The sequence below is a fragment of the Rhinolophus ferrumequinum genome, chromosome 22, assembly GCF_004115265.2.
Source record: "Rhinolophus ferrumequinum isolate MPI-CBG mRhiFer1 chromosome 22, mRhiFer1_v1.p, whole genome shotgun sequence".
Classification (NCBI taxonomy): Eukaryota; Metazoa; Chordata; class Mammalia; order Chiroptera; family Rhinolophidae; genus Rhinolophus; species Rhinolophus ferrumequinum.
The window spans coordinates 13,283,871-13,425,849 of record NC_046305.1 but is presented as its reverse complement, the minus strand read 5'-3'; the positions used below and the strand labels follow the sequence as shown (position 1 = coordinate 13,425,849).

The window sequence follows — 141,979 nt, the reverse complement described above, 5'->3', positions numbered from 1 at the left end:
TCATGGCTCAGGCTTGCTCTGTCCCTTCTCCCGAGTCCTGAATGTCGCCACCTCATCCCGAGGCCCTGTGGCTCTCTATCTCAAGCTCCTCCTTCTCCTCAGTTCCAAAGAAAGCTGGCCAGAGAACTCTCTCTCCTCCCCCTCTTTCCCCACGCATACAAAAGGGGACAGAGGCACCAGATGGCCTGGTGCTAGCTGAGGGGTTCAGGGAGGCTGCCACCCCACAGAGGCCCCTGCTGGGCCTTCGAGCTAGTCCAAGCTGCTGCCAAGCCCAGCCGCCCAGCTGGCAGAGGAGTAGGGCACAGGGCCAGCCTCCTCAGCACGAGGCCAGCTCTCCCTGCCAGCTCCCCTTGCCCAGCCTGCCCCCGGCCAGCCTGGGGAGGGAGGCACGCTCGCCAGCTGAAAAGCAAAGCATCACTTCATGTCTAAGCCTCAAGCACCGGGGGCTGGGGCCCAAAAGGCCTGTGGGGACACTGGGCTTTCCCAGGAGGGAGGAAAAGTAGCTGGCAGTCTCCTCTTTCTATGGGACCTGCTGTGTCAAGGAGGGGCCTCAACAATGGGTGACTGGGCCACAAAGAGCTAACTGTCCTCCAGCTCCCCCCACAAACAGGAAGTTTGATGATGCAGCAAACGGTGTTCATCGCTGCCACTTATTCAGTGATGAGTGGGGCCAGGCAGTACGCTAAGTCGTTACGTAATATCCTTTGTCCTTCAAGAGTCCTGCAGGGTAAATATTTGGATCCCCATTTTACAGACAAGGAAACTGAGGCTCAGGGCAGTTCAGCGAGTCACCCCATCACAGCCAGAAAGCCAGCTGACACAGATTAAAGCTTCCTTCCCTGTTAGGATTCTGTAAGTCTCGCTAAGGTGATATTCCAAAGATGGGTGCCCACTCTCTCTTTGGGCTTCAAATGCTCCCACTAAGATATTCCGGGAAGCTGCACATTGCAGAGCAGAAGCCTCCTATCCTGGCTGGCACTGCAAGCGCCTGAGGGACTTGTTTTTATTAATAGTCAGGATGCCACCACCCCTATTCTGGCGATTCTGGAGTACACCCCGTCTCTCCTGGACAGCAGGGCCTGTGGAGCAGGCAGACTTGGGTTCCCATGATCAGTCACACGACTTTGGGAAAAGATCCTTCTACCCCTCAGAGCCTCAGTTTCCTAGTATAAACAAAATGGAGATAACGTTTATTTCACCAGCATGTCATGAGTATTGCACAGTGCTTGCCATGCTACCGGGCACACCGTACGTAAACAAACGATATGAGTTCACCTTCACTTCCCTTCTGAGGTTCCAGAGTCCAGACTTCAGAGAGCTAAAGAGAAAGGGGTGTAGCCCATGCACAGTGCTCACGTTACACTGACCTTTGATTCATGCCTTCATGAAAGCCACGCACCCTGCCCCAGAGTCAGCTGGCTCCCACAGGGCTGCAGGACGGACTTGACAAGCCAGCATGGGGCAGGTGATTTCCAGGGTGGGACCTCGGCTCAGAACTTCATGGAAAGGGCTTGACATTGACCTACTCCACCCACAAAAGCTCAAAACCCGACCGCACTGAGAGTTTCTGGAAACCTGTGAGTCCATCAAAGTTGTTCCCTGCTTTCCTTCCCTCATCCAGCAAAGCACACACGTCCAGAGCCACCGTTACCAGCTGCCCCTCTGGACGGCGACAGGCTCACTCCCAGGTCCAAGCTGTCCATCAGTCCCTCGGGGCATTTCCAGCAGTGCTGGGCATCTCCGAGGCCCTGGGCCAAACCCATTTCCCCACTTTGCAAGGGGATGATCCCCAAACAGATCCTTCACTGACTTGGCTTCGAATTCCCTAGTCCCAGCAGCCGGGTGAGAATCTGTCTCTTTCACCTGTCAGCTGAGGAGAAGTGGGTTCTAGGAAACCCTCGGAACATGGAGCCACCACTCTAGCGTACAGTCAACCATCATCACAAGGAACAGGGCTGAGGCCTGAGGCTTGGTTCCCCAGGCACCCTGCTGGGTATAGTCAACTTCCTCTCCCCACCTGAGAAAGGGCAGGGGCAGTACCCTTATCCTCATTTTCTAGAGGAGCGGACTGAGGAGGGTAGTCCTACAAACTGCCACAGCTGGTGGGAGGGGGACGCAGGTGTCAATCCCAGGACTGGGTCCCAGGGCATTCTGTTCCATGGGGGCTACCTCTCTACCCTGGATCTTGAATCTGTTTATGTCTCTCCCTCTCCGCTGCCCTCAACCAAATCCACCCTCCTTGCTCCACCAGAGTCACTATCCCAGGCCCCGCAATTGGTCTCCTTGTTCCTCTTCTTGGTCCCTAAAAGCTGTTTTCCACACTAGACAGAGTGGTCCTTTTCAAAGAGCTGGTCCTGTTACTCCCCTGTTACTGTGTATAAAATAAAATCAACTCCTCACTGTGGCGTATAAGACCCCACGCGACCCAGTCCCTACCTTGCTGCCACCTCCCCGGGCCCCTCACGTCCCCTCAGCCACCACGTGTGGCCACGCCATCTCCTTTCCACTCCGCAAGCTTTTTCCTAGCCTGCATGCTTCGTACTGGATGTTTTTTCTCCTCTCCTCTTGTCACTCTGTGTATTCTATTTGGTTTTCTTCTTAGCACTTATAACTATGCGAAAGTATATTATTTATATACAGCTTGGGGCTTTGGGGTTCTTGCTTTGGTTGTTTGTTTATGTTTGTCCAATCCCTCCCCACAAGATAAGCTTCTCGAGAACTCTGTCACGTTTCCCGGTGCATTACTCGTGACTGAAACAGCACCTGAGCAGAGCAGGTGCTCAATAATGATCTGTCGGGTGAATAAATGAATGCCAAGGAGACCTCAGAGATGATGAGCAGGCCACCAGATGAGAGGGCAGCAGGGGCAGGTTCCCCTACAGCAGAGAAATGGCCCTGCAGCATTTCCCAGCAGGCCCCACGAGAAAGCACAGCAGGGCTGGCGCATAAAGAAGACAGGTAAGTGTTTGGCCAAGGAGGGAGAACTAGTGGGAAATCGGGAGGTATAGGGAGACTAGAAATGTTGGGTTTGTGCCAGTCGCTGTGATTTTTTTTAAGGCCTCTCAAGGGGGTTTCTGCAGTGGTTCAACATGAGCCAACATGAAAACTTCTGGAAAATAGATGAACTGGGGGGATGGGGAGAACTAAATATTGTAAGCTGACGTGGAAGAGGCTCTCAGAGCTGCCCTCATACGTGTGGGCTCACAAGACCTTCAGGGAGGCCTTCTCTAGAAGAAAAGAAAAAAGAAGAAGGAGGAGGAAGAAGAGCAGAAGGGAGGGGGGCGGGGGAAGGGCGCGAGGAGGAAGAGCAGCCACAAACAGGCAGCCCGAGGACCTCAACGTGGGAGTCGCCAGTTTCCAGATGACTGTCATCGTGACGGTCACGTGGGGAAGTCCCAGCATGCACCCTGAGTTGCCAGTGCAGACACGGTGAGAGGTGGAGGGTGGAAAACGACGCAGCACCGCTGTGAAATGCTCCAGTCCCGCCGGTGCAGCGCCTCCAGCTGGCCATGCTCCTCCTGCTCTGAGACCTGTGCGTGGCTGTACCTCTCCCCTTCCCATTGTCCTGGGGGATACTCGCTGCCTTGGAGTATATGGGGCATAAACAGCTCCAAGGGTATCGTCTTTCTCCTGCCGTGTGTACCTAATGCTGAGTCGCACTGACCTCAGCCTTTAGGCCACTTTGTGACAATCCTACTGTACGAATTGTGCTTCAGGAGAGACAGAGTGAGGTGTCGTGAAAATACACCAGAAAAACCAGGAAGTTGAGGTGTGGCACCCTGGACACAACTGATCCTGTCATCCCTGGTCCCCTATCCCTTAGCTCCTCCCTTGGGACAGTCCTGATAGGCCCCCAAATGGCCAAAAGATAATCCCCACACTGGAAATGCTGCCTCAGAGTAGGAGAGGCCACGGGAGGCAGTGGAAGGAGCAGAGGATTTGCCCGGATTTGAACCCCAGGTGTGGCAGCTCACTGCTGAATGGTGTGGTTGTGCTCTCGAGGCTCTGTGACACGGTCCCAGCATTACTGATTAGGTGACATACCTACCTGGCACAGTCCACAGTATATACTTCAACAAAGGCTAAAACTCTGTTCCTTTCGGTAAAGACCTATACGCTATATCCATACAGCCTTATCAAATTTCTTTTTGTAGTTGGCATGTTGCAGTATGTCCCCCACTGAAAATAGAAAACCATTTTCTAAGGTTGTTCATTTGTCAAATCACCACTAGAGTTGTCAAGCACCAGATAATTCCACCTCTGGTCGGCAGAGACCCAGGCTCCATTCTGGGGGCAGGTAGGAGGGAAGGGCAACTCCACCCAGGACATCTGGAAACGCTAACACAAAGGGAGGAAGCCCGGGTTAGGTCAGAAGACATACATGAGAGCTGAGGCAATGAGTGCAGAGGGCTGAGATAAAAGTAGTCCAGAAAGAAAGACCCCCCTGAGCAACATGGGGGGTGGTAGGGAGGGCTGCAAACAAGACCTGAGCCTAGGGGACGGGACAGTGCGTGAGGACGTGAGAGGAGACGTGGCACACAAATAACCAAGGTCCAGTTCAAAAGGTCCTTTGATTCAAAATAATAGGTTTTCATTTACCCTAAAGGTCACGGAGCGGTATTCTCCAACAGCACGTTGGGTGGGAGAGAGTGGGATGGCTCCAGGGAGAGGCCACTGGGCGGACCAGGCTGATAAATTACTGGAGCCTGGATTAGAGCAGTGGCCCAGAATGGAAAGGGGAAACAGACTCAAGAGATGTTTGAATGGTTAAAAAAAAAAGAAAAAAAAAAAAAACCCACACAGAACGTAGGGATGAGAGACAGGGAGGCATCTGGGATAGTTTCCACATTTCCAGGAGCAAGACCAATGGCCATGTACTTAGGGAAGTGAGGAGTCAATAACAGTGAACTTGGTTTTAGATAAAATGCGTGTGAAATTCTCGAGGGCCAGCGAAGTGGTGCCCAGTAGAACCTGCAAGCCACGGAGTTCTGTTCTGAGTCTGTGACAGTCGCGGTGCACTCGGGCCCCCCGGGTTCTGTTTTCTCATCTGTAAAGTGAGGCTGATACCCGCTTCACAGAATTACTGAGCGAATGGAGACTAAGCCAGACCGCCGTGAGAAGGCACCAAGCCCCGGAGCTGGCACACGGTGGGAACTCCATGAACATTTGTTGAACTGAAGGTGATCGTGACCATCGATGTGTCTGCGTTTAAATCCCATGACCACCAGTGTGTGGGCAGCTGGTTCGGTTCATCATCGTCCCCTCAGGGCAGTTCTGGAGCCTGGCTTACGGGAGCCCCAGGTGGAGGGCACTGCGGTCAGGGCTGCCGAGAGGCCAGCCACTGAGAAGGCAGCGCTTGGCGTCCACCTCCTCAGCTCCCATGCCAGGTACGTGCCTTGCCTCTTCCCACTCCCCCACAGCCTCCCTGCCCAACGGGATTCCAGAGACCAGCCTGACTCAGGCAAACTGAGAGCCTGTTTCTGACAAGCGGCCCCCAGGCAAGTCTTGCTCTGGGAAGATAAACAGGTTTGTGTTACCTCCTCCTTAGGACAAAGCCGGGGCTGTGGGAGGCTCCTTCCCAGCAAGGAAAATGACCTCTGGTTGTTGTCGTGCAGGTATGTAGTGCACGGCACCTCCCTGGTGAGGCTGTGAGCTCCTGGAGGGCAGGGACTAGGCCCCTTAGGTCCCCATTTCCACCTGGTTCCTAGCACTGTGCCAAGTGCATGGTCAAGTACATGGTTCAGAAAGATGTGTTGAATGTGGACTGTGTTTGGTGTCTGCTTCTGAGCTAGGGTATCCTACCAGGAAAGCAGAGTTAGCCTCAAAACTCAATAGAGAAGAATCACTCGTGGGTCAAGGTTAACAATGTCCCAGGGCCAAAGGGCCTGCTGCTTCGTCCTCCTCCATCCCAACTCGGCCTCTGCTCCAGCCCACGACGCTGAGGGTCTCGGCAATAGACTCCCAAGTCATCCCTGAGACACTGCATTAGGTTCTTTAATAGATAAAGTTCAGTTCGCCAGTCCCCAAATGGCATCACTTTTGGCAAGACAGGGCAGCAGCTCCCAGAGTTTTCTCCTCCCGCCATGGTCTCAAACACTGGTCTAGTGGAGCCAAAGACACTAGAACCCTGCTCCCGAACACCGCCACGGGGCTTGACACCAAAACCAAGCCAACTAGCACCAACCCACCTTCCTCCCTTCTTGTTCTGCTGGGTCACCTGTGCGACTTCTTTGGCCAGTGCAAAGCAGACATCCCTGAGCTGCTTCTCACCCCAACCAGCTACAGCCATAACACACACTAACTGAGCCCCGTGCCCTAAAGAGCAGCCACGGTATTTCAGCAAAACGGCTGCCCCCAGACCAGCCTCCCCACCCCCTGCCCCTCTGTCCCCTGGACTGCCTTGGCCCATCATTTGGTGACCAGCCCGGCCTCTCGTTGCACTTGGACCAGCCTCTGACCCTCCCAAGTGAGCTCTGTGCTCCAAGGCCTCCACTGACAGAACAATCAGTTTAGGTTTCAGAGATTTGGGAGACCTGGGGAGATTTTCCTAAATGAGATCCCCACTTCCAGCACAAACTCCCAGTTGCCTAGCAACTGTAGGAAGAGATCTGGGCAATCCAGAGCTTACTCCACAGCCCCCCTGTGCTGTGATGAGCTGGCTGGTGTGTCCCACCTAGGGGGTATTGTGCTGCAGATGGTAATTATCAGGGGGTGACAAGCATAATCCAGACCTGCTATTACGGTGTTTACAGAGGAGCAATTGCTACAGAAGCTCACACCACTGGCCTTTCCCAGGCCCTCACCCTTCCCGCCCTGTGCTGACTAAGGGAGTAGAAATAGCCTCCGGCCGTTCCCAGGAGTAGAAGCTATAGACTCAGAGTGCCCCAGGGCGCTGTGACACCGGTTCTGCCACTTAAGCTGCTCCCCAAAACTGTGAGTGGCCCCCATAGAGGCAGAAGGAAGGATGAGAGCAGGGCTCAGGGAACATACCCTTGACCTGGGTGGAGGCAGGGAGGGTCCAGGCCCAAGAGAAGCAGAGATGATATTTGGGAGGCAGAGGTGCTAGTCCTGTTGAGCGGATGCTACGTTCTTTTTCCTTCCTGAAGCCAATGACCTACTCTCTGCCTCGGGAGTGGCCCACTCAAGGTCAGGCTAAGGATGAGGAATCCACGTGGAGCTGAGAATGTTAAGCCCCACCCTCCACCCCGCCACCTGGGCCCCCAATCCCAGCCCCTTCTGATATCTGTCTCTAGCTTTGTCAGTGTGACATTCCATCCGATGTTATAAAGCCAACAAGGAAAAAGGATAGAAGAAACTTATAAAGCCAGCCCACTTACTTCTCTCTTGGGAACTCCCTTCTTTATGAGCTGCCGCCCTAAGCTTCATGGGTGATGAAAAAAAAACACCCAGACTTTTAGCAAACCGTCTCTCTGCGAATGACTTGTCACCCTACCAGAAAGCCTTCCAGCTCTACCTTCTGTCTGCAGCCTCCATGCCCTGGCTCCCAAGTCCTGGCTCTAGCAACGATATCCTGATGTGCCCCATCTGTTTTCTTTGGTTTCCCTCCCTCCATGTGGCAAAGGCCAGACCATCATGGAGCATACGTGGGAATCCAGACCGTGAAGACCAACTCATCAAAGTCATGGACTCTTAGACTGTTAAATTTGGGCATGACATTAGTTATAATCTACTATAATGTTCCCATTTTACAGACGAGGAAACTGAGGCCCAGAGAAAGTGGCTGACCCACGACCACAGTGCTGGTTAATGGCAAAACTGAAACTGGGCCCAAGCTTCCTGACTTCGACAACTGTTCTTTCTGACACACCACTAACCTGCCCTTTGATTCCCCTTGCACTTCCGGTTCAGATCACAGAAACAGCTTTAAAAAAAATAAAAATCTGGCATTGCAGGGTTAGATACCAAACCCTTTCGACTTTCTCAAAAATTTTTCACAAGGCTCTTATCCTAGCCTCAAAGCTTTGATTTCAGGTAAATGAGCTGATACTGTACTCGTTACACAGGATGAGAAACTGAGGCCAGAAAGAGTTAACCTAAGTTACAACAAAGATGTGTCAAAAGTGGGAAGAAGAGTTCATGTTTCCTGACTCTTTACTCAGTGCTCCTTCCACCGTACTCTATGCTTCCATAAATTAGACGTTGTCACCCAGAAGTACCCAACTAACTAAACGACACTGTCACTGGTGGTGCCTCTGCCTGGGAAGACGACCGGACACACAGCCAGAACCACATGGCATTTTAATTCTGAGCGAACACGCTTGCTCAGGCAAGTTGCTGGTTCCCTGAACTTCATCCGGAGGAGAAGCCCTCGCCCTTGTATCCCCACACTGCCCCTATCTCCCAGCGTCTCTATGCACTTCTACTCCTGGGGAGCCCCACTTCTGGTGGGAGAAGAGTCCGTGAAAAGTGCCCACTGAGAGCTCCTGAACGTGTCTGGTGGGGGTGTCTGTGGTGGGGGCCTCCTGCTCCTTTTGCGAGATACGGGGTGTTCACCAGGAGACCTGGCTGGTTCTGGGCAAGGGTTCCTCTGCTCAGACTCGCGCAGATGCTCTGATAAAACAGGTTCTCAAACGTCAGAGAACATCAAAACCACTTGTGGGGCGGGGGGCTTGATAAGCACAGACTGCTGAGGCCCTGAGTTTCTGATTCAGTAGGTCTGGGCGAGCCTGTGAATCTGTATTTCAAATTCCCACATGATTGCCATGTGCCTGGTCCCGGAACCACACCCTGAGAACCACTGCGATGAAGTCCCCAGCCCGCTACCCGGGTCTGGAGTCCGGGGAGGATCAGACAGTGTGGAGAGCAGGGCTGGGCTGGGAAGGAGTTTGACTGACGAGCAGCCACCTACACTGAAAGGCGGCTGCGCGAAAGGTGTGCGCACGTGACTATTCACCGGCCGCAGGACGAGTGTGGCAATTTGGGAACTGGGATCCCAGAGATGAAAGGTCCTGACAACGTAGTTGCTGATTCCCTCACTGTTTTCACGCTCCCTCTCCCCTGCGCTCTCCGTGACTTCCCTCCAGAGAATGTTCTCCGAGCTTTGGCTCCCTGGGCCACAGGCGGTGGAGCGGCCCAGTGGGCTGAGCTACAGGTCTCCAAGCTCACCTGGCTGCAAGGCACAGAGACCTCAGGGAGGGCACAGTGAGGAGCTCAGAGAGCGGACACGCTGGGCTGGTGGGGCGCCGGCTGGGTGGCTGGGAGACGGATTGCTGAAGAGCGAGGCAGGAGGCAGGGGCTCCGCTGGCCCAGCTGCTGCTGTCTTCTGCTGGCAGCTGTCCCTCTCCTCTCCTGGGCTCCTTCAGAGGGCCCAGCCAGGCCAGATGTCTGCCAGATTTCCGGGAGGGCAGGAATCTAGTCACTTGGGAGCTGGAGGGGAGTGGTTCTGAGAGAAGGGGCCACCTCTGTGGAGCGGGTGGTGTCCAGACATTTTACCCTGGCCCCAATATCCCCTCCGCTGGTCCCTTGGGGTCAGGAGGCCAAGAGGAGAGAGAAAAACAGACCCTCTGCAAATCAGTGAGCATGGTTCTTGGAAGTGCAGACTGCCTGGGAGGGTGGGAAGCAGAGGCCTTCCAGCTCGCAGAGATAATGACTTAATGCCAAGAAAGCTGACCCAGCCCTCTGGAATCATTTCTCAAAGAGCTTCCCAGTGGCCAATGGGCTAATGTGCCCAGAACTCACCTTACCTGTAGGCTGAGGAGGCATACAGTGTACAGTGTAAGAGGAGCACCAGAAATGAGCTTTCATTGCTTTGGGATTTGAGCTATTTTGGAGGGAAAGCATGATGGGAGGGAGGGAGGAGCATGAAAAACTCTGGGATTCTTCTCTGCAGCAAAAGGATGCCATCTGGGAGAGGAGGTGACGGTGAAAGGAAAGCAAGTGGGGGACAGAAAGAGAAGAAGTCACTACCCCACGCGCCCAGGGAAGACGCCGGCACATGTGCCAGAGGGGCGTCTCAGACATGCTCCCCTGGCCCCAGAGGAACATGTCGGCCTCTTCCCTGCCCCCACCCCCTCACCTCTTTCTGCCGCCCACCTGTCAGGCATGTTGCAAGACTCCATTGACCAATGTTTACAGAACGCTCCAGGGAAGAATGCCTGAGTCATCTGGCCTAGTCACCCTTTGCTCCTCTGCTCGGACCTTCCCCCCAGAGCGGAGATCACGCTCGGCGACATTTCTTCACAAGGCCTCACCGGCTCGAAGGCAAAGCACGGTTCCTAGACCTGCCTTTTAACAGAAACCAGAAGGAGGGAAAGAAAGACACCCTAGCGAGTGCCTGACCTACGAGGGACTGAAACAGACACTCGCACACACTTTATATGAAGGCCTTCGGACACCCGATTTTCAGCGGAGGCCACAGGAGCAGAGGGGTTAAGTGGTTTGACCCAAAGACAGAGCTGGGAAGTTGCAGAGTCAAGAGTGGAGCCGGGTGGTTTTCACCTGGCATCCCCCAGAAGCGGAGCCTGAGACAAAGGCTGATAGATAAGGACTATATTTGGGAAAGAGACACACGGCAGCAGAAACAGGGAAGCAGTTGCCCACAGATATTAACTCCTGTATTTCTGAGTTGCACGTGCGCAAAGCTGGGAATCTTGCACTGAGCCGGCCACAGCAGCAGAGGCTGGAATAAGATTCCAGGGAGCAGAGACTTGAAGTGGGACCTCAGGACAGTGCTTTGGACGGGTCCCAGCACACCTCCCCACCATGCCATCATACATGTGGTGAGTGACTGACAAACCGTCACCACGGCACTCAGGGTAAGAGCCCTGATGTGAATTCCAGTCCTTCACTTCCATCCATTCATTCAACAAATATTCATTGCAGGCCTACTATGTGCTAGACACTGGGGTTTGGCAGTGAACAAGGAAGGCAAGATCCTTGCTCTTATAGGGAGCTTCAATTCTAGTGGCTGGCTAGGGGGGTAGGGGGGAGTGAGAGGTGGGAACACTGACAATTAGTAACTAACCCAATAAACAAGTGCTAATCGTATGTCAGACACAGTGCTGAGCACTAGGAAAACCCAGAAGAAATTGTTTTCTTGTCGGGAAGACTCAGGGAAGAAGTACAGCAATTCTAATAGGTACGGTAACTGCTGTGAATACACACCCTTCTCTGGAGCACAGAGCAAAGAAATCTTACTCCAGACTGAGACATAGCGGGGAAGGGGGGGCGGGGCAGGGTAATCAGGAAAGGCTCTCTGGAAAAGAAAAGACACGAGCTCTTTTGAAGACCAGGCATCTCTGGAGTGAGATGAAATACTTACCAGGGCTTTGTAGCTGAACCCACCACCAAGAGCTAAAACCACAAAAGCAACCGGCATCTGGCCGCATCCCTCACAGAGGCCCATCACATCCATCATCTGGGCAGGAGAGGAGCTTTCTGCAGCCCCCAATGCATCATGCAATTCCCCTGCAGAGCCCTTGTCAAACTGAGCCCCTGGCTTCCACGCATTCTTCAAAGCAAAGAACCCCGCGAAGATCTGAATGCAGACAAGAGCAAAACTCCCAGCAGCAGCCTTCCTGTGCTCAAGTTCAGAGGAGAATGAAATCCCATTCCAGTATCCTATCCCAGAGAGGGTTCTGAGATAACCCGGGCCACCTCCGCGAGTCCACAGGCCTTAGGGTTCAGAGGTGGTTGAGCGCCTCAAGCCTGCAGCCTGGATCTGGGGTCAGCTCAGAGTCCAAAGCTCACAGGCCTGGAGTGAAGACGGAAGAGGCCTCTCCTAACGCTGGCTCTGCTGTTTGGATTGTTTTTCTCCCTTGACCTGTCTCTATCCCCAGCAAAAGTTCCTGGTCCTAGATCCCACTCCTCCAGGCTCCTGGTCTATGCTGGGGGGCCCTTTCCTGCGCCCACAGGCTGCTCCTTACAGCAGCTGGTGATCCGTGGCTGCATGATACCCACAGTCAGCATTTGCATTCCAGTGAGTGCTGAAGATTATGTCTCAAACTAGACCGAGGTCCCAACAGAAGCTGCAGGCTGGTGGGAGTCCTGGTTAGAGGCATGTGAGCCCCGCTGAACCCCCACCTCCACCCCACCCACCCTCTCACCTCTCCCCCACACACACATACACACAAGGCCCTTCAAATCGTACACTCAGGTCCTTCCAGAGCTACAAGACACGACTCCGTGAAGGATGCTCTGGACCTGAGATTCTTAGAGGCTATTCCAGGACACACACAAACAGCCAACCAAGCAGTGGTTTGCATCCCGAGAATGCCAAGGACTCTAAACTGACTCTTGGGTTACCCTCCTGAATAGATAAGCCAATCAGAATCCTTGTGAGGGACCCTCCTGTCCCCCAGACATTCACTGTCCTGCAGTGATCACGTCCACCCCCAGCCCACCGCTCTCCCTGGCGCACAGGTCCTGAGCGTCCCTACACAGGTCTGGACTCTTCCTGAGGAGGCCGAATTGGGGTGGGGGTGGGGTGCTCAGCACTGACCAGGGAAGGAGTTCTTGGGGCTTAGCAGGACTCTTTTTGCCAAAGATGGGGAAAGAAAGAGGGGCCTCAGAGCTGATTCCTGGTTGCTCAAGTGCTGGGATGTCATCGTCTTCCACAGCAGCCATGGGAAGCCACCACTGGCTCCATCCCAGGCTCCTGATAGGAGCCAACGAAACAGATCTGTCTTCCTAAGTCCAGGCCGCTAACAGACTCATCTCATCTTTTAAAAAGACCAAGAGAGCTTAAACCTCCCACTCTCCTCTTGGATCTCAGCGACAGATTTTCCGGATTCACCTCATTGCCTTCTCCTGCGGGGGCCCATTCATTTCCACCGCCTTTTCCTCCCAGGTCTCACTCCTGTCCCCATCCCAGGGTATCCTGACAGGGTGGGCGCTCTCCTCACTCAGCCTTTACCCTTGCAGACACAACCCCACTCCCTCGGTACTGCTCTCTGGATCATTACGGTTTCTCTTTTCTGCCCCACTCCTAGAGATCAAAGCCCTGGAAATCTTTCAATCCAGCATCTCAGGAAGAAACAAATCACCTCACCGGGCAATGATGTAAGAGGATGCTGACCTCTGTGCTTTGATGAAGAAGTGATGGGGAGCAGGGCCCCTCACCCTGGCCTGGAACCCTTCCGGCCTCCGTTTGCTCTGAGTGTCAGCGGCCTCCGCAAAGACCTTAGGCACCACCACTCACATCTCTGAATCTCCCACAGACGCTAGTCGGGCAACAGTACAAGGTACACACTCAAGACACAATCAATGCATGAGATCCCGACAGAGCTCGGCCATTCACTGAACGCTGCCAACCATCATTAGTGTATTTCAAACTTGCGGGCTCTTGGGGTTAGAAGGGAGAGTGGAGGTCACCCATTGGCCTCCATCCAGCGCAGGAACATGCCGTGCAGGGTTTCTGACATCCTAGACTCCTTGACCATTTCCACGACCATGAACTCGAGAAGTCTGGGCTCCTCGATCTCAGGTTATGAGAAAATGCTTTTTTACTATTTACCAGAAATCTCCTCTCCCCTTTCCTGGATCCAAGACCCCTCCACACAACGTCCACAGCACTGTTGGCAGGGCTAGTGTTTGCTGTGAGAAAGGAAGCTCCCTGCAGCACCCTAACTCAGTAAGTGCCCAGGGCCAACTGGCTGGCAGATTGGTTTGCTAATTGGAGGTTGTAGCAAATTCCCTCTAGAGCGCAGGGTAAGTAGGGCAGAAGGAAGGAAAGACCCACCCCATGGCTCTGCCCGTACTTGTCCCAGCTCCATATACAGGTCTCTGCCCCTTCATACTTTCCTCCCCCGGCAAGACAGCAAAGGAAAACCAAAGGGAGCACAGAAAGATCCCCGAGTTGCTGGGCTGCTTCCCCGTCGTCCCTCACCCACAACCCAGGTCACCAGAAAGGTGTTGGTACCACGTCACCACCAGGAGGACATGCTTACAGAGAGAACAGGGACGAGCCCTTCTCTCCCTCGGCCCTCCCCTCAGTGTTTGGGACACTGTTAATGACTCCAGAATCGGGAAGAGAGACAGCAGCGGGTTCACATTAGACAAGGTTCAGACAAGCTCTCCCAAAGCAGTAATCAATTTTTTTTTTTTCCATTCTGAGGCTTTCAAAGAACAAGATGCTGCCTGTAGAGCCATAAACCTGGCTGGCAGTTTTCTAGGCATTTGGATATTAAGTGAATGGCGATGCAAAGATACACTATGTAAATAACAGTCACACGACAACCCTTTTCATCTATAACTAAGCACCTTGGGGACTGGACCGTGGGCGTAGCACAGACCAAAACACTTCGTTGCCTGTGTTCCTGGAGCCTGTAATTTGGGCCTGGGCCAGGAAGAGTAGAGAGAATATCAAAGAGCAATACTGATGACTATTTATTCCCTGAAAGGCTGAGTATTAAAGTTAGTGGGGCAAAGGAATCAAGCAGGGTAATGGCTGAGACGAGGTAGTATGAAGTGGCAGACCTTCATAAACTATAACGCCCATGTAAATGTAAAGTATCATACACTGTAAGAGTTGATTCACAGAGATCCTCAGGAAATGTTTAGATTCATTTTTCTTACCTGAGGCATAGTTCTACCCTGGGGCTTTTTATGGGGAGAAAAAAGGCAAAATAAAAGCTGACTTTGTTAGACAGAAAAGAAACAAAAGGAAGTGGAAACCTTAAAAATGTAAGTGCTTGCGGGCTGCCGCACACTTTGAACTCTGCCCACCTCCCTGAAATACATCCATCAACACCTCTGACTGTCCCCTCCAGGCTCAGGCAGGCAATCCCAGCATGGGTTCTGGGACATGGCAGCAGAACCTTGGTTCTGGGATGGCCTTGGGCTTGACTTTGCAGAGCTAAAAAGAAAAGAAGTTGAAACAATGCAAAGCCCTCCCACCGGATTCCACCTTCTTCTGTTGGCCACTTCCTTCCTTCCCTCCTTTTTCCTTCCCTTCCTGCAGGAGCTGCTCTGCCCCACCTTCCTTCCTGGGGTGGAGGACCTGCCCTTTCCTCTTCTAGGGCCCGTGCCAAAAGGATGAACAATGTGATGTTGGGGTGTGGGGGTGGGGCAGGGGTGAAGGGAGTCCAGAGGTAGGAAGAGACACATGGTGTGTGAGCAAAGCAAAGAGTGGCCAAGCAGGGATGGAGTAAGAGAGACGTTGACTCCTCAAGGTGCATCAGGGGTATCTGGCCTCCCAGGGGTTTCCTTCAGTTAAGCTTGCAAGTAAAGAGACTGCTAAGGGCACAGCAGAACTCCCACACTCCCACATGCAGCCCCACCCACAGTACCCAAATAATGTGATCTCAGGGTCGCAGAAAAAAGGGTGGTGGCAGCGAGATACGAAGGGGGTTCCATCTAGGTAGCCATTTGTAATCTCCCTTTTGCTGTCCACTGAGAGGGAAAAAAAAAAAGTGGAAAAGAAACCAGGAAAGAGGCAGAGATGTCAAGAGAGTTTCTGAAAATCTTGAAAGGCTTAGGACAGAACGTAGGTTCTGATAGGCAGGGGAGCAGACAATAGAAAAGGTAATGGGAGCTGAAACACAGAAGAAGTGGGGGAGCAGTCGCCCTTATAATAAATGTATTAAGCGACCAAAGGAGATGACAGCGTGGGGGAGGGGCGAGGTCAACAGAAGTCGAGTTTTAAGGCAGCTTTGGAGTGAGGGCCAAATCGGAGGTGGCAACACAAAAGAGAAGGCACTCCAGGAGGCAGGTGAGCGGTGGAACGAGGGAGCAATGAAGACGAAGAGTGGGAAGAAATCAAAGGGTCCATGGGGTGAAGGGGGCGCCAAAGCAACGGGCCTGGGAGAGCTAACCCCCCCGCCCCCCGCTTTGTCTGTTGAGGACGACGGTGGCGCGGGCAGCACGTGCAGCCGGGAGCGCCCAGGACCGCAGGATCCCCGCCGAGGACCTGAGAGGAGGCTCGAAGCGCGGGGGCTGCCCCGACCTCTCTGATTAGCGGGGCCTCTTGCCGGCGAGCCCCGCGCTGCAGAAGAGGCGCATTGTTAGGTCCCAGGCCGCAGCAGATTGCCGCTGTCCTGCAATACCCTCGCACCCTGGCACCGCGCCACTGGCACCGCCTGGGGCTTGGAAATAGCTGCACCGTTCCCATGGTGATAAGGCAGCGACTCCTGCCCCCGCCCGCCCGCCGAGGGCCCTCCGGCCCCGCCCCGCCCGCTAAGTGGGCCGCTGGCCCCCAGCCTCCGTGGCCTCCTCCCCCACCTGAGCGCCCCCCCCGTTACCCTGGCAACGGTGGCCGCGGCGCTCAGGAGGCGACTCAAGAGGTGGCCGCCCCCGCCCCCGCCCCCGCCCCCGCCAGGGCCAGCTCTCAGGCGGGCCGCACGCAGCAGCCAGCCCGGAAAGGCGGGCGCAGCGAGGAAGCTCCGCCTGAGCGCTGGTGCTCACGGCCGTGTCTCCTCCGAGCCTGGCTCGGCCCCGCCTGACCTCCCGGCCCCTCGGAATCTGCCCCTGGTCACCCTGCCCTGCCTCCTGGATGGGAGGAGACCTTGGTGGAGGGTCCCAGCCCGCACGGCCAGATGAAAGAGGGGACCCAGAAAATAAAGCCCTCTTCCTTACCCCGGGCGGGAGGGAGAAACCCGAAAATGTGGGTCGAGGGGGCACTGGGCTAGAGGAAAAGGTTGGAGGGGGAATCGCCCTGAGGAGCTGGGGTCATGCCTTCCAGGAAGCCCCCTCCCCAAGAACACTGCACCCCGTGAACAAAAGTCCCTCTTGGCCCATGCTGGTATTACTGCCCACCCCTACCCCAAGAGGAAGATTTCGAAGGTGCGTGACCCTGGCGCGTTTTGTTTATTGGTGTGGCCAGGAGGGAGTACTGCAGCTCCCCAAAAGAATGTCTCCAGCTCCCAGGGTGATCCGCAAAGAATTGAGACTTTCTGCCCAGCCACTTTCTGCCATCCCTCTTCAGGGCCTGAGTCTACCCTTGTCTTACTTGGAATGTGAACTCCTGCAGGACCGACTCCCTGGCACATAGAAGGTTCTGAACGAAATTAATGCTCGTGAATGGATTGCTTAAAACCAGATCATGCCTCCCACATTCACTTGTCCTGGGTGGGCAGGGCATCCCAAGGAAATACACGAAGAAAGTATTCAGGGCCCCTTGAAATTTGGTCCCAAATCAAACGAACATAATAAAATAATACCATGCACTGGTAAAGGTCTTTCCTCCAAGAACATCGCCTCATTTCATATATATTTTCTACGTCAAATTCCATAAAACTCCAGAGCCCAAAGAAAGGATTCATATAGGACAATCATCGTAGGGGAACAGCACAGAATTGACTCCGCTAGTTGTTAGAAACCCCTGTTTTCTTTGAAGCGTCTAGTGGAGTTACCTTGGAATGACGGAGTTTGGGGGTACACAGTCAGGGGATCTAGGCATGAGACTTGCTGGGCCATTTAGGCCTACGTTTCCTCCTCTGTGAAACGGTTGTTGTGAAGACAAGATAATGGACGAAACATTCTTCATGAGCCATAGGCTACGCCACACAAATGATTTTGTTCCTGGGACAGCTATAAATTGGTATACAAGTCATGCTTCATGTACTACTGCTGCAAAATGCTTTCCTAAAACTTTGCCAGTTTTATCTCCAGCTCTCCTTGTAAGATAGAGACAACCTCTTCCAGTCTTCTCAGAATGGGGCCACAGATTCCATCGGAGAAAAATTGTTTTTCCAGGGCCACTCCTGTGTCCTTGACTCTGTTTGGCTTTAAACACCAGAGGACTTCCTTTTTACTTCCTAGCCTAAAGGACAGCTTCCACAGTCCAAGTGTTGGCACCGAAACCCAAGCCCAGAAGAGCAGTCCCAGTAAGAGACGGGGGGGTTATAAAATCATAAATGTTGACACAGGATCAGAAAGACAATCTGTTATCCAGAGAGCAAGGACGGGGGGTGCAGAGGGGGGGCCAGATCTGCGAGTTGGAGGGCATGGGGGCAGTACTGACGGGTTCTATGTGCTGTTGAGTTTCATTTAATATTACTATGGACTGGGTTGTGTCCCCCCCCGCCCCCCAATTCATGCCAAAGCCCTAACTCTCAATGTGACTGTATCTAGAGATACGGTCCTTAGGAGGTGAAGTTAAATGAGGTCATAGGGACTGTGGCTTTATAAGAAGGGGAAAGAGAAATCTCCCCACCACCACCTCCAGGTGAGGATATAATGAGAAGGCAGCCATCTGCAAGCCAGGAAGAGACCCCGCACTCGAACCCAACCAGGCTAGCATCCAGATCTCAGACCCGTCATCCAAAACAGAGAAAATAAATTCCTGTTGTTTAAGCCACCCAGTCTGTGGTATTTTGTTATGGCAGCCCGAACAGACTAAGACAAATGTGTCTTTGCTTGGAGCCCAGCGCCCCTCCTACCACCTCCACCACCTGGCGTTTTTTGTTCAGTACTTCCACAGTTGTCTCATTTTTAATTCGTACCCATGTCAGTTGGAGTTGGCAGGATTTATTCTAAAATGAAGTTAAAACTCAGAACGATTCAGTGACTTGCTGAAAGTCACACTGATTGCGAATGGCCTGTAGTCTCCCTAGAAATCTAAGTACGTATCACATGCTAGGTTCCGATCTAGATTATGGGGCTAGAAAGATGAACGTGATTTAGAGGTGGGGAGAGCACAGCCTGGTCAGGAAAAGAAACAGGTGAACAAATAATTACAAGGAGAAATGTCTGCAAGGAGTAACGGGCCACGCAGGTATGTGGGGAAAGCGGTGTAGGCAGAGGAATCCTGGGACACCCTGGCTGTTGAGAGACTCACAGGTAATGCTGAGAGCAGGTGACAATGGAGGGAAAGAGAGCAGGTGACAGTGGAGGCGGAGCCGCTCCTGATGCCACTGGCCACGCTGCTCTTCTTCCTCCTGCCTAAGGGCTCTGATTGCCTCCCCAGGGTTCTGACCAAATAGAAGAACTGAACTTGAAGAAAGATCAAGGCTAAGAGTCCCCAAAGGAGAAGCAACAGTAAACTCTTCCACGAGTCTCCTATTGAAATTCTATAGTACATTATCTTTGTTTGTTTGTTTGTTTGACCTGGGGGGTCCCCTAAGAGTTACTGCAACCCTAACCATTTGTAAATAAGTATAATGTGCTTTAATTAGGAGAAGATTGCATGCCTCTGGCTTTTACCAGCAAGGTGTCAATGCTTTCACAGAAGGCCTCCACAGGCACAAAGTATTTAAGTCTCACTTGAATACTTGACCATGTCTCACAATAGAAATGCAGAGCAGATAAGGACCTTGGTTAATGAAGGGACCAGCCTTCATCTGTTCCCTTTTGGGAGCATTAGTCAGACGCGAGGATTCACGTATCTCTGACTGTTTTCTTTATGAGTTCAAGTTGCTTACTTGTATCACATCTTCAATCCACTCTGACTTTAGGGGTTTATTCCACATGCCGCCCTCACGTGCCCTCCCTGGGGGAAGGGCTGTGGGTTGGGGAGGAAATGAGCCCTCTAGGGCTACCTGCACTTCAAGCCCCTCTCCAGAAACCAGCTCAGGGGCCTGCCCACCCCCGCACGCCCCCACCCCACAGGGGCCCTCATTCTGAGCACCAGGCCAGCCGACAGCCAATTTAAAGGCTGGTTCTGGGATTTCAACATCTCTCTGGGACGAATGAAGACTATCACCTCTACCTCACTGGAGACCTCATTAGAACTTGAACTCTGGTCTTTGTTCCTTCCCAGCGGGTTCAATACATGGAGAAGGTGAGGGGAGAAGGGGGAGGGGGGTCAGTAAGCCCACAATTCCCAGAGCAGCAGGAGTCCAACAGCTCTGCAAACTGGAAATGAGTAAACAGGCGATTACCTACAAGACAGCCCGGTAACCAGAGAAGTGGCTTAAATGATTAGATTCTACTCAGTGCTGGAGAGGCAGCTGCCTTCCCTCGGGCCCCCTCCCACCTAGCTTCTCAAGGCGAATTTCCCCACCCTCTGCCTACTTTCCAAGTGCAGTTCCACCCTCAATGGCAACGAGGTCCCAGGGCTGAGAGGCAGACGACGGCCTCTCAGAGTTCTACTCCCTTCTTCTTGGCTTGGCCACTGTCAGCACCACGGTTCTTTGTCTATGTTGTGAGATGGGGGAAGAATCAGACGGTGCTGCCACCCTCCCTACCCCGGTACCCCTACAACCTTCAAAAGCTTTTGGGGAAGAGAATTTAGGAAGAAAGAGGTGACTCAGAATTTGCTTCTCAGAAACTGGAGTGGGAGCCCAGCTGGGCTGCAGGAAGTATGGGGTTAGAGTGAAAGGAGCCGTACATTCCTTTGTCTCTTTCGGCTGTGGGCATCCTCCTGCCTTGGGCTTCTGGGCTACTCCCCTCCCCACCCCCAGCCCCACCCCCGCCTTTTTTTTTTCCACTCTCTCTGGCTTAATTGATATCAATGCAGATCCTGGCACAGAAAGACCTCTACATAGATAAGATTAAGGTCCAGCACTTATCTTCAAAGAATTTATAATCCGGTAGGGAAGGGAGAGGTAAGGAATTTCAGGAAATTAAAAAAAAAAAGTACATAATAACAATACAAAGCCTGTACACTAGGGGCCTGAGGAGAAGCATTGCTGCGGCTATTAAGCCCAGTAACTTCTAACCGGGATCACCGCACAACCTCTGACTGGCCCCTGCCCCACTCTGCCGCCAGTCTTCCACTCCCAATCCGGTCCCCACACGACAGCCAGTGATGGATCTGAACGCAACTCTAATTGGGTCCCGCCCCTGCTTAGAAGCCTTCCTGGGCTTCCCCACATCTTGCAACATGAAACCAACCCCCCTAGCATGACATGCCTGGCCTTTCCTAATCCTTGGAGTCATGTTCCACTCTGCACCCATGTTTCAACCAGTATGAAGCATTTGAGATGTCCGGATACTACCAGCTCTCTGGCCCCAGGGCCTTTGCACGCGCAGCGCTAGCTTTTGGGAATGTCTTTCCTCTACACTTTGCCTTTTGGGGCTCAGTACAGAAGTATCCTCCTTTTCCCGGAACCCTTTCCTGACACTCTGTCTGGGTTAAGCACCCTTCATCAATATTCCTTTATCACCATAGTATTATATGAATGGCAATGAATTTTCTATCCCTCTACACACACACACACACACCCCCAGGCATCAAGTTCCTTACTCATCTCTGTACCCAGTGCCTGGCACAGAGCAGACAGAAAATGATGGTTGAATGAAAGGCTGAATGGCAGGCAGAGGGGTTCAGAGGAGAATATGGGGAGTTATTAGAGGCTTTTGAGTCGGAGACTGATAACATCACCAAAACCATATTGTAAGATGAGTAAGCTAAGGTAAGTCTAGGGGAAAGAGAGGCTTGAGGGAGAGGAGAGAACAGACGAACAGTAGTAAGAGCTTGAAGTAAAGACGGAAGAAGGTGACAGTGGGATCTGGGGAGCAGGAATGGAAATGGGCTTCACTGTGAAGGTAATGCTATAAGCTTTAGCAAGTGTTTGGGTGTGATGACAAGATGGAGAGGGTGGGGACAGGTCTGCAGCCCTGGTGCCTGAGAAGGAACTTAAGTAGAAGAAGCAGACAGAAGTCAGCGGAAGGTACTGGAGACAGGTAGCAGTGGGGAAAGGGCTGCGCTGGAATCTGTGAGAGGAGAGGATCTGTTTTCAGAAATAGCTTCAGCTAATTAGGACAGAAAGCAAACAGACTGGAGGAATTTTGAGCTCTGGGTTGAATTTTGTCTCTGGGTGGTCTAGGCAGGCAAAGAGTAATGAGTTAGGGCCTCGTCTTATCCTTTCAGAAAATTGTGATGAAGGTCCTGTAATGGTGTGGCTTTGCAAAATCTCTTCGAGCTTTAGCTTCAAATGGTCCCACTCCCAAGCAGAGCTGCTGATCCTTTTGCCTTCTTCCCGCTCCCCCCCCCACCCCCCATGTTCCAAAGGACTTTGCTAGGGGGTGATGCTGGTTCTCCATCTGGACGGGTTTATGTTGTATCAAGTACACTGTACTACCTTTTCCTTTTTCTCACATTCTTCCTGTTTTCTGACTCTGAGTTTATTTTAGTCTGTGTTTCTCTTGAAATCATCACAGACATCTGTCTCTCTCGCCTTCCCCATCCGTCCACGCCTCTTCTCCCCTCTCCCACGCTGACTCTCATCTCCTTAACCCTCTCATTAGTTGCCTGAAGAGACCTAAAGCTGCTCAGCTTCTCTCCTCTTCTCTCAGCATCCGGAGCCTCTTTGTTGGACACGTCTCCACCGGTCCTCAGCCTCAGACTAATCCTGCATAACACTGAAAATGACAGATGAGGTCAGGCTTGGTTGGGAGGGAAGGAAGAGAGAATTTCTTACCTAGGAAATCACGCTCATTCATAACTGGCTGTCCATATGAGAACAGACGAGTGAGTGTGTGTGCGTGTGTGTGTGTGTGTACGTGTTTTCTGCTGAGAACCCCAAATCCTGCTTTCTTCATCTCACGAGCCTGCAGTCCAGTACATTTTAAACTCCTAATATATAAAAGGGATGAAGCATCAGAAATATATATGTTGTTGAGATTAGTAGCTGGCGGCACTAGGGTTTGGGGAGTGGTCCTTTTTCCTCCGGGAACCTCCACCGTTACCTCGCCACATGGGATGCCGGAGCTTAAGCTGCAAGAGTATAGCCGGGCTGGGAGGGAGGAAGAGGACACAGAATGCTGATACTAACAAGGTCCCTGGAGTGAGTTATTAGTGTCTCCAGTCTCCTTTTATTTGACAGGAGGAGGAAAAGAAAGTGTTGATTCCTTCTGATAAGAGACCCATACTTAGTAGTTTATATATTCAAGCCCCATTCAGCTCAATAGAGCTGTTTTCTGCACCCACTGCTTCTGCCTTGAGACAGTCACAGGGCCTTTCATTGGACCCGGCGTCCTCTCTAACCATCATCCTGGTTCTCTTTTGCCTTTTGACAAATTTCTGGCGGGGCAAGGGGGGAGTTACAGCTAGAAATCTCCACATCCTCCCCTCCAGTCCCTTTATAACAGGGTTTTCTCTCCCATCTTCTACCAGAACCTCTCCAAACTCATGGATGACAATCTTTAGTTCGATGACATTTTCTTTGTTTTTATTTTCTTTGACTTTTCTGTTGGCCATCGCCTCTGGCTCTACGCCCACCTCTCTACAAACTGTGTTCTGCTGACAGTGCCCTCATCCCACTCCAGCCCCTACGTCTAGGCCCCCCCTTTCACTAGGTCCTTAGCTTGGGTCCTTCTCTGTTGTCTGGAGTTTATACTCGGAGCTTTAAGGACCACCTCTGAACTTGGCTGTGCCCCCTGGGGAGCAGCATTTGAAAAGGCCCAGAAGCCTGTAGGTAGTAACGTCTGGCGGGAGGCAGCCTGTGAGGGAAGGAATGGCAAGAGGGAAGTAGGCCTTGAGTGACCTCAAGCAGAGACGTTCACTCTTGACCCTGAGATCAGTGGAAATATTTGCTTTTTAAACTGTAGAGTGCATACAAATCACTTGGGGATCTCGTTAACATGCAGATTCACTTGGTCCGGGGTGAGCCTGAGAGTCTGTATTTCTGGTAAACTGCAGCTGTCACCCGGAGACCCATGCTGCTGGCCCACGGACCACACTTTGAGACGCAAGGGGCTGGATCACACTTCCTTATCTACTGTCAGATTTTCTGGGGGTTTTCTGGGTTGTTTTTGCATCTCATCTGGAATGTTATCTGACTTGAAGGCCAGGATCCTGTTATCTGCATCTTTGTTTTCCCCATGGATGAAACCCTTCTGAAGGTTCCTATAAATACTTAATTGATGGGACCCAGGGCTGAGTTGTTTATATCTTCTAGCTTTGCTTTACAAACACTGATTTCTCTTCAAATCACAATTATGAGGCAAGTGGGTACTTTTTCTTTTTCTTTTTCTTTTTTTACTATAAATAGAAACGAAAAGAGATGAATGACTCTCCAAGTAGTGAGTCATATGTTCAGATTCGGGTCCACGAGTCCCTTGCTCTGCGTGGTCTCAAGGAACGGAGTCCACAGTGAATTCTAACCCTGCCTCTGCCTGCTCCTCACTTGACCATTCGAGACAACCTACTTGCTCTCTGGGCCGCATTTACTCTCTCCTGACTGATAAGTAGTAGACTCACCCTCTCTGTCCCCTTCTCTCCTAGGGGAGTTCAAGAGCCGTAAGTGGCTGTTCCGTGGTAGGAGGCCAGATGCCTGATGCCCAGGTGGCTGGAAGGTTGGGAAGCAAACAGCTGGGCCGGCCCCACACCAGAATCGCCCACGCAGGGCATCTTTACAGCTGCTCTCAGCAGTGCAGAGGAAGAGCGCCTTTTAAAAGACATTTTGAAGAGGGAGTGGGGTGGGGGGAGAAAAACCACAGAAATCACAGAGTAATAACAACCTCAGCACGGTGTCCCATGTACCTGAAGTTCAGCTTCTGAAACCGAATCTTTGCTTTCAGGGATTTCTCCCATGGCCATAAAAATAAAAGCAACTCCAGTCTCTAAAGTAGGTCACACAGTGAGAGTGAGTGAAAGAAAGAGAGAGAGAGAGAGAGAGAGAGAGAGAGAGAGAGAGAGAGAGAGAGAGAGAGAAACTGCTAAATGCAGATGCCAAGGCACTTTCACCCTTTTCCAAACCAAAAATAAAACTAGGAAATTGTCAGAAGAAAACGGGAGGTTGGGGTGCAGCCTGAGACAAGCCAGGGACAAAGAAGAGGGCGGGGCTCCTGCTGTGGATTCGGCCCTTCTTGAACAGAACTGGACTCAGTGGCAATTCCTCCTGATGATGGCCCCCCCCACCCACTGTATCTCTCTCTTCACACCCTCCAGCTCACTTCCTACGGGTCACCTCTGTTGCAGGATTCCAGTGGGTTATCATCCTTCCCCACTCCCACTTCTGGTAACTCACAGTAAAAAGTTTCTGTTAAGTCAATCAAAGCCTGGAGAGGGGAGACAAGGCAAAGAGGCTTTTGGATTTTCTTCATCAGAGCAGCTCTGTGATTCATTATCTGTCCTAGAGAGTGGCACATGGAATTCCATCAAAGGGAAGCAGGATCAGAAATGCTGTGTAGCCCACGTTTGGGCGGCTCTGGCTCTGCCTCTCCTTCCCTCCATCTGGCCACAAGCCAAGCTAGTTTTCAGCGGCCGCTTCTAGTTCTTCGATGGATACTACTGGACCCACCCCCAGCTATAATGATGGAACTGGGGATCTGGCAAGGCTCCGGGATTGGATGACCAGCTTTCACTGCTGTGGCTTGATTTCTGAGGCACAGTTTCTGGAGACTAAGTCTCAAGGTCAAGAAATCTAACTCTGCTCCTTCTTAGTGGGTGGTAGCATGCCCACTCACTCTTCCACAGGCAAACAATGAATGTGAGTGTCTTTAAGAGGGCATGGAGGGAGGGGAGGCTTCAAAAGATCCAGACAGACAGTGACAGCAAGGCAAGACAGCTAGGGCCCTGCAGGTGTATCTGTGCCCCAAAGGACAGGAGGATACCAGGTGGAAAGAAATAGCCAAGCAGAACAGATGTGGATCAACTTGGAACAAAACTCTAATGGGTAGTATCCTGGATTCAGGAAAGGGACCAAGTGTAGGGAGCAGCCAAAGGAAATCCTGACTGTCAGAGACAAGTTCAGTGCCTTGAGCAGGGAATAGAATGGTTTTCTTTTACTGCAGAGGAAGCAAGTTTCCAGCAGCTTCCGTGCCCTGAAGCTTAAGAGGTAGAGTGGGTCGAAGAACAAACAGGTGAAACACATGGCTTTTGGCACATCCCTGAGTCCTAGAAAAACTGAGAGGATGATTGGGCTGAGAAATCATAGAGAAAAGCAGAGGGCTGGGGCCAGGGCTGATTTGGTGCTACGTAAATGGGTAAAAGAGGGGAAGCTGAGTCTCGCCCTCATGCACTAAGTTTGGGATGTGGCTTCTCACAGACATAGGAGTGTCTTGTGACCAGGTCCCGGAAAACTTTATTATATAAAATAAGTAAATTTACCACCAACTGTCACAGGCCTACTTTATGTCAATCCCAAGAGAATCATGGCTAGACATGCTCATCGGTAGCGCTAGGGAACGACTTCTCTTCTTGAAGCTTTCAAAAGCTGATAACCAGTCCTCTTTCTCAACTGCCCTTAGTGGGGTGCATCCAATGGTGGAGGCTGTAGCTAGCCAGGAGAGTGGGGGTGGGGGAAGAGGAAGAGGGAGGGAGAGGGAGACAAGGAGGGGGAGGGAGAGAGGAGGGGGCAGGGGGGGAGAGGTGGAGAGGTGGAGAAGGGGAGAGGGGGAGGGAGGGGGAGAGAGAGAGAGAGAGAGAGAGAGAGAGAGACACACACACACGGAGACCCTTTCAGGAATGCAGTCCCTGAGGCTTCTCCCGCCCTGCTTGTAGGATTCCAAAGGTCTGAGATAAACCCCAGGATATAGTCCAGCAAAGATGCTTTGGGCTGTATTCCTCTGGGAGAGAGCAATTGCTAGAGAGGAATTTTATTTTTAAAACCCTCATTCCCGCTGGGGGAAGATGGTGGTGGCAGGAACTGGGAAAACCTGTGTTTGGAACAGGAGGTAACCATGCTTCTACCGTGTTTACCCGAAAGTAAGACCTAGCCGGACAATCAGCTGGAATGTGTCTTTTGGAGCAAAAATTAATATAAGACCCAGTCTTATTTTACTATACTATAAGACCAGGTCTTTATAATATAATAACATAATGTAATACCAGGTCTTATGTTAATTTTTGCTCCGAAAGACGCATTAGAGCTGATTGTCCGGCTAGGTCTTATTTTCGGGGAAACACAGATGTGGGTATCCTTTTACACTTTCTGCTCTGCTATACCCCTTTCTCTACTGTACCCTCAAGGACGGTCTGCAAAACTCTGAGGGCGTAAGATCACAGCGCTTCCTAATGTCAACTCTGCTTCCACTATAGTTTTCCTCTCAAGGCTTTCCACTGGGTAGAATTTTAAATGTGAACAATGGTTCAAAGGCTGAGAGACCAACTGCTCGTTACTGGAAAGAGTGCCAGGGATCCTGAGAAGCAGACCTCACTCCCCACCAGAGTTCTGCACCTAAAAGTAATGGTTTCTTTCATAGTCCGGGGAGGGTTGGATCCGTGTTTCTTTTCATTCTCGTTTTCTTTCAGTGACTGCTGGGATAAAAGCAAGCGTAGGAGAATAAAAATTTCACAAACAGGACAGGAATAAAATATTTAGGGCAAGAGATCAGAAGTTCTTTGGTTATTCAGTGAACTGAACTAACTCTACTTAAAAAAAAAAAAAGTATAAGGAAACAAATGTCCGTCAAACTGCATGTCACAATGGGTAGTAGCCTTTCGACCTCCTCTCACAGGCTCTAAGCTGTGCTGCCTCGCAAGTTGCCATAAGAAACTCAGACTAATCCAGTGAGGACATGGAGCAGTCTTTGTCATTATTAATTCACTTCCTGATATGTAGCCCATCTTTACTCAGAGAAGTATTCTACTAACGTTCTTAAGTGGCCCATTCCTTCCCACTTCTCATCCCCAAATCCAATCAGTGATGAATGGCAGGAATGGAGGGGTTAATAGCACTCCACGAGGTGTCTTAGAGCAAACCCAGTCACTTCAGAGGGGCAGTTCAGGCTTTCCGTCAGGAGTTCCTTCCCCCCCACCCCCCATAACCTCTGGTTTCTGAGCGGGAAGACAGGGTTAAAGCGACCTGGTTGAGAAGCACTGTACTAAAACTTATCGCCTGTATTCATTGTTGAAATGATCTTCTTAGATTACTTGTCGAAAAGCACTTCAAACATCTGGTTTTTACATGGCAGTCAAAAGTGCATTTTTTCCAGACCAGAGCTAAGGTTAATTTGCTCAAGAGAAGAGGTCCCTCCCAGAGCGGACAAGAAGTAGTTAGTACGAAAACTATGGCTTCATTTCTAGTCACACTGAATCTGATTTAGGAGTGTCTGATAACCCCATCCTGGCACTGGGAAGGCTCCTTCCCCGACCTATCAATTAACACGGCTTAAGAAACATTCTATGCCCAAGCAATTCAGGCTAAAAATAACCCTGTGGGCTATTTTTTTTTTCTTTCCTCATCCACAGAAAGCATTTGTATGTCAACAAGATCTTTGCTCCTTGAGTGTTTTCACTTCTGCTTGCTCCTCCCTGAAAATAGAGTTGTTTGACCCAATCAGGAAAGTTGCAGGGTTGGTGTGAGACGTACAAAACAGCAAAAATAGGCTGATGGAACGAAGCTTTGTGACTGCCAAGTGTCCCGAGAAAAACAGAACCGTCACAGAATCCAGCATTCCCTGGATCATTTCAAAGTAGATTCTCCTTTCCCCTCCTTTCTTCCAAATATACACAATTCTTTGACCATAATAGATCTGATTTATACATAGAACTCACTTCTGCATTAACAATACTGAGTGCTTATTAAGTATGAGGTACTTTTCTAAGAACTTTAGGGGCATTAACTCATTAATTTGCACAACCCTACGAAGTAGGTATGATTATCTCAATCTCACATTTGGAAATGGGCAGAGAGATGAACTAGTTTGTCCAGGGTCCCTCAGCTAATAAGTGGCAGAGCCCAGTAAGTCCAGTAAGTCTAGCTCCAGAGCCCATGCTCTAACCACTACATCAATAGTGCTTCTGCAACAATTCTGCAACAAATAAGATAATGACCTTTTCTGATTTCCTACCATGCTGTATCTGCCAATCAAATATATCCATTTACATTCTCTAAATTAAGCAGACACATGGTCCCATGGTCTTCTTAATGTGCAAACAAGGATCAACAGGAACTTTCGTCTCATCCGCAACATATCAACTCTTCTACACACCAAATGTTACCTGCTTTCAAATATAAAAATGCACTGAGATAGCTGTTCAGGCATCATAATTACTTTCTAGCAACAGGAAGTGTTCGCAAAATTAAAGCCCTAGACACTTGCTTCAGGTTAAGCAGGCAGCACTCAATGTATCTCTTATGGCTGTAACAGAACTTCAGTAGCTAATCTCTGAAAGAAAAACAAGCCAACTTTAAACAAACCCTGATTAGAGAATGCTTAATGCTATGAATATATTATTATGGCGACAGAGCGTATAGCACAAAGTTCCTTATGCTTAATGAATCACTTATAGATTTGCAGAAATAACAAAGCACTGGCCTACTCAGCTGTGACAAGTTCATACATTCAGGACGTGAGGAAAGCCAAAGGACCCTTCCTGTGATCCTTTTTGCTCAAGGGCCCTAACCTTACTTAAAACTTTATCTAATCTCTCAATTTCTACCATCTTTCAAACACTATTTATTCATAAGCTTTACAGGCCAATACCATCAACCATATTTTAAGACACCATTCTCTAATTGATTTGCTTCTGAAACAGATCAGTGAATAACTTTCAAATACTGAATATCAATTGCCTTAGCCAAAAAGCTCTCTTAAATGCAGTAATTGGATTGAAATAAACATGATTTGGCTGTCATCACCCAAGGGTTCACCATGGCCAAAACACTGATGTCACCATGTGCACGACAAAAGCAAATCAGGAAGTTTTGCTAAATAAGTTTGCCTAAGCGTCCTGGGGGCCTCCTCCCTTATCTGGTTTGACACAAGCAATTTCCTTTCACTGATGCATTTACTTTCTATAGATATAATAACAGAAGAAGAAAAAAAAAGACATTGCAAAGTCTATCCTGACAGTCAACTGGAATGCAGAGGTGGACCTGATCAGCTGGGCGAGTCAGTCTCCTCAGTTTCCCTCCTGTCAGTTTCTTTTCAATAACAAAGCTGAAAGAGGACCCAAGTAATACAGTTTAGCAGGAGACAAAAAGTTTCAGTGAAAACCTTTTCCAGGATGGGAAGGGCTTCAAAAGTTGGCGCTTCAGCTATTTAATATTAAGTAAGACACCAACAGATTGAGCTGAGAAAAAAATCAAATTGGCCTAATATGACTTTAGAAAAGGCGGCTGGAAGTGGCAAGTTTCAAGAAACAGGCAGGCCACTGACATTAGTATCTGGTAGCAGTCCTCTGATCTGGGGGAGAAACCTTAAACGTGTCTCTCTGGATACTCACTAAAGTCAGCAAACAATGTCCGCAGTCTGTGCTTGACTGATATTAACAACCACACCTTCAATTTTCCAGCCTGGACCACAGTCTCCCTCCTCCCACCCCCCTCCCAACCCAGACTGGTGATGAACAGGCAAGGAGGCAGTGAAGTTGCTTCAAAATATTTAATACGTGTTAGACACGTAGAGTTACATTTTTATACAAAAATCAATACAACGAAGGAGAAAATACTGTACAAAAACCTTGTCAGCTCCCCCAACCTTTATACAACAAAGACTGGAGTCACCATATCTACAAAACCATAAGATCTTTCCACTTAAGGGTTCTGTCTGTAAACTTTGTTTCATTAAACATTTTTTAAAAGCACTGTGTAGTAGTTCTGAACTAGAGCTTTTAAAAATATATCTTTTCTCTATAAACTCCGTATTTCCAAGCTTGACCTCTTCTGAGAAGTTCGTCAAGCGTTTTTCCCTCTGGGGAAGACAAGGGCCGCTAAGATTCCCCTTTCCCAGAGTAATCACAGGGTATAAACGGTGCTTCAGTGAGAGAGAAAGGTGGGGAGGGAGAGAAATAATACAAGTCTCGACTGCAGGCTAAATCCCTCTAGTCTTAGGAAATCCTGCGAGGAAACGCCACTCCTGGCCCTGGTACCGTTCTAGCTTTCATGTGAGGGGTGTGTGTAAAGTCCCTTCCTGCCCCAAGAACGCGCGGGGAACTCCCCGGCCCTTTTCGCCGCTTCCTTCTTGGGGCTGCTGGCAGAGGAAAGTCCCTGTCTGCCCCCCGTCTCCTAAGCCCTGGCTGGGGAAGGGGTGATGCATTCCAGAAGGACAAAATAGTCTTAAATCACAAAACAAACTTACAACACAGACATACACAGACACACAAGTGAACGAGCGTCCTCTTCCGATAAGCCTCACATGCCCAAGTCTCAAGAAGGGCCCCGAGAGAGAGGCCGGCACAGCAGGGTGCCCAAGGCCACGGGCAGCGCGCACTGCCGGGCAGCTGCCACAGTCTCCCCAACACGCTCGGCGCCCACGGTCTCCGGGTCGTCCTCGCAGCTGGGAGAGGCCCAGCCCTCGCGTCGGTACGCCAGCTGCTCACTCGCCTGCCCGCACGGAGACCGAGGGCTCAGAAGGCCACGATGGCTGTGCTCCAGGGGTTCATGTCTCTCAGCACCGGCTTATCGCAGCAGATCTGCCCGGGCTCGGCGGCTTCCGGACCGTTCTCCTCTCCGTCGGCTTCCTCCCGGCCGCCCCCGGGGCTTTTCCGCAGGAGTCCCGAGAAGCTGGAACCGAAGATGCTAATAAGGTTAGCCACGTTCCCGGTCTCCATCTCCTCCTCCTCCTCGGCCGCCGCCCCGCTCGACGGCTCCTCCAAGTCCCGGCGGGGCTTCTTCAGCGGGGTCGAGCTGGGCGCGGGGCAGCCCGCCGGGCCACCGACGCCACCCGCCCCTGCCGCGCCGCGCTTCCTGGGGCCGATGGGGGGCGGCGCGGGGGCCTCTTCCTTCGCACAGCAGCAGTCACCGCGGGGGGTGGCGCCCAGCGCCCCCGGCTGGTCCTCCCCTCCTGGGGGGCGGCCGCAGTGGTGGCTCGCCGCCCGGGCCACCTCGGGGAAGACTTCCGAGGCTCCGGCGGGGTTCCCGGGTCCTCCGGCCGCTGCCTCTCGCGGTCCCTCCATGAGGCGCCAGGCAGGTCCCGCAGCCGCTTGTCCGCCCAGGACAGCGTCCCCGGCGTCGATCCCGGGAGCCGCGGGCTCCGCGTCAACCGCCCGCTGAGCGTCTGGGACGGCGGAGCGTTCCGGGTGCGGCTGGGTCTCCTGCCAGGCGGCCGGGACGGCCGGCGGTGCCGGCTCTCCCCATCCCGCGGCGGGGCCGGCCGCAGGCTCCCCGGGCAGCTGCGGCAGCGCCATCGGGGTCCCTGACGGACCGGCCAGGTAGAGGCCGGGGCACGGGTCGCTCAGGTAGACCTGGCGGGCGCTGCGCAACACCAGCGAAACCAGAAGGTTCTTGTGCAGCTTGATGCCGCCGCGCTGGACCCGCGAGTTGTAGATCTTGCCCAGGGAAATACTGACGATGCGGTGCGCCTCCAGCTTGAACTCCATCCTGCCTGGAGCCCCTTCACGGGCAGCACGGAGAGGAGGGTTGAGCCCCGGCTAGGGTCCAAAAACAGGGAGAGAAATTGGAGGAGTCAAGAAATCCTCCCCAAGACTCCAGAAAGAAACGATTCCTGTGACGCGCTTATTGACCTCCGCGTCCCCTCCACAACAGGTAACTACCCAGTTTCCTGTCCGGTCAGGTGCCTGGTCGCTAACTGAGGGCAGTCCCACTCCCCCGGCGCCTTATATATGCTCCTCGCCCGCCAATCGCGAAGGGCCGCCAACCGTTCCGGGGCGGGTCAACGCGCCCTCATGCTCTACACGCGGCCAATCGGAGACCGAGGAGGGGCGCCAGAGCCATTCGAACGTTAGTCCCGCGGAGCAGGCTCTTAAAGGGGACTACGCGTGTGGCGAGGGACTGGCGGGTTGTGCGGCGTCTGTGTTCCTAGGGCGGGTGATGGGGAGGAGGCATAGCCACCGTGTTGTTTGTAGGTAAAGAATCTGGTTTGTGCGCTGGTGTGCCAGAACCAAAGCGAGCTAAGCCATTCGAACTTTCATCCGAGTATGGTGGTGGACCTTGCTCTGCAATAAAGTCCGGATCTGTCCTGGTTCACCTCCCCCCACCCCCGCCCCCACACTTCCATTTTCAAGGCAGCACACACCTGTAAGCTCCTGGCCAACCCTGGCAGAAATGAAGATAACAGCATAATGCGGCAAGGGAAAGCCCCTGGACAACAATAGTATTACTATAAGAGATTTAGCAGATATTAATGTTGTATGAGTCCCTTGCCCCCTAGAGTCACATACACTCTTAGCAGCCATCAATTCTAACACGGAATGAAGAAAACGGGGGTTCGAAAAGTTTCTCAGTTTTGGTTGCTTATCAAGGAATTGTGTCTAGGTAAAAAGTTACTGGTGTTCCACTAAAGCCAGCATCTATTATTGTGTGTTCTCCAGATTTTAGAACAAACCGTTGTCACACAGGTTATGAGGAAAGGTGGGACAAGTTCTCCACAATGATTTTTCCTTCAACCCAAGGACTGACCAGCCACCCTTGAAAAAAAATCGAGCAAGTTCTAAAAATACAAATAGAGAAGTCCTGTGTTCTCATCATGATGTCATAATTTTATTTTGTGTCAAGGTAAAAATATAGGGGAAGAGTGTTCCAGAATTTTCTGGTCAGTCAACAACTTAGCCCTTCTACTGATCCTTAGTACATGGCATTTAGGGCAGAATCACCACAGGGTTGGCCAGGGTCCTAGACTGGGTTCCTGGAGAATCAGTTTCAGTTAGACCCACCTAAGCTCCACCACAGACCTGCCTGACAACTGAGTGAATAACCTCAGAACACCTTAGTTTCGCCAGCTCTAAAAGGGAGAAATCTCACACACACACACACACACACACACACACACACACACACACACACACACATCTGCTCTATTATGCAGAAGGGAAATGACAACTCAGCCACAATCTGAATCATAAAACGAAGTACAGCTTTCTCGGAGTCCAGGTGGAACTGTTGGCCTGACCAGAGTTTGGCCAAGTAGTCTACAGACACGCCACAGAACACAACTGATTTTACCACAGGCTAATTGATATAAACAAGAGTTAAGTTCCCACAGCATCTCATCAACCTTATAACGAAACAATTGAAGAAAATGACATTGGAGGATTTGCTATATTTAGTTAGAAGAAATACTAGTGAAAAGTGGGCTTGATGATGGCCAAGTCACAATCAGAGGCTCCAAAGGATGTGATGGCTCAGAAATATCACAACTTATTGAAGGTAACTGACACACCGGTCCATGAGACCCAGAGTTCCTTCCCTCCAGGAATTTGCAGCTCACATAAAGAAGGAGAGGAAATAATAACACAAATAATTACAAAAGCAAGCCTTGCAGTTTGAGGAATAACATGAGAGAAATGTTTCCATTTTCTCTTTCTTTGAGAGCTATTAGTTACTAAAAAACACTGAGTAAGAGTACAGGCTCGGAAGACAAGCTTCTTGAGTTGCAATCCCAGCTCCACATTTTACTTGCAGTGTGACCTCTGGAAAGTTATTTCACCTTTCTGTGCCTTGGTCTTTTTCATCTTAAAATAGAGATAATAATAGTGGCTACCTCTTAAGAGTTTTTGTGAGGCTAAAACAAGGTAACACATGCAAAGCTCTTAGAACAGCCTGGCATATAATAAGCTACCAATGTATTTCAGTTATCAGAACACATCACCCCCCAATACAACTTTGGGGTGGGAGAAGAGGCATGGGGTGGGAGGAGGAACGGAGATGGGAGAAAGAAGTTGCATTTGAGGAGGACACAGAAAAACTCTGAAGTAGGACCCACAAGTTCCAAGCAGCAGGAGCAACAGAGCCCCTGGTGGAGACCATCTCATTTGGCAGGTGTGCCAGACACCTACAGGAGGTGGAAAAGGATGGAAACTGAGGCTGGTGCTACATGATAATGGGTCGTGGATGCCTCAATAAGGAGATGGGGGCCACAGGAATCTACTAAAGGTTATTGAGTAAGGGAACCAAAGAATGGATTCTAGAACAGTACACTTAATTACAAAGAGAACCACTTAATCGTAAAGCACTTGTGGAAGTTTAGGCAAAGGGTCATGAAGGACTGAACTCGGTGGAGGTGGCAAGAATGAAAAAAACTGAGAGACAAAAGGAGCTTTAGTGATGACCCGGGATGCCTCCACCCACCTAAACAGGTCACTGATAAAGCCGTCCTGACCAATCTGGGCGGGGTGTATCACCATCCTGCACCGTGTGAAACATTCTCTTTCATCTCTGACCTCCTCACTTTCCGCTGTCATGCCCAGGGCCCCTCCCAAACTGTACTCTCAACAGAGGCAGGAGTCCATCTCATATTTGTAGCCAGGCAATAGTGAAAATACTTAACTGTGTTGCCACAGTTAACACAGTTAACACACAGGGCAACACAGGCACTAAGCATCAGAGCGGAGTCCTGGAGACGCTTAGAGGGCCAGGAGTTATGGGAGGCTCCTACAGGAGGGGCAAGATGGCCAGGACGTGGGGCACTCAAGGGGTCTGCCAACTGGCATGGAAGACTTTCAATGTTTTAACAACAGGGGTGGGTAGCCATAGCACTATATACTGAGTGATTATGCATTTGGATTTATGAATCACTAATAATGATATTGTCTGCCAGGCACTGCGCTAGCCACTTTACAGGCATTATTTATCATCTGTAGAAAGTTCTGAAAATATTACATATCATTATATCCATTTACAGATGAGGAAACTAGGATTTTAAAAGTTTAAGTAATTTTCCTAAAGTCATACAGCTGTAGGCAGAGAGGGTGGATTTCAACTGTGAACCTATTTAAAGCTTGAGGGAAGGGCTGTGAGGTGCCACTACCTTATTCTACCTCTTACTTGCTATATGACTTTTGGAAAGTGATTTCACATCTCGGTGAAATAAGAAAATCCAGTCTGAGTTTTGCAACATTTCTGTGCCTAGTCACCTATTGTGTAAAATGGGAATAATAAACATACGTACAGTCTCTAGCACCATACAAGCGCTTACTAAGTCTAGTTATGGTTATACCAGTGCCTAGCTCAGTACCAAGCACACAGTAGGTACACTCTTAGTCCCAGTTGAATTTTGAATGCGTTTTCTATTATACCACATACTAGGTGCTCTATAAATATCTGCTGACTTGAAATTGAGTGCGATCACAATTATTATCCTCTACTCCTGAGACAACAAAGTACAACCTGGAGAACTCATCTTTGGAGGGCCTAGGCTCTTAGGATCAGCAAGCTTCACCTCCGCCTACCAGAAAAAGTGGGAAGATACAGAACATAGTCTTCTAAGCTTTAGGAAGCAGGTAATTGAGAGAGTTTGCTGTCATCAATCTTTGAGATTTTCTCAGTTAAAAAGAAAAAAAAAACTGGTAGCACTATGAGAAACACGAAGGGTGTCCGAAGGACAGAGGAAGCAACTGCTCTGTGCTCTGGAAGAAGTGGCCAAGCATGTCCATTGGGTCTGGTCTGTCCGTCCATCCCCCATCTTCTCCACTGGGCACAAGGAGATGAACACGCGGAGCGTTGGCCACAGTTGTCCCCAATCAGGCACTATGGGTCTCCGGCCTGGGGATTCCTCTCAGGAAAGGGCTGTCTACCCACTGCTATTGACTTTGTCTTGTTTGCATGACTCGTTGAAGGCTCAGTATTATCAGATGGTTGCAGAGCTCCTATTGCCTTAAATTGGGTCTAGTCTATATAAGAACAATGCAAACCCACTATGGATTATGCAAACAATAGCTCCGTGAGAAGAAACGAGTGAAAAGGGGGTGGGTGAAATAAAAACATCTGCACTGTGCCTACCTCTCAATGTTAGAACATTTGGAAATTTTTTTTTTTAGTCAAAGTTGCTCATGTGAGTGAATGATTATTTGTATGACATCCTGAATTGTTTAGGGGGGAAAGCGCTATAAAAATACATTGTTAGCATTCTACGTAAGCAATATTCCTCGTGCTCCTCTGAGAACACACAAAATCCACTTTTTCATTCAACTTTTTCTCTCTCACAGTTCTGGCATATTTTACATCCTTTCTTTCCTCTTGACTGCTGAGCAACTTAACAATTGTCACCCCAATAAATTAAAAATAAATAAATAAAAATTAAAAAAAAAGATATGAAATGTTTACCATGCTAAAAAAAATAGAGTTTCTTTATCTTCAAATAGCATTTGACTAGGGGTGGGCACGGAAACCTCGCTTCTTTCCTCCTCCCCATTTCCTTTCCTAAACTATTATAGGCCCACCCTCCTTCTTGTCCTAAATGTTGTCTTGGTTCAGAAAGCCTTAGGTGGTTCTTATGATCATTTTTGTCATACTTTGCCTTTTTTAATACTGCGAAGGAAAACAAATTCCTCAATAAGCAGTACACTTGGATTCATTCACATGGACCTAGTACCCTCTCAAGCCACAAACTGAGAAAACATCACCATATAAAATCCCAGATCTGCACTGTTCAATGCAGTAGCCATTAGGCCCCTGTGGCTCGTGCACTTGAGGAATTGAATTTTAAATTTCCTTTAATTCACATCTAAAAACTAAAACAGGATATATAGACTCCTTTTCCTGAAATCCAACTTTACTGCCATATTTTTGAAGTTTGAAAATTTATCATTGGGATTGACGCTGTAATTGTAAAATCCATAGCAGGATTCAGACTTAGTATCAAAAAGAGAGCATAAATATCTCATTAATATTTTTAGAATGGTTACATGTTGAAATAATAAAATTTCAGATCTACTGGGTTAACTAAAATATATCATTAAAATTAATTTTAACCTGTGTTTTTTTTTTTAACATATGTGGCTCAAATTATATTTCGATTGGACAACACTGCCCTAAGGACAATAAAGGGATAAGAAGGTGTAGACATATAAATATGCATGAGCATATTGTGAGCAATTAACAAATGTCCTTGATTAGAGAAGAGGGAAAAGGAAGTTAAAAAAACAAGGAAATATAAAACACTTAGATAGTTGTGGAGTTGAGGAGAAAGTCAAAGAAAAATATAAAAAAACAGAGCTAACTAGCCAGCAGAAATCCTTTGTAGAATTGAGAAGTCGCCACAAAAGTAGAGAAACACAATTCTACTTATCTGAATATGATGACACAGAAAGTATCACAATCTTACTTTTAAATATTCAAAATAGAAACGTGTAAACTTAAATTTCAAAGCGGCGGCACTCACTCGGACAGCAGCATTCTCGTGCATTGCTAGGGTGCATTCATTCTTTTCAATTTGAATGTCCATCTGGAAGTTGCAGGACCATTTGTTTTCAGTGTGCCGTTTTCCTGCACAAAAACCTTCTGTGGTTCTCCATGACCTTCATGGCAAAAATCCAACCCTCCTGCCCGGTCTTCTGCGTAGTATACAGTACACCGTCAGAGACAAACAGCCTCGAATGTTGAGCAGACCCTGGCTCCTCACCAGCTACGTGTGGGCAGATTTGCAGGTGGTCCTTACCTTGTAAAATCAGGGAGTAGGACTAAATCCGTGATCCTCAAACTAGGACTGCACATTAGAATCACCTGGAGAGCTTCTAAATCTGGAGATACCTGGGCCTCACCCCAGATGACTGAAATCAGAATCTCTGGGGTGAGACTCAGGCATTGGACTTCTTTAAAGCTCCATAGGTGGTTACAATGGGCAGCCACGTTGCAGAACCAGTGGACTAGGCCTGATTGTTTTAGGATCGTTTCAGGTCTGAAATTCTGTGCTTCTCCAAGTCAAGGGAAATCTTTCCAACCTTTCTCCCACTCTGAACAAAATAAATGCCCCAACTCTGGCCCGTAGGTCTAATCAAGAGTGTATGTCTCATCTCCTACTTCCTGAACAGAATGCCCTCTCCCTCCTGCCCAAATTCTGTGCCACCACTTCCTCCAGGAAGCCATTGGTATTTACAGCACTCACTTGGACACACACTCTCTTTCATAACCTAACAGTCCTTTGTTACTTAAAAACCACAATATCACTCATTATCTTCTGATAACCCTTATTTTTGTTTTGGACTTTATTTAGTCGCATGTTAGTTAACTTCTATGTAGATATAGTTCTCATTTTCCAGGAACAATATAAAGTTCTCGGAGACGCTACATTACACTATTTTGCACCCTGCCTCCTCTACACCCAGAACCCTGAATATTGCTAGGTACATAACAAGGGATCAGTGACTATTTGGTAAATAAATTAACTAATGGGTTTCTTGAGGCTAAAATATTCAAACCCAGCCAACTTGAGAGTAAAAAACAGAGTACTCAACATAAGCTATTCCAGTGGCATTGTCGTGCGGGGCGTCCGGCGGGGTCTCTGGTCCCACTCCCCACATAAGAACGCAGGACATGGTGAGGCCAGAAAGGAACACCCACGGAGCCATAGGTAGGGGAGTCACACCACTATACTCTCGCTGGCGGCTGGGTTGGAGACACAGGAACCAGGAGCCACACAATTCTCAACCCTCACTGCGCCGCTTGCAGACTCAGCCACCATCTTCTTGCTAGCTCCCCCTTTTCCTGCTAGCCTAGTCACGGCAGTTATATTCATGGCCAATGGCTCACTGGTTACAGCTGACGGCCAACTAGCCACAGCTGATGGCCATTTGATCACAGTCGATGGCCATTTACTACCTGAGCCAGCACCTTTCTATGTGAGGCCGAGAGCCTGGAAATTGCTTTTTGGGGCTCTGTCCCCACAGGCATATTCACCAAACTGCCACTGCAAATACATTTCATCTTACCCTAGATCATAATTATTCATGACCCTAAGCTCTACCATTTCCCTATAAAAGCTATTTTTCACATAAAACAAGTTGATTTTTGATAGTTTGCTTTTTCTGTTATTCTGTTTACAAATGTATGATTCTAATACTGAGTAATTGTTTGCCTACTCGGTTCTGATTCAACATGTATTTCAGGTTAGTGATGCCCTGAAAACCCCACTGGGTGTCAGCACCTCATTTGGGGGCAACATATATCATTTGGCCAATCGGAAATTCTTGCCTTGTCTCCCTACTTCCCTTCTAATTGCTGTAGCTACTAGAACAAGTTCTAATTCATCAGTCAAGTCCATTTTAGATCCACATAGCTCATCTAAATTCTAACATGAATGCTCATTCAGTTTGAAAACCAAAAAATCACTAACCCATTTCATGCTCATTTTGACTAAGCAAATTCTGAGTATTTATACAGACACATCCTCCAGTGTAAAAGGAAGTTTAAGACTTGCTGTCTAACCAGGAGCTAGGGTGTGGATTAGCAGATTTATGTTTAGAAGGCAGTCTGAGCTCTTTTGAGGAAAAAATGACTGTAAACTAGGCAGCACGCTTACGTCCTTCCCTGCGTCGCTATCATTTATAAAGTTCTCCAAGTCCAATTCCGCTTAGAATAAGGGATAATTCCTTTTGGTATTCCCTGAAAATACCAAAAGATCATTTTGGGGAAAATAAAGTACCCTTTAAAAGGGAGGGTGTCAAATATATGGTGATGGAAGAGAACTGACTCCGGGTGGTGAACACACAATGGGATTTATAGATGATGTAATACAGAATTGTACACCTGAAATCTATGTAATTTTACTAACAATTGTCACCCCGATAAATTTAAAAAAAAAAAAGTGAGGGTGGACTAGACATCCTTCCATATGAGAATCAGTCAAGGGAGAAAAACTAACTACAGGTAGTTAACTATAAAATGTTCTTTGGCCATTGTCCTTTCCCGTCTTTAAAGATTTTGGTTCTAAGAAGCCTAAGATTTTGGTTCTCAGTCTTTCCCCATCTCCAGCCAAGGCTGACCTAACGCTTAGGAAGTTTCAGAGTGTGGTGGGGCAGAGTCCCAAGGAGGCTTTTTTCAGTTTGGCCCTTTCTCTGTCTGATTTTGAATTTGTCCACGCCGTGATGGTGTGAGCGCGTGTCACCATGAGTGTTCCTAGTAGTGAGTCCTGGTAGAATTGTTTTCCAGTGTGTCAGTGGGAGTGTGTCAGTGGGTGTGGGTGGGGAGGGGCATGTGCTTAGTCATTTGGGCTGCAGGGGGTTGAATAAAGACAATGATCCAAAAGGACCGCAGGGCCCCTGAGGTGTCTTTTCTGTTATGAGGGGGAGTTTGGGTTTGTTTGTTTTGAGGCTTATAAATGATTTTTAAATTATTGTACTTTGCTAGGTTTGGGGGCCAATATTATTGTTTGTCATGTGTTTCCAATTGCGTAGAAGAATTAGGTTTATTTTTTTAAAAACATTAGTTTGTGTGCCTGTGCTCGAGGAGCAGCAGGAGCCCTTTACCCCGTTCCCCTCTCATGGATGGGAGAGTAAAATAGAATGAAGGAAAGGGTACGGATTTGCGCCTTTTTTTTTTTTTTTTTTTGCCATGAGATCTAACTAAACTGGAAGGGTTTGACAATTAACAATCCTTCCCACTCAGCTGCTGTTTCCCAAAATAGCATCTCCTTTGCTGCCAGGGTAGATGGGGGACCTTCAGGGGAGAAAGACACAAAGGTGCCCCCTTTCTGAAGCCTGCATCTCTGTGAGATCTTGAAGGCAGAGGGGAAAACCCAGGGGATTAAATTAGCAGGCAGCCCAGGCTCCACCTGGAAGGGAAATAGATAATAGGCTTTAAAGACAGGAAACAGCTTCGTGCTCCAAAATAATAATTTTCAAAAGCAACACACGATAGATGCTGGGACGGCATTTTTCCCCTCAGTTCATAATTTGGAAGCAAAATCGCTCTTTAAGATGCAGTTCAGTGAATGAGTCAGGTCTTCTGGTATTCCTGCAATTCTGCTCACCTCATCCCATGCTTGGAAGGACTGTTGCAGCCAGCCCTTTCAACCTGACTCCTACGTAGGTACAGAAATTGCTCAACACCAGGTCTGGAGAGATCTGATTAGGGCTGGTGTTGCCTTTACTTTATCTTCTTTTTTTTTTCTTCTTCTCTGCTTGTCCTCTTTCGTTCTTGCTTCCCTTCCCCCCTTTTCTGCTCTTTTGGCCTGCCATTTTTACCGGTTCCTCTTCCTTTTCTCTGAATGACTGCCTTCACACTCCCCCATGTCAATTTGCTCTGCCAGTCCAGGCTCTCTGGGGTCCTGAAATGTCTCCTGTCATGAATGGGGATGTGGATGGGAAGGAAAAGCACACAATGCACTAAACAAAGGGAACACACCAGCAACTCGGCCTTGGAGAAGGTCAGGAGCCTGAAGATAAAGGAGGAAAGCAGAGACATGGAAGGACTGAACATGTTCCCAGAGGAGTCAAAGATGACACATCTCAAATTGGAGTCTAGATTTTGCTGTTTTTAAATTTCCCTGAAAATACACCCAGAGGGTATTAAAGGAGCTATCCAAACCAGAAATCTGTTCTGTGAATTAATTCAGTCAAGCTCAGCTGCTAGAAACTGTGGGCTGGGCTCCTTTTGCCCTGTGTACCTGCTTCCACTCTACGAGTCACATTCTAGATGGTGGTCTGATCATACTCCCATGTCCTTCTGGGTGGGGACTTCCCCAGGGTAGCAGCAGGTCTCCTGTGTCTATCCTTAGTGCCCAGTACAGCACTTGGTCCAAAGGAGGTACTCAAATGCTGGAAGGATTCTTAAAGTGTTGGATGGATGGACGGATGGATAGATGGATGGATAGATAGCAGAGGAAAACACTTGGAATACTTATACATTATCTCTTTTTCTCCTGATGTCCTAGAAAAGGGAATATACAGTTGACAAACTTTTTTCTGACAGAGAGGCAAAACAGAGAAGTGTTATGATTGAGTTTTTGTGTTATGATTGATTTTCCAACGAGACTTCTCCTCACATATCCTCTTTAGCACCTAGCACTGTACATGGCATGCATGAGGTTATAGTCGGCACACGTTTGCTGAATTCATGATTTAGAGAGAAGAAAAACAGCTATTTTCCCTTGAGGAAGAAGTTTCCAGGAAAGAGGTTGGAGGAGCAGTATACAGTGATACAAATATAAAGCATTTTACGACATTACCTTTCCCACCCTTGACTCTGTGAAACACCTTAAAGAAGCAAAAACCTCATGATGAAAGGAGATAGTTTGGAGACTGTGGAAGGCTTTTAAAGTAAAGAGAGAAGAATGGGAGTATATACGTGGTGCCATATTGCCAAAGGACCCTCCTTCAAAGGCATTTGTGGCTGACTCACATGTTGGACTTTCGGAACCAGGGATGCTTACATTCTTTTTACTTTGGCAACAACTCTGCATGCTAGAGGGATATTAATTAGGGAGCAATGCTAGTGCCAGAACAGTAGGCAAAATAGAACACTTGCAGCCCAGAGAGCACAGCTTCTGCTCTGCCCCAAATTGGAGTGGGAGAAAGGACTGGCATGATGCTAAGCAAATACGTGACCATGCAGGTATGGAACACGAGTATAATGACAAGATAGCTCAATCTGGGATTTTGCATTCAGCTAGCTTTAAGGCCATTCATTTATCCAACTCCTCCCCCACTCCCCATGCCCTGCAAAACCAACAGAGAGCATAGGAGAGCTGAGATTTACTTAGGCCAGCAGCTTTACCAAATTCTGAGCACAGAATATGCCAGGGAGGTGTGAGAAAGGGCAGTTAATTGGTTGGCTCCTGAATGTGTTAATCCTGAGCAAAGCTGCGCTACTGCCTCATTAGCACATTAATTCTACTGACAATTCTGTGCAGTCCAGTATCACTTAATATCCTAGGCATTTCTGGAGCTTGTTTTACAAAATCAAGTTGTATGGACTAGAATTGCAAACGAAACCTCTTCGTATGAAGTGGTAGGCCCCCTGCTTGTGCAAAAAGAGACTGAAATTCAACTCACCTTCAGGGGCTACCACCAAGCAATGAAAACTTTCGGTCACACAGGTAGGTGATGCTCAACTTAGGTGGAGACTCTTCAAATTGTGAAAGGTGGGAGCAAGATCCAAGCGCCAGATACCTTGCATTTTTCTTCTATGGGATTTGAAACCGTGGGAATGCTCGCCCCACCCCCCACCCCAATACTCCCCAAACAAATTACTTGTAATGTTATAACATGAGATCATCAAATTCTAATAATAGACATTTCAGATTATTCCAGTGTTAATGGGTCCCCTTAAGTGTCATAAGTTACAAACTACTGATTGCAAATGAAATGGGATTTTTCTAAAGAAGAGTTTTTGGGTGGCTCTAACAGGCACAGATCATTTTAACAAGCTGCAACTGTCAGTCGATTTTATTGTTTGGCCAATTTCTATGTGGAACTAGTTTCATGGAAGCCAAATAATTACAAGTTATCATAACAGAAATGAGTTGCTGCATTGTCCTTCAATGTTTTTTGAAATAATTATAGAGTAACAGGAAAGCACAAAGATAGTACAGAGAGATGCCACGTACCCTTCACCAAGTTTCCTTCATGGTTACATCTTACGTAATTATGGTACAATATCGAAATCAAAAAAACTGAAACTGGTATGTGTATAGTTCTATGTCATTTTATCACGTGTAGATTCGTGTGACCCCCACTGCAATTGAGAGAGAGGGCTCTCTCATGTCACCTCTTTATAGTCACATATGCCCCCTCGCCCCCAAACCATCTCTAACCCTGGCAACCACTAATCTGTTTTCCATCTCTATAATTTTATTATTTTGAGAATGCTATAGAAATAGAATTATATAGTATGTGACCTTTTGAGATTGGCTTTTTTTTTTCTTTTTTTCTTTTTTTAAAGGAGAGCGCAGCTCCCAGTGGCCCCTATGGGGATCAAACCGTCAACTTTGGTGTTATTAGCACCACACTCTAACCAACTAAGCTAACCAGCCACCCCAAGACTGGCTTTTTCAATCTCAAATGCCCTTGAGATTCATCCAAATTGTTGCATATATAGTTTATTCCATTTTATTTCTGAGCAGTATTCCATAGCTGGGATGTACTATTGTTTGACCATTCAACTACCGTGTTTCCCCGGAAATAAGACCTCGCCGGACAATCAGCTCTAATGCGTCTTTTGGAGCAAAAATTAATATGGCTCGATATTATACTATATTATGCCCGGTATTCACATGATATTATTATTATATTATACCCAGTCTTATATTATAGTGAAATAAGACCGGGTCTTATAGTAATTTTTGCTCCAAAAGATGCATTAGAGCTGATTGTCCGGTTAGGTCTTATTTTCGGGGAAACACAGTGTGAAGGGACATCTTGGTTGTTTCCAGTTTTGGACTATTACAGATAAAGCTGCTATGAATAATTGTGTACAGATTTTATATGAACATACTTTTCATTTCTCTGTGGTAAATTGCTAGGAGAATAATTGCTGGGTAAATATACAGTTTTTGAAGAAATGCCCAAACTCTTTTCCAGAATGCCTGTACCATTCTCTGTTCCCACCAACAATGGATGAGGGATCCAGTTTCTCCACATCCTCACCAGCATTTAGTGTTGTCGCTATTTTTTATTTTAGCAATTCTGATAGGTATGTAGTGATATCTCACTGTGGTCTTAACTTGCATTTTCCTAATGACTAGTGATGTTGAACATATTTATGTAAAGACATGAAGTTTATAATTGGTTTCTTTTGGCAAATCATTTTACTCTTTCCAAGCCTCAATTTTCTAATCTGTAAAATGAGAGAATTTAACTATATGACCTCTAAATAATCCTCCAGCTCTAAAATCCTACCCCTGGATCCACCTTGGGTGAGTTTGTTTGCAAGGTGAGGTGCTTTTAATTTTCCTGTTGTGCATCAGCTAGTCTCATCTGACAAGAATTAACATGCAATGAATCTCCTCTATGGCTTTCACTGACATTTCCAGAAATGTGTGACAACTCCCTATGGCTTCATCTGGCCCTCCAGGCCTTCCTTATTCAGCATTAAAGTTACACTGTCAAAGGCTGAGCAAAAAACACTCAGACTTTCACACATTTATAAGGGACTTTATCGATCTTCTGATTCACTGTCAAGTTGTTTTTATTCCTTTGTTCCCAACGTTCACTATAGAGCATAGTTTTGAGATGATACCATACAGTTTTCATCAAGCATCAATTGAGTGCCTACTGTGTGCAGAAAGGGTGGCGTACTGCAAGAGCACACGCTGTGTATGGAGAAGGACGTGGGCTTGAATCATGTCTCTACCACTTATTAACTGACCTTGTCAAAAAAACATAACTTATCTGAACTTCAGCGAAATGGAGAGGATAACACCTGCTGACAAAGTGTTATGAGGAACAGAGATAATATATGTAAAGTGCCCGGTTCATAGTAAGCACTCACTAAATGGGAGCTGTGATTATGTGGGACACGAAGAATAAGTCCCTGGAAACACACACACACACACACACACACACACGCCTCTCATTTAATTCCTACACTAACTCTAGGAGACAGATAGTTACAAACCTGTTTTTATAAAACCAAGGCTAAGAAGTTAAATAACTTAAGATCATCCTGATACTAAGTGAAGAAGATGGATTCAAACTGTGTCCTTCCAGCGTTTACAGTCTAGCCAGAGGGATAAGCGGTGCAGAAACACATACACTCCAACACCGTAGCCAAGTGGCAATTGAACAGCAAGCAGAGCCAAAAAGCATTTACAGGTTTAGAGAGGGCGTTCATTCTGAGGATTGGCCGGCTGGGGAAGGCAAAGGAAATAAGAGCACTAGAACTTACTCTGTCTCGCTGAATATCCTTGAGTCCCTAGATGTCACCATCAGCTTGTTGGGGGCGATCGGATGGCTCAGTTGGTTAGAGCGCGAGCTCTGAACAACAAGGTGGCCAGTTCGATTCCCACATGGGCCACTGAGTCGCGCCCTCCACAACTAGACTGAAGACAACGAGCTGCCGCTGAGCTTCCTGAGGGGCGGCCGGATGGCTCAGTTGGTTAGAGCGCGAGCTCTCAACACCAAGGTTGCCGGTTCAATTCCCACATGGGATGGTGGGCTGCGCCCCCTGCAACTAAAGATTGAAAACGGCAACTGGACTTGGAGCTGAGCTTCGCCCTCCACAACTAGATTGAAGGACAATGACTTGGAGCTGATGGGCCCTGGAGAAACATTCACTATTCCCCAATATTCCCCAATAACATTTATAAAACAAACAAACCAAATTAAAAAAAAAAAAATCCAAATGCTTGTTGGTCCTGGAAGCCCAGCCCAGCAGCTGTGGGGATGGAGGCAGCACTCAGCTCTCGCACTCCTCCCTCTCCCTCCTCCCTGCCATTAATGGGATATTTATATGCAGGTCCTCCCATTTCATTCTAATGTTTTATCCAACCTGTGTTGTTCAGCATTATCACAAAAGGTCACTGTCAGAGTTGTATTTCTTCTGTTAACACAAAACCCCGGGACTAGTTTATAGAAATACATTCTAAATTACCTGCCTTAAAATTATGTTCTACAATGGGAGCTTGGTAGGCTTACAGGCATATGTCTGGGCCATTTCTGCACTTGGTAATTTTCAAAATATCTCTCGGGCTCTCTTGCCTATACAGTCTGGCTCACAGTAGGTTATTTATTACTGAAAGTCACTTTGTCAATATGTGTGAGTATTGAGTGCCTCCTATATGCCAGGCACCAGAGTCTCAGGCCTCATGGAACACTCTATGAATGGCTGATTAACTAAAGAAGGCCGTAAGAATTTCATGTGAATACCACTCCCCATGGCAGATTATTAGCAAACTCTGTGTCTTTAATGACAATACAGTACATACAGTGACACACAGAGAAACTACTAATTCCTTGTGGCAGGGGACAATCCTTGAACATTCCATCATTGGGCCTACACACACGTCATTGTGTAGACTGATTCCAAGTCCACGACGCTGGACATATTTATCAATCTTTCAAATTTGATCTGAATTTCCGTTGCAAAGGCCTACACAGGGTTAGAGGAGCTTCCTTTTGTCTTCAACCCTCCTTGATCTCAGGGATCAATAACTAATTCAGTAAGGTGGAGGGCCGCCCAAATACTCAGCCTCAGGAGGTCACATCTGGTTGGGCAACTTCCTGTTGTGTGTAATCCACACATCATGTATTTGTAGCAGTTTTGTGAGTAAGAGACAGAGCACAGGCTTTCAGATCTTTTAAAGTACCTCAAGGGATTGTAGTCAGCAGCTGATGAGACGCCAAATGTTTTACTTTTTATTATCCCAGCCCTTCAAATTTCCCCAGAATTGTCACCTTTTAGAGTTTGTGTCTTCTTGATGTGTTCCCAGAATTCTTTATTTATGCTGTCATGTTGCTCAGAAAAAAAAATAGAGCTTTCACTCAGTTCAGGTAACAGATTCACCTTAGATCCACACCGACACCTTGAAAAGTTAAAAAAAAAAAAAAAGCACAAAGACTGCTTTAGCTTGAGGTCGAACGTCTCATTTCTTTCTTGGTTTCACTTCCTTTTCCATTCTGGTGGCTTCCCATTTTGGTCTGTAGCCTCCTGTTCCCTGCACTTATTTTCCATTTGAGAAGCTGTTTTCTCAGAAGTTGTTTTTCTCCTCCGTTGTTCCCACTCTCTGGACCTGTTTTGCTTCTTCAGAGGTCTGGCTGCTGCCACGGCACTTGCCTCAGCCCCGGTCTCGGCTTGCCAGTGCCTCAGCCCCGGTCTCGGCTTGCCAGGGCTTCAGGCCAACCCAGCCTTCCAGCTGCCGCTCAGTCCCTCAGCTCCAACTGCCCAGCTCCAACCAGCTCAGAACCTTCTGGTCCCAAACATTCTCTCACACCCAATCCCTGCCAAGGGACAAATGTAGAAGCTCCTGCCTGATGGGTTCAGCTAACACTGAATTAAGGGAAGAAGGAAGGGGGGAAGGGGTGGGGAGGAAACACATACATGATCAGGGCTCCTTAGAAGCAGCAGTTTCACATATTTCCTAGGTCATTAACAAGAATTGATGAAATTTGTATTTCAAGACCTTTCATGAACTAAATACCCAAATGATGACAGAAGGGAAAAATCAAGATTATATAACAGCGCTATAGGCCTTAAGAATAAAAAGACAGATACTAGGTTTCAGATATTTGGGCCCCCAACATGTCTGAGAACTCATTTCTCAGCACGTCTTCTCACAGCCTTCAAGAAAAACGGTGCCTCTTGTAAGGATCTCTGAATTTTGTCCCTGTCCCTCGTGTGTGTGTGTGTGTGTGTGTGTGTGTGTGTGTGTGTGTGTGGTGGGGGGGGAGTGTAGTTAGAAAGTTTGGGATCCCTAATTTCACAAACACGGCAATGACAAGATAAAGTATTAAATAAAGAATGTTAATGCTACAGAAACCTTTGAAAAATTCAGACAAGTCCTTGGGGTGTTCATCCTGGGCCCCTGGAATGTCATATGATCCTGAATGGGATATTTCCCCTCTATGATTTCAGCTGTAAGATGACACTGTTCTTTTCACCAGTACATGAGGAGTAGCTAATTAAAATACTGTACTGGTTCATTCAAGAAGTATTTACCGGGTTCCTACTACATACAAGGCATTGTGCAAACAGACTGTGTAATATGACATAAAAATTTAAAAATAGATCGCCATAAATAAACTCCATGATAGGATTATGTAAAACCTTTCAGATAATTTTAGCTGTTTGGATATACAAACAGGGCTTCTAGTTCTATCGTTTTGAATGAGCTGTCCTGTTTTTTTCCCCACTATCACCCCACCCTTCCAAATCAATTCATTCATCTTAGTCTATAGCCAATTTCCATCTATGTTCTAATGGTATGACCAGACCTACCATGTAACGTTGTGCCCTGCACACCGAGGGGGCAAACGGGGCAGCAATCTACTTGCTGGCTAAGTCATGTGACCTGACCTAAGTCAGCGGCCCCCTAGAAGAAGGGAACAATTTTCTAATTTGCACAAATGTCCCATCTTGGTGAGCTGTGGCCCTGCTCGTGTCCTCAGTTGGTTCACAAGCCAGAAATAGAATACATGGACAGAGATTATTGTAATCAAACAAGATTTACAACAAAGGTACATTTAATGCCATATATGGTGTTTCTTGCTATGTGGTAAGTCATTCCTGGAAGTGGCCATATTTGGTGTTCGTTTAACTCAGCCAAGCCAACTGTGGGGAAGCAAAAAGGAAACTTGTTGGGGAAGGAGACCACAGTGAAAGCCTTGTTGAGTTGCCCTGGAATCACAACATGGACTCCCCTCGGTCTGAGTGTTTCCAGAAATTTTATGTCCAGGAGAGTCTAAGGTCCTGGGTCTAAACTCATATTTAACTTAGGGAAGACAGCACGCGCCCTCTGGCACGATGCGACCTTCTTATAGAGAATCAAAAATGGCAGGCAAACAAGAGGTAAATGACAGCAAAAATTTTAGGGGGAGGAGAGTGAGGAGGATCGAGGGGGTGTTAACTCTCACAGTGGGGCTTTTATTTACTCCTAGTGCAAACGTGCAGAGCATAAGCATAGGTAGAAGGACCCATCTACAATGAGCAGTAGAGGAAGAACAGAAATTAGAATTGAACCCTCTTCTGAGCCATAAACATACTACCATTTTTATATTAAAAGATTGCACTTGGGTCTAGATTTCTCTAGTTCCACTGGAGGTGATAATATGCCTGGTACTTATTGTTCTTACTTTCCCACAAAAGACAGAAAGAATGAGATCACTTCCACAGATCCACCCAGGCATATTTCCAAGATTCCAAGCTACAGGCAGAGATGCCCTTAGAAGAGGGCACTCAGGTTTTCTCTCAGGCCAGAAAATATGTAAAATAATCTGGCCATTCACAGGCCATTGTAGAAACTTGATGGTAACTCTCATGGGTGGTCCAACCCTGTTTGTAGGGTCACCGTTATGGCTCCTACGATCGTCAAAGCTCTTGCATAATAAACATTCTCATGAAAGATGCAAAAGGCCATTTTATGATGTAGTGAGGTGTCCTTCACAGGTAGAACTCAAGTGGTGGCTGGGTGCTCAAGTCAAAGGCGCTGGAGAAGACATTTCCTGCACTCGATTGGAAGCTTCCTTCCAGCTCGGAGGTTATCTATTTATTTGTAAGTCATCGTTGACGATGGGACGGAGGGTAGTTATGTCATGAGACAAGCTATACTCAGAGCCAAATGTGGTACAGGGGTCCATCAAAGGAGCTTGACAGCCAACAGTCTTTTTGAAACCAGAGAACAAAGAAAACTTTGTGCATTTTGCCATAAATGCTCAATCCTGTAACATCCAGGTCTGTTGTGGGTGTGGCACAACTTTGAGCCCTGAACTGGAGTCCACAGGGGCCAGAGGAGACCACGGTTCCCAGCCAGAGGAATGACAACTGGACAAGAGCTATCTCCAATCATTGATCTGGGGTAGGAAGGTAGATGACTCCTTTTTGCTCTGAAAGGAAGACTTTTTAGTCAGATACGTGCATTTTTCCTTATCGCTCAAAAAAAAAAAAAAAAGATTACGAAATGTTCAGCAAAATCTAAGAAGCTGGCACTGACACTTTTAGTCTGCTTTGTCGAGATTCTCTCGGTACCCGACAAATTTTAATTCAAATTCACAAACTCCACAAGATAAAAAGCAGAAACTCACAGTGCGTATCGTTCTTGAGAGAGAGAGGAGTGGTAGCAGCTCTCATTTATTGCCTTGGGATTAGTGCTGTATTTTATAAAGAAAACATCAGAATGACCGACTAATTCGCTGAGTTGATGTTCTATGAAAGGGGCTGGTTGTACCTTGATCTAATAACATGCTTTATACCGTATCACTTGAATTGGGGTTGAAGTCTGTGGTGATGAAGCAGCACCAAGCCCCCGGCCCCCACTGGGTTCACACCCGTGTTCTAGGTCCCATCAATATTAGGCTGTGATCAACTTGAGCACCTCCTGAATCCAGCGGGGGAATGACCGCACAAGACAGCAGGGATCCCGTCTGCCTTTTGCATTGCTACATCCCGGAGTCCAGTACAGAGCCTGGAACATAGTAGGTACTTCATACATATGTAGAGAATGAATGAATTTTCCCCCCAAGGTATCAAGACCCTATATCTCTCCCATTTCTCCTTCCCCTGAGTCTTATTTTCCATGTCGACTCTTCAACATTTCACGTATTAAAAGATGAATTTAGAAGGAAAATCTGAAAGATGATTGGGGCAGAAAAATGTTTGTCAAATGGGAAAACTTACTGCCATCTCAAAACAAAGGGCAAAACAAAAAGTCAATAGTAATGAATAATAAAGATCTAGTTTGGAAAAAGACAAATCAAGATCACTCTGTCTTCTCTGACCCAGCTTCTAGGAGGACAGTTCACCTGGACAGGAGGTGAACTCCTCTCTTGATGTCAAGCATCACATCACCTATGAAACAGACCACTCTCCTTGCAAGCGTTACCCCGGTGTGTGTTCCCTGTGTGGCAGGAGAGGTGTTCCAAGCCCTTCTGTGATCACAGAGTGAGGCCCATCCCATTCCCACATGGAGCTTGGAGTGGCAGGTGCAGAAAAGAAAGCTTGTGGAGCTGTAGGAGCGACAGTCTGTGGCCCCCTCGGACCCTTCCACGTGCCTCTCACCTTGGGGCCTTCTTCTCCAGGCTCGGATGCCCACTCCATCCAGGGCAATCACAAGGACAATGGACCCAAGAACAGCTTTCATCAGCAGAGGGACAGCTCCTGACTCTGAAAGCAAGCACAGGAGGAAAAATCCACAGGTCCTCCTCCTCTTCTACATTAACTTTTGGGGGCTTTTGTTGCTGAGATCATCAGGAAGCCAACACCATTTTCTTCCTCTTGTTTCTCACTTCACAGCCCCATTCGGGCAATAATCTAAAACAGGGACAGCAGTTCTCAAAGTGGAGCCTGAATGCCCCCGGGGTCCTCAAGACTCTCAGAGGGTCCTTGAGGTGTATGTCACGATTCCCTCCCCCGCCCTTTTCTTTAAAAATCTCAACCGCTCACCTGTGCACAGGGGAGCTTTCTAGAGGCTACATGACGACATCATTGCTCTGATGGTGACTGGAATCGGGGCTTGTGTTTTCTTAACTTTAAAAAATTAAAAAGAAATTTTTAATTTGCAATCCAGTAAATAGCAACAGATATAGCCCACATAAACAAAAGCTCTTTGGGGGTCTTCAATAATTTTTATGAGCATAAAAGTTTTTATGAGTATAAAGGAGTCCCAAGACCAAAAAGGGACAGAACCTCTGATTTCAAAGACCGGTTCTAACACACACCGTGATCCCTGCCTGCCACTTACCCCCCTTTCTCAATCTCAGCGCCCAGACAGCCCCAACCTGGTTCTTACCCTGGGGGACTTGGAGAACCATTTGGACGTCACAGTGCTCCACGTGACAGGAGTAAAGGTCACTGCTCTGAGTCTCCTGCTCACCTGATACCCATGTCTGATAGGTCCCGTCCCCACTGGGAAGAATGTCTCCATAATCCATTTCTTGGAGGACTGCTTCACCGTTTCTCATGCAGATCATGGAAATTTCGGGAGGACAAAAGCCATAAGCTGTGCAGAAAAGAGTTGTAATCCCTGGAAAAGTCTCTTTGCGACTTACTCTGACCAGTGGGGGCTCTAGGAAACAGAATATAAAGTTAAATAGAAACATCTTATGTACTGAGCATATAAATATTAGAACTTGATGACTGGGTTTCCCAGTTAATTTTCTTCATTGCGGGAAACATCTGAAACAAGAATGGCCCAGCACCCAGGCTCATCAACAACAAACTTATTTATTATGTACTTCCTGCTAGGGCAGTGTGCTGGAGAATAATGAATGTGCAGTGGAGCCATGTAACTGAGCTACATAACATGTAAGTGACTCTTTATGAGAAGTAATTCAGCAAAAGATTGGAGATCAGAACTCACCACTCCCTTTTCCGATTCTGTGCTAGTGCAAACAGATATCAAGCCATTGCAGCTCAGCTTTGGTTCTGAATGGCCTCGTGTACTCAGGCTGGTACTCTGGTGATTGCTGTTTGTCTCAATGTTTTTGTCTCCTCCCTCCCCCACGTTCATCCGAACCCCCAAAGGCGATGACGTTAGGAGGTGGGGCCTTTGGGAAGTGCTTAACTCATGAGGGCAGAACCCTCAAAAATGGGATTAGCGCCTTATAAAAGAGGATCCAGAGAAATCCCTGGCCCCCGTCCACCCTGTGAGGACGCAGCAAGAAGTCCGCGGTCTGCAATCCGGAACAGAGCCTGCATCTGACCAGCCCTCATGCTGGTACCCCGATCCTGGAGTTTTAGCCTCCAGAACTACAAGAAACAAGTTTCTGTTGTTTGTTCGTACCCAGTCTGTGGTATTTTGTTGTAGCCGCCCGAAGGGACTGAGATAGCGATTGTCATCAGACAACAATATATGTGATGGTTACGTTGAAAGGGCTCTAGAGATTCGTATCAGCGATGGGCGCGCACAGTGACGACAGGGAATTGTCCACGGTGGCCTTGCTCCCACGTGGCCATTCTGCGCATTCCCCACGTGGTGCTGACCTGCTGACACGGGGTCATATCCAAACGTGAGCCACACAGAGCCTAATGTCATGCCCGGGGGGCTGCTTCCTGCAGCCTTTTCCCCCACTGTGCTGTCTGCCACCCCAATACAGGGAATAACCTACACCTCGACAATGCCTTCCTTTTCTGTTTCCTGAGGCATGACATTGAGAGGGAGAAAAAGGCTTTCCAACATTAAAAAGCACGTATAAATGCCACCAGGAGAGAGAGTCTGCCTATTGACAGATCCTTTCCTAGGAGCGGGTTTTGACCACGGGGTGGAGACCCCATTAGGACACTCATGGTAGAGAGAGAGGGGCTTGGAAGCGGAAGTCACACTTGCCACACTCTTCTCACACACCCCAGGTGCCCAGGCGTCCCTCTTCCCGTTTTTCCAAAGAGCTCCGCACCCCAGAGAGGATCAACAGGATTACTATTAACCCTCAAATCGCAATTCATCCCAATTCATCACATCTGTTTCCTAGTTCCCTACCTTCTCCCTAGTGCTGGATTCACCAAGAACAGCAGGCCAGGCAACTAGGGCTTCTCTGTTTGCAGCCAAAGACTATGCCACTCATCCAGATGAGAAGTGGAGACTCCCACGGCCCTTCTGCAGGCCTGACTGTCTCATGATGGAGGGTCCCATGCAACCCCAAGTTGGCCATAGACTTCACCTAGATCCTGAGCTGCCAGACATTCTTCAGTCTGGCAACACTAATAACATTAAATGTGAGAGCAGAGATCTACAGTATACACGGAGCTTGCATGTACATTATTTCACATCAGTTTCTGTGAGGTAGTCACATCACACCTGTTTATGTTACTCAAGGTCATTGTTTTGTTGGTCTAGCATCTGTTGGGCCCGTTTTTTTTTCTGATAACAAGAACCCGTTCTCCTGACAAACACATGCCAGGTATTGGAAAATTAGTCCATCCCACCCCAATAGGTGCTTCTGTTAAGAGGTACCAATCTTAATCCTGCCACCCAAACATAACCCAACTGTGTGCCCTGGTAATTCTCTCTTCACTAGCCCCCAGATATAGCCTCTGACCTTCTGAGCGGTGCTCTGTGCCCCAGGAGGCTGTGCCCTTCTGACCACCTCCAGGGCTCCCTTGCCCCCCGTTTCTGGCTGGGTCTGGCCTGTGGGTGGAGCATCCTCAGCAAAAACTCGTACAACTGGGGGAGAGAGTGGTTGGGGTCTTGTCCACCAGTCCCCCAGCCACTGCGGTCTGCCAGCAATTGTGTTTCTCCTAGGCCACAGCTCTTGATAGAAGGTTCTTCCCGGGTACCAGCCCTTGCTGGGCTCTGGTAACAGTAGTGCCTTCAGATCTAGGGGGTGTAATGGCTTCCTTCTGTTGCAAATCTCTAGGTATTTCACTATCCCTTACTGGTTTCCTCAACCCTTACTGTATCTCTGTAAATAATCTCGTTATTGAATTCTCCTCAGTTAAACCATTTTGAGTATGCCGTTTAGTTCTTGCCAGGACTCTGTTACCCATGGACAATGTTAGAAACTTATCCTGATGGTCACGATTAGTGCCAGAGGCGGCACATGATCCAATGGAGGCCAACCAGAGTCCTCCTGTGATAAAAAAATTTTTTGTAACTAGAGCTGGGAGAGAGAAGCCCATTCTTCTAGAATGGTGATGCTAGGAAGATTTGAGATTTGTGTTGGCTGCCACGTCCTCACCTGGGAGAAAGCCATTCAAATCTTGGTTTTAATTCCTCAGGTCCCCACACTGCCCTGATTCTTGCCTTTTAAACAGCTCCCCTCTTTGTGTTTAAGCCAGTTTGAGTAGGTTTCTGTTACCCGCAACATTACAATTAAGATGGTTATTCAGCTAGTGAGTGGGAGAGTGAAGCTCAAACTCCAGTTACTGCCCCCAAAAGCTGACGCTCTTAGAGAGACACTCCATATTTATGACCGTGGGCCACATGCCTCCCAAGGGCCCCACAGCTCTGCAAAGTCCCGCCATTAAAGACCACTGCTGTGGGAAAGGCTCATTGGGCTAGCAGGTTCCCATGGCCCGATACACACATCATTCATTTGGAGTAAGATTATAAGTAAAAAGCTCTGTATTAACTAAAAGTTGACTGATTGAATCCTATCTTTACTGTGTAACAGGAGCTTTTTACTGAGAGAAATCTTATAAATCCTTTAGCAAAGACCTTCTGTTTGTTCTTTGTTAGGTCCAGATTTTCATGCATCCTGGTGTTGCAGGAGCCCTTACTTAGTAAACAACTTGTAAGAATTGTTCCACCACCCAAAGTATTTCCCAATCTGACAGATGGAAGGATTTGTGTCAATGGCTCCCCCAAAAGGAGGGGGCCCTGGAAGCAGTTCACTCTATCAAGACAAGTGGAATTCTTGAATCTTGTCAAGACACTGATAAAAAGGAGCGAGGGAAAGTTTTCACTGGGGGTGATAGACCACGATAGTCCAACGAACAAGGATTTCAGAATAGGGTGACCATAACCTAGAGTAGAGGAAGGTGTATAAAACCCAGGGTGCTGAGGGTGCGAGGACAAGGTGTTCTCCCTTCCCCTTACCTGTCCTTTGTAGGGTATCTTTCCCGCACTCCAGGAATCTCTTCAACCACGCGATGCACTCGTTTTCCAGCCATTTCTTCTGACACTGTAACTCATGCCGACTGGCTGTTCGCGCCCTCTTGGTGATGTGCGCCCACGTTGTCTACAGCCGTCCAGGAGAGTGCATCTTTATTGAAGATAACGAAATCCTGTCTGTCATTTGCACATTGCAGAAATCCCCTGCTGTTTCCATCCTTCAGCAACTCACAGCCAATCACCCTCTGATAAGTGTGAAACCCTGGGACACACGCACAGACCAGGGGTGTGGAGGTGGGTGCCCAGGTGATGTGACAGGAGCGTGGCTCTGCCCCAGAACAGAGCACCCCACAGGCCCACCAGGGCATCACCGTCTCCAGCAGCTTCCTGTGACGTCATCCCCTATCAACAAGCATTTGTGGCACACCGACTGCATGCCAAGGAACATAATTCCTGCCTTGCGGAGCTTTCCTATAATGGGAATGATTCCTTGATAAATTTTATAGCACAGTGGAGGACGGGGAGCTATGTAGGAACCAGAACTATCCCTGAAACAGTCAGTCTGATAAATCATGATGCATAAGCGAGCATCTCACCCCAGGAAGAGAGGCCCAGGACGGCCACATTAGATGGGACAGGAGAGATCCAGGTCAGAGCTTGAATGAATGAGAGCCCAATAGGGGTATGGGGAGCACAGGACAAAGGGCTCCTGGGGACAACACACAGTTTGGAAGCTGCACAGGGCAGATGGCAGGCACTGAACCCCCTCCACCAGATTGTCCGGGCTTTGCCAACGCCACCGAGAGCAACTGCTCCCATGTGCTGTCACCCAGGGACCGCTCTAGGGGTGGGGACGAGGGGGGGAAAGCCTGCTGCTGCGTTCATCACCTGAGTGATTGTCGTGCCTCTGCAGCTGCAACGTGTGCTGCCAGCCCCGCAGCAGCTGAGGGTACCTCTCCCAGCGGTCGGGGTGAGGTGCTCTGCCATCCACAGGGCCCGGGGCTCCTTCAGCTGAGAGACGCTGTCGTATGTGGTGATGGGAGGAGAGTCCACATACCCCACGGAAATAAATTCAGGGATCCCATGGCCAGGATCTGAAACGCCCAGGCGAAAATATCTCAGAGAGTGAGTCCCTGGGAGGGAGGCAAAGAAGAAGGATCAGAGTCACAGACCATCTTCACCCCTGCGCTGCCCTCCATTTCATCCCCACACCGGTGCTCAGCTACATCCATCCCTCCTGGGCCCCAGCTGCGGCTTCCTCTTACAGAATCGGAACCCTAGGAGCTAGGGGCTGGAAAGGACTGGAGAGCTCTAGCCTAAGACGTGGAGCCTTTTTTGTTCAGGTTGGAAAACCTTAGGATGAAATTTTACAGGTAACCTCAACTTGTATGTGAAGAAGGAAGCGCTGCTCTGGTCTGCGGGGGGAAGGGCCCAGAATCACTCACTGGGCCTCCGGGTTTGCAAACACTGATAACCCAACTCCCCGTTTTACCAGTGAGGGCTCTGGGTGGATAAATAAGGGCCCCCTCCCCACCCCTATGTGTGTGTACGTGCACACACACACACACACACACACACCAGGTCAGTCAGAGGGAGAATCCACATAAGAATTCAGGCCTTCTGAGAAAAACACCTTTTCAAAGCGCAGTTCTTTTCCTATTATGCCAAACCTCCTCTGCCACCTGGCTTCCTATGCTTTTCTCTACCTTTTATTCTGGCCAGTTATCACTATGAGAATTGTGGTGGTTACTAAGTGTCAGAAGGAAGCTAACGTGAAACAAGCCTGTTTGGCCCTCCCTGCCACTTCCACATTGAACTTTTCTCAGCTCATCCAAGAAGCTGGCGGTCTGGTGGAGACAGACAGGGCAGGTTCAAAACCGTGTGATGGGTGTCCTGATGGGGGTGAGTGTGGCCCTCGGGAAGACTTTCCAGAGAAGAGATGTCTTAGGGGAGATCTCAGGGACAGGTAGGAGGTGAGCAGGCCAAGGGGCTGAGTGGGGACATAGGAAGGGGAGTGGTGGCAGCCAAACAGAAACCATGTGTGCAGCAGGAGGCATAAGAGAGCGCAGCATGCTGGGAACCGGTGGCCTAGGAGGGCGGGAGCACACTGAGTGTCACAGAGGAGATGGGGAGACGTGACACCCGAGAGGGAAGCAGAGCCCGGCTGAGAAGGCCAGGCCCCACACCGTGCCAAAGGGCTGGCAGGGAGACGTCGTGCTGCAGCAGCGGCTTCCTGCCCGACTGCTCACTGCGCTCGGCAAACGCCCGTCCCGCGCTCTCTGTCCTGTTACCCGCTGCTATCCTGACCCATCGAAGTCCTTCCCAGTCATCAAACCCTGTCTCCAAAGACACTCCCAGGACCAGCCCTGACATGTGTGTGGCCAGTCAAGAAGACAAAGGATTCAAACATGTAAAAGGAATAAACCGAGCTAACAAACTGTTACCTATGTTCTATCCTTCTACCTTGACAAACAGTCCTTCATACGACCTCGAAGGCCAAGTTCAAATGTACAAATCTCAGACTTTGTGACATGCTGAACGTGAATCGGGTGGCACAGACAACACTGTCCCCCGCTGTTCATCCCCTGGCCGTGGGCCGAAGACCCACCCGCTTCTTTGCCCACCCCTGGCTCCATCCAGTCCTGCCAAGGGCCTGTGCCCACATGAGACAGCCCTGGTCTCTCATCCAAGCTCCATCCACAAACACTGCCCCTTGCTGCCGCCCCCGCCCCCACCTCCTCGGGCCTAGCCGAGCGTGGCTCATCCTTAGGAAGGTGGAGCAAAGGAAGAGGCCTTCGTAAACCCCAGCAGCCCCGAGTTATCTGGGCAGCGAGTGCCAGTCTCAGGGTGAGCACCTTGCCGGCCCCATGGACTCCTCACTCAGTGAAGCATGTGTGTAAGTGGGTCAGAGCAGGGCCCTCTAAAGTGAGGGTCCACGGCCATGTCCGGGGCTCCTTGGGCCGGTCTAAGGGCTGTACTAGTCATCACAGCCCCAAAGTCGTGCCGGACTGCCCAGCCCAATGTCCCAGCTATGAACTCCGCAGCACTCGATCTTCCCACGTGGCCCGTGTCACTGCAGAGAACCCTGGACGGGTGTCAGGCTCCCATTCCCCAGGCTGAATACCACTTACTGATGTTCCCTCCTTCCTCTGCATTTATAAATATGTTTATCACACTTGTAAAAATCAGCTCACAAAATAGTTGCTTCAGCTTTTGTGCATACAAGTCTGTCTATCTTTTTCTTTTCTCGGGACCCATCTCTGAAAGAATTCGTAACGTGCAGACACTGTCTGTTAGACCTGACCACGCCAAGTCCAGGTACCCTCACCTTGACCACTAGGGGAGACAGGGTCCTTTGAGACGGAACCAGGCCTGCGGAGCCCCCTTTCACCCGATCCCACCAGTTCTGTGAAAGCAGAACTTTTCTCCCTTTGCTCCCCACTCCTCTAGCTGGGGTGGGAGCAGCTCGGCAGGGTGCAGAGGAGGCACCCCAGCCTCCTGGGCCCCTCCCGGAGGTGGTGTCCTGCATGTCAGCTGCAGCTCTGGGCAAGATGGATGCTGGTCTTCCCCAGGCCTGGGCAGAGCATCAGGTCCCCAAGGCGCCTCTGCACTGCTTTGACCTTTTACCTCCCCGTTTCCCTTCCTGGTGGGGTGGGGCCACGGGTGAGGAGGCGACACAGTGGAAGCTTCTGAGGTTGGGCATCTCACCACACAGATGCTGGGTCTTCTGACAGGAGCCAGGATTGAAGCACAAGCACAAGTTCTAGCCCCAAATCAAGAGGTACCACATTCTGCCTTCTAGTCTCTTCAGCTTTATTACCTTCTTCTTCTGCATCCTAAGGCACTGAGGAACTGGGACGTAACTTTCTTCCTTTGTATTTCCTGCAAGGCCTAGCACAGGGAACTTGGCACGTGGTAGGACCTTTATAAATATTTGTGAATTAAATTATTGGCAAAACATTTCATTTCTCTGCTTTGAAATAATGAAATAAGCAAGCTGAAATGAGTGCGAAGCTAACCTGGAACGTAAACTTTAAAAAGTACTTTTCCTAGAGGGCAGCCTGGTGAATGGAGAGCAGAGCTGAAATCTGAGTTACATGAAGTCTGGAGTCTGCAAAAGGGGTACGTGCTTGAATCTGTAATCGACTTTGAAGCAATCCGATTTCTCCACACCTGGAAAGGTTTTTGCGGCTACACTGCAGGTGAGCAACTGTTTAAAGATGGAGGCAAAAGGAAGAACAAGTCACGAACATCGGTTCTCACACTTTCTTCGCATCCAGTTGTATATTCAACAAACATGTGAGCGTCTCCCCTGTGCCAGGCTCTGTTCTAAACCCTGAGCACACAATGGACGAAGCAGATAAAATATCTGCCCTATGGAGCCTACACTCTGATGGGAGGGAGGGAGGAAGACAGACAATACAAAATAGACGAATTATATAACTTGTCTTTTAAACAGGGCAATGGAGAAAAATAAAGCTACAAAGAGGACTAAACAATACAATTTTAAGCAGCCCTGGTTACGGGAGGCCTCCCCAAGAAGGTGACTTCTGAACAAGTACCTGTAGGGAGTGAGGGAGCCAGGCAGGTATCTGGGTACAGCAGTCCAGGCAGAGGGGACTGCGCAAAGGTCCTGAGGAAAGGATATGCCTGGCATGTTCCAGGAGCAGCAAGAAGGCCTGTGGCTGGAGTGGAGGGAGTGAGGGGAAAAGAAATAGGTAGGGCTTGCTTTCACAGTTATTCATAGAGAAAAAACTCAGAGAAATCAAATTCCAGGCAAAGAATGCGAGAGAAGGAAGAAGGAATTTTCAAAAAAGAGACTGTGTTACTGGGCTAAGTTGGGTTGGTATAGAACTTCCCTTGGAATCTGGGGTTCCTGTTTTGGCATCAGGGGACTACATGCCTAGTAGATGCCAAAAAGTTAAAAAAAAAAAAAAGGTTAACAACTTGGGGCGTTATCGCTCAACGGGAGGATTTATTCTAAGTATCACTGACATTATTGCCACACACAGTAAATATTTACCATTCTCGTAATCTCGCTTTCTTATGAAAATTTCACTTCACAAAAATCTGCATTATCCCAAGTTACAAGAGGTAAATAGAGAAAAATACGGTCTGTTGCCAATGGTGTCCCAGTCCAGGCGACTGTCCTTTCCTTCAACCTCAGTCTCGTCGAATTCCTGGTTTCGGAGCAGTGCTCCACCGGCCGGCCCTGACTTCCCAGGCTGCTCGGCCCCCGAAGGCTGCCTCCATCTGCCGGTCACCTGCCCGTCCACCCCTCATGCAGCTGCGGCCTGGCTCTGCTCCAGGACGTCACAGCCCTCTCCTCTTTGTTTGCCTTGGGCCCAGTTACCCATCTGGTGTGTCCACAGGTATGAGTCACGCTTGCTCCTTAGTTGGGCTTCCAAAACACGACGTCAGCTGTGATGGGAGGTTGGTGGACAGAAGTTAAGTCAGTAACTCAGAACAGAAAAGACACGGGAACGTCTGTGATCCTCTTTTGCTCACGGTACGTTAGGCCTTGTGATCGTGTATACCCTCTGGATATACTGCCCGGATGATCAGATGTCCAGTACAACTACAAAGGTTTCTAGGGAAAGGCGTCACTGGAAAAGACTTCTATCTCGTCATTTTTGATCTACGAAAATGGCAATTTCACATGCTTCAATCTAAGAATCTTCTGAGCCTTTCTTCTTGCTCCAATAATGATGAAATTGGATTTCTCTCTTCCTTTCCATGAACAGGTGATCAGCATCGAACCACTTATTGAACTGAAATCGACATTTTAGAATTCGGTTTTCTGTCCAGGCCAGTCAAGCTGCTCCTCAGAGAGCATTCACTGGCCTGTCCCAATAATCTGGGACAGCCATTGCTGGGAAGCCTGAGCACCACAACCAAATCACTTAGACCAGAGGCAGTGGCTACGTGATGTCCTAACTCATGTTCCCTTTAAACTGTAGATTAACTAGTTGGCCATTTTTACAAAAGGCAGTGAAAATCGCTGGTTACAAAATAATTGGTAAAGCGTTTTCAGGCACTTCTGCATGGGGGCAATTTTTATTTATTGGTATCTACCATGTACAAGGAATTGTGAGGCAATGTCAGGAAGAGAAATACAAATCAGACACCAGTTCTTCCCTCCAGGAACTTAGAGTATTATAGGAGAACTAAAGCACATAACATCAGTAAATATGGTGCAGTGACACATGGCAGCAAGCAGTAAGTGCCACCAAAGCGGTGCCAGCTCCAGCAGCTGAGAGGAGAGAGAGCCTGCTCTCACGTGAAGCAATCCGGAAATGCTCCAAGGAGGAGGTGACAAAGCTTCCATGAAGCTGGGCCTTCCATGAGCTACGAAAGGGAGCAGGGTCATGATCATTCCCCTGAGAGCTCGCTTATTCACTGAGCACATACCGTGTGTTAGGCACCAGGTGAAGCCTTTGATAAACAGGAGTTTCATATCCTCCTCATGGCAACCCTTTCAGGTGAATTTTAAAATTCCCATTTCACGGCCAGTAAATAGGTAGAGAGAGAGAGATTAAGAAAACTGCCCGAGACCATCCTTAGAATCCACAAGTGGAGGAGCTAGGAATCACACTCTGATCTCGCACATGGGAAGCCCCTCTGCCTTAGACTACCCAGTAGGTCCTCAGGCAGGGGCCCATCCCTGGCCCAGACTCTAGTAGGTTCAGGCTCTCTGCCCCATCCGTTGCTCTCTCCCGCCCCCTGGTGTCAAACATGACTCACTGTCCCCGATTCCCCAGTCCCTGGAGGCCCAGGCTCTAGACCTTCCCACCAAGTGGCTGTGAGACCTGATGGGATAACCAAGTCCTCCCAAGAAGCCTGATGCCTTTATGTAGTCAGAATGATAGTTCCTGGGAACTACTCTTTGGAATTTCAGGCATCATGGGAGTGAGGGGGAGTGGCGGATGGTGGTATTTTTAGTCAAGAGGACCCTTGGACACTTCCCCAACATGCAGTGATGTGGGTGGTTCTATGGGCAGCAAGGATGGCCAGTCCTTCTCCTAACAACCTTCTAACTACAGGAAATCACTGAGGGCCTCATAGTGCTGATGTGACAGTTGGACTTTTTAGTTACTCTTTTGAGGCTACCCTTTTGGGGATTACCAATGTCTCCTTTTGTATAAGTTGTATTCTTTTCTGAATTTCAGTAGGCACAGTCCTAGCTGCTAGGGATGCAGCAGTGAACACATCAAAGAACCCAGCCCTCTAGGCTAATTTCTAGAAGGAAGACTGACAATAGGTCCACACATAATTCAAGATCAGGGAATGATAAAGGCTGTGAAGAAAAAGCATGGAAAGAGATAGAGTGTGCAGAGGGCTGATCTTTTAGATAGACGGGCCAGGAAAGTCCTCTCTAAGCAGGTGGCATTTGTGCAGAGATGTGAATGAAGTGAGGAAGTGAGCCATGGGAGAAGAACCTTCCAGACAGAAAAGCAAGCCCAAGTCAAGGAGGGTGCAAGGTCCATGTGTTTGAGGAGTAGCAGGAGACCACTACAGGGCTATACAGGGCTTTAGAGAATGAATGAATGAGCTCTGGCATTCTTTTTTTCCCCTTAGTACTCTCTGTATACAATGATGACCATATATCTCATGTTTCCCAGAAGAATGTTTAAATTTTGTGAATTTTATTGTTTTTAAATGATTCATTGAAGTTGTAAAAAAATGTGACTTGAAACATACATTCTTGAAAGGTTTTCCACAATAAATATCAATTTGGGACATCAGAAAGAATGTCCTTTGTCATGTGTTTCAATTTGCGTTTCATAAAACAAGTGTCTAAAGAGCCATGCATTTGATCCCGTGTTTCCCTGAAAATAAGACCTAGCTGGACAATCAGCTCTAATGCATCTTTTGGAGCAAAAATTAATTATAAGACCCGGTCTTATTTTACTGTAAGTATTTTATTTTACTTATAGTAAAATAAGACCGGGTCTTATAATGTAATTAATATAATTTAATATAATATAATACAATACTGGGTCATATTAATTTTTGCTCCAAAAGACGCATTAGAGCTGATTGTCCGGCCTAGGTCTTATTTTCGGGGAAACAGGGCCTTAAACTCAGGTCCCCTCCCCCAGGTTCTTGGCAATCCTCTGGCATAAGAGGATGGTTAAAGTCAATGGATTTTAGTGAGAATAAATAGTATTCCAACCAGTCAGAAGAAAATCTACGAATTATTTGAATTTCTCAGATTTAGATAGATTCAATGTCAACCAAGAAGAAGAGGGCCTTCGGGGAGTAAAACATTGTCTTGGAGAAATTTCTGCTGCATGTACCTTGGCAACAGCTCCATGGAAACAGACTGAAGTCTAAAAAAGTCTATAGCGAATGCCCATATTTTCTCATGTTAACTCTTTGAACTCAAGGTCATTTCTAAACCGATAATCTGGAAGTCTGTCTTTTAACACTAGCTTGGTTGTCAATTTCGGGGGCTGATCCACCATCAGTCTTTGTTTGTGAAGGACTCCTGCCTTCGTGAAGCAGAGTGATACAGCAGATTCCTACCTCCATAGAATTATGAATAATAGCAAAAAACTGACCTTGGTTATTTCACGATTAAACACACAAAACCACATGTGGCTATGAAAGAGAGAGCCTATGCACGGCCCTCGCCTATTTACACCCACCCACACCACCAAGTACGTTTCATACAGGCTGAAATGAAGAACAGGATGAGGTGTAAAGCATGAAACATCTTTTTTTTTCTCTCGCACAAATTCTGCAACTACAGTAAACCACAGCTGCAAATCTGTAGTCATTAGTACTGCCTAAGTAAGTTCTCTATGGCTCACAGTCAGATAACTTCAATTTCTTAGGAACATTACCTTTGAACATAAATTCCCTCAGGAGGCATTGATTAAGTGCCAATAGGTCACTAGATAGTGCTGGGGAAATGCAGAAGAGGAAAATGAAGAGATCTCTCCCTGGCTTTCAGGAGAGCCTTGAAGGAAAGATTTTTACAAATAGGAAATGAAAAAGCTGTGAACAGGAGCTAAGGGAGTACAAAGGAAGGAGCAGTCTGCTGCAGGTTATGGAGTCGACGAAAGCAACACACTGGAAGTGATATTGGAGTTATCTTGACATCTCCTGGAGTTGTGACCCAAACACGCTGGTATCTCCTCCCTGCATTTCCACAACGAGAAGCTGCTACTGAGGGCCAGCGTGAGGCACAAATATCAAGCAGACGAAGTCTTTTTTCATAGCCCTGGCTCCCTTCTCTGTCAGCATCCCTCGGTGCTCAAGAATTCTCAGTCAGGGTCCTGGCAGGAAACAGCCTTCACTCCAGATGAGTCACATGAAGAGACCCGAAGAAGTGACTCCTTGCAGAGGCACAGGAAAGGTTAAGGGGAGCATGAGGCACCCAGAAGCTAGCAATGATGGGAAGCCATGACCACACCTAGGGTGGCAGAGATTAGAGCAGCAACTAGTGCTAAAGCCCAGTGGCAGCTGGAACCATAAAGATGGGGCTATTTAGGGAAACTATATTACAGAGGGACACGGCTACGACCAGAGACATTACAGAGAGAGGGAAAGGAGGAAGACGAAACACTCCAACCTCGTTTTCCTCCTTGCTCTCTGATCTCTCTCCTTTCAGTGTCTCCCACTGGGTAGAAATTAGCCTGCAAGAGGGACTGGGTGATGTAGTCTGTAGCAGTGGCAATCATCCTCCAGGGCACAAGACATGACAGAGAAAGAGGACATCTAAGGCGTCAAAAGGAGAGTAATCAACATAAAGTGACTTTTCCTACCCTTTATAGCTGACTGATCTTATTTCGCATCCTACCCATTATCAAAGTGCCCAGTGGCCACATCCAGAGGCACGGTGACATTGTCGGCAAGCCCTCGGCTGTGGCTGGAAGGCCGGTGTGTCCTTCAGACTCTGTTCGTTATGTGAGCTGAGCCGACCTCTCGGGGCTGGGTTTTCTGAGCCTGCCACACGGGTTCGTGAGACCATCACTTGAAAGATTATGTTTAAGGGACACCGTGTTTGTATTATTGGAGAGTTCTTTGAGGCTCAAACACAGGCGATATATAGATAAGCTTTTTACCTTCTGGAAAGATCACCTTTTCCTCCCTCCTCCCTTCCTCTTTCCATCATCTCTCTTAACCCTTGCTCCCAATCTCTCCTATTTCTGACTTAAATGGTGGGGCTTTTCTGGATTAAATTTCTGTAGAAGCAGGTCCAATGTCTGTCTTGTTCACTGTCATATGCTCCAAAGTGCCTGGCACGTGGTAGGCCATCCACCAACCTCTGTGTAAGGAATACACAGATGATTTGAAAGAGCTCCTCGCTGTCATTTGACGAGTCCCTGCCTACAGAGGTGGCTGAGATTGAGTTCTAGACACTGCCACCCCCCGAGTCCCCCACCGTAGCTGGAAGAGTGGTCGCGCAGAGAAGCCCGGTGCTTCCAGGCCATGGGCCTTCTCATGGTTTGGGGGCAACGGAAGGCACTGCTCCCCCCGTGCCACGGGCCCCTGCGCCACGAAGAACTTCTCCTCTGCTTAGCTGGTGTCTCCTCCATCCTCCGGTCCACGCGTCCAGAACCGCGCTTTTCTCTTCCCGGGATTTTTTGTTACTGGTCGGGCTTGTGGTGAGGAAGAAACACGTCGGACCCGGGGGTCGATGCCGCGGCGCAAGGCCCCCGAAACTCGTCGCGGGACTCACTGAGCTAGTGCAGCGCAGACACAGAGGTCAAAGCAAGGGTCTGAGCAGGAAAGAAGGGGGCGATGCTGAGAAGGACAGGGGGTTCCCAGGAGGTTCTTCCCAGCGTGGCTTCCGCCCTCTCAGAAGGTGGGTGACACACAGGGACCGCAGGGGGAACTGTGCAGCGAGTCCGCCGCTCCACCAAGTCCCGGGTTTAATAAACACACTTCTCCGCCCTGGCTCCGTCCACATGTCACCGCACGTTTCCGGAGGCCAAGCTCTGCCGCCTACGCCGCCTCAGCGGGGGCGTTCGGGGCAAAGGGAACTCGGGATACTCACGGGCAACGCTGTGCTTCACCGTTAACACAATAAGGAGACGTAACAGGAGCACCACCAGCCCCTCTAAAGTCCTTTCCTTTCAGATTCTTTTAACCAAAACACCGACAGATCCCTGCGGATCTTTCAAGAGCCTCGACTCCACCCGCTCCTCAGAGATTCGGCGACGGCGCGACGCTCAGGGCTCTCTCCCAATAAAATAGGAGCTGTGTGCGGTGTCAGCAGTTGCTAGGTAGAATAGAGAGAGACGAAAGTGCTGACTGGCCTTCAGGATAACTTCTAACCCATTGCTGTTTTCAGACACTGCTTGCTTTTTTTTTTTTTTTTTTTTTTTTGGTGTGCCTCTTGGCCCTGTTCCCAACCTTTTTTTTTTTTTAAAGCTATTATTAAATTATTTTTCAATTATAGTTGACATACAATACTATATTAGTTTCAGGTGGTCCTGTTCCCAACTTTTAAACATCTGTGGAGCAGAGCTATGCGCAAGGCGCAGGGAACACAAAGGTTAATCACCCCTGGTCCCTCACGGAGCTCAAAAGGAAAGAAGCCTTTGCTTCTTTCTCCCGGGGTGCACGAGAAAGATTCACACAAGGTTCCCAGGATTTGGAACTCCTTGCTCTGACTTCCTACGATAGTATAGTTCATATGACTGATGTGACGTGGCATCTATCGCTCTTAGACTGTCTTGTCATTTTTAGCTTAGGTCTATCCTCCAGCCCAATAAGCTCCAAAAATGTTTGTTGAATAAAGGAGAGCAAGTAAAAGGCCTAAACGAAGATTCCGAGAGGCAGACACTGGCTTGCTTAATTAGCAATCCCGGGGTCAAGCTGCGACTACACTGTCATTAGGAAGAGCATGACAAGTTGGGAAACAGTAGCTTAAGTTTGTCCAGGGAGCTGGAGGACAGGCCCAGACAAGAAAAAGGAAGTGGAGGTTAGTGGGAGAGATGAGTGGAGGCAAGGCCATGAGGAAGGCCTTGGTTCAGGGACCTAGGTTTGCATCACAAGGTCCTTATAAGAGGCAGGCAAAAGTGTCAGAATCAGGGAAGATGTGACCTTGGAAGCAAGGTGGGAGTCGTGCCATTGCTGGAAGGGAGCCAAGGAATGCAGACAGCCTCTAGAACAGGATGGAGAAGGAACAGCTTCTTCCCACAAGCATGCAACCCTGCCAACACTTTGATTTTAGCCTGTGAGACCCACTTTTGGACTTCTGACCTCCGAGCTATAAGAGAATAAATTTGTGTTGTTTAGGCCGCTAAGTTTGTGGTAATTTGTTATTGCAGCAATAAGAGACTTGTCACTTGTTGGGATTTCACAGTACTATTATCACATACACATAATCACCAGTAGTCCTCTTGAGCCATCCCAAGTAAACCTCTAATTTAAGAAAAGACAGTGGGTCTGCCATGTAACTTCAGTTCAAGCCTCCTCGCCCTGCCGTCTGAACTTTAAGTTAAATTCTAAAGCCTGCCCTATGGAGAAATTCTGGAGCCACTTCTGAAGGTTATGTATGTATGTTGCTCAGCACAATGTCTGCTACATACGTAGTAAGTAATTGTTAACAATCATTGTTACTGTTGTTATTCACTACTTCACCACCAGAGTGTGGTTGTTCCTTCCCTGCACACCAACAAATTCATAGAGATCGTAAAGAGCATAACTGTCCTCCTACCCTGGTTCAAATTCACTGTTTCGTCAAGAATTTCACTGAATTCCAATAACATATTTTAACTTTTAATACTTGCCAATATCCATTCATTTATACATTTCTAACTTGCCTGACTCTAAAATTAATCATTTAAAACTGCTAACTTTTGTTGTAGTTTCACATACGTGGCCACAACTTTCTCACTTCTCTTATTTTTTATTTTTATGTTTTTATTTTTTGTATTTCTGATGATCCAGGTAAACATTTCATTATGCTAAACTTTAAATACATTTCTTTTTTTCTATGTATAAAAATGAACAGAGTTGAAATGATATCATATATACAATTTTGTCTTGCAATCTTCCATACATGTCATTACATACTTCAAAATAACGTTTCTAATGACCATCAAATGGATTTTTCATAAACTCTTAATCACTTTCTAGTGTTGGATATATAAGTTGACTAGAATTCCTCCTTATTTTAAACCAGTGTGTAGAGGGTAAGGATAGAGGTGCTGGTAGCAACCAAGGAGAGGGAAGGAAACATAACCAGTGTGTGTGGGTCGGTGTGTGGATGGACACTTTCTGTAGCTGGGGCTGGGAAACGCAGACAGCCACGGCTGGATCAGTGGAAGCCAATGTGAGCGAATGTTTCCTGGAGTATTCCAGAGCACGCATATGTATTTCAGGGTTTTTAAAAGACTGAGATAATGATGAAGAGTATAATACCTAACGTCTATGCAACACTTTTCTCCCTTACTCAGTGTTATTTCAAAAAGGATGCAGGGTGAACTCAGCAACAACAAAATCTGAAACAACCCAATTAAAAAAAGAGCAAAAACTTCAATACATTTCTCCACAGAAGATATACAAATGTTCAATAAGCCCATGAAAAGATGCTTGCATTTTAACTATAGCTTCCTTGTTCCCGGGGCAGTGGAGGCCAATGTCTTGTTTGGGTTGAGAGAGGGTGAAGGAGGGTGACATTAAAGGGACACCCCATACCCTCCCACACACATTTCATATCTCAACCCTCCAGTATGTCTGTTGCTGGTACTTTTACAAATCCCTTATTATGAGAATTCTCCAAGCCTCTGTCCTCTATCTTCTATGCTTCTGCTTTGTTTCTGACCTCTCATTTGTGGTTTAACTAATAAGCTCATGGAATAGATAACCAGAGGGTATGCTACGCATTGAGGTAAAATAATATTCTCCCCTCCCTCCAGAAGCTTCTAGTTCAGTGAGAAAAACCAACGTGCTAGCAGCTAATTTACATCCACCCTCCATCTAATTCTCCTCCTGTGTTCTCTTTCCTGGTGATTGGGACTAACAACTACCTACGTACTTCCAACTCCAGAAAGGCCTGCAAGTCTTCCTCCCTCTGCTTTCAGCAACCCCCTAACACCCTGAACCAATCAGTCACCAAGTCCACTGACTTTGCCTTTAACGTATTCTCAAAAGCATCCCTCCTCTCCATCCTATTTGCCATGAGCCTATCTCAAGACACCCTCATCTCTCCTCCTCTAGACCATGACCTCCCAGTTGACCTCCCAGTCACCACAGTGTCTGTCTCAAATGCCAGTCTGACCCTGCCAATTCCCTCAGCTGCCATGATCTGTAGGAGAGTGTCTACAGTTCTTAACATCATAATCAAGGGCCCTGATCATCTGACCTTGTCAGACTCCAGCCTTAGCGCCTCTTGTCACCATCCTGTTCCTTACATGCCAGCATCACCCTCTGCCGTGGCTCCCCCACAGGCTGCAATGCAGTCTCCTGGCTGCCTCCAGTCATTGCTTAGAAACAACCCCCCCCAAATTGGTATCTTGTCTTTGTGTTTCTATGGCAACCTGTGCCCTTCTCTCATTGTGTGTAACTGCCTGTTTTTCTCACCGGTCTGAGAGTTCTTTCACAGTGAGGACCAAGGCTGTTCTTCTCTGTGTCTTCAGCACCTAGCACATAGTAAGAGCACACAGCGCGTGCCAGGCACTGTGCTAAGCACTTTTCACACATCAATTCATTGAATCCTCATGACACCCTATGCAAAAGGCATTATTATGGTGTCTACTTCAGGACAGTGAGAGAGGAAGCTCAAGACAGAACAGGAAGTAGCAGAATTGGGATTTGAACTCGGGCAATCTGGCTCCAAGTGTGGCTCGTAGTCACTATGCTGATCTGCCCCTCAATTTACATGTGTTTGTTGAAGGAATGAAAGATGATGATCCTTTTCCACCTTCCCATCTCAATATGTCCATAGCCAAATAAACAGTTCTCTCCCGATAGTTTCTTTTCCCCACTGGTCCTCCAGGTCTCCGAGAAGCCTGCACTTACACCTGTCTCCTCCCTAACCCCATTCAATCTCTCATGATGTCTAGGTGTTTTGTTTTGTTTTTCCTTGGAAACATCTGTCAGATTCATCCTGGTCTGGTCCTCATCCCTTCAGACCAGGTGAGCACAGCAGCTTCCGGACTGGTTTCCCTGATTTCACTACCTTACTCCGTTGGGGTCTTGGGCGTGTACCTGCATTTTCATTTAACCTTCATAACAGCCCATGAAGTAAATATTCTTCTTCACCTCTTATAGATGAGGAACTGAATAATAGAACCCTGGTTCAAACAGGGTTTGTCTGGCTCAAAGGACTCTTCCAACTCCAAAAAGATTGGTGACATTGGGCAAGTCACATAACCTCCAAGAGTCTGAATTCTCATTTGTAAAATGGGGATACGAACAGTAATTACCTCATTGTGCGAGCAACTGAGATGACAGCACAGTGCCTGACACACAGTAACTGCTCAGTGATTATCAGCAATTGAAATTAACAACTCACATAGCACATCTAGCATAAGAGTTGGCTAATTGTTCTGACCAAAATGCTTTGGGAAGAGTTCTTGAACCATAGCTGAGAGCAGGTTGCCATACTTGGCCCCTTCTTTGTCCCTCAAAGGTGCTCTCTCCTGGGAAGCACCATATGCCGTATGAAAAAATTACCTTACTAATTACTTGCAAAATACACAGCAAAAGAAAATACACGCCAGTCTGGTTAAAGGTGGACAGAACCTGGGGCTCTGCCCTGTCCAGGCTGTGTGACTACAGGAAATCTTGAAACCGTTCTGAACTTTTCTCTTCTATAAAATGGGGATAAGAATACCTCGTCCCCTACACGATACATTGAGATAATGCATAAACAGCCTTTATCCCGTTGCTGGACACATAGTAAGACCTAAAGGAATTGTGCAACATTGTCATAATTAGATCATGTACATGAGCACGCTTTACGGTAAGTCGAGGACGAGATGGATTTATATGTTATCAAAAGCAAGTATTAAAAGTACGTAGAGAAAAGTTATAAGGATTGTGCAATTCAGGTACTACCTCACATCCTGAAAACCTACCTGTCTTCCTCGGAGAGAAAAGGTGGCTCCTCCCCTTGAATCCTGAGGGGCGGGTTGAGAGAAGACCAGCCCCTCTCCTTCGCTCCTAGAGCCCCGCCTCCAGGGTCCAGCGACGCTTGCCTAGGCTCCGCCCACGACGGGGCGGGGGCGGGGGCAGGTCCTGGTCACGTGAGCTCGGGTGCGGAAGTGGTGCAGCGGGCTGTGTTCGTGGTTGGCCGAGGCTGTGGGCGGGGGCGGGGTCAGGCCGGCCGGACCAGCGGGAGGAGCTGGGGGAGGAGGCAGCTGCGGGGGCCGGCGCCGGAGTCTGGGATTCGATCTGCGATCCCACCGAGTGCTGGACCAGCCGCGGGCTGCATCACCCCGGCCTGCGCGCGCCCGCTGCTCTGGGATCCCCAGGCTGAGGCGCCGGCGGCTGCGGGAGGCCCGTCGGGTGGGCGGAGGGAGGATCGGAGGGCGCGGGCGCCCCGTGCGTGGAGCGGGCGTGAGGCGGCTGGGGGCCGGGACGCCATGTCCATGGAGGACCCCTTCTTTGTGGTGAAAGGGTGAGTGTCGCCGAGAGTTCCACTGAAGGAGGAGGTGGCGATGCTGCTTGCCCGCACCTCCCCGCTCTCCTTGCTGGAGGGGGAGGGGAGACAAGTTGAGGCTGGGGAGGGGATTGTGGGGACGGCTTAGCCTTCAGAGCCTTGACCAAGAGTCCAGAGACATCCCCTCCCCGTCTACCTGCACTGTGAAATCCGTGCCTCCAACCTGGGGAGGGGGTCCCCTTTGGCCTGTGCGCTGCGGTGTAACTTATTTGGGGGTCGAGGAGTTCAGCAGCTCTGCAGGTGGGTAGAAAGACGCGGGTCCCAGCTCTAGTGGAGCATGAGGCCCTGCTTCGAAGGAGGGAAAACAGCATCTGGGCAGGAAAAGGGAAATGGCCCTCCTGAGCTTTGTAGTTGGTGTTGACGGGGGTGAGCTCCCATTGTCCATTGAGATCGGAGCGCTGGCCGGCAGACTGGTGGGACCACAACCGGCCCGGAGGCGTCCAGGCACGTTTGCAGGCTGGGAGGCTGGGGAGGATAGCTCCGGAAGACAGCTCAATTCAGTGGGGGAGTTTTTATTGAGTAATGGGAGGGGAGGAAAGCAATCGTTCATACTCAGTGATGATGTTGGAAGGAAAACAAAATGAAATCAGCCAAACTAAACTTCCCTCGGCTTCCTATTAGCACCGGGATTTTCCCACAGTGCGAAAGGAAACGAGTGCTTTCTTTTCAACTCCCTGATTTCATCCAGGCTATTTGACAGGTTTCCCTACTTGTTTTTCCCTTTGAGCTGTCCTGACTCCATCTTTGATTGTTGGATTGTTTGGCGATAGAAACTTTAATAGCACTTTGTTACTGTATCGGTTTTGTAGCCATTAAACAAATGCAAGAAAGATGGATTCTTACGTTGTTACCACTTGTCAACTTTATGTTTTAAATGTCAAACATAAATTTGAGAACCACAAAGTTCCTAGATGATCAATACTGAAAATCATAAAGGGTCCCTTTGCTTTCAAATAGCTGCTGCTTACTTCCTATTTGGGGAGTGGTGAAAGCTGACCAGGTACCTGGGTGTTTATTTATTTTTGTAAGGGTTCTTAGAAAATTTAAATGGTGCTTTAGGTGAAATACTTTATTATCTATGATACAGTAAATATATTTATACGTTTCTTAATGTTTCCCTAAAAAGGTTTTTCTTCACCTTACTTTAATTGTTTCCCCAGTCTTGATATGGTTTCTTCTTTATAGCCTTCGTTATAGAACTTCTGTTCAGCTAGACTTCAGGTGGTTCTGCAGGTTGATTGTTCTATAATTTAGGTGTAATTTTAATGTGGTCACGGAAGGGGGCAAGCACAGCATTTATCTACTCCACCATCTTGGATCCCCCTTCGACCTCACTGTCCTTTAACGTAGGTGGGAAAATGCCGAATTGTAGATTTTTTAGTAATATGTGGCTCTCTACCCGGAAAATGTGTTATTTGTTAGAATCGATTTAGGGATTAACTTTTAAATGTTAAAACTGTGTGTTTTCCCCCTGAATGAAAGTTGCAAAGGTTATCTCTGGCCATGGAGACCAGAGAGAATCAGAAAAATTTTGTTTGCTTGATTTTTAATAGAATTTGTGAAAATGCTAAATTGCTGTGCCATCTGGACTTTTTTTTTTTTTTCCCTGAGAGTATGCAAGACAGTCTGTGCTTTCTCACTGATTAGCTATCACTGCTGTATTGGAACATTGGCCTGGAGTCTTGGTTGATTTTGACATCATTTTATTGCCCTTCACGTATCTGAAGGAAATGAGACTCTCAATATCTTCTGCTGTACAAAGGTAAATTTAGCCACATACAGTCTGTCAGACTGTATGTGTGACAGACTACTCGAGGAGCCTTGCACCTCTATTTATTAAACGTATTGAAAACACATCACACGATGTAGAAAAATTAAAGACACCTAACTGTGGCCCTTAGCCTAGGAGCTGATAGTCTAAACTGAGAAATAACTGCCCACAAAAGCAAGTGGAAATGATTGAGGACTGAGGGGAATGCTAGAGAAGATGGGTGACCCAGGAGTTTGGAGCAAGGTGACTCATTAGGGATGAGTAATGATTGGAAAAGCTTTTGGAGGTAGTAGTAAATCTTGAATCAGGTTTTGAAGATGGGTAGAATTTATATAATTCAGGCCTGTGTCTCATCTGGACTCTTACCAGAGTCTCTAATTGGTCTTCCTGCTCCCAGTCTCTTTCCTCTCATCTGCCCTGGGTTCTGTTGGATCAGTGTTATACAAAATATAATGTGAGCCATATATGCCATTCTACATTTCCTAGTAGCCACATTAAACAGCAAGAAGAAATAGGTGAAATTAATTTTAATGTCATCCTTAACTTAATAGATTCAAAATATTTTAACATATGATTAATATACAGATTAGTAATGAGATATTTTACTTTTTAGTACGACGTCTTCAAAACCTGGTATATATTTTGCACTTATGGTACATCTCAATTTGGATGTGAAATTTTCATCAGAAATACTTGATCTGTGTTTATTAAACTTATAGTTGAAAAGGAGATTCATATACCCAAATTGTTCCCAACATTGTTAAACATTTTCCGGTAACTGAATTGCATATCAGTTTTTAAAGTTTAATTTAAATTATAGTTTTAGTTCTTCAGTCACACTAGCAAATTTCCAGCGTTCAGTAGGCACATGTGGCTTCACAGCTCCATGTGGGTAGCACAGGAGTAAGTTTCTGGACTCTAAGAAGGGTTTCCCTACTTACCGTCACTTAGTGGCTGCCAGCTCCCTACAAAATAAAGTCCAAACACTTCATGGCCTGCATGAGTCAGCCCTCCTCTCCCTCCTCGGACTCTGCCTGGCCACAGCTCAGAGCCCAGCAGTGCCTGCCTCAGTGCAGTGAACTTGACCACGGTCCTGGAAGCTCTCAGTCCCCAGGCACCCACTCTACGCAGCCATTCACCGCGGTATTTCCACTGCAGTGTAATTCAGACCTATCCTGAGCCTCCTGGCTCTGCTGTCACCTCTGTCCCTCATCCATCCCTTAAGTGTAGCTGCTCTAGTTGGTCCTCGTGCGTGTTCTCGCGGGGTGAGCGCCATAGTCCCCATTCCCGCAGGTGCTCCCTGGGTGTGTGCACACCTGCTCCCCAGTCACTCTAAGCCAACTCTCTCCTGAGCGCTTTTCTCTTTTCCAGTCATTATTCCGTTTCCCACCCTGTGGCGTGCATCTCCGCCCCTTCTCTTTTTCTTCTCCTTCCTTCTTCCTCCCAACACCTGACCCACGCATTCATCCTCCTCCTAGCCCTCCTCACTCCTGCCTCGGCGCTCTCTGCTTCAGTCCCAGGACCACGTGGTCATTGTGGCCAATCCGTGCCACCCCGGGGATCTCTCTGGAACCTTCTCTAATGCTCTAGTTCATATCCTTGTCCTCTCCCACCTGGACTCGTATAAGCAGCTTCTGCAGCGAGCATCACACTGTTACCAGATAAGGCCACAGAGACACGCTCAGGTCATTGTCCTTTCAGAATCCTTCATTCCAAAGTACTTACTGAGAGCCGAGGGCACAGGAGCGAGCAAACAACATGCCTGTCCTTAGGGGGCTCACGTTCCAGGGACACGCAGCGTACAGAGGAACCGAACACGGCGTGTCAGGTGCTGATGGGTTCTGTGAGGAGAAGTAAGAAAACGTGTCTTCTGGGGGCAGTGTTTCCTTTTATGTGACTTTGGGAGGCGGTGAGGTTTGGTGTAAGAACTGAGCTTGGGTAATCAGGCTAATCCAAGGTTGGAATCTCAGTTCTATCGATTATTTGGTGTAATTTTTGGCAAGTTAATTATCCTCTTGGAACCCGTTTTCTTACCTACAAACTTGGCTTAATAATGCCTACTTTATTGGTCATTAGGATTACACGCATTAATACATTTAATACATAATACATGCGTAAATTGCCTTCCTCAGTTTGGGGCACATATTAATTGTTCAATAAACATTCTGTATGTTTTCATCCAAATAGGCTGACCTTGTTGAGGGGAAAGACGATGTCTTATTGGGTTGTTTTTTTTTCTGAGTAACATTTAAAATAATGTTAAAATTAAAGCATGCTTATTTTAGAAAACTTAGGAAATAAAAATATAAAAAAGAGAATAAAAATTTGTTGAAATGCCACCATCCTCCAATAATTAGTTAAAATTTTGGTGTCTTTTTTAAATCTTTGTTTCTATTAATAGTTTTATATGATACTATCAATCCGTTTTTGATCTCTTATTATAGATCTGTCTCTGTGCTAAGAACCCAACAGGAATAGTCTTTTTAATCCTTATGAAGTACTAGTACCATCATTTCAGAAATGAAGAAAATAACACTTAGTAAAGAAAACTTCAAGAAAAACTTCAATTTCATAAGTTTGGAGGTGGAAAGGCCAAAGGTTTCATATATGTGTATTATTATTAATAGTAATACTCATTTTAGAAATTGGGATTATACTGTTTTATAATCTTTTCACCTGTGTTATTTTATATCCTTGAAATGTGACAGGGAGGGCTTTTACTGATGGCATTGTACTTTGTCATATAAATGTAATATCACCCAGGATGACATTTATGATGTTTCTAATTTTTCAGTATTACAATTAATATAGTGTCAAGCCTGTTTGTCACAAGTCTCTGTTGCCATTTCTGATTTTCCCATAGCCTGTACTCCTGTAATAGAATTGCTCAATCAGAGGGCATGCACATTTTCAAAGCTTCTGATGCATATTTCAGATTGCCCTCTAAAATACACGCCTGTCTCCACTTGACTCCCCACCCCAGGGTGTGAGGGGCCCATTTCCCTGATCCCTTGCCAATACTGGGATTCTCATTTGAAGAAATAGTCACTATTTTGCCAAGAGAAAAATACCGTGTTTGAATTGTGTCATTTTCATCTGGGAACTTATGCAGTACTTGTTTGATGAGCGAACCCGTTTTAAGTTTTGGGCTTTATAGTTTTTTTCCCTTTCTTGTTTTGACAAACCTTTAGCATTTGTGACTTCTAATCAAATAGGCCACTGAGAAAACCACAGACTTGAGCCTTGGACTATGGAGTATGTTGGTACCGAGTGAGCCTCTCCTTTAGGTGAAAGGCGTGCAAGGGGACGGCTCTGTAATATTTTGCTGGTTTGGAGGCTTTGTGTGGCTGAACAAGGAGAGTTTTATTCCCAGGTTCTTGGCTGTGGATCAGTGTTGAAATAATGGCATAAGTAAGCAGATGAGCAAGATGGTATGTGTTATCTTGTGGTATTCTCTATCCATCTCTATCCATCCTCTATCCATAACCTTTTTAACACTAGAGTATGAGCTCTTTGAAGGCAGGCATTGTGCATTTGATTCACAGTGTTGACAAAAGTCTTTTTATTGGTATAGTCACTGTGAAAAAAAATTAATCCTTACTTGCAGAGTAATTTTAGTTCAGTACAATTGAATGTAAGTCAAATCTCATTTCCTATTTTAAAAAAATCGGAATCAGATGGTTCATTGTAAAAAACGACTTTGCAAACATTGGTTTTAAATGGATTGAATGCCTAATACAATATTTGGCTCCTGAAATTGTAGTTTAGTTTGGAGAACATTAGGCAGCATGTGAGAGTGTATGTGAAAGACAGTATGCGTTGTGTGTAAGATTTTGGAATAGAGTTGGGATACTCTGGAGACTGACAAAAGGAAAGACACACCCCCCTCCCTGGCAACCCTCCCCAAAGGGAATGTTGGTCAAGGAATCTTTAGTGAGGCAAGTAGGGGCTCAATCTGGGCCTAAGGGAAACAGCTAGCAGAAGTCTAGAGCCGGGAATGAGAAAAGGGAGGGTGGGAAGACAACCTGTGACCTGAAACCGCGTTTGTGTTAGTGAGAAATCAGGTTGGATATTAAGGCTGGCCAGTTTGGGGAAGAGGACGCATGGAACACCCAGCCGAGCAGTTTCAATGTAACCTGTTTCCTATTGTAAATTCTTAATCAGGAGGCAGTTTTAACTAGCAGTTACTATTCACTTGCCTATGGTCACACAACTTCTCAGGGCTTAAACCCAGGTCTTCTGAGTCCACAAAGAAAATAGATTTGTCTGGAGCCTTAGCAAATCTATTTTAGATTTTAGGTCTTACTGGTGAACGGTGCCTCCTGCTCAGGCAGAAAAACTTGCGGCAAGAAGCCAACGTGGCTGAGCCCCAGCTCTCTTATTTGCTCAATGAGTGCAGACTAGTTATCTTGAAAGTTCCTTCCAGATCTAAACTCCAATGATTGAGCTTAAGTAGAGGTTGTGCAAGGTGAGAAAGAAGAGGAAGAGTCAATGATGACGCTTGTCTAGACAAGTTTTGACTGTTGGAAAATAGTGGCACTATTTACTAAAATGGGGAAGTTAGAGAAGGAAGCAGATTTTTTCCCCTGCTTTGTCTTTTTGTTTGAATACTTGCTTGTTTTGTTTTGTTTGTAGGGAGGATATGATTAGCTTGGTTTTAGGCAAATGGAATGGTCCTACAGGCAACTGAAAATGTAGAAGTTAATTCTGAGTGAATGGTTAGGGCTGGAAATGCAGTTGGGGTCAAAAAGGCGTCTTTTGAACCTGTGTGTTGATGAGTACCTAGAAGCTGCAAAAAGACTACTGAGGAAGAAACATGGGGACCAAATGGAGGAAGAGGAAAGAGAAAATTGGTAGAAACTAGAGGAGTACAATGTCATAAAAGGAAGAGAGAGTTTCAAGAAAATAGATATGAAGGCTGTAGTGTCAAGTACACTGCAAATGAAGATGAGTTCAAGCCACGGCTTTGACCTGCAGCATCACTGGTGGCAGTGTTATCCCAGGAGAGCTGTGGAAACAGCCGCGGGCCGACGGTCACAATTGTATATAACTGTAGGTAACGCAGCAAAGACAAATGTTTTTCCCCACAAGAGTCATTGCAAAATTACTATTTACCCACCTAGGAGTTGGATTGTCGGGTCATATGGTGAGTGTGCATTTAATTTTAAGAAACAGCCAAACTGTTTTCCAAGACGGCTGGACCATTTTGCTTTCCTACCAATAACGCCCGAGAGTTCCAGTGACATCACCACCTGGTCAGCACTTGGCATTTTCAGTTTTGTTTTCTGTTTTCTTTTTTAAGCCATTTGAAATATGTAGTGGTATCTCGTTGTGGATTTAATTCACATTTTCCTGATGACCAATGACACTGAACATCTTTTCGTGTGCTTTGTTTCCATCTCTCTGTCTTTTTTGGTGAAGTGACTATTCAAATCTTTTGCCCTTTTTAAAATTGACTTGTTTTCTTGTTAAGTTTTGAGAGTATTAATATATTCTAGATATGTCCTTCATCAGATATGTAATTTGAGAAAGTTTTCTCCCTGCCTTACTACACATTTTAATATTCTGCGTCAAAATGAAAGCGTGCATAAAGCACTTTTGCTATATTGTGAAATAAGATGGCTGTTTCCACGAAAAACACTTCTGAGATTGAGTTGCAGGCTGAAACAGCTCGTTTTCTTCACCACACAGAATCTCACTTTTACTTGAAAGAATAACTGACAAATTGGTTATTAAGACTTGAATATGTTCTCAGATCTCAAAATTATCTAAAAAATACTTGAGATGTTCTCTTAAAAATGAATGCGAATGAACCTGTCACTTCATGGATAACAGCTGACAGTATTTTTGCTGATGATAACATTAGAACCTCCCCATTTTTTAAATAGAATTTTGGAAAGCTTATACCAACTACTGTTATCTTACAAATTCCCAATACTTCAGTTTTTCTGATGAGATTGGTGGTGATATTATTATGTGATTTTTGGATATTGTGTAATGAAGTGAGTCAGCATTTGAAAGATCTGTGATACATTTTCAAATGACCAATCATGATGTTATAAAATCGTATGTGGGTAAAAGATCCATTCAAAATACATTGTAATGTATGAGAGTTCAAAGTCTGCTACAGTTTCAGGTTCCACATTGCAACTAACCTTTAAGAAACTGCCATTTGTCACATTTTGGTATGGTATCAAAAAGAATATCCACAATTATCTGCGAAAGCTATTAAAATACTCCTCTCTCTCCCGACTATATATCTGGATGAGGCTGGAGTTTCATCATATACTCAACCAAAATGTATGTCAACAGACTGAATGTGAAAACATGAGAATCCGGCTGCCTTTTGTTAAACCAGATATTAGAGAGATTTGCAAAAATAAAAATGTTAAACAGTTCCACTTTGATCTCTACATTTTTTTTGTTTCAGAAGTTATTTTTCACAAACGTGTTAACATGTAGTAAGTTCGTTATAACTTTAATTACTTGATAAATTTTTAAAATGTCTGTGTGAATTTCTACATAAATTTTTGTGGAGTCTTCAATAATTTTGAAGAGTGCAAAAGAGCCCTGAGACCAAAAAGAGAGACAAGGAAAAAAGTATGGATTGCTGCTTAAGAGAATTGAATTCCAGCATCAGACTTGTGTACTGGTTGTAGAAAACATGATATGCCCTAGCCCGAGTCTTCTTAGGTTTGAGAACTTCTTAGGTTCAGTTCTCAAAAAGAAATTTATATTTACTTTACAGAGTTGATACATTTTATATTCTTTAAAATGAGATATTGCTATTGATCCCTCTTTATCTTCCGTTATCATAGATGATATTAAACACTTACAGATAAACCAAGTATGTGGTATTATGGGGAGATGTGTACCCCTTTCTCCACCAAATCAGCCAGAAACCTCAGTAACGAGTAAAGATAGTAAATTTACATCTCACTTACTTAGTCCTTCCCATTTATCTCAAATAGAGTTTCTCATTAGCACTGAAAGTAAAGGCTGACATGAGAGAAACCAGGAGAAGACTTACCTAAATAACCCATCAACTGGATATGAACGTCCCTTGGTAGAGTCATTGCTGGTCGTACAGCTCAGTGATTTATTAGTCAGCCCGGACCCGATAGTGATACGTTTAACACTCAGCCATTTAGTTCTCATCAGTATTCCGCAGACTGGAAAATTGTAAGGCACTTTCCTTATTTTTGTTAGTGCATTCTCTTCTGGTACTTGAAATGTCAGCAGGAATAGGATGCATGCAGAGTCTGTCTTGACGCTGTAGACAGCAGACACCCTGATTGAACACCCAGAAGAGCTGGTTAAGAAATCACAGAAGAATCAAAGCAGATCTCTTAGTGTGAGAGCAGTAAGGTTATTATCTTTGTACACAAGAAACCATGTGATTATAAAATGACTCCTTTTTGGCTTTTATATGCCGTCGTGTTAGATTATAGCATTTAAATGGTGGATATTGGCCCAATGGTAGGGGGGCAAGTTTTTAAAACCTGGTGACTGTATCTAATCTAAAAGCATCCTATATCATAGCATTTACGGCCCGATCCCAGTCTTTAAACAAGAAATACAGCAGTCTGCTCCACAGCATTGCTTAGTCCAGGGAAGTAGATATGTGTCAAGTTAATAATGTTTGGAACTCTTCTAATGAGATTTTGGGTTTAAAAATGTCAGAAATAAAAATACTCAACCTCTAAAAGGCTAGCTTTTTCCACCCTTTTACCCCACCCCCAACCCCAAGACAAGAAAAGCTGTATTAAGACTTTTACATCTGAATATAAATTACTATCCCACCAAATGGCAGTATGTGGGAAGGTTAATGGCCCTTTAGTTAATTTGTAGGATTGCTTCTTAAACTTCTTCAAGCATAGTCTGTTCAGAACAAAATTAGATTTTTGTCTTTCCCAAACAAACTTGGTATTATAGCTGCTTAAATAATGGCTATTTTATTCTGAACCTCAGCTGAGAACATAATCCTCAGACGGTTACTTTACAGTTTTGAACTTTGATATTTGTCCGTGAAGAGCCTTCTATAAAGACTTACCAACTCTTGTGGGAATGATGGTTGCGGAGGATGGTATGTGCCCGTAAGTGTTCGCTTAAGTCACGTAGTGACTTGTTTAGGGAACCTGTCCTCCTCTTCCTCACCTTCGTTTCCTCTCCCTCACCTTGGTCACAGAGAAGTACAGAAAGCAGTCAACACTGCCCAGGGGCTGTTTCAGCGATGGACGGAGCTCCTCCAGGACCCCTCCACGGCAACGAGGGAGGAAACGGACTGGACCACCAACGAGCTGAGGAACAACCTCCGCAGCATAGAGTGGGACCTAGAGGACCTGGACGAAACCATCAATATCCTTTTCTGTGGCATCTGTGCCCTGTGGGGCCAACAGGCAGATGGGCGAGTTTTTTATTCAGATGTCTCAAACACATAGATCGGGCATTTCCTTTTATAATCGACTGATGTTGCTCTTATGTGTACCATGACACACTTAAAAGAATTGCCCAGTAAGCTAAGGGAGAGTAGCCAGTTTCTTCTATAGCGCGGGGCATCCCCTGCTGTGGAGAGGCAGCGTCTTACAGTGGTTATACCCTCGAGTCAGGCTGCGTGTTGAGTCCTGGCCCACTGGTTACTGTGTGACTCGAGGCACATGGCTCTGTGCTTCAGTTTGCTTTCCGGTAGCAAGTTGGGATGCTAATAGCACCTCGCTCCTAAGGTTGTTGGAAGTTTAACAGGTAAAGAGCTTGGAAGGGAGCCTGACACACAGTGGGCGTCTGTGGAAGTGTTAGCAGTTGTGATCACACAGAGGCACATACAGAGCCCTTATTCCACATTGGTCATGAGAGATCAAAAGAAACTCCTTTTGTAGACTGTCTTCTTCCTGTTCAAGAGGGGACGGGACACTGCCAGTGTCTACTTGAGAGGCATCTGTGCCCTGAAACTGCATTTAGGAAAAGCACGGGTATGGTGCTAAGTTTCACTGTCGATGTTACTAATAAATACATCTGTCAATCGGAGTGATGAACCAGAAAACTGTAAAAGCCACGTTACGTGGCCTTTTCCACGGGAAAAATCCCATTTAATTAAAACTTTAGGGTGAAGATATGCTGGTTGCATGTTCTGAGCTCTGTTTTGTTTTTTCTCTCATTGTGATAAAAACATCAAGCGAACCAGACTTTGTCGGGATCCCTCCATACTCAGCACGGGATCCTCTGTTAAAGTGTGGAGCGCACCAGTTCTACCAATCGTAATGACGCCACGCACCTTTTAAATTATTCAAAGACAAGTGTGCTCTCTAAAATGAGTGGAACAGAATATGCTAAAGGGCGGCATCAAAAGCACAACTCCAGGGGGCGGCCGGATGGCTCAGGTGGTTAGAGCGCGAGCTCTGAACAACAAGGTTGCGGGTTCAATCCCCGCATGGGATGGTGGGCTGCACCCCCTGCAACTAACGATTGAAAACGGCGACTGGACTTGGAGCTGAGCTGTGCCCTCCACAACTAGATTGAAGGACGACTTGGAGCTGATGGGCCCTGGAGAAACACACTGTCCCCCAACATTCCCCAATAAAAATTAAAAAAAAAAAAAAAGCACAGTTCCAGGGAGTTACGTCTTCCTTTGAGATAGGAAGGAAGAGAAAAGGATTGGGGGAAATAGAGAAATTGTGAGAGGAAAAAGGACAGAAGTTTTGATAGATACTCAGAGATGCTATTTAGTAAACAGTTATTGAATGTACCATGTGCTGGACATTTTGTTTGGTACTGAAGCTGGAATGATAAGCAAAACAGTGTACCAACCCTCATGGAATTTACGGTGGAGGGTAAAGAGGGCCTGGGGGCAGTGGAACCGACATTAATTCCATCATAGCACAAATACATACTGCACACTAGGAGAGGAGAGTCGAGAGCCTTGTGGGCGCCTGACATGGGGCTGCAGGACTACCCTGAGGGTGAGATCAGGAAGTTTCCCTGGGAAGCCTCCATCTCTCTAGATTAAGAAGCAGGGCGAGCTTCTTGACATAAGTGGAATGGTTTGGGATGGCAAATGAAAAAGGCTTGCGAAAGGTGTCATGGAAAAGGTGATCTGGAGTAAAAACACAGTAGCTACGAAGTGCTAGCGGGCATCTGAAAGAGCCCAGCCCCTGGCTCTCGGTCAGCCCGCCCTGGGCATGTAGTGACCCCGTCAGGGCTAAGAAGCCTGGCAGGTCCTCTCTGCCTTGGGGGCAAGGGTCTGCCTATGGCTGTGGGCAGAGAAAGTCTGAGAATGGTTAGTGTCAAGGTGACCGTGGGTCAGGTATGTTGGGCCAGACTTTATTGTTTGCCTGTGAAAGAGTCAATGATTTAACGTGATGTCATTTATTAGGCTTTTGATGATGACATGGCTCTACCTTGACTTTTTGACCCACGCATAGTTGAAGCCAATCCTAGAAAATTCAATCTCGACGCCACCGAATTGAGCATAAGAAAAGCCTTCATCACAAGTACTCGGCAAGTTGTCAGGGTAAGGAATATGATGCTATTGTGTTACTTGTGTAAGAAATAGCAAACTTCTCAGAACTCTTTCCCTTAATTTTAAACTAACAGGTCAACTCTGGAACCACTTTTTCGTATGAATTAAATGTCAGTTTCCCACGTAGAATTTCTCTAGGTGAAAAAATAAAACACCTGTCTTCAGTGTTGTCAGACTTATTTCTTAGAGCAAAAATGAGGGCGTAGACTGCTGGCTTTGGGAAGTTACTTCAGTGGTGTCCTGTTTGTCTATAACTCTCGTTCCTCCAAATCAGTTGTCATTTTTCCTCTTTAGTTCTTAGTATACTATATTTCTGGGCAAAAGGAAGAATTACTATTGTAGAAACCATTTGGTTTCTTGATGGATTTGTAATCACTTTGCATTGTGAAGGGTGAGTCTTACTGGGTTTGGATGGCGGCCTCTTTCACCATCTGAATTCTGGAACTCTTGCAACCCATGTTATTGACATTTCCATATACAACTGCTTGACAGCCTTTCGGGAGGTATCCAGAGCAAGCAAGCAAGCAGCTATCAGAGTGTAAAAAAACCAATCAAAGTGAAGAAATAGTTAATCTCAAATTATCTAGATAATAACCTATTGTTTAAAAACCTCAGTGAAAATATCATTTAAGTAAAATCTAGTATCATTAAGGTATTGTTTGTATTTTGAAACTATATGGCTAAGCCGTTTGATTAGCATAACTAAATGTAAAACAACCAGCTGTCTTTAGCATATGTACTAGAAAGCAGCTTCCTTGAATAAAAAAAACTTGGGATCATATCAGTGCTGACATATGGCTTTTAAGAGACATCTTAGGCAGGAACCTTGGGATACGTTTGCCAAAGATTTTCTATCATGTGATTTCCTTTGGACAAGATTTCAAGTGATGGATTATCACTGAACTTGAAATATTCTTGTTCTTTGTTTTATTCATTAGGTGCCTTTCTATATACATATATCTAAATTGTTTATAAATAAGCCCACATTTTAATGGGTACAGTAACATTTTTGGACCACAGGTGCCCCCATCTATATAATGAGACTTGGATTAGACACTCCTAATTTCTAGCCAGTTCAGAAAGCTATTCTGACAAGGAAGCCCCATTGCTATGTGACATCTTTTTTGGAAAGGTAAATCATTCCCCAGTTATTTATTGAACAAATGAAGTTTGCTTTGTTATTTTTTGTAATAGATTTTTCTGAAGGACACTTCTGTAGATGTTGGTATTTAAATGGTGCCTTGCTGTGAAGCACATATTTTTGACCTTCGTCATTAGAGTTGCTTTAATGGAAATTCAGAGGTCAATACGTTGAAAGTTAAGTTAGTTAGTATAATTGGAAGTAGAATCCAAAGTTTGTTTTCTCGTATCTGTAAAGTTTTTTTAAAGTGCAGTCTTTGAAAGAAGTATTCTAAATCAGGTCCACGCATCCTTGAAGTCCCTCTAGAATTGAGATCTAAACCATACTGTATGATCCAACTGAATACCTTCGGGTTTTCATTTGTTCTTGTTTTCATCTCTGACCCCTTTTTGAGAGGCTGTTAGTATTTGCCAGTGGAGGGTGCACAGTACCTCACTGAGCTTTTGCTGATCTGACTTTAATGAAGTCCAGCTGAAGTCCTGTGGAGGAGAAGGGTGGAGTGGACTCTTTGAAAGTAGAAGCAAGGTGGTTCTTATTCAGACTTCCCACCGTGGGAGTTACGAAAGCTGTGGCACTGTCTGGTCTACCGTTCGCTTGTCATGCACAGGTCTTAGAAGACGTTTCTGAAAGCCTAATACCTCAACATTTGCATGTATAAAATAGTCTACTTGCCAACAGAAAATTATAAAGTATTTTGGCTGCCTTTAAGAAAAATTGTGTTACAGTAATCCTGTATGCAGCTCAAATCATTTTGTGGTTTAAAGATGGTAGGCAAAGTGGCTTATATTTAATAAAGTGGCTTCACAGTAAGGAACGGGTCCATTCATTTTTCTTTCCATGCAAAATTATTTCTGATGTCACTCTGGAAATTTACTCTGATGTTAGAAACCTATAATGAATCCAACTCAAAAAGAAGTGACCTGTTATATCATTATTCGAAAGTCTTCTCTGGTATTTAATGGTAATTATTGTAAAGTGCCTGGTTCCTTACATGTATCACATAAGACAATGCTAGCCCGTGAGCAGTCTACCTGAGGATTACCATTTTATTACTATGTAACCTTGAGAAAGTGTCTTAGCCTTTCTAGATCTCAGTCTCTTGGACTGTAAAATAGAGATAACACCAGCTTTACAGTCGTCGTGAAAATTCAGAGAGAATGTGCGTAAGCATGTAACAGTGTTTCTGGCCTATGGTAGGTTCCCAGGAAATGCTAGTTTCCTTCCTCCTTGCTCCTATTTCAATTTAGTATCCAGGTTACCTGTTTTTAAGGGGATGGTGTTCTCATTATTTCCTTTATTTTCGAGAATGAAAAAAGCCAAACAATGCTGTCTGTTTGCTAAAAAAATTAATAATAACTTACGCATATTTTGCTTGTGTGCCAAATATTAACCATGATTTTTTTTTCATCTAAGGATATTCATTTCTTTTCTGGTCTTCTACTTATCTCATTAGGACATGAAGGATCAGATGTCAACTTCATCTGTGCAGGCATTAGCTGAAAGAAAAAACAGACAGGTGCGTAAACATCTAAACATACAGTATCCATCAAAGAAAATACACGGTTAGATATTTGGAATTTTAAAATGCTGACATGTGTGTCATGTGATTGTGCAGAAGCGCTGTGTATGCCGAGCCTGGAAGGAGGCTGGCAGGTTTGGGGAAAGTCCAGTCACCTCGCTGCTGACTGCCCCAGCACCACAGTCACAAGATGGGCATTTGGTGATTTCAAGTTGACATTTATTTGCATTTTAATGGGACAAAGCCCATTTGTCAGTCCTGTTGGGCGAGCTTGGGGACAGCGTGCCCCTCCTGGCATTCCTTAAACTATAGCACATAGGCACCTCCACTACGACATAAAAGGCAGCCCCGGGGGACAGAGATGGTAAGCAGTATGAGAACTCTATATATCGCCGTCATGGGGTACTCATTCAGAGGTGGAAACCGTCGGTTCCTCCTGACCTGGCTGCCCCCTGCCCCACTCTTGCAGGCGCTGTTGGGAGACAGTGGCGGCCAGAACTGGAGCGCTGGACCACCAGATAAATACGGGCGCCTGGACCACGAGCTCCAGTTAGCCAACTCCCATTTCATCGAGGAGCAGCAGGCACAGCAGCAGGTACAGAAAGTGGGTCGTCTGCCAGCCAGGGGACTTTGAGTGACGCCAGGCAGGCTGGACCAGAGCTTGCCCTGCGGCTGCTCACGGCTGCATGTGGAGTGACTGCATACAGAAAGGGTTCCTAAAACCTCCTCCAGAGCATGGCTGTTTCCGGAGAACCAAGCTTGATTAGGTCTCTCAGGAAAAGCAGACCAGACTGATAGACAAGGTCACTGATTTAAAAACAAACAAACAGAATCCTCTTCCCTGGCCTCCACTCGTATACTCAGTGTTTTTGTTCATTTCAACACAGATGAACTTGCAGAAAAATGGAGTTCTGGTTTCTTCATTGAAAATTATTATTGGTTCCATTATATATAAGAATGATTGCTTTGGTGGAGGTGAAGGGGTAGAAGGAAAGTGAGGCTGATTCTGTTGATGCTTTTGATGTACAGTTGTATTAATAAAAGGAGGCCAATATTTGTTTGGGGATTTGAGGATTATCTATGCATTGCAACTATTGGTTCTTAAATATTGTGTTTTATGTATGTATTTTATATAGTTTATATGTTCTTTTGCCATTCGTATGTCTGCTTAACCAGTTGTCTGCTTAAATTGCTATTAACCAAGCAAACTTCTTTATGAAAAGTGAGGAGGCAGATTCATCAGTCAGTATGTCCTTGGGGTAACTGACTGCCACTGGGCCTCCTCCAGTTTGTCCTTGAGGAGGGAGCAAAGGATTCTGTGCATGGTTTTCCCACGTCCAGAGATTTACCAGACTCTCTCGTATTTAAGTCTGTTGTGGGTTGAGAACTGGACCCTGGCGGTGGGACTCCTCTTCCCAAGCGTCCCCATGTCTCCGTGTCACCGTACAGGTGCTCTGGGCCTTTGTCTGTTCCCTTGTTGGACTTCAGCCAAGCAGAGTAAATCTCTCGTGGTGGTTTTAAGCCTCGCTGGCTGTGCACAAGTGGGATCAGCAGGAGGTGTCAGTAGCTTGACATTTCAGCCTTTCGAGCAGCGCGTTCTGGGAGGTGGCGGTCTGGTCCTTTGATTTCTGGGCTTTGCTTCTGAATGCGAATTGTCCCAAGTTGGCAAAGAAGCCAGCAGCTGCTAGCGTGCTGGGCTCGGAACCAGGTAAGAGGGGTTTTAATGGCTTGTCCCCCTTCTCTGGCATCAGCTGATCGTGGCACAGCAGGATGAGCAGTTGGAGCTGGTGTCTGGCAGCATTGGGGTGCTGAAGAGCATGTCCCAGCGCATCGGCGGGGAGCTGGAGGAGCAGGCCGTGTGAGTGCCAGCCGCCCCTGTCGCGGCCGTGACATTGAGGGGAGGAGCCTAAAAAGCCCGATGGTTATGTGACTAGGAAACCCAAAAGCTATTTAATTTGTAGCTGCATTTTTATTCTGTTTTACAGACTAGTCTCTCCAAAAGAAGCAAATTATCAGGTAAAATATTCAACAGGGTTTAGGCAGAGTTATGATTATGATTTTTTTTTTCAACACCTGCAAAAACAGATACAACTTCCTCTGAGCAGAGACTTGAAGTGTTGTTGTGAATGGAGATATGAAACAGATACGGCTGTGTCACCTCTGTGGGGAGTCGTGTCCCGAAGAGGGTAGGACGTGAGCTAACTTAGCTTTCTCATCCCATGACTCCAACACAACACCGAACAAAGCTTTTTGCTTTGCATCGTAAATTTCAGCTTCCTGAGAAAACCTTATAAACTTAACTCCAATTAATAACAAAATCTTCCCCTTCAAAAATCAAAAGTAAAACACACAAGGAAACATAACTAGGTTAACTTTTTTTCCTTCAGCATTCTGAACTATGACACCAACATCAGCATTTTTAAATGCTACCACATAAATACCTTTACCATTTTACAACTTTTTTCCTGAAAAAAAGTAAGGTAGTCCCACTAGGATATATTAGAAAGCCTCCCATCTCAGTTCTGTGTTCAGTGTTATACATTCCTTTATTGTAAATTCAAACTGGGCATCTGTTCTGGGAGGCCCTGGGTATCAACCGAGGAGCAAACAGAATAGACAGTGTCTCTGCCACAGAGATTACCATTTCCTGGGTAGAATAGACGTGATATGAATGAATGCAAGTCACTAAACGGCGACAGAAGTGGGAGGACTGCTGTGGTGGGGGAAGTGCGTGGTGCCTCGAGAGCCCTGCCTTAGCCTAAGCTGTACACCCAACTTCGTCCAAGGTCCCTGAGAACCGGAAGGATGTGTTGGTGAGAGTGGGGGTGGAAGAGGAATGTGAAGGGTGAGGTCTACCTGGAGGAGGAAGGAGCACCTGTGAAGACTTGGAGATGAGAAGGTGCATAGAACCAAAGGGTTAGTGTCAAGAGCATGGGGCCTGGGAGAGGCATTGCAGAGGTCAAACGGAGGCAGAGAACAGCTCGGGCAGGACGCAGAAGCCATGGGAAGGAGTTTGGACTTTTCACTCTAAGGGTGGTGGGAAGCCAGGGAAGGCTTGTTAGCAGTAATGCCATGGTCAGGCCCACAGTTTTGGAAGGTCCCTCGATCTGGGGTTTAGATGATGAGCCCACTGGAGCCAGACTGGAAGTAGGAGCACCTCGGTAGGATGCTGGAAGAGCAGGAATCTGGGCGTGCCATTTAATTTCTGTCTAATAAAATTTATTCCACTTTGGGGATGGGAAAGGACTAATTGCCTGAGCTCCCGGATAGATGAGAGAGAGACAGGGAGCCTGGCAGACTTGCAGGGAAAGATGGTGAATTGAACACACTGTGATTCTAAAGCCCGCTGGAACAGTAGCAAAGGGATTTTGCTATGGCTTTAACCTATGGACACTGAGCATGGACTAAGAAACAGTAACCAGAGTAACACTTAGGTCCTGGGAAGTAGAAAGCTGAATGGTTACGAACTCAGCAGACCAGAGAAAGCAGACCGCTCAGGCAGCAGAGGGGAGAGCCACGGAGCCATGTGACTCACGCTGCAAAAACCCCAGCTGAGAAGAGCACTTCCTCACTCATGACATTGAACCCTGAAAGTTGATGTTATCAAACTGCGACACAATTGTATTGGAAGGAAGGGGGGAGAGAAGTGGGGAGGTGGGGGTGCAGCGGGAGGAGAGCTAAGCCCTAGCCTTTCACGGTGGGGAGTCAGCGGAACCAGGATACAGAGATGTCAGTGGGTTACTTCAAAAAATAGAGAAAGCACCAAGAGACTAGTGTGAGGGGTTGAAAGCGTTTGTCGGAGAGAACGGTAAACATCTGTGGTTTTTAATAAAAAGCCTCGTAGGACTATTTCTCTAAACTATGTATATGTGTGTCTCTGATAAAAATAACAAGTACATTAAAAGGAAGAAACGTGGGTCTTGGACTGAGACCTATGCTGTCCAGTGCAGGAGCCACTGGCCACGTGTGTCACTGAGTGTGTGAAGCGTGGCCAGTCTGAAGTGAGATGTGCCCTGAGTGTAAAATGCACACAAGATTTTGAAAAAAATGTAAAATAGCTTATTAGTGATTTCTTACATTAATTACATGTTGAAATGATACTATTTTGGATATGTTAGGCTAAATAAAACAGATTAAATGTATGCCTTTTTTTTTTAACCTGGCTACTAGACAGTATTAAATGGCATGTGTGACTCACCTTCTGTTAAGTTGGTGCAAAAGTAATTGTGGTTTCAAAGGTTAAAAATAATTGCAAAAGTGCCATTACTTTTGCACCAACCTAGTCTTTCCTTTGGACAGCACTGAGTTCAGTAGATCTGGCCTAGAAACTTGAGTAGTGGGTGCCCTGGGCCTAGAGGTTGGGCGACCTGCCTGTTTTGTCTTCAGGAGGAAAAGTCCTGCCCAGCGCACCAAGGTAGCTCTGGTTGTCAGGCTGTGGTCCTGCCTGGACAGGTCTGCCGCTGCAGGGCCAAGATGCCAGCGAGCGGGGTGTACGATGAGCTAAAAGTGTTTGAGTGTGAAAATCCAGGCGAGGGACAAAGACTTGTTTATTTAGCTGTCAACATGGAGTTTATTTACTAGTTGACATAATAAAGACCTGGTTGCCCCAAATCCTGCAGGGCTGTCAGGTGCCTCGTGTGGGCCCAGATCTAGACATGCAGTTTCTAGCTGCCACTGATGCTGTCAGAGTAATGAAGCCTTTTTAATAAGACCTCTGGTACTGACCGGTAGGTTACGTTCTAGCCTCAGGATAACCATGTTGATCCAAGGTTGACACATCTGGAATGTTAGTGACTCATGAAATAAACACTATTGGAATAAGAGTCTTCTGGTGCTTTCTTTCCCAGTTGCACCTTGGACAGCAAATATTGTGAGCCTCGTGGGCCCAGTTCCCTCAGAGGGAGAAACACCGGCTTCTCTGTGGGTGTAAACAAGGGGCACACAGCAGCAGGGAGACCTGGCTTTATGACAAAGCGCAAAGTGCTTTAAAGGAGATTACTCCTCAATTAAAGTGGGCTCTTCACCCATAGTGCTGCCAAGTGCTTTGTGTGTTACCTGGTGCTTAGAAGATCTGGCAGGGAAGCTGGGTTCATAGGTGAGCAAACAGTGCCAGCAGTTGTGTAGGGTGCTTTGTCCACGGTGGCCAGGTCAGCAAGCGGCGAGCCCTGGTTGTGACTTCACGTCGGCTTCTTTCTGCTACACTGCACTGACACTGAGTTTGTGTGGTTGTGTAGTCAGGTCCACAGTGCCTTGTCTGCAATTCTGAAATCTAGAAAAATAAATTTAAAAAAAAATTTAACTTTGCAGCAAGCTCAAGTTACAGTAAAACCTGACCTGAATAGACTGCAACTATGACTGCTCATGGTTGTTTCTCTGCAGAAATAGGATCATGTTTGATTACGGGGCTGCCCCGAGGCCTCGCTAAGGCTGTTGGCTAACATACAGCATGTATAACTTAGTACTTTTTAAAATTCCAATAATCCTGAAATCAAAAGCATATCTTGTCCCAAGGATTCCAGATGATAAATTGGGTGTTTGGATCCCAGTATTGCCTCTCTCATTTGCTAAAACCGAGGCTTAGGTCCTGATTGAATTCTATGACCACGACGTTGCCAAGGCTTGGAGTTGACCAGCGACCTTCTCCATCTGCTTCTCTTTCTAGAATGTTGGATGATTTTTCTCATGAGTTGGAGAGCACTCAGTCTCGGCTGGACAACGTAATGAAGAAACTTGCAAAAGCATCTCACATGACCAGTGGTATGTATGGTGTTTCAAGCATTAAGAATTCTTAATTCTGGAAACACAGTCTCGGGGGGTTCTTTCACGAGTGTGTCCATTCAGATCCCTTTCCTGTGGCACATATTTCCATGTGTGGACTGCACACGGCTGGTGGTGGTGGGTGGCTTTTCTTTGCAGTTACAAATCCTTTTTTATTTGTTTTTCCTATTTCCTCACCCAAATAGGGAACTTATTTTAAAATGAAAGCAAGAAGCCAGTTACTGTTTCTCCTGGACTGACTTCATTGAAAGAAAAGCCACTACCATTTCAGATGAAGTGCCCTTTCAGATCAAATTTAAATTGTTTACAATTAAATCCATAGTGAATATTCCAGCAAATTTGCACCAGGATGGGGATGAAGAAGTAACATTTTCCAAATTAGTTGCTACGTAGGAAGATGGGTTCCAATGACAGTTTTTCCAGTGACTAAAACCCACTTCCCCTAGTACAAGAGAAACAATAGTATATTTTACATCAAAGAAAATCTGGTATCTCTTTTTTTTTCTTTACTTGGCGGGGGTGGCTTGGTGAAGGGAGGAACTGAGATGCTCCTTGAGGTAATTGAAGTGTTCGTGAACCAGAGCACCCCCGCCCCCATGAAAACGTCCCGTTTCTTGACACCTCATTTTTCTGTGGGTTGCCCCCGGTCAGGTACATGTTATAGAGTGTACCCGGTTAGCCTTTTGAGGCAAGATTTAAATACTTGTGCACATTTGCTTTTCAGGAGTTGAATAGTCAAGGTACATTAGCCGCTCTCCGGGGCTCAGTTTTTTTATGTCTAAATAGGTTGATGACTCTGGAGACCATTGTGAGGACTAAATGAAATAATAGTAATTAATGCACAACTGTTTAACTGTGTCTCCCATGTATTAGTACTTAGTGTATGTTGTTTTAAAAAAAACAAAAACAAATGCAAGACTGGCAGAAGATGGCCCAAAGGGGCAAAGGACCCGTTATATCCAAAACAAAGGAAAACTCATAGCTAGACTTACTTCCTTGCTCTCCAGGGACAAATATCTATGCTTCTAGCAGGCTCGTCATTGCCTGAAGCAGGCACCAGCTTAGTTCATCTTTGACACGTTGAGAGACAGGTTTGCACAGTCGCTTTTCTGATGCCCTCTGTTCTCTCCTTTTCCACCCCTCACCCCTCTGCTTGAAAAAAAAAAAAAAAGCAAAGAAGAAGAAAGCTTTAATGAAGTATTATATAACCAGTTTAAACACCAGGCCTCTCACTAGTGTATGTATTAGTCGCAAAGTCAAGTAGCTACTTCAGCACCAGTTTTGTTTGCGGAAGACCAAACGAACAAAGATGCACTGTGTCTGTTCCTCAGCGTTCCGGGTATGAATAATTTAGAAAAGAACTTGCATTGTGATAAGCCGGCCAGTGTATATAAATAGCACTGAAACTTGCTTATGTTTTATTCTACTTTTTCCCGAAAGAAAGGTTTGGGGAGCAAAGTAAGAACTTTGGTTATATTTGTCTAGGAAAGAGAGCCAGGAAACAGAGCATTTAGGCTGAAAGGACCTTCAGTTTGGACAGCGTGCCTGTGGTTTTCATTTTCATCTTTGCTTGCTCCTGAGAGAAAGATCGCTAAGCGCCTCCTGCTTCGGAGTATCTGCTTCAGTTTGACGACAAAGGCGATTTGTATTTGTCTCCATGCTCCGTAACTTTGGGGAAAGTTCACTGCTTTTTAATCAAGCCTGCACGTACAGAAAGGATATCGAGACACACACTGACGTTCGATGAGGTAGTACCTGTGAACACACACGCACGCTGCACCCTTCTTGAGAGACAGGACTTCTGCTTTCCCATGGCTGGCTGCTCCGGGGGCAGACATCAGCCAAGATGCCACACTGACTTCTTGAATGACCCACAAGAGACACACATCTCGTCCTTCTCCTACCCAAAGAAAGTATATTCTTTTGAGTAGACACCAAGGTTGTCTTTCCCTTGCTTTCCAAAATTCTATTGTTCGTCTTTTCACCTTAGGAGAGAAAAATATTTGGTAAGGGGAAAAAAAAAACTACCCCTGGAGTTGTCTTTGTTCCCCTCTGCTCTTTGAGGCAGGTCTTGATCTTGCAGAAAGCTGCGTAAGACTTTTCACTTGAGGTCACAAAAGCCCTTATGGTTAGTCCCGCCCCTTCTGGGGAGAAGTCAGCTCAGGTAACAGCTCCCTGGGGTTATTACCTAGTTCATGCTTCATGGAAGCAAGGTAACCACTTCAAAGGAAAAGAGCTTTAAAAGAGCATTCCTGGGTTGTGCTAGCTTGTGTGATGGATGTTTTCCTTGATGAAAACCCCTATTTAATTCAATCGCAGAAGAGAAAGTGATTGAGGGGGTTTAGTGGAGGCTGATGGAAAACCAAAAAGTGGGAAGCTGGTTCAATATTGGAAATCTGGGTTTGAACATGGCAGGCAGCCTGGGGTGGGCGTGTGTGTGGGGGGGGAGGGGAAGGTAAGTGCAGAAATTAGGTGTGAGATGGGAGGTAGGGTAGTTAGGAAGCAATTACCTTGATTGTTTTGTCCTGGAAGAATATCTAATTTCAACGAGAGTGATTTTAAATTATTGTAAACATTTTAAAATAGATGAAAGAATGTTGGATACTAGGGTTTTCTTGACCATGGAAGTGATAGTTAACCAGATTAAAAATAGAAGCTGGCATAGGCCAACTCTGGAATACTTTGGAATAGTCCTATTTCAGAAAAGGAATGGATAGAGCTGGGGTCTTTACCCTACTCGCAGTTAGCAAGTGTGTTTCTAGCATGCCTGAGGTAGAGCAAAGTGGTCACCACCAAGGAGGGATTTGCTTCACTTATATCATTTAGTGGATGTTCTATTGGCTGCTTTTAAGAGTTTGCTCTGCAGGACATTTAAATGATTTAAGTTCATGTTCTGTAGACTTAGCATTGTCTTGTGGAAAGTTTTACAATCTATTTTCCTAGATTCAGACACTTTTATTATGTGATTCTCAATAGCTATCATGTGCTAAAATCTGCAGGCTTTCAAATAAACTTCTGATGACTTGGTCTACATTTATAGTTCTATTTAAATGGAACTCTTATTTGTAGCATTTTCATAGGCTAGTGAAATTCTTTTCTTTCAGTCTGACCCTCTGTGGGAACGGCAGGACTTACCAATGGCAAGACCACTTGTTCTTTCTCCGTCTGTTCACATTAAGGAACCTCCTGACGAGTACAACATCGTGTACCCCACGTGTGCCCCAAGAGTGTGTTGTTTAGTTCTCACAGCAGCCCTGGGAGGCAGCCGTTGTAGAGGTTGGAGGGCCACCACAGTCAGGATTGTGGGCTGGAGCTGGGATCCCCCGGGGGCCTGGGTGATCATGGCCTTGCTCTCAGCCATTTTGCTGGACTAGCCACCATTTCTGTTTCAGGAAAGACAGTTCACTTTCATTTACAGAAAAGCTGTGTACATTACTTCAGCATGCTTCTGGTTGAGTAATCTTACTTTCTTGACGAGGTGTGGTGTAAAATGAATCACTGGGGCTTGCGTTCTCAGCTTGTTGTTTCCGGAAGTGACTAGCAGGAACTTGCATCTCTTTTCCATCCTTCCATAGTGTACAGAATAGGGTTCTTGTCGAATTAAATGATTTGATGTTGGAGGGAGCTTAAAGCAGGTGGGCTTTGATCTGGAACGCCAGTGCCAACGTCTTTCCCAGGGACACAGTAAGTACCCGCTGAAAGCGGAGAGCCACGGGTCTTACAGACGGGAGACAGGAAGCATGTCCTTAGCACAAGGCAGCTTCCAGGGGAGCAGCAGGTGCAGTGCAGGCCAGGAGCAGAGCGACGCTGAGAGTACCGGGTGCCTGGACAGGTTCAAAGGCCTCTCTGCCCCTGTCAGCTGCACACTCTGTCCCTTTTCTGCTTCAGTTTCGTGTGACTGTATCTCGGGGAAGGTAGAGTCCCGAGAGAGCTAATCCTCGTGTCCTGCCTTGCAGATCGGCGCCAGTGGTGTGCCATAGCCATCCTCTTTGCAGTCCTGCTGGTCGTGCTGGTTCTCTTCTTAGTGCTGTGATGGCAGGGCCACACGTACATGCTGCCTCCTGCACACGGACCCGGGGAGGAGGAGAAGCAGCAAGCCGTGCCGGCTCCTCGCCTCCGTCTCCTGAAAACACAGCCTGCGCTGACTTTTCTCTCTGTGACCCCACAATGGAGGCAGCCCCTCCATTCCAGCGCTGGAGGGGCCCGTGGGAAGAGGAAGGGACGACTGCACACTCCTGGCACCGCCTGTCCTGTTCTGAGGACAACTTGCCACTGCTCTGCCTCCCTGGACCTCTCTCCCTGTGGAGGGCCTCTGAGGAATCCAGAAAACTCCGCAGACTCGGCTAGCGTTCGCTGTTGCTCGTTCCGTCCCATCCTCTGCAGCTCAGAACCCCCTGCTCTGACTGCAGCTGCTGTCCCGTCCGGAGGAGCCCTGTTGGGACTGGGTGCCCGGGTCTGCTCCATTGCCCCTTGTGGGAGCGCTCCTTATCCCCCGAGAACTGGTCATGGTGGGGGTAAGGCCCAGGGCAGTTTGTGACAGAAAACACAGTGGTTCGTTTTTCAGGGCTAAGTACAGGGATACAGTTGCTTTTCCAGGCACATTTTTGTTTGTGGTAAGAATAACTCATGGAAAATAATGGAAAGCACTGGGATTTGGGGTGCTAACAGTGCATGTCTTGAGCTGAAAGGAGGAAGGGCCACAGGACCCTACGTGTGCACAGCCGCGCGTGGGGCGGACAAGGTCTGGCTGAATTCCTGTGGCTACCCTACGGCCTCCTCCCCAGGGTGCACCTTGTATTTTTATATATGCTGCTGCTGAGCGGCACACTTTGAGTGGGGTAAGATCCTGTGGCCCTCCGTCTTGGCGGGATGGGGTGGGGAGGGGTTAGTACATTTACTACATTTAGTCAGAAACTGTTGTGACAAAAAAGGATAGTTGTGGACCAGGCTTTTCTTACCCTGTGAGACATGGCAAGAAGAGGGAGGTGAACTTGTTTTGTTTCCCTAAGATGACAACTTGATTTTTATCATCCATTCAAATAACTGAGCCAGTCCAAATTTAAGTAACAGATGCTTCAAATTGAGTTTCAGTTGCTGAGAAACTAAAGTTCAAGCTCCTGGTGATTTTGCAAATGCCTCCAACGTGCCCATGTGTATAGGATGTTTTTATAACCTCCCTGATGAATAACGTAATGTTGACGTAGCAGCTGAAACCAGAGCCAGAGGCTGGCAGCCAGGCTGCTGTCTCCTCACCCATCTCCTTTGCACGTGGAACGCACAGCGACATCTGGACAGACTTGTAGCTTTGCCTTCTCCTTCCCTCATCTTTTGGGGTCCATTCTTCAGCACACTAAATTTTTCAAAGTTTTTTTTTTTCTTGTTTTGTGTATATTCCTTGGTTTTTGTTTTGTTTTGGGGCTTTTACCCTCCTTTTTTTTTTTTCTTTTTTTTTGTGTTTTGCAATTTGCAATGATGTACTTGCCCAGCTAACTTTTGAATTGCACTTTTTAATAAATGTGTATAACAATTTTTTAAAGAAGGGTATTTTCTCATACTTAGGATCATGGTAGGTAAGGAAATCTGCCTGTTGATGAAAGCTAAAAGTAGATTTATAAAACTGAAAGGGTGGTTGACATCCACGTTTACACTCAACTCTATTTGAGATATAAATAAGTTATTTCTTTTCAAATTAGCAAAAAAAAAAAGTGATTATTAACAAAGGGCTTCAGATGTATAGGGTACTAGATCATTTGTTTTACAAAGTTTTGAGACTTATTCAAATAAACTTAGAACAGGGACGGTCCTTAGATTTGAATTAAAATATACAAGTCTGTGTTAAAACTAAATGTGGACCTTGTCTCAGTACTGTCGTCCATGCTCTCCATGTTATGCGAGGCAGCCGGTGTCAGAATTACATAATGGCCTTACGTAAAAGCCATGCTGTTGTCCCACTATTCCTAGATTTACTAAGCCCTGCAGAACTGTCGTGTGTGTCAGGAGGGCGGCCTGTTGGGAACCCGCATGATCACTGATGAGTAAGATACACTCTTGACTTCAGCGACCAGGTTTTGTGACCGTGAGGCTTAATTACTCAATATTTGGATATATTTAGAATCGGCACGCTGACCTCCCTGACTTCAGGTATTAGCTAAAGAGTGTTTGTCGTGAGCCAGACTCACAGTCTCAAGCGCAATAGGGAAATATTTAGAAAGAGAACAGTTACTGAAAATACAAATGCTGCGTGCTTCCTCCCTGTAGGGCCCTGCTCTCTCCAGGCCTCAATGGAGCTGTTCTTTGATAGCCGGCCTCTCAGTGTATCTTCAGAGCCGGCTCTACCCCAAGCATCACTTCTGGCCCCACTGGCTTGATCCTGGGGTCTGAGCCTGTTGTACCCACACTGGGTGGTCACAGAGAAGAAGCCAGGGACTTAGGTTTATTTCTAAAGGCAGTATTTCCTCCTCAGTGATCCTAATGTTACCAGGCTTTGGAGGGCGCCCGCGTGGTCTCTTGGCTGCCTGTCACAGACGGCAGAGCAGGCACAGGTGACACCTCCACGCTGCTTAGAAGCACACCCTGTCACAGAGTTGGGCTCCTTTTCTCCTTCAGTCGTCCACACCTCATCCCATATTCATCATTTCTAAAGAACTGGCAGAATGTGATGGGTAACGGAGAAAGAGCTCCATTTGTGTTTACTGGAAGAACATTTTACTGATCAACTGATTTGGGGCAGAATGGGGAATGAACCAGAGAGAGTTTGCCAGAGTAGGAGTCCAACTGGAAAGCTAAAATACCTTAGTTTTCAGTCCTAATTATTGAATCGTCTTTGTGTGGACTGGACAATCACTGGTGCTCCGTGTGTGTCACTGTGATGTGTCACATGAGGATCGGCGTGCCAGAGCCGAAGCGGGGAGACTTGGTCACTTGCCCACGATTCTCTGCTTTCAGCCAGAGTTAAACAGACTGATGGGTCTGGGAGCCAACAACTTGGCAACTTCCTTTCCTTCTCACCTCGTGCGATTAAGGGCTGTGAAGAGAAATCCAGTCTAACTCCAACAGAAATCTGTCTCTGTTAAGTGCTGTACCTTCTGGAAGTGGAGGTGGCAGAGCCAAGATTTTTCTTCTGGTAATTTCCCCGTCTGTAAAGTGAGACCGTTACCTTTCTAGAGAATTTCATAGCATTGCAGGATCTCAAAACTGAGTGATAAATATGCATTGTTTTTCAACTCTGGACTCTGAACTGTTTGGCTTTACCTTGTACCGTGGGACAAATCATAAAGACAAACTTCGGACTGTCTGGAGAGCTCATGCCTGGAATGCACTACCTTCCATTCTCCCTCTTTGTCTTCCTCTCGCTGGCATTTCTTTCCCTCCTGGATATTTTAAGAATATTATTATTATTATTATTATTCTTAAAGTGTTCTTTGTCCATCGAGAGCAGAGAGAAGGATTCACAGACTGACAGCCCCGTCTCTGATCTGCGCCCCCCACTGCCCGACACTAAAGCTCTGAAAGTTACAGTCGCGTCTTGGTCACGTTGCTATGGTCTCCACGTATTTGGGAGTTCTTTATATCATAGCCTCTTTACAATACAGCTATGTGGGGAGGTGAGGAAGAAAGAAAAGGAACTTGTTTCCCTCTGACATAAGCTAGCGTGTTGGTGCTGCTTTCCTTCTGACGGGACATTGGCGCTTCTTCGAGGCTGTGCCGCTGGGAACTGTGCTTAGATCGCCCCACGACCGCCCTACTGCTGGGCTTCATGGGAACCTTTCTCGGACCGGGTTTGCCTACTGCTGCCAGATCCTTGTGAGAAAGTGTATTTTGCCATTTCTTTTTTTAAGGTTATGAGTTTGCAAACCCAGAAGCCACTTGATGATTCAGAGGGTGTTAGAAACAAGACCACCCAGCTTTGTTGTTCGCTGACCAAAGCCTCTCGGGCCCTGTTTCCTGGCCCTGGCGGCAGCCCATGCTCCACTCCAGCCAACTTTCTGTCAGCCCCGGGGTGGGGCCAAGTTCAAGGTGGTTCTTTCCTGCTCTGCAGAAAGTAGGTTTTAGCTGAGACCCACTACTGAATGGCAGTTGCTACCCTGCAATTAAGGTTTGTTCAGGGAGACGCAGACGTCCTAATCCTCAGAAAAAGTATTTGTGCCCTGTCGCCTGTGCAGGGTGAGGAGAGGCTGGCTAGGTGTCCCACTAAGTTATTGGAACTGCTTGTAAGCGCCATGTGACCGATCCTAACTGACCCAGGCTAGGAGAATGCCCAGGGTGAAGGGGTGGCCTGGAAACCAGGAAAAGGCCAAGGAAAGCAAGCTGTAAGGGATTACAGATTCAGTTTTTGTAAGTGGAAATATGCTTTCCCTGGCTCATTTGTAATTAGAAATTGGTGTAATTTGAAAATAGAATATGTAATACATGGTAGTACTCAGCAGGACTAAACTGTCAGATTTTTCTTCCAAGGATAAATAACCTGATAGCGTTTTATTTTTAAATAACTAGAAGGTACAAACTAAAGAAGTGCGATCTAGGATTAGAACTGAAAATGCCTGGGTGATTGCCCGATGGTGCTTCCTGTCCCCTGCTGCCCCCTTACCCGCCACCCCAGGAAAGCGCCAGAGCTCTGGTGCCAGAAGTTTACAGCCCTCGCTACAAGTAGATAGGTCTTGCTTCTCCATATGGTAGGTCCCCAAATGTGCTGTGGGACCAGTGGTGGCAGCATTCCCTGGGAACTTGCTAGAAATGCAGATTCTCAGGCCCCACCCTGACTCTGCATCACAGACCTGGGGTGGGGCCAGCGGGCTGTGTTTACCACGCCCTCGAGGGGATTCCGTCGCCCACTTTAGGTTGAGAATCACTGCTGCTGCATTGTGGAACTTAGGCGACAGTAAACCGTCCCTGCCACTTAACAGCTTCCACAGCTTTGATTGTAATCCTGACGTGAAACAAAATTTGATGACACCATACACTTGAAAACTTTTTAAAAATAGTTGTGTAAAAAAAACCAAAAACCAAAAAAAACACAAAACCCTTAACTAGCCATCCTTAAAAGTGGTATTTTTACACCCTGAAGTCTATCGGTAATGTTTCTTACTTCTGCTCTTGAACTCATGTTACAACTATATGAATAATACTGTTCAGTATTAAAGAGAAATGGAGCGACCATGAGCTTTGTCCTGGGTTTTTTTTTTTGTTGTTTTTTTTTGAAGTCTGTTTGGTTGGTGTTTGTTTTTAGTTCTTTCCACACCTAAACACGGCTCCCTCCCTTCCTTCTGCCCCCACTCATAAACATGGACATGTGCATATGCCCGGGGTAGGAAAAGTTTGTGGCTGCAGGAAGATCTGAATGCTAAATTGTGCTTTCTCTGGCTGAGCTAGTCGTACGGATTCTTAAATCCCCAAATAACCGTACTGTGTGTTCAGAACATTGTACAGCACGGAGCTTCAGCTGGGGCTGGGAATCTGGGGAGCAGAGAGTCTAGAACACAGAAGGAGCTGAGTCCTTCATGAGCCCCCTCCCTGAAGTGTTGACAAGAAGACTGGCCATCTGAGTTGGCAGTTGAAAGAGCAGGAGATCCCTAAGTGCAGGAACCTCCACTGATCATATGTCATCATCACCCTCACTTACTGAGTTCCTTCTCTGATGTACCAGGCACTGTAATTAGCACTCTGTAGTGACATGTATAATACTTAAATTGGCTCTATGAAACTAGGAAGTTTCCTCATATAACTAATCTGCGGATTAGAAAATGGGCAAGTAATTTCTCAAGGTCACACAGCTAATGAGAGGCAGAGCCACTTCCTGTGCCCCCGGTGCCTGGCACAGAAATTGGCACCTCTGTGCTTCACAAATCCTCAGCTTCGTTTCCCCCTAATGTCATAATAGGCAGCTAGGACGGGATGGGACACACAGCCCCTCCTACCAAGGTGCTGACACCCAGCGCTTTGGTGGTGGCTCCTGTTTGGTTGCAGGCACAGGCAGAGAGGCAGAGCCCAGGCACAAAGTTCCCACCAATACACCTCTCGGGGGGAGTGACGGGTTCCAGAAGCCACCTTGGACTTGGACTTCCTTCCCCACCCCCTCTCTGTGCACACGCTTAAATGCTTTCTGATTCTGTTCACAAAAGCTCACATTAAGATTGGCCGGCCTTTGGGAAGGGGCCGTAACTCTTCCAGGGGCAAATTTCTCAAGTTTCGTTTCTCATTACAAAATAGCAATACTTCTGGCTAACATTTGCTCTGTTGTGCCGGGCTGGTCTTTGACCAAGCATTAGGGACCTAATAGGAAGCAAAACACTGTATATGTTTCATTTTCACAAGCCCATGAGGGAAATACTGTGGAGGCCCATTATACACCTAAAAACTGAGGCACGGAGCAATTAAGAAATTTGCCCAAGGATACCACTCGTAAAAGGTAGTCAGAATTGGAACCCGGGTCTGATTGGACCGTTACACAGCCTCTCTTCAAAGAAAAAAGATGCCATTTAGATTTCAGTGGTGGCAAGCAGATGTTTCACTAAGTCGTCTTCTAACCAGAGAAATGGTAGCATAAAGCTGGAGAGAGGAAGAAGGATCAAAAGAGCTGTGGTACAAGTTCACAGTGGATTAATGCATTGAACTAGCAGTGCCAAAGGTGGACACCAGTTGCCTTGGATTTGACATCTCAAACCTTATAAGACCACTGGAGTTCAAGAAATCTTCCAGGATCTCAGGCAGGTCAGCTTTGCTGATTAAGGTGTTTTGGAGCTTTTATTTGCCTGGAAATGTGCAAAAAGTAAGAGAGCCAAACTCCTTATTATATAAACTCAGGAAAGCCTGGAGACTGTGTCTAAGGAGCCCAGGATGAGAACCAAAGCTGTGGCATCTGGACGCTGCTGTAGCCCCCATGCCTGCCAGCATTCCTTGTTTCTGAGGTAACAGAACTGCATGGAGGCTGGTGAGCCTGCGGATGGCTCTTCTGGGTAGACTTTCTACTCACCAGGTGGAGTGCGGTCTCCCGCCTGGGGCTCCCATTGTAGCCCTTGGCACACTGGTTTGTCTCTTTCCACAGCTATAGCTGTCTCCACCTGGGGATATGGGCTTCCCAAGGGTAGGGCAGGCCTCTCCCCAGTGCCCGGCACCCTTCCAGACCCCTAAGGGCAGCTCCACACTGAGTTGGGGCCAGAGCCCAGATTGCAGAAGGACAAGACAAAGGCAGGCGCAGCAGGCAGCCCGACATGCACAGGAGTGCCCCGGATGCGCTCCAGGCCCGGCAGGGCAGCTGTTAAGGGCCGGCTCCACGGGCAGATATCAGAACTAATCCTAGCAGCCCCCTCCTTGGGGTCCAGCACTCCGACCTGGTCAAACAGCCTGGGAAAGCTGGGCACAGCTTCTTGCCAAGGAAGCCTGCTGCCATTTAAGCAGGTGCTCTGGCTCTGTAGAAAAGGGGAATTTCATAGAGAATGGGAGAGGGCGGGGGGGGGGGGGGGGGACCGTTTGACAGCAGGGCATTTTGAATAGCTCCAGAACCCGCCTGGGAATTTGGGAATTTGGGGTGGGAAATGGGTTGGGCAGATGGACCAGGAAGTCCAGTTGTTGCACGTTTGGTGTAGGATAAACAGCAGTTCTATGTGAAAAGAGCCACAGCAAAGAGCCCTTGGCATCAGATTCTATGGGAACTGAGAGGAGGGGCCCAAGTCAGCATGCAGATGTCATGGAGTGCTTTCTCAGGGCAGGTACTGCAAATATTTTTGAAGGCTGCCAGGGGGTCCATGGGTGGACTTGAGAAGGGTGTGCCAGAAAAGGCACACAAATAAGCTAAGCAAATGGTTGGGTGAAGGAATATATGGAGTTGGGGCATGCATGGGTCAGGAAACCAACAACCCAGCTCCTGCCAATAAATACCCACGTGGGAATCCTGCCACCTGGAGGCCAGTCTGGAGGACCGGGAAGGCCAGGCACATGGCAGTCCGCTTCTGGCATACAGGCTGCCTTTGGCGACAGGGGTGTAGGATCAAGGATGCCTCTTCCCCAGAAGCAGGCACACAGACCAGCCACCAGGCGGGGAAGGTTTCAGTAGCCTCTGGCAGGCAGCACAGGCCCCTGCTCAGGTCTGACGGTGGATCCAGGGGAGGGGTAGGAAGGAGGACCAGTCTGCTTTCTCCCCCGCCCCTTCCCTCCCTAAGTCCTTAGAGTGAGTTCTTTGCAGCCTCCAGAGCAGGGCCATTAACAACTCTTTAAATTACAACTCTGGACACACATCTGAAAAAAGCTTTCCCCAAACAAAACCTACCCGTGGCTTGTGGGAGGCACTGATTTTTTTAAATGCTTGTTTCGACCCACAAGATAGCGTTTGTGACCCACGAGCCTACAGTTCAGAAACATTGTTCTAGAAAGTGATCTGTCGGTCCTTCTCCCCTCCCCCAGCGGGCAGGTGGGAGTGCCAACCCCATTTCCCTGAAGGAAAACCAAAGCCAAGTCCCCACGCCGGCCCTAGTGAAGGTAAGCGGCTAAGCCTTTGGAGTGTTTTCGGGCGCCCTGCAGTCTCTGTGGGCCAGGGAGGAGGTGCCCGAGGGCCTCTAGAGGCCACTCCCACAGGGTCCCAGGAGGGCAGATGGACGCAGGTTGAGAGTAGTAAAGAACCGGGTTCAAATCCTGCCTCTGCTAATTATTTGCGGTGTGACTTGGAATAAGTAATTTAACTTCTGGGTCTCAAGCTCCTAGTTTGTAACCCGAAGATAAGTAGTCCCACCCTCGCAGAGTTGCCCTAAGGATTCAGGATTGCGTCCTTAATGTCCCCAACAGGCTCTGGGACATTTGCAGAGCAAATGGGTTGGAGGCTGCGCAGGAACCGGACGTCCCTGAATTCCCAGGTTAACCTTGATTTCCCAAATTCGAGCTGCTCCTGCGGTTCCTCCACCATGCTTCAGATCTCGGGACTCTGAGCGCACCGGGTTCCCATCACTGTGCCCCCAACACGCAGGCTGGTCCCCGCTCTTCCCCTGCCACCCCTTTCACCAACTCTGGCTCCACCAAGGCCAGCGCTCGGCGCCGCCTCCACCATCAGCTTTTAAAATACCCAGGTGTCATCACCGTTAGTTCCCAGAGTCTGTTCCCTCTGCCTTACGCCCTCTTGCTCATCATGCCTTCCTCAAGGACAAAGCCAGGTGTCTCCATCCTGGCCTCTGGCCTGAGCAAAGTGTCTTGTGGGGAAGGGGGGGCGGTGCGTGTAACCTCCCGGTAACCCAGCCCAGGACACCAGGCTCTGACCACGCTGTGGCTCTACCCGAGCCCGTGCCCCGCTGCGCGTCCCCGAGGCGGGCAGGGCATCCGGGGCCCATCTCCGCCCCCACGGAGACGAGGGAGGGCGGCCAGGGACCGTGGCGAGAGGCGGCAGGCCGCGGCCGAGCCTGGGAGGCCGAGCAGCGCGGACGGCGCGGGCGACTGGAACAAGGGCGGGTGGGTGCGGGTCGTGGCCTGCGACAGACCTCGGTCCCCCCCCCCCACCGAGGAGACGGGCTCTCGCCTCGCATAGGCCCATCCGCCAACGAGAAGAGACGACCCCCCCACCCCGAAAACGAGTCAGAACAGGGGTGGTCGGGTGTGTCGTCCTCCCAGGACCGCCGGGAGGAGCGCGCGCTTCTGAGGGGTCTTCAGAATTTGCCCCCACCCGTCACCCTAAAGATACTGACTTGTCTGAGGCCCAAATCGGTGCCCTTTCTGTTCCGTGTAGGCCCAGTGTTTAGGCTCCTCGCGTGAAGTGAGGCGTGGCCACGCAGAGCACCATGGAACTGCCGTGGGGCTGGGGCTTGTACGCGAGACAGAAAAGGCCACACCTGTGCTCAGGCTGCCCCTCCTCTCCCTTCCCCATCCTGCCAGTTCCCTCTCATCTCAGTAAACCCTGCGTGGGCGCACCTCCTTCCGAGCCTCCCACCCTCAGCTGCGGCCTGACCACGCCCAGGCCCCACACCCCACGTGCACAGGTGCCAGCTTCTCGTGGCCGCGTGGTAACGGCTGAGCGGCTCCCGTAGAGCGAGGCCGCGTCGGGGAGAGCCGTCCTTCTCATCTCCCCACGCTGCGGCCTGGCCCACGGCCTGGCTTCTAGTTCTAGGTGCGGGGATAGGACAGGCCTGTGGTGACGCAGGGCTGACCTGTCGGCAGCTCCCCAGGAAGCAGAGACCGGACGGGACGGGCAGAAGGACACCCAGAGGAACCAAAGCCCTTCCCCCCCCTCCCTCCCCGCACAAGTCAGGCCCCCGCGTCACTTTACCCCAGGAAGAAGCGCCTTCTGCTGCCTCCTGGGACTCAGAGCAAGGCAGGTCTGCTTCACACAGCCGGTCCAGCGTGCCTCCAGGGCCCCCCTTCTAAACCCCTCACCCTCTTCCCCCTTCCTTCCTCTCGTCACCCTTTACCCCTCCTCCTTTTACCCCCTTCCCATTCCCCGCTCCATGCCCTTCTAGTAAGCCTTTTCTGGCCCTGCGTGGGGGGCCGTGGTAGGAAGAGTGGGCCCTGAGCCACACAGGCCAGGTCTGAATGCCCTATTATTGTCGCTGTCCTTGGTTCTCCGTTCCTTCATAGACAGTAAACAGGATATGCCTGGCAGGACTACTTTAAGGACTCAGTGAGATGTGTCAAGAGCCTGGCCCCCAGCACCTGGGAGCTCAGTACTCCTTCGAGACCTTTCCTTGTCCTGTCCCTGTCCCAGCATCCCCTTTTCTTCTCAGCTGGGGCTGGAAAGGCCCATAGCCCTCCTAATACAGAGTAAATAAGGTGCCTTTAGCCCCTAAAAGCTTTTTCAACATGAAATTTCCCTCAAACTTCATGACTTCTGTCAACAAAAGTGTGCTGCCACCAGTCTGGTATCAACAGGAGTGGAGAAAAAGGAGAAGCTTTATATAAAGGAACAGTTTGCAAACCACAGAAACAACCTCTGAGAGAAACCAAAAGTACACTAAGATAAATGAGGCCACCTTTTATAGAAAAAGTCCCCTCCCCGGCTCTGATTGGTCCTTTTCTATGCAAATAAGGAATCCAAGTTTGTACACTCTGATTGATCCAAATAGCACTGTCCTGATTGGTCAGAATTGCATGTTCTGATTGGTCATTATGGTCCTGCTCTGATTGGCCAGTGAACATGCAAATAAGAATATAGCTGTGCAGTGCCCATTGGATAGGGTAGGTCTCAGTCCATTGGTTGAAATATAATTCCAGGAACTCCTTTATGCGATTTGGCTCAGACTACAGGAACTCAGTGCAGGAGGTCTGGCACCTGAGTCTGTGCCTTTTCTCTGATGTGCATTGTCTGTGAGAGGCCTCTGTAAACAATGGTTGTTAGGCTCTGATTATGAATTTGGACCCCGTTAACCACAAGGAGTCCTTTTTGGAAGGTATACTTCTTGGGTCAACACCACAAGGCCAGGAATCACCAGGGGTTCCCCGTGCCTGTTGTTCCAATATGGGACCATGTATATGATTTGGTCTGCGAGGTATCCAGGTACCCTCTTCACATCCCGAAGGCCCAAATACTTGTTCCTTTGGCCCCTCTGCTCACTTGCTAGAACCTCCGCATTCCTCCTTTATGCTCCACCCCAGGTCAGCCCAGCTTCCCCATCCTGCTGTGCGGCGGGGCTCTGGGGGCCCCCCCTCCTCCCTAGCCTGCAGGCGCAGTAAAGGGGGGTTTTAACTAGCTCCTGAGGATAAGACCCTAGAATGGGAGACACTGGCTCACACACACTCCACAGGATTGCCGGCCCTTTCCATCACCTTTCCCTTAGGCCACAAGCCTCCTTCAGTCCCTTTCTCCCTGAAAGCTGCAGCAACACTCATTTTAACCCAACTCTGAAGGGTGTATATGTGTAACCACAACCTGTACCCAGCCAAATTCTAAAACAGCCCTGACCCGTCCACTTCACCCCCCTAGTTGCTGTCAAGTCCCCTCAGCTCCATTCTGTCTCCTGCTGATAAATGCACTTTGCTCGGGGCTCCTCTCCCAGCCCAAGGACTGTCTCTGGAGGCTTCTGCATCTACCCTAGCTGTCACCCCAACCCTGGGTGCCTCCTCAGCCTTCTCCTCTGGGATGCCCAACACAGCCCATGCTGAGCTTTTGTCTGCCCTCCTCCTCTGCCCCTGCAGGCCCCTGCCCATGATTAGTGAAGGTCAAGTAAGCGTTCAGCCCAGAATATAACAACTCAGGATGGAAGAAGTTTCAGCTTTGCTTTTTAATAATTTAAGACTGACACACAGCCATCCACTCACAGAAAGTCCTAACTCTTTGGGCAGTATTCAAGCCTCGAGAGAGGAAGTGGCCAGGTGGGACAAGCCATCGCCCTGGCCCGTGCCATGCCATTGCCCTGCTGGCCAGCCACCCACAGCTGCTGTCAGGGAGTCTGCGCAGAGAGCTTGTGGCTGGGCACAGCCTGGCATGAGCTACAGCCCAGTGTCCAAGCTTGACAGAGGAGGAAGAGAGGCCTTCGTGGCCAGGCTCTGGTAGCTTCAGCATCGCTCTGGGTAGAGGCCGAGGGCGGGGTGCTGGGGACGAGGCTGTCTGGCCAGTCTCACTGGCCACAGCAGCACGTCCCTGAAATTGGTCTCTGTTTCACTTTTTTGTTCAACCTGATATATCACAAAAGTTCTTAATATTCTGGCTACCAGATAACCTCTCTCAGATGTTCTCACAACAGACCATATGTCCTAACTTTTGGTTTGGAATGGGTGGTCAGTGGCTGTAAGGCTGTTACTCCAGGACACTTCACCCATTTCTGGAAAAAGAGCAAAGATGTCAAATGGGACTTGGGAGAAATGAGACTGAAACAGGCAGGCTCCAGGCGAGTACGGCCCAGCATTTCTTTGGTTCTGGAGTGTGGGAAGCTGCTGGAGCCCTTGACCAGGAGTGGGATGGGACTTGGGGGAGAGGTTACCGAAGCTCAGGGACCAATAGAAGGATCTGCTGAATCTTTCCTCCCCCTGCCAGCAAAGGTGCAGGAAGCTGCTGACCCCACCTCAGCCATGGGCACCCACATTTCTTTCCCTGGCTCTTTTCCCTGGTTCTGCATAAATTAACATCCTCACACAAAATACGCAAACAGGCTCCTTCCCTCTCTTTAGGGTGGTCAATCACAAAAACCTAGCCACAGTCCAGAGTGTTCACGTCGTGCCACCCTGCTCTTCCAGCAGCTTTGGGCAGTGCTTTCCCAGTCATACTCCCTGGGGTGGTTCGTGGCTTCTGAGGGGTGACAGTGACGGCCAAAGCCCCTCTGGGTCACCGTGGGACAGGCCTCTGTCTCAGCACACGGAGTGACACGCTCTCTGCGTGGGCCAGGAGCTCCTGCACATGAGCCAAGCCCAGCCCTGCAACCTTGGCTCCGTTCACCTCAAGGATCTCGTCCCCCACCCCCAGCAGCCCCGAGTACAGCTTGGCCGTGCTCGTGTCAGCCATCTCCTGCACATAGAGCCCTGCAAAGGAGAACAGGAGAATTTAACACATGAAGTAAAGACATGCATGTCTGGCATGCTGACTAGGTAGGTGCTATTTTGGGGGGAGTGGGGCAGGTGTTCATACAGAGCGCGCGCGCGCGCACACACACACACACACACACACACCCCCACACACCCTCATCATTCCCCCTCACAACCACAACCGGTTTTATACATAGATATAGTGTGCCCACCTCCATGGTAGAACTTCCTTTCTCCAGCTTCTCTGTTAAAATGCCCTTAATGCAAACAACGCTTTTAGCTGTTATTAGTCATATATACCCCAGTGTGAAGGAGCTAATCTTAGCTTTTTCTGAGATGAGTTTTGGTTGCAGAATAGGGAGGAAAATAATGTTTAAAAACTGAGAAAAAGACCTACGATGTGCCTGGTACTGTGCTAGGGGCACCCACAAACGAGCTCCATGGTTGCCCCCAAATCACTGCAGTGGGGGGAAGGTATCCCCAGGGTGCTGAGGGCCAATCCAAACCTGGTTTGCTCCATGGTATTGTCTAGGACGAGCCCTGGCCTCAGCCTTCCTCGGTTATGTTTCCTCACGTGCAATTTGGAGGCCTCTGGGCAAAAACCCAGGAAATATACAAGCCCAACCTCATATTCAAAGTCATGGTAGCTCACTTTTCTTTTTGTCACACACACCCTCTCCCATCCACTGCCCCCAGGAGGCCCTGCTTGGCCAGTATGACCATTCCTGGGTCTCTAAAGTGCAGACAGATCCTGGGGAGAACCCGCTTCTCCCTTCCTGGGACCGACTCTGGGAACCCACGTCCATGGAACAGGCTTTGTGGGGCCTGTGGGCTGGGTTGGCTGGTTCCCCGGCCTCTCCTGGCCACACACTGGGGTAGCTTGGTGCCGCCTTAACACCCAACCTGCTCCCCAGCCCAGGCTCAGCTCGCTGGCTGGGGCCCTCCACAGTAAGCAGCGGCCCATGCCTTACTCTCCTCCTCTTCCTACAATCAGCTTTCTCAGAAGGGAACCAAACGGGCATCTCACCCGCTTTCTGTCTCTAGCTTGAAGCCATTTAACACATCTCTCTGGTCCACCTAGCCCCACAGGTCCTTTGTTCAGTCCAACAGAAGTCAAGCTTTTCAGAGTCCACCCTCTGAAATTCTGGTTTGGAAGCACACTGAAATCTCCTCCAAGGCACCTGAAGCTTTGTAGCTCTGGGTTTAGCAAATCCAATCCTTTGACACATTCCCTGTCCCTGGTCTGAGCAGTCGAATGCCCTTTCTATGTTTCCCCGCCAAGCTGGGCCTTTTCTGCAAGGCTGTCTCCCGCCCGACCAGACATAGCTGCCATCTCAGCTGCTCAGGCTTTTCTCCCCGCCCTTGTCCTATCTTCTACCTCTTCTGTCTGAGTGTTTGAACTGCTTGCCTGCCCTGTCTGCACATTGGTGGCATGGGGGGAAGGGCAAGTAAGGTGGGGAGTGGTGAAGTCTGCAAAAATAGCTACTGTACAGCAGGAAGGGCAGGTGGGGAACGATGAGAAAACCCAAAAGAATGCAGCCAGAGCTAGACTAGACACTGATGTTATGCCAGCCATTTTGGGAGACTCGGGTGGGCTTCACAACTGCAAGTCATGATAAAAATATGACAGAGAGATTGCTATTGTAGGCGTTTATTGTCTATGGGAAGTGGCCTTTGTTAAGGCTGTACGATCTCTGTGTTGTATTCAGTCAGAAGCAGAAGGCAAAGCCTGCCATTCTCCCATGCTTGTCGAGAATCGGATGTGGTAGCCAGCAGATTTAGCACCAATATCTTGATGTTTTAGCGAGGACCGTGAATGGCCCCCGCTCACAGCCCCTCTGAGGCCCAGGAGAAACAAGCCTCGGCTGCTGGAGGATGGTCTGTTACAAGGAGGCACCAGCACCAGCCACGTTTCACATGCAGGGGGATCTCTGTGTGACAGCCAGCGGCCAGCTGCAGGAGCAGGGGCAGGACAGCACCTGGGCAGGACAGGGAAGAGCTCACACTGACCCAGGTGAGGGGCACCCGGGGAGCAGGCCAGGGCAGAGCCCAAGTGCCCCAAGGAGCCCTTGGCGACTACAGACACCTGTTCATCAGAACTCCATGACAGGTGATGGGGAGGGGCTCTCACTGCCTGCAAAGGGGCCTAACGGGACTTCTGGGGAGGATGGCCGGGCAGCACGCAGGCCCAGTTGTGTGTGATCTCACACTGACAAATGATGCAGACCATGCAGGTACCCGTCTGGAGTTCTGTTCCCCAAATACATTCTCTTTCTGAAGAGGGAAGGGAAGAAAAGTACCAGGCTCAGAGGGGCTAAGTAACTTGCTCAAGGGCACACAGCCAGCAGAGGTGCTGGAGTATAAACCGTGCTATGTTGTCTAACTCTAGGCCTTCATGCTGCCTCTTTGGGGGCCTAGTCCCCTCACCCAAGGAGAGAGGAAGCTAAGAAAAGGCAGGTGGCTAACACCTGTTGGGTGCTTTATGGTAATCAACATATGTCAACAAATGCCATCTTCCTGTGAGGACAGACATTGTACCCTCCTGAGGTGCAAGGTGGGAGAAACTTTTCCTCTCTACCTCTCACACTCATGGAAAATTTATCAGTAAACTGAGTCCAAACTACCTTCAAGTCAACCAGAATCCAACCATGTTTCACGATCTCCATGGCCACCTGAGTTCAAGCCACCAACATCCTGTCTTCCCTGGACTATTGAAATAGCTTTCACTCTGGTTTGCCTGGTTCCGCCTGCAGCCCAATAGAGTCTGTTCTCAACACAGCAGCCAGTGACCCTGTTAAAAGTATAAATCAGAGCGCCTCGGCCTCTGCTCCCAGCTCCACCTCTCTCCTCACTTGGTGTGAAGTCCCTTTCTGAGCTCAGCTCTGTCTCTCTCCCTCCCGCCACTCTGTTCAGCTTGACCCGCCCGCAGTCAGCTCCTCCAATAGGCTGAGCTCCTTGCCACCCCTCAGGGCCCCTGCACTGGCTGTTCCCTCTGTCTGGAATGTTTGTCCCCCAGACAACACATGGCTCCTCCCTCCCTCCAGCGTCTGCTCAGAAAAGCTCCCCCACTGGCACTTCCCCCAGTCACTACCCTCGGGCCCTTACCCTGCTTCATTTGTGTGTTTCTCTGCACTTTTCACTGCCATGTATTACACAGAGTATAAAAATGTGTATTTTTTGTAGATATGGTCTGTCTCCCTCACTGGAATGTGTGCTCCTGAGGACAGGGGTTTGTCCATTCCATTTACTGCTGTGTCCCCAGTATTGGCAACGCCTAGCAGGTGCTCAGGCGTTTGTTGAAATAATGAATGAGGGAACAGAGGCAAGAACTGGCTGCAGTCTGCAAACCTGGCAGCAGGCAGATCCATTCCCGGGTTAAAGAACTGATCCCAGAGATCAGAGCACAGTACTACGCCCTCCTCGGCAGAGCCCAGCAGGACAGGCTTCTGAGCCAGTCCTTCTGTGCCTGTCTCTCCCTTTCTCTCTTCTTCCTCTCTTCCTCCTTGCCTCTAGCATACATAGCTTCCATCCCTAGTCACTGTGTCTGGGAAACATCCTTCAGGGCTCCTCACCCTGAGGTGGATTCTGGAGCTCAGACCTCGGGTAAAGGACAGCTGAGACCTGGCCGGAGTGCAGAAGGATGTCCAGAGCTCCCTGACAGGGCTGGGAGCCAGGATGCATGTGAACATAACCCCCAAGAGCCAGCCCTGAGGGAGGGACCCGGACGCACAGACAGGAAGGCACCCTCCACGTGCCCAGACACATTCAGCAGCGAAAGGGGGGCCCGTTTGAACACGTCAGCCACATCAAAGGGATCGCCTCTGAGAACTGGCAAGCACAAACAATCTCCTTTCTCTCTCCAGTGAAGAGCTGGCCTTCACGATTCTGACTCTGAGAACGTCAGCACGCAGCAGAGGGGCAGTGGAGTGAAGCGGGCCGGCAGCCCCACACTGTGACCCTCCAGAAAGAGCCCCTGTGGGGAGGACTCCAGTCCCTTCAGTAAGAGGTTCTCCGAGTCCAGAGCTCCACTGCTCAGCCAAAGACCAGGACACGCCTCTGACCACAGCCACAGGCACCACTGGTTTGCTGAGGCCCCAGGACGGTGGAGCCCAGAAAGTGGAGGGGGCGTACCTGAGTCCCGGCGCCCATTCCCTGAGGCCACACAGAAGCCAAAAGTGCCCTCCGGGGAGCGTTGGAGCTGCAGCTGGCTTGTGCCATCGGGGAACACCTCTACCACGCGGCCCACTGTGCGAGCCAGGCTGGGGGCACCCACATCCTCCACGCTGAGGGCACGGCGGGGTGGGGCCTTGGCTAACCTGCAAGGGCACCGGGGACAGAGTGAGGGAGGAGGGCTGGGCACTGGGCCCCAGCCACTCCTTGGCTGCAAGATGACTGCTGCCTCTCAGCTGGCGGTGCTGCCGCCTGGGCACCACACGCCTAACCAGCAGGAAGAGCCTGCGAGGGCTGACATGCTGCTTCTCACAGCTGTTGGAGGCCCCTCAGAGCCCGCTACAGAACCAGAAGCGCCCCGCCCCACCCAAGAGCAGTGGGTTTTCATCTTTGTGGGTGCAGAGACCTCTCTGAGAACCTGATGAAAGCCATGATTTTATATAAAATTTCTAGGAATTAATGGACCCCCTGAAATCCCTCCATGGAGCCCTGGGTAAGAGCAGCTAGCCTAGAGGGTCTCATCAGAGAGGGTGGGGTTTCTTTAGGCAGGCTCACAGGTCAAGGGCCTCTTTGGGGTCTCTGTCTCTGGACCTTTAATTGGATCTTTAAGTGGGCTAAGAAGCTCTCTGAACATTCTGATTTCAAGATGTCATCAGATAGTAGAGGGACGGAGGAATCAAACCTTCCAACTCTACCCCTTCTAGCACTGCCACACCTTCTCAGAGCTCAATCACACAGGGCAAGGGCACTGAGGTACAGGCTCCGAGCCTCTTGTGGCACCTGAGGGTCAGGTAGTTGGCGTCCCTTTCTCACTAGGGGCCATGCGGCTGAGGCAGGAAAGAGTTAAGCTTACAGCTCCACTGTCTACTCTGAGTTCATCCTCCAAACCACTTGCTAACTTGTCCACTCTTACCGGCCAGCTGCACTGTCGTCCCCTGGCTCCCCTACCAGGTAGAGGCTGGATCGGTCCACCTTGCCGCTCAGCAGAGAATGGAGGTTCTGAAAGGAGGCAGCTTTTCGATGTTGGTGAGGGGGTGACACCTAATGGTGAAGATCCAATATTGCAGGTGAGAAAAGCGTCCCCAGCAAGGGCCTGACCCCAACCATGAACCTGAGGGCCCTCAAAGAAAGTAGTGGTAGGAGTTAATGTCATTACTTCAAAGTGTCCAACATGAACCTCCATAACTTACTCAAGTTAGATGGGCCTACACAGGTGATCTGAACCTTCATTTTTTTTTTTTTTGGCTGAAATAACTTACTAGTACTATAATACTAATTATCTCATTTATTAAGAAAATCTAATTGTCTCATTAAGGAAAAAAGTGAAAGCAAGTTATAGAATAACTACAATTTTAGAGTTAAAATCCTAAATATTGTTTTGTGATTATTTTATGATCATTTACATTCAAAAATTTTTATCTAAGTGTGTACCTTAAAACACTGAATAAAAAGATGGAAAAGACAAAACGTGAGTACCTCAGGAGTTCCCCCAGTGATGGGGGCGGATGAGCACAGGTAAGGTCAAGGCCCTAAGTGCAGTTGTAAGTGCTCGGCTGAAAGCGAACCAGGTGCAGGGAAACAGAGAGAGAGACTTTGCTTGGCTTAGGGCGTTTGGGGACACTAGAGGAGCTGACACCTGAGTGGGGCTTGACACATAAACTCTCCAGGTGAAGACAGAGGTAAGGTGCTCCAGGAAGAAGAAACAGCTAATGCAAAGACATGGAGTGACTAGAGAAAGCATGGTAAGTTCCGGAACATACTCATGGCCATAGGCTGCAGAGGGGATGAGAGATGCGCTGGCGCCAGGGGCCAGCCCTGGGAGGACCTTATAGGCCTGCTGAGGTGCCGCTGAGTGATGTCAATCAGAAGAGTTACAAGATCAGATCTGTGTGCTAGAAATGGACCCAATGAGGAGTCCGTGCTGAAGGTGGGAGGTGGGAGTGATGAAGACGGAGGCAGGGAGAAACAGACTTTTAAACAAATATTAAAGACATTTATTATGATTGGAATCCACACTCCAAAGAAGTAAAGCATATGATCAAGAAACTTCGGAGAGGGGCTGACTTGTATCAGAGTTTAAGAAGGCTTCCTGGGAGAAGTCATGCATAACTCCGACCTGAAGAACAAGCAGGAGTTCCCTAGGGAAAGGGGAAAGGAGCGAGGGGAGGAGAGCCTTCCAGACGCAGGTTCAAAGGTCAAATAGCCACGACCCCTGGAGGTCGTGTGTGAGAATAGGGCCACTGCCCACTCAGGAGGGCAAAATGAAAACCAAACTGCTGTAGCATCCACCTACCCTCTCCGTGCGCACGCGCGCACGCACACACACACCTGGCAGCACAGGTCTGACAGGAAGTAGTGCACCCTGAGCTGTCATCAACATTGCTGGGTGAGACGGATTCTTTCTCCAATTCTTGAACGTTTCTTTCTACTGCTCAGTCCTCCTGCACTTGCTCCCACCATGTCTCGGCCAGCCTACTTTCTTATCTACTACCTTAACGTCCACTCCTCTACTACCTTAACATCGTCGTCACTTGCCTTGAGGGCTTTACAGAGACCAAAGCTCTGAGGGCAGTGCACCTGGGTGCCCTGGCGCAGACACACAGGGACGAATTAATGTCAGGAGGAAAGTGGGTTCCTGGAGCACAATGTCAGTCTAGGCTCCCCCTCGCAGCTTATGATCGCTTTGCCTTCCATTTATCCATCCAGCAAATACTTACTGAGCACTGACCACGTCCCAGATAGTGTTTCTGGTGCCAGAAAACCAGTGGGATTTCCATTCAGCCTGCATTCTCCTCCAATGCCCCAAACCATAATCACCTACTTCGTTCTGCCCAGGGGAGGGGTGCAGGGAACAGAAGACCAAACAATACCTGAAAACACCTGGAGTGGCACAGGGTTTTCAGGAAGCTAGCTGAGAGTCAGTGAGCGTCTGCTGGTCTGTCCTATTGCACATGGGAGGGCCGCACTGCGTTCACTCCTTCCCACCGTGTACTGAGTACATTTACCATACTCGCCATCGTACTAAATATCGGGAACACAAAGATCAATGGTGTTTCCTCAGATAGTCACACTCCAGCGAGGGGAAACAGACAAAAATCAATTAAAATACCATGTGACAAGTTCCGCGAAGGAGGGAAGCCCGGGATGAGATGGGAACACAGAGCAGAGGCCCAGAGCTGAGCCCAAGGAAGGGTTGGAAGCAACTTCCTGGAGGCGGAAATGGCTGAAGTGTCGATGGATGAGCCAATATTAGCAGTAGGGAAGGTGGGAGGAACATTTCAGGTGAAGGTTCAAAGTTAGACATGTGTGTCCTGATAGCAGAACTGCAAGGTCAAGGATAACTGGGATCAAGTGTTAGAAGGAGAGTGGTGAGAGATGACAGCGGATCACAGAAACCCTTCAACACGGCCAAGTGATCTGAACTTTATCTGAGGGTGATGAGGGCCCAATGGCCGGTGTTGAGCAAGGGGGTGGCACGGCCAGATGTGCTGATCAGAAGGACTACTCTGGGAGCTACGGGGGAAAGACAGGGCTCAGATCAGCAGGGATGCCAGTCAGGAGGCCGTTGAGCTAATCCAGGTGTGAAGTGATTTGTGCTAGACTAAGAGTCACTGAGACAGTGAAGAAGGTTCTAGAATGACCAGGCAGTAGACTCCAGGTCTTGGCAGAGGTGGCAGAGTGGAAGGAGGAATCTAAGATGAGCCCAGGCACGGGGAGCTGGTGGAAGAGCAGAGGTATGGAATGCTGCTACCCCCACCGTGTCCAAGGGAACTCAAGCCTCAGGGATGAACTATAGGGAAGCCAGCAGCTTCCTTTTCTCCACCATGGCCTCCTGGGTGCTTCCTTTCTCCTCTCACTCCAATGGTGGCTACACCACCACTGGCCTCACACACCCCTCGGCTGGGCCCTTAGGACTCACCAGATGCAGGTGTTGTAACGATGGGGCTCTCTTCACTTTGGGGGTGCTGCTGTGTGAAGCCGAGCCAGGCAGCGGGGGCTGCAGCTGCTCCACGCTGCAGCTGCGGGACTTGCCCAACCTGGGCCGTGTGCCCTGGCCCAGGGCCAAGAAGAACTTTTTCAGCCCCAGGGTGGAGGCGATGCTGCTGCTGCTTTTCTTGTTCCTGTCAGAAGGGGCAGCGGAGGGTGGGCCGGGTCTTGCACTGACCCCCGGTAGTGCTCTGAAACGCAAGGGTGGACGAGAGGTGGGTGGGCGAGGGCTGGGGGCGATGAGGGCGGGCTGCATCTAAGGGTCCCTGGGCCCCAGGTGGGCCGGCACCAACGCCTTGTGGAGGAAGCGACAGCCAGGCTGCAGAAAGAAAGGCCGAGTGGGCTTCCGTGGGACGCTGCTTGGGTAGCTTTTAGGGAGAGCAGCTCAGACAAGACCCTCGGCATCACACTCAACTGTGGAGTCACCCAATCGTTTATTCATTCACTTGTTCGTTCACTATTTCTTGAGAACCTCTTCCAGGCCTCTTGTAGGCACTGGGACGTGTGGCAAACAATGAGGGTAAGTGGTAAACAAAACAGACAAGGTCCTTTTCCTCGGAAGCTTATAAACAGCAGACTAGGAAACAGTGAGAAACCACCAGTGACTGCTGCGTGGGGTGAAGCAGACAATGACAGGTCGACCAGGAAGGGCCGCTCTGAGAAGATGACACTTAGACTGGGAGTTGCCTGGCAAGAAGAGGCCAGTCCTGCCAAGCCAGGAGGTGAGAATTCCAGGGTGAGAGAAGAGCTGGCACCACAGCGCTAGGGCAGGAAGAGGCCCGGTGCTTTCAAGAACATAACGGGGTCAGGCCAACAGGACTTGGGTGTAATGAGCCAGGAGGAAGGAGGCACCAGGTGAGGTCACACGGGCAGGCCGAGGCCCGATTACACTGGCACGGGATCCGAGGGGAGGGGTTTGGATTCTATTCTGAGAGGAAAAAGCACGGAAGGGTTTCAAGCAGGAGAAATGACATCATTTAATGAAGGTTCTAGAAAGATCCCTTTGACAGCATTTGACGGGGTCTTAGTGCTGTCACCCCATGACCCCCTCACTGTGTGGAGAAGGAACTGGAGGGGGCAGGAGTGAGGGCAGAGGGCACGTGGCGTCGTCCAGAAAGAAGGGACGCAGCGTAGACCAGGAGAAACATGGTACAGCTGGATGCGGGAGCCGGAGAGGACTGGCCAGGGGGTTAGAGACGCAGAGAAGGAAGAGGGAGCAGCCGAGAGGACACCCAGATTTGGGGCGCGAGCAGTGTTGTGTTTGCTGGGGGAAGCAGTGTTTGTCAGGAGCGATGGAGAAGTCAGTCCTCTCAGACACCCTAGCGGACACATTGGGTGTCGAGTTCTGGGGAGCACACAGGGCTGGAGACGCAGCCTTGGCTCTCAGTGCAGGTGACACCTTGGGCCACATGTCCCCAGGAATGGTGTGTAGTGGACAGGAGGAAGGCCCGACCAGGGGACTGGCTCGCCCAGGCTTTGAGGCCCCAGAGCAGGGGCTCAGACCGCACGCGTAGGAGAGAATGGAAATGTGAATGCGGGCTGTTTCCTCAGCGTCTGGTATTTCCAAGCCCAGAGCCAGGAGCAAGTCCCCACACACAGATCACCAGATCCTGGGGCATCTGGAGGCTGGGACTGGCTGGCCAGCTGCGTCCAGCACAGCGCCTGGAGCTTGAGGCCATTCAACAAACGTTGGGTGCATGAATAATCAAGTGCCTTAGACTGGAACAGGTTGGGAAAGGAATATAGGGGTACCATGCGAGGATTTGGGAGCAGTAAGGACAGTCGTGCGACCACTCCAACAGGGCTCTTTCTTCACCTGGAGTCTCCGGGCCCCACCCCCTACAGTCAGGGCTGCTGCTCTTGTCACTCACCCGGATGACACAAGCCCTTGGGAACTCAGCGCTGTCCTCTGCAGACCTCCCTCTGGTTCCTGGCTGGACTCTGGCTCCTCTGAGGCCAGGGAGAGGGTGATGGCCACGGAGCTGATGGTGCCGACACCTGTGGAGGGGAGAAAGTCCTGGAGTCCTCCTGCCACAACGACAGAGACCTCCCGTGTCACTGACCCAGCCTCACAGGTCATGATCGGGGGAGAGAACGTTTCCAATCCAGAGGCAGAAGAGCCAGAGGAAACTGGAGAGGCCCCCAGCGAGCAGTGAGACCCGCGAAGCAGTGACGGGGTCTTAATGCTGTCAGGCCATCCCCCGGCACAGCACCTGGTATACAGCAGGTGATGCGTAAACGTCTGTGAAATGAACGGGCCGCTTGTGATAAGCTATGTCCCTCCTATATCAAGAGACACAGTTGGGAGCAGGGGCAAGTTTTGTATTCCTGGGGCATCCATGATGAACTAGGCAATGCTTTAAGTCCTCCACAGAGATTATTTCATGAGTTCCTAGGAGACAGGTTCTATTATTCTCCTCAGGTAACATCAGGGGAGCCTGGAGTGCAGAGGGGTTAGGTGACGTGTCCAGGACCTCCTGGCTAATACTGAAAGGAGGAGCCTCACCTGGGCCTCTACTCCAGGCCCCGGGAGGTGAAGGCCAGGCTGCCCAGAAAGATCAGCAGCTCTCAGAATAGAAACCTCCCAGGAAGTGGCTGGGGGCCGCCAGCAGCCAGCCTACAGCCACTGAGGGAAGGAAACCACACCTTAGCAGAGGGGGAGGGACCTCAAGGTGGGACCTGCTTCCTTGAGGTTCACGTGAGCGAGGGAGGGAGAGGGAAAATGTATGTGTCTGTGTGCCATGGAGGGGTGGCCAGCACATGGGGGGAGGCGGGGGCATCCACACCCTCGGGAAGGTCAGTATGGCCTGTCGTCTCTGCCCTCTCCCTACACTGTTTCCAAGCCCTGGATCCCTCCTGAGCCACCCCAGCCCCAGGGCTGCCAGAGCTGTGGGCACAATAAGGCAAGGCCATGTGGGGCAGGCCTGTCACCTCTGCCTAAGAGTGAGTGGCTGAGTTGTCACAACATCAGGGAATTGCCCACAATATGAGGACCCCTTCCAAGGGCAGAGGTGACATCTTACATCCTTGCCAGGGCCGGGAGGTCTGGGAGGGCTCAGGCGCCAGAGCATAACCCAAACGCTCCTTGTGGGAGCTCTGCCTGCTGGTTACTGTGTCCTCTGAACCGTGTGTCAGTACCTGGCCACAGACGGTTTCAAGGGCAGGACTTCTACTGAATTAATTCATTTTTGCATTCATTCCCTACAGTGCCGAGTACGGTACCTGGCATATAACAGGTGCTCAGTCAATACTCAATGAATGAATGAATGAATGAACGAAAATACAGATGTTGAGGGCAAATGCCTCAGCCATGTGATTATCTGGCATTTACTGCTCTAAGCACATAGTAAATCCTGGAGCTGGTGCCTCTCCCTGCTCTGCCCGTCGTCAAATTCTCTCACAGCCCAGGTCTCGGGCAGCCATGGAGCTTGGAGCTTCTCTACACCCCTCGGGTCAGAAGCGTCACCACTGCCTCCCCACGCTCTGCCTCCAAAGGCTCATGTGGAACCCTGCACCCCACCCACAGACCTGGCCGGCTTCTCTGGGGGGCTTCAAGGGGCTGCTAAAAGCAGTGCGTGGCTATGTCATCTATGAAGATGAAAGGTAAGAAAAAAGTGTGCGAGGCCACAGACCTGGCCTGGGGCCTCTGCTCTCTGGCTGCCCTAGACCGAGGGCAGCCCCTTACCATCTCTGCAGTTGTCCAGGGGCGCCTCGGGCTCCTGGCTGCGGGTGCCCTGCAGCACCCCGCCCTCATGGATGACGCCTCCCCCGGGCTCCTGCAGCCTCCCAGGTAGGCTGTTGTTGCAGTTGTTGGAGGACAGGTTCAGCAGTGGCTGGCTGACGTGGGGGCTGCAGGACTCGGTCTGCGGAGGGCTGAGCTCACAGGCCGTGGGCACTACACTTCTGGAAGGAGACGGAGGGCTGTCCATAGACTCTCCCTGGTCACCTGGCCTGCGAGGCCCAGCCAGGGCTGCCTTCCGGTGAGACCCAGGTGAGGCGGTGTTCCGGGAAGAAGGAGGAGTTGGGACCCATCCTTCGGGGGACAGGGAGGCAGTTGGCTGCTGGGCCTGATAGGGGGCAGAGAGCTCGTCGTGGTTCTGCTGCAGGGGCACCGTTTCCAGAGACTCATGACTTTCAATAACCTGGGTTTGTCTGTCTGGCCCAGGGGACACCAGCTTCATGAATGAGGTGGTGGCACAGGCTTTCCTGAACGGAGCCCAGGAATCCACAGGGTGAGAACCGGGGTTTCCCATTCCTGGTCCTGGTTGCCACTGGGGCCCCAGGGAGGCCCTCTCAGAGCCTTGCACAGGAAGCTGCGAGAAAGCATCTTCTCTGGGGAACACAGCCCCCTCAGGCGTGTGTCCTCTGCCTCCTTTTGCCTCATCTGAAACCTCCTTGAGATCAACAGCAGGCAGGTAGTGTGGGGCCCGAGGGCTCTCCGACGGCTCCTTCCGGGACCATCTGTGGCCTCCTCGAGGCCTGGAGCCCCGCGGACGGGGGCTGCTGCCTCGGGCCGGGCCGCGGGCCCTGCTGGGCTGCGAGGTCCCAGCCTCCTCGCTGTCGGTCCTGCAGCTGTCCGATGTGTCCGTGCTGTCCAGGGCCGAGTCCACCTCCTCTGGGCGCACCGAGTCTCCAACGTGTGTCTCCCGGAGCCCCTGCTTGGCGGGGAGGAGCCTGACGGGGGCGCTCAGGCCGCGAGAGCCCGGGGGCTCAGCAGACGGTCCCTCCAGTCCGGAGGCAGCCTCGCGCTCCTGGGGGACCCTGGGGTTGGGGGCTGCTTTCCCCTGGACAGGCCGTCGGTCCTTGATGCAGCTGCCGCAGGCTCTGCACGTTCTCTGGCTGCCCCGTGTGGGCGGCGGCGCCGGGAGGGCCCTCTGGTCCAGGCGGCCCACAAGCCCGTGCAGAGCCCCTTCGCCCGCATCCCTGCGCTGGAGGCCCCCGGCGATGTAGTCTGCAAGCTCGGGCTTGGAGCGTAGGGGGCCCTGGTCGCCCGTCTGCAGCGCGGGGCTCAGTACCTGGCGCTGGCGCTGCTGCAGCCGCTCCAGGTAGCGGGACTCGGCCTCTCGGGCAGACTCGTCCTCAAAGCGGACGTGGGACGGGGAGGGGCCCCGCTTCGGCCACTGCCCACTGCTGGACTCCCCGCTGGAGGAGTCACTCGTGCTTCCGTTCTGGAGCTGGTCTCTGCAGGCAAAGGGCGTCCTCCGGTCCAGGGCTGGGCTTCTCCCGCCATCTCTGATGGGGAGACAGGAGGAGAGAGGTCACAGGCAGAAGGTGGGGAGGGAGGTACCCCAGGCGACGCCAGTCAGTAACTACACCCCCAAAGCAGGTTCCTGGGGAGTCAGGCAGCAAATCCGAGGAGCTTACAAGCCCATCCTGATCCCGAGACACAGTGCTAAACAAAGTCATCACGACGGTCTTTATTGTCTTTGCCATGTTGCCCACTCAGCCTGATTCAAGGTGAAACATTATTAAACTCAGGATCGTACAGAAGGATGACATCAAAGTCCTCGTGGGTTTTGTGTGTGTGTGTGTGTGTGTGTGTGTGTGTGTGTGAGAGAGAGAGAGAGAGAGAGAGAGAGAGAGAGAGAGAGAGAGAGAGAGAGAGAGAGAGAGAGAGAGAGGAAGTGACCTGGCCATCACGGCATCTGGTAATGAATTGTGGCAATACTGTACTTGCTGGAAAGGTTTAATGGGAAGCATGTGCGAGACCGACTGTGTGGGATCTGAAGCCGGGGTTTCTTGCTCTCACTCGGGGTTCCTAATTCTCTTCGTAGACACAATTCTGACAGTGACCGATGCCCTGGAGGCTCGTCTTGTCAGCTCGCACACCCCCTTCCTGGACCTGCCCCTCCCCAACCCCTCACACACACTCTGGTCCTGAACGGCTGGGACGAGAATTGCTGTGCTAGGAAGAGTCCCCACATTCTGGCATCAGCCTTTGCTCTGGGAGGCACTGTGGCTGGGGACAGAGCATGAAGGTGCCCTGAGGATTGGGCGGACAAGTGCGGAGCAAATGAGGCACCTCAGCAGTGAGCAAACACCTCCCACCCCCTCCCGCCAAGCCTCTCAGGCTGAGGCTTTCCTCCCTCCCAAGCAGGATTCTGTCTGGCTCAGAACCTGGACTCGAGTGGCCCTGTGGGAAGGATGGCAAGGCCCCTTGCTGGAGGCCCACTTCCGGCAGCAATGCTGTCCTAACCACACAATCAGTGCGACCCAGACTTCACACAGCCACTCTTGGCACTTAGGGTGTCACCTCCCAGGCCCTGCATCGTGCTGACATGCTTGTTCTGCCCTCCCTGAAGTAGGTGTGCCTGTCCCCCAAACGGCATGAGCATGTGCTTCCAAGAGCTGCTCGATATCTACGGGGATTTCTTTCCAGAAAATGCAGCCCCTGCTGCCCCTTTGCCTCCGGGGAAAAGCCTGCCTGTCTGTTCAGGCGTGCCCCAGCCACCCCCACTAGACCCAGGATAAAGAAGGCCTCTGGAGAGGGCTCTGCCGCCCCCACTCTTCCATCACCTTTCACCAAACTGCTCTGTTGGAAGCAGTGATGCCTCCAGGCTGGGGAGAATGGGGGTGGGGGCTCCTGCATCTAACTGAGGCCCAGGGCCTGTGTGGCATCTCCAGGTTAATTCAGCGTGGCTCTCCAGGGTGATCTGACAAACGTAACCTTTAGAAGCATCTGCAGTAAGCATCTGGCAGTGATTTTCAGCTCTGCCCTCTCAGGATTCACCAGTGCTGCCAAGTCAAAGTAATTCTTTTCTGGACACAGCAGCTGCTAAAGTGGGTCACCTTGCATTTCTATAGCATTTCTACAGCCAGGGGACAGCCTGGCAAAGGGGAACCTACTTTAAGGTTAATGACTGGGGTTGTTGTGAGCTGCTGACGTGATACAGGGAAGAAGAAGTGTCCAAGAGTCAGTGTCTACAATCAGATCTGTTTGGCCGGTCTGCTTGCCTATTTTGAGGCTCCCCAACCCAACCTACATTCCTACCGACAGGGGAACAGGAGGGTTCTGTGGAAGTTGAAGGCTCTGAGCCCCGTTACATGCAGAGAAGAACAGTTAGGATGCTGCAGAGAAGCCATGCCTGTTCCTAAGGAGTGGCCTCCAGCCAGAGGGACACGAGGCACAAAATGTGGAAATACAAGGGCACATGGTCTGGCACCTCTTGTTAGGCAGGGTATTGGGTCTCCTGAGCCCGTTTCCTCAGGTCACACTGACATTGGACATGGAGGTAGGCTGCCGCCCTCTGCTCATGCTAGGGTCATTTCAAAGGTGCTGTGCGGGTCCTCTGCCTTTCAGGAGTGGGTTCAGCAACTCCCATCAAAGAGCAGATGGCTCAGTTCCACTCAGAGTCCTCGTTTCCTCTTGTGCCGGGTGGTGATGGAAACCAGCAGGCCCGGCAGGCCCACCGTGCCAAAGAAGCCATGGGTTTTGTCAGCCACTCAGACCACTCAGAGGGCCTGGTGCAGTTTGGTGTGGGCTGGCAGTCCCACCTCAATCCCAGGTGTGCCAGCTCTGGTGTGGTGACCTCCAGGTGTAAGTGGTTCCTGCGGGGCACCGTACATGGAACAGGCACAATGATGGGGATGGGATGTCATCAGAGAGCAGCCATGTATGCAAAGTACGGGTCTGAATGTCCTTGAACTTGTTCTTTTCCCATCTCTTCACCCCTGATGCACTCATCCTCACCCATGGCTCTGGCAGCGTGAAATCAGGGTAATGCCCAAGTCTGGAGTTCTGACCTCTCTCCTCTTCTACACACCTTGTGTCCAACTGCCTGATAAGAATCTCTAGTGGATGCTCTCTGGGCAACCCCCTCCAAAGCCTGACCCTGCACCTAAGCTTCCCTCCTTGGCTAAGCCCCCACCAACCCTTCAGACACCAAGTCAGAACCCTGGACTACATCCTGGATGCCCCCCTCACACTGTCCCCATCCAGTTCATTACAGTAGTTCCCCCTTAGCTGTGGGGACTTTCTGTCCTTTCAGTTACCAGCGGTCAACTGCAGTCTGAAAATATGAAATGGGAAATTCCAGCAATAAATAATTCATAAGTTTTAAATTGTGCACCATTCCGAGTAGCGGAATGAAATCTCATGTCGTCCCTCTCCGTCCCACTAGGGACATGAATCCACTCTTTGTCCAGCGTCTCCATGCTGCACATGCCACGTACCCTGGAGTCTAGTAGCCGTCTCAGTTATCAGATCAACTGTGGTAGTGTCACAGTACTTGTGTTCAAGTACCCCTTATTTCACTTAATAATGGCCCCAAAGGGCAAGAGTAGAGATGCCGACAATTCAGATATGTCAGAGAAGCTGCAGAGTGCTTCCTTCAGTGAAAAGTTATGCATGTACAGGAAAAAGCATAGTTTGTGTAGGGTTCGGTAGTATCCAAGGTTTCAGGCATCCTCGGCGGGTCTTGGAAAATATTTCCTGCCCATAAGGGGGGGACAACTGTAAATGAATTAATATTAAGAGGTAACATGCATAGAGTATTACTCACTACGTGTCAGGTGCTGTTCTAAACACTTTACCAATATTAACTCATATAACCCTCACAACAACTCTGTAATACAGACACTATGACAATTCCCATTTTGCAGATGAGACAACTGAGGCACTGAGATTTCCCTAAAGGCACACAGCTAATAAGTGGCAGAGCCAGAATTCAAACCCAGTCTTCTGGTTCCGGAGTCTCTTACCCACTTCTCAGCCTCATTAAACCTGCTTACTCCTGGCTCTTGGCAATCTCTTATCTCCAAACCATCCTCCGTGTCACATCTCACCAGGACCATGGTGCAGCCTCCTCTCGGCCCCCAGCCCCCAGATGCAACAATCCCTGCAGCCAGAACGGCTTCCTGGAAACACAAATGTGGTCATGCTACCCACCCCCTGAAAACCCTTCAGTAGGTACTAGCCAATTGTTCAGCTGGCCTGGAGGCCCGCACGACTGGCCACCAGGGAGCTCTCTGGCCTTCACACCATGTACCCAGCATTCCTTCAGGCTCCAGCCTGGCCGAACTCTTGAGCATGGTGCTTCTGCTCATGGTTTCTGCCCCAGATGCTCACCCCCGCCTCCCTAATCTGCCCGGAGAGTATCTGGATCTCCTCCAAGCCCCAGCTTAGAAGCCACCTCCTCTCGAGCCTCCCCCGTCCTTTCCAGGTGGAGCCTCGGGGTTCCAGCCCTGCGCGTACCTCTTTCCTCTCCTACACCACGGCCCACAGAATTGTACTGATTGTTTGCCTGTCTTTCTCCCTGGAGACAGTGACCTTGTCTCCCCAGGGAGCTCTGATTATGTTCTATTCACCTTCGAATCCTCAGTACCTCAGGAAAGTGTGTTGACCCACTCACTGAGCTAAAGCAAGTGCTTGATGTGGGAACCACATGCACACAGGCAGAAGAGAGGAGTAAGCCGTGCCATTTGGGCTGGGTCCCATCCCCTCTCCCTGTCGCAGCCCTCCCAGGCCAGCCTGGCCCAGGCCCCACTCACCGGCTGCCCTGGGCCACGGTGGGCACGATATCATGGCTGGCACGGAGGGGCCGGGTCCTGGCTTTCATGCGGGCACGCTGCAGCTGGTGCTTGGCTTCCTCATGCGTGGGGCTCCTCAGCACGGGCTCCGGCTTGGGTCCAGAGGTCCTGCAGGGTGGCACGCAGGCCAGAGCGGGTGGGGGAGGGAGTAGAAGAAAATAACACGGATTAGGAGGGCTTTAACAGTGTTAGGCATGGCTGTGCCAGAAAAAGCCCTGCATGTGCAGCCGTCCTCGTCCAGCTCCCACACGGAGGGCACCCGGCCTGGGGCCTGGCCCTGAGCCACTCTGGACAGGGCTGTGGAGCTGGCCCATCGTGGACATCTGCTCAGGGACCAGAGGCAGAGACCCCAGGAAGATCTAGAAAAGGGTAGGGGAGTCGCCACATTATTCTATTGTTCCTTCCCTGGGCAGACAGCGGGAGTTTTCTGGAGGGAGGGAGAGAAAAGGGCCTGGGTTGCTGGGCTGGGCCTGTGCCCAGCCAGATGGTCTTTACACGCATCACCTCCTTCATTCCTTCTGTCTCTTTGCACCCACACATACCCACTCAAGCTCACCCAGCACCACCCTGCACCCCCCCCCCCACATACACACAGAAACAAGGACTCAGGCCCTGCCCTTGGGGGAATCACATTTTTATAAGTCCTGCTGTTTTTCTGCCTCACTCCCAATCCAAACCCGCCAGGCGTCCATTGAGGGCCGAGAGAAATTGAGCTGAACCCACACCAAGTCGGCAAATGGCTTGATTTTTCATAACAATAAGGGTTCTCTACCAGCCCTCACCACCTACATGTATGCTGCCTCCCCGGCCAGTCCAGAGCTGCAGAAAATGACAGCAGCCCTTTTTCAAAGCTGTCTCCCAGACAGTGACATACAGCCCACAGCGGGTTCCAGCGGTAACAGCAGCCCCACCGCCTCTGACTGACAAGGCGTTTCTCTGCGCAGAGCTCGCGCTCCCAGCCAGGCTGGCCGAGGGCAGGTGTGCTCTCCACGTGACAGATGAGGGTCTTCCGGAGGAGCAGACAGGCGTGCTTGGCACATCGCTCAAGGTCGAACAGCAACTGAGAGCAAAGCAGGCAACAGCCGGCCCCACTGCCTCCAGCATCCTTCCCATATCCTGTTTCTGCTGCTTCCTGGGTCCCAGGGCTGGATGGCTGCAGATGTTTGTGGCTGGAGTCAGACACACGCTGTGAGGTGACTTCAGCCTCCTCTTTGGCTGCTCCTATCCTCACTTACACATACGCTGGGCTGTCCTCACCAGGGAGGGTCCACTGGAAGAGCTCAGCAGGGAGACACTCAGCAGGGCCCAGATCTCAGGCTGCAGCCTGCCCAACGCCACGCTTTACCCACCCCGTATGTCACCTGAGAAAGGGGCCTTGCAAGTGACAGGTGACTGACATGAGAGGCACAACTCAGAGGCCGCCTTGGGAATTCCTTGGACAAGCTCTGGGCAGGCTCGGGCTTTTTTCTTCCTCCCTCCTCCCTCCCTCCCTTCCTTTCTTCCTTCCATACCTTTCTCTCTCTCTCTCTCTCCTTTTCTTATGATTTGTACCTAACCCTCCTTTGGAGCCCAAGGGGTAAAAAAAAAAAAAAGAACCGCTAGAAGAAAGGCGCCATCTGTGCCCGTGAACCCTGGCAGGGCGCAGGCACAGTTTTGGAAGCAGGAGGGTCGGTTGGAGCAATGTGAATGTGCGTCTCCAGGCCTGCTGCTCTGTGAAGCCTCCTTTGGCAGGAGAGGCCTCCCTTTGCACAGCTTCCCGAGCAGGCAGCTCCTCCAATGCGCTGCTGAGAGCAGCTGTGTTCCCTGGGGCTCCTGCTCCGACAGCAGAGATAATGAGGTTACCAGCCCGGAGAGCCGCCCCTGCAGCCGGGGGCCGCTGGCTGTTCGCCCGCACGCTCAGAGCCTTCCAGTGGCAGCTGTGCTTCCCCGGCTGTCGGAGGGCATTTGTCACAAGACCTGGTGGGCAGGCAGGATGGCCCCCGGCAGCTGGCCTGATGCTTCCAGGATCGGCCTTGCCCCAGGTTCCTAAGCCATATTCCAGCTTTGCTGTTTCCTTTCTCTCCCTCAACTTGGACCTGGTATTTTTTGTTTTCCCATCAGCTGCCCTGCTCTGGTTCCTGGCAGACAAAGCTGGTTTCTCCACTGATTAGAAAAGCAGGGCTTTGTAGGCACCTGGAGTAAACACACTGAGCAAGGGGGAGAGTGGCAGTCACCTTCACAGATGGCAGCCAAGGTCAGCAGGGCAGGCGCTGCCGAGTCATGGAGGACCCGGAGCGGAGCGGGCAGGCCCTGCTCAGCCCTGTGGGGGAAGGCACTCTTTCTCCCCAGACGCAGGCTCAAGCAGGTGCGGTGCTGTGGGGCTAGGAGCCTGGGCCACTCTAACTGCCCGTCTCCCATCGCTGCAGCTGCATCGTACTGGCCCACCCCAGGGCGCCAACCCCACCAGCAGATGGGTTCAGACTCTCCCATGTGAGGGAGCCTTTCCAGTCTAATCTGACCCTGGCGTCTGCCAAGGGCACACAGCCCTGGAGCCAACACCTTCCCATATGGACTATAACCCACAATCCCAGCTTTCACAATTCCTCTGGAACTTTCCTGGAAGGATTGGGGCAGTTAGTGTGTGGTTAGACAAAGGCAATTCCACCTAAGACAGCGTTTGTCACTCTTGAAAGCTTGCACATCTGGGACTCATTCATTCACAGGTAGGGTATACGGATCAAGTGGCTGAGCGCTTTTCCTCCCTGGGCCTCAGTTTCCCCATCTGTGAACAACAGGAATTGGATAGGGGAGAGGACTCAGTACCCTAGGAGTCTGGGCCTTTGGCCAGGTAGTCTGGTGCACCCCAAGGTGGGGTGAGGGACTTTGAGGTCCTTTCCCTGGGGGGTTCACACCACAGATGTTTGGTCCTCGAGGAGCAGCAAACCCTACAAAGAACTAACTGTCGGGGACAACTGGAATTGCACAGGAGTGTTCCGGCCTCTCTCTCCCCTTCCAGTTACCGGAGTCCTAAGCTGCTTCCCAAGGACAAAGGGTAGCGTGTGGGCCCCTCCCCTCTGGTCTCCCTGGCTAAGCCAGGTTCCTGGTGGAGGGACAGGCTTAGCTCTGAGCTCAGCTCCCCTCATACTCAGGCAGGCCAAGAGCTCAAGTCAGGACAATTACCATTTCTCTCCTAGCCAGGGAGGTCAACAGGACAGAGTGGCCTCTTTCTGCAGCCATTATAAACCCGGATTAAAACGATAAGCTCCAGCAAGTCTGGATTTAACCCTTTCATCCCAGGAACACGAATTAGGGAAACAATTTGGAAAGTAACGTGACCTGACACTTCCCAGATTCCAAGATGCAGCAGGTAAAGGGAAAATATCTAGTGCAGAGAACATACTGTATAAAGCTTTTTGCCTAGCATTTGTTCCAGTTTTGTATATTATCAAGCCATTTGATGACCAAGGAAAGAGCTCTCCTGCTGTCATACTGTGTGCAGTTTCCTGAGTGAGGAGAAGAGGAAAGGAAAGCCCGGAACTTTTTATTCTGGGCCATGTGCTCCATGCTGCAAGGACCTTGTCTTGGGCGTCTCCTTCCCAGGGCTGCAGGACGCTGACAGGACAGACCTGGGAGCAGTGGTTCTGGGGCAGCCTGTCCAGGGTCTAATTCTGGAAAGCACCTGTGTCACCCTGACAGGTTACTAAGGGGTTAGGCCTCAGTGTCCTCATCAGCTAACTAAAGGCTCAGTTATTAAGTGAGATTGATTCCCTTAGAAGAGGTTAGCACAGAGCTGGGCATTTGGTAAGAGTCCAATGTTAGCATTTATTATTATTATTGCCGTTATTATTAGCCCTGCTTCAGGGCAGAGAGTTTTGACCGCAGCAATCCCAACAGGGACCCCAAAAGTGGGACCCACCAAAGTGTGAGCAGCTGCGGGCTGGCTCTCTGCTGCTCCCTCTTTTCTCATGCAGAAATGTGTGCACTGGAGACTGGGCTCTGTACAGAGAAATGGGCATGATTCTGCCACAGGGATGGGGCAAATCAACAACGTAGGAAATCCTCCCATCTTCCTTCATCACAGCACATATGAAACATACGACCTTCTCCTCTCTGTTTCCCCCCAACAGAGCAATAATTAAAGCCCTCGGGTGGCTCAATAATTAAAAACACTCGGGTGGCCCCAAGATCACTCACACAGAAGGTCCTGATTTGAACCAGAGCGGCTGGGTCATAGCACGGCCTCCGAAACCACTGCCTGTCGCCCTGGTGCTCACAGCAGCCCGACGACCCTGAGTAATTTTTGCACTGACTTCCTTGTGGTACGGGGCCCGGGGTACACATGGCTTTGACTGCTACTGCTCCTCTGGCTTCACACACTTTCCGCTCAAGCTGGGTTAATTTGGGATCCTCAGGCAATCTGTAAGCCGATTACAAGATGGCCTCAAGACAGGGAAGGGGCCAAGCTGGTCCTGGCCATTTTACATAAGAAGAGGGTGAGCGCTCACAGGGTTGCTAAGGGCTGGAGGACGGCATTTCCCTTCCCCCCCCCCCCATCTCTAAGGCCTCCGGTCCCCTGTCAGCCCACAGACAAGACCACTGAAAACCCTGGCCCCACTTTGCCTTCCCTGAAGTGTTCACCTCTCACCTCATCCTCTCCCCCCAAATGAAAACCCCATTTCCTGAATTACGTCAACAGTGACTTAGGAGAGAAACAAGCTTATCCAATGGTGTCTGTCACCTACCCTCCTTTGCCTACACCCGAGAACACCAGGGTGGGGGAGGCGGAAGTTCAGTCCCCTAACTCAAGGCGTGGCCTGTGGGGGCACAAAGAGACAGCTTGTGGAAGTGCAGCTTAAGGGTGAGAGCACAGACCTTGGAGCCAAGTAGCTCTGAGTGCGAATCCTGGCTCCAACACTTAGTGGCAGTATGACCCTGGGCAAGTCACTTAACCTCTCCCCAGAGGGGTCTCTCTGTCAGTGAAACAGACACAATAAAAGAGCTAAAATGAGAATATGGATACAGCACTTAGCACAGTACTTGGCACATAACAATGGCTTGAAAGTGGCAAGGCTGGCTGGCATGGTTTTCTAGAGGGAAGGACTGGCCACAGGATGTCTGGCTCTCTAGGACCAGGCCTTTTTTGGTCCTCTGTAGAGGGGACAACCCAGGGGCCAGGGAAGGGAGGTCGCCTCTGCATGTGACCCTAAGCATTTAGGGTCCTGGGGCACTTCTGGTGTGCCCTTGGCATCTCGAGAGTCTCGCCTCCATGGTTGACTCTCCCTGTGACTACACCCCAACAAGCTTGGCCCGTCCCCCGAGTCAGACAGTAACTATCGAGCTCTGCAGGCATCGTCATGTCATGAGCTTCTTGTTTCATCACCATGTTTCATCACCACGCAGAGCAGTAACAATTGTGGACATAATTAGATACATGTTGAGTAAATTGGTCAAAATGGTTATTTAGTTGCAACACTGAACTGCACTGATGCTAAACTTGACTGAATGTGAAGCAGGATGTTTTATGCCACCAACCCTGAGAAGGTCGGAGGGGCTCACAGCCAGGGTATGTCCTGAAGGAGGCCAGGTCCGTGTCAGGTTGGCCATCATGACACATGGCCACAGCCTCAGAACACGATGCCGCTTAGTCCAGGCACTAAGCCCAGGACCCTGCTGCCATGTGGCACTCCTGCGCGACAGAGCTAAGAGAAACGTGCCTTATTTCAAAGGTCTCTTGGGAAAATCAGCTACACAGAAATGGCATCAATAAATCTATCTCCTGTAAAGCAGAGATGGAGCCCTGCTGTGTCTTAGGGACCACTTTTTTAAAAAAATGAATTTAATTTTTGATATTAGTTTCAGGTGTACAAAACAATGTAATGATCAGACATTTACACCCCTCACAAAGTGATAGCCCCCCTTCCCCCAAGTCTACTACCCCTCTGACATCGTACATAGCTATTATAGTACCGTTGACTATATTCCCTATGCCGCACTTTACATCCGTGACCATTTAATCATAGTTGCTATTCAATATTATTCTACTTCAGCTTCAGGTGTACAGTGCAGTGGTCAGGCATCTGCACCATCCATGTGAAGTGGCCTCCCCAAGAATACAAGTGCCCATTGGATCCTCTACGTGATCTTTACATTATTGATTATATTCCCCATACTGTATTTCACATCCCTGTGACTAATTTATGACTACCAATTTGTACTTTCTAATCCCTTCACCTTCTCCCCAGTCCCCCAAGCCCCTTCCCATTGAGCAACCATCAGATTTTTTCTGTATCTATGAGTCCATTTGTGTTTTGTTTGCTCATTTATTCTGTTCTTTAGATTCCACACATAAGTGAGACCATATGACATTTGTCTTTCTCAGTCTGACTTATTTCACTTAGCATAATACCCTCTAGGTCCATCCATGTTGTTGCAAATGGTGATTTCATTCTTTTTTACGGCAGAGTAATACTCCATTGTATAAATGTACCATAATTTCTTTATCCAATTGTCTATTGATGGGCATTTTGTTTGTTTCCATATCTTGGCTACTGTGAATAGCACTGCAGTAAACATAGGCTTGCATATATTTTTTCGAATTAGTATTTTGAATTTCTTTGGACAAATACCCAGGAGTGGAATTGCTGGGTCATGAGGCAGTTCTATTTTTAATTCTTTGAGGAACCTCCATACTGTCTTCCATAGTGGCTGCACCAATTTGCAATCCCACCAACAGTGCACGAGGGTTCCCTTAGGGACCATTTTAATATCTGCCCAGGAGACTCAGGAATCATGCCAAGCAAGTTGCCCTGTGTGGGGGAACTGGAAACACAGTTCTCTCATCCTTGCACCAGATATATTCTCTGGGTGTCTACTCAGTACATGCCTGGCTGTAAATTGGCAGTAGAGGTCAACGGGGCACTCTGAGCAACCTTCTAAACAAACCTGAGGACAAAATTTTCCTCATGTCAACTCTCTGCCTCGATATATGGGGAGCAGAATCCTAAAGCTCACTAAGGCACTCTTTTTCTCTCCCCCTCTCTCTCTCCACACATGTACTTACCCACCATATGTACATATATACTATATATATATTATATATATATATATATACACACACTATATATACCATATTATATATATATCATACTATATATATCTCACTATATATACATACGTATCATACAATACACACATACATGCCTAAACATCCTACACATGCACACCCATACTCTGCCTGAACATGAGAATGCTGCAGATGGCCTGCCAGATGTAAAACTTGTCCAGAAATCCCCATTCTGAGGATTCTACACAGATGCCATCTCCTCACAGGACTGGGGGAAGTCCCTCCCTACCTCATGCTTGATGTTCTCCTTTATTACTTATTATCCAAAATGCCAGGCAGGAGCTTTGACTCCTTTCACTAGTGACCTCTGGACACAGCCCCCAGGGGATGGTGGCGGCATCTTGCAGCTAGGCCTCTCTCCCGTCCTGGGAGCAACGGTGGGAAGAAGCCAGCTGTAGGGAAAAAAGACACCATCTCATAGGACACGAGGTGTCTGGGGCATCTGCCCAAGCCTGTCTTCTCCATGGGCTTCCAGGGAAGGAGGAGAAGAGAGAAAGGAGGAACGAGTGTCACACTCCTCCACATTGTGGCAGGGCTGAGTGGGGACATGAGCAGAGGTGGAAACTGCTGGCCATGGAGGAGGGAGAAGAGACCCCTGGCAGAGGGAGTAACACTGATTGCAAATCACACATAACAACGGGTGAAGGAGCCAGACCACCCCCTCTCCAGCTGGCCCTCTCTAGCTACCTAGAGGGCCAGCAGCCGAGCAGAAGCTGAATCACCTGAATCTGGGCAGCCCTTGCTTTGTGACAAACTAAGGGGCATTTATGTAGGGAGTGGCCTAAAAATGGACAAGCAACATGCTAACCTCTGCATTCAGCAGAGACCAGAGACGCTCATGACTGCACAGCTGGGAAAATGGGGCCGCTCCCAGCTCTGGGACCTCCTTTAGCCTCGTGGGCCTGGAGCACGGCACAGACTTTGGCTGCGGCCAGCCTCTGAGCGACACCAGCAGGGGCAGCTCAGGCCCCTGGGTGGCGCTCACCCCCAATGTGAGCTCGCTCTTCTCCCCAGTGTGCCCCCGTTCCCCAGCACACGGGTAGAGGGACTAGAGCAAAGTCTGTGGGATGTCACGATGAGGTCAGAGGAGGTGAGAGCCTTACATGGCCCAGCACATCCCCTCGACTGGGGAAGGAATTGGTGTAGTAAATGCTTTGCTTTCATGTACTTTCCCTAAGGATTTTCACAACCAGTATCTCGTTTTAGCCTTATGCAGTCCTGTGAAGTCACCACACAGATACTATTCAGCCCGCTTTCAAGATGAAGAGACAGAGGATGGCAGGGGAACTGACTCCCAAGAATGCAGAGTGGGTTGTTTGTGATGATCTTTGCACGTTGCCTCATGCCCAGTGTTTTGTTTTTTCCAAGTAGCAGGCAGGCCCCAGCCCAGGGCACGGGGTGACTGACTGGCACGCTACGTGGTCTCAGGGATGATGACTGATATTGGCCCACTGTCCACTGGTCTGCCACTCAGGGTCTGCCTGCCCTCGTGCTTTCTCAAGGTCTCCCACTCTGCTGACGCTGGATAAATGGAGGGATGATGTCGAGGAAGGAGGGAGAGAAAATGTGCGCTCTGAGCGCTTACCTGTTCTGGTCCGAGTCCTGCAGGGAGATTCCCGAGTCCCAATCCACGTCCCCTGCTGGTCGCTCTAGGATCCAGAAGGGAAGCAGAGATCAGGGAAGAGCAGGAAACTGGGCTCTCAGCTGCCACTTAATGAATGTTGAAGAGAAGGGTTTCTCCAGAAGCCCTTTACTCCCCAGATAAACCTGCCCCCTCTGCCTGTGTCTTGGCCTGAGAGGTGGAGGCACAGCCTGTCACAGCGACTGCAGGTGGGCAGTGATTGCCATGGGCTTTGGGGCCGGCAGGGGTGAGGAAGGAGCTTTTGGGATGGGGAGGAAAGAAGGGGAAGAAGGTGTCTTCTCAGGCCCGAACACTTGCACATCACAGCAGTGCTTCCACCTGAGTCCAGCCCACCTGACAGGATGCTCAGCCGGTTTGTGGGGAGTGGTCCAAGGGGGGTGAGGGCATGTCGTTGGAGAGAGGTACAAAACGCCACTCTAGGAAAGGGTATAAGCCATAGGGAAGAAGCCGTGGTAGCCTCCACCCCCACGCACAGAGGGTGGCCTCCCATTGGTATGGGGAGTCTTGGGGGTCTTTGCAGATGGGACCGGCTGCGAGATGCTAAAGAATCTATGTCAAAGCCAAGCATAAGAGGACATCTGGATGATTTTGGTGATAAACAGTTGTGCTCTCCTCCCTCCCTTACCCCCACTCTTTGGCCCCTCTCCCATTTTCCTCCTCCTGTTGCCCCACCACCCAGACCTACAGAGTGAGCCTCACCTGGTCCAGTTCTGTCCCAGGATGGAGGCCAGGCTTGGAGTCCCACCTTGGGGGGCCCCTTCCCCTCAACAAGTAGCATCTCCTGCAGCAGAAGGCGGTTCCTCTCCACCCGGTCAGACAGGGGCAAGGCGCTGCCCCCCGTGTCCAGGGCCCCTAGGTCTCCAGCTCTCCAGAGCCCTCCCAGCAGGGCTGGCCTGGGGACAAAATCCTCTTTGGGGGTCAGAGACAAGCTGTCCAGGTCTCCCCCTGTGCCTAGACCCTCCCAAAGAAGGTGTGACCTTCCTTTCCTCAGGTTGGGCGTATGGGTGACCTCGTTACAAGGCCCGGGGCCCCTAGGCCAGCCTGGAGTGAGTCTGTGGAGGGGGTTGTTGTGCAAAGAGCCGGGACCTGGCAGCAGCCCCCTCTCGTGGTGAGGCAGTGTCCACACGGCTTCTGGAGGCCATGGGCTCTTCTCATTCCAGCACTTGAGCCCAGGGGGAGGTGGCCTGGGAGGTCCGGGACCCCCATTCCTGGCGGGTTTCTCCTCACTGACACTGCTGATGAACTGCCTGTCAGTCAGGTTCCGAGCATGGAGGACCACCGCAGCTTCCGGCAGGAGGGACCCCTCTGATGGAGTCCTGGTTCCACCCGCTTTGACTCGTCGGCATTTGGGTTTTTTGGGGGATGACCGTTCATGGGCAGAGAGGCAGGGGCTTACCCCCTGTTTTCCTGCTGTCATCTTTTCCTTCAAGGCCCTGACCTTGGACTCCAGCACAGAGGGGCCTTGGAGCTGTATCCCCCATGCCCTAAGAGGCTGGGGGGCCACCAGACTGGGTGTTCTGTCTTCCTGAGGGCAGGGCCAGGATCTTGGGAGGTGTCCATTACTGGGCTGTGGCTCAGTGCCACTTCTCTCTACAGCTGAGGTCACCTCCATGGAGCTGGCTGTTCTGCTCCCTGTTTTGGGCCCTCTGGAAGAGAAAAACAAACAGAGAGCTCCTTAATCCCAGGGCCTGGCTAGTTCCAACTACCTCTTGGGTCCCCAAAGTGCCTTCATATTGAGGCCTGTCCAGATGAGAATAATTTGGGGATGGAGCAGGAGATACCCTCTAGATAATGTGAACACACTCTGAAACGTATAAATCATTGGACAATGAAAATAAGATATCATTGATTTTTTTCTTCCAAGACTGAGTAGTGTTCTCGATTTTCTATCCCCATTTTACATAAGGGGCACAGCGTCAAACGACTAATCCTATGCCAAGTGTGGACCAGAGTGAAAAGCCAAGTCAGATTTCCCAATCCCTGGCCTCTTGCTTCCCTGACAGGTGGTGGCTGTGACATCACACAGGAGTTCAGGATCTGACCCTCAGGTGGAAGGTGCCCCATGGACACCCCTACCCTCACCCTCCAGTCCCCAGGACTGCAGCATGGGGTGCTCACAATCAGTCACCAGGCCCTACCAGCACCTGCTCTGCGCCAGGCAGGCCTCAAGTGCTTTCTAGCAGTCTCTCGGAAAGTCCTGACACAATTCGGCCAGAAGAGCATTATTATCCCCATTTTTACAGACGGAAAAACTGAGGTACAGTGAGATTGTGTCACACAGGTGCTAAGGGGAGGCCAGTTTGAATTGCAAAGCTTCTCGTTCCAAGGCCGGGGCTCTTCCAAAGCACTCGGCGATCACTTAACCCCATACCTCTTATTCTATAGATGAGAATATCCTGTCTAGAGAGGTTCAGTGACTTGCCAGAACGACAGCTCCTTGGTGGCAGGGCTGACAACGTGTTCACAGGGAACGACAGTGAGCATGGGATTTTCTTCACCAAGTTGTTCTGTGCACACATACAGGCCAGTGTCTTACTATTTATCCTGCTCTCTGAGAAAATGCTCCCTCGACATCATACCTCTAGCTATGTCCCACTTGAAGTAAACTGTAAACGTAAAAAATCTATATTGACCTAAATTACAAATTAGGCGTTAATTATTCGCTTCATATATTGACTAAAGATTCACCACAGAAGTCTCTTAAATGGCAAGTCCCTTCCTCTATAGTTGTTTATTATAATTCAATTTATACATGTTTCAGGAATGTACATATTTCATAAAGTAAAATACACACATAGTACAAAATGTTACATCAGCTTTAAACCAGTGAAGTGTAAGGACTATATCTTTGGAAGGCCGGGATCGTTTACCAGTTAATCTAGAATGTACCAACTTTCTCTATGCAGCCCAGTCACTGATCTTCTAAGGTTCAATTCAGAGAGCAGAGGATTAGGATGTAATGAAACGTCTTTTCAGTTAAATGAAAAGAACTTTCTGGCCGGTACGCGCTGGACCAGGATTGCAGAGATAACGCATCTGGGGAGACCTTCGGGAATGAGCGCCTTCCACTGGGGCACTGCGGGGCCGTCTGGGGAGACAGACCGTGCTGCTCGGAGTCGCCTGATTCTGAGGTCCCAGTGCTGTATTTGCTCAAACTCAGAAAGGCTGAAATGAAGATGGACACGAAGGGCGGGCCTCCCCCTCCCACACCCTACCGGCTCCGTGGCCCAGCCACCCGGCCACCCCGCCAGCCGGCCGGGCGCCTCACCTCCTCGGTACTCACTGAGGGCCGCCGCCCGCAGCTTTGGCCGCCGCCTCCTGCATCCCGTCTATCCCTGGACAGCCGAGCCCTCCTCTACCCCTCTCCTTCCTAGGCCCGGGGTCCGGGCTCTGCTCCCGCCTCAGCGGGCAGCCCCGGGCTTGGGCGGGTCCGGCCACGGCCTCCCTCCGGGTCCGAGGAGGGGAGCGGGCCGGGAGGGGAAGGCAGTGGCATCGGCGGCTAGTTCATGGCTGTGCCACGAAGGGGAAAGAGGCCAAGCCGGGCGCCTTCCAGGGCAGGGACGGGGCGAGCGGGAGCGGAGCGCAGAAAGGAGGGGAGCGGAAGGGGCTGGAGCAGCCGGGCCTGCCCCGCCCGGCCTCGCCGCCCTCGGCGCCCGCTGCAGCCGCGGGCCGCTCGCCGGCCGGACGCCCGAGTCCCGGGAGCTGCTTCTCCCGCGGCCCGGGAGCAAGCGCCTCACTCACGTCAGGGGGCGGGAGGGCAGGCACGGCCCCGGCCGACTTCGGGAACGACGCCCGGGCCCTGCGCGGGGGGACGCGGGGCACTCGGCGGGACTGACCCCCTTCGCGGCGGGTGGCAGACCCAGGGCGGCTGCGGGGAGCGCAGCTGTGGGACGCGGCTCAACCCGAGCAAAAGCTAAGAAAACAGCACGTTCTTCCTGAGCTTCGCGGGAACGCGTGTAACTCTACACCCGGGGCCTGGTGGGAGGCTCGGCTATCCGGGTGGAAGCTAAGGAATGCCCTTTGTTTAGACAGCTTTTCCAGAGGAGTTTTCTGCCCTCGGTGAGGGGACGCCCCCATCAGCCTAGGGTACGGCTTCCTCCGAGGTCAAGGTCATTAGGTTCTGCTTTCCGGACGCTGGAGGGTGCCTGGAGTGGAGGTGGGTTCCCTCATCCTGTCCTGCTAAGAGGAGACCCTGGTGCCTGTGTTGCCAGCCTCCCCGCGTAGGGACCGATT

General features: G+C 49.1%; 4 protein-coding genes across 7 annotated transcripts; 1 reads left to right on the top strand and 3 right to left on the bottom strand.

Annotated features, from left to right (window-relative positions):
• Positions 1-30,100: 30,100 nt before the first annotated feature.
• IER5 (immediate early response 5) lies at positions 30,101-32,278 on the bottom strand. The gene has a single exon (XM_033094006.1). It carries the CDS (start codon positions 32,048-32,050, stop codon positions 31,079-31,081), a length of 972 nt encoding a protein of 323 aa, XP_032949897.1. The 5' UTR covers positions 32,051-32,278; the 3' UTR covers positions 30,101-31,078.
• A 14,626-nt stretch (positions 32,279-46,904) lies between these two features.
• On the bottom strand, positions 46,905-71,935 carry LOC117014631 (major histocompatibility complex class I-related gene protein). The gene is given in 9 exon segments (XM_033092718.1): positions 46,905-50,881; positions 52,053-52,157; positions 52,867-53,058; positions 56,527-56,659; positions 56,661-56,803; positions 57,430-57,513; positions 57,516-57,674; positions 67,550-67,620; positions 71,931-71,935. Coding segments are annotated over 9 exon segments (933 nt in total). The 3' UTR covers positions 46,905-50,840.
• Positions 71,936-72,864: 929 nt separating this feature from the next.
• Positions 72,865-103,042, top strand: STX6 (syntaxin 6). Its single transcript, XM_033092824.1, has 8 exons — positions 72,865-73,126; positions 83,128-83,297; positions 85,352-85,446; positions 88,050-88,112; positions 88,585-88,710; positions 89,867-89,973; positions 93,778-93,872; positions 97,850-103,042. The coding sequence occupies exons 1-8, from the start codon at positions 73,092-73,094 to the stop codon at positions 97,924-97,926; spliced, it is 768 nt and encodes a 255-aa protein (XP_032948715.1). The 5' UTR covers positions 72,865-73,091; the 3' UTR covers positions 97,927-103,042.
• Positions 103,043-110,072: 7,030 nt separating this feature from the next.
• On the bottom strand, positions 110,073-141,424 carry KIAA1614 (KIAA1614 ortholog). 4 transcript variants are annotated; one of them, XM_033093197.1, is made up of 10 exons: positions 141,030-141,422; positions 138,446-139,392; positions 137,690-137,753; positions 128,964-129,110; positions 123,160-124,706; positions 121,346-121,472; positions 119,407-119,608; positions 116,401-116,528; positions 115,449-115,633; positions 110,073-111,314 (listed from the first exon to the last, which is right to left on the bottom strand). In XM_033093197.1, exons 1-10 carry the CDS (start codon positions 141,068-141,070, stop codon positions 111,121-111,123), a joined length of 3,582 nt encoding a protein of 1,193 aa, XP_032949088.1. In that variant the 5' UTR covers positions 141,071-141,422; the 3' UTR covers positions 110,073-111,120. The 4 variants fall into 4 exon arrangements, 3 of the variants coding, with proteins under 3 accessions (XP_032949088.1, XP_032949087.1, XP_032949089.1); XM_033093196.1 differs by having other exon boundaries at positions 119,407-119,665; positions 141,030-141,421; XM_033093198.1 differs by having other exon boundaries at positions 119,407-119,665; positions 141,015-141,420.
• Positions 141,425-141,979: the final 555 nt, after the last annotated feature.

Bases quoted from the DNA above. Each gene is read 5' to 3' on its own strand.
- IER5 (XM_033094006.1), bottom strand. From the start codon at position 32,050: ATGGAGTTCAAGCTGGAGGCGCACCGCATCGTCAGTATTTCCCTGGGC.
- STX6 (XM_033092824.1), top strand. From the start codon at position 73,092: ATGTCCATGGAGGACCCCTTCTTTGTGGTGAAAGG. The intron at 83,298-85,351 runs ATATCCTTTTCT...TTTTTGACCCAC, and splicing joins GGACCTGGACGAAACCATCA to GCATAGTTGAAGCCAATCCT. The intron at 88,113-88,584 runs GTGCGTAAACAT...CCACTCTTGCAG, and splicing joins CTGAAAGAAAAAACAGACAG to GCGCTGTTGGGAGACAGTGG.
- KIAA1614 (XM_033093196.1), bottom strand. From the start codon at position 141,070: ATGCAGGAGGCGGCGGCCAAAGCTGCGGGCGGCGGCCCTCA. The intron at 137,754-138,445 runs GTGAGGCTCACT...TCTGGATCCTAG, and splicing joins CTGGGACAGAACTGGACCAG to AGCGACCAGCAGGGGACGTG. The intron at 116,529-119,406 runs GTGAGTCCTAAG...CTTCACCATTAG, and splicing joins CGTTACAACACCTGCATCTG to GTGTCACCCCCTCACCAACA.